Source organism: Canis lupus, chromosome 26 (assembly GCF_011100685.1).
Source record: "Canis lupus familiaris isolate Mischka breed German Shepherd chromosome 26, alternate assembly UU_Cfam_GSD_1.0, whole genome shotgun sequence".
Classification (NCBI taxonomy): Eukaryota; Metazoa; Chordata; class Mammalia; order Carnivora; family Canidae; genus Canis; species Canis lupus.
In genome coordinates this window covers 17276220-17386475 of record NC_049247.1, presented here as the reverse complement: position 1 = coordinate 17386475, position 110256 = coordinate 17276220, and the positions used below count along the sequence as shown (strand labels likewise).

Below are 110256 nucleotides of genomic sequence, written 5' to 3'. Positions count from 1 at the left end.
TTATTCATGAGAGAGAGAGAGACCCACAAGCAGAGGGAGAAGCAGGCTCCATGCAGGGAGCCTGACACTGGACCTGATCTCGGGTCTTCAGGATCACACCCTGGGCCGAAAGTGGCACTAAACCACTGAGCACCTGGGCTGCCCTGTTGAGGAACTAATTAAAGATCTTTCAGGAATGGATTTGGCCAAACTAGCAATGGATTATATAAGAAAAATGAACTTCCTGACTCTGGCAGTTGTGAAAAAAATATCTATGTTTCAAACCTCCTACTGAGCACAGTTCAGAGACCAGGACAAAATTCCAGAAAAGGATGTTGAACAGCTTTGAAGATAGGGCGAGGCACAGAAGAACATAGCACCAATATCTAGTGTAAGGAAATCTAGAGCGATGACCCTGTTTGTTACGATCTTTACCAACTGCTGTTGGAAATAATGTTGGCTTTCATCACTGTCATGTTAACTGCAGATTCTAAGAGTCCATCATTGGGTTGACGGTCTTAATTTTTATTTTACTGAGAGTCTTTATCATGAATGGATGTTGAATTTTGCCAAATGCTTTTTCTCTATCTGTTGAAATGATGGTGATAATTCAAGTCTATCACTATGGCAATGCCTGTATCAGTTTTCTTTGCTGCTGTAACTGATTACCATAAACCTAGCACCTGCAGACCTCACAAATGTAATATCTTCGTTTTGTAGGTTAGAGGTCTGGCGTGGGCTGAAATAAACAGGTCAGCAGTGTGTGTGTTTCTGGAGGTGCTGGGAGAGAATGCATCTCCTTGCATTTTCCACCTTCTAGAGGCTGGCTGTATTCCTTGCCCCGTGACCCCTTCCACCTTCAAAGCCGGCAATGGCTGATTAATTCCCCTGTCCTTTCTAACACTGGCCCTTCTTCCCCACTTTTTCTTTTTTTCTTTAAAGATTTTATTTATTTATTCGAGAGAGAAGAGAGAGAGAGAGAGAGAGAGAAAGGCAGAGACACAGGCAGAGGGAGAAGCAGGCTCCACACAGGGAGCCCGATGTGGGACTCGATCCCGGGTCTCCAGGATCACGCCCTGAGCTGAAGGCAGACACTTAACGAGTGAGCCACCCAGGTGTCCCCTTCCCCACTCCTTTTAATGACCCTTGTGATGATGGTGGGACCACTTGGATAAGCCAGGATCATGTCCTTATTTTGTTAGGTGATGTCCATCCGCAATTTTTCTTTTTAAGAAAGGCAGGTTGCCACGCGAAGTGCTTCATTTGGATGTGTCTGGAGTCTTGGAAGAACACAGGAAGGACTACCCTGTGTTCTTGTGCAGAGGGACCTTGTGATCGTGTTTGGAGGTTCTAGCGGAGGAGCACAGCTACTCCTATACCCTCTTTTTTTTTTTTTTTTTTTCCTACTCCTGTAGCCTTGCTGAAAGAACAGTCCTCCATGGGGGAAGGTCGTCCTCTCCCACCAAGCGCACAGCTTCCGTAGGGAGGCATATGGAGCAGTGCGGCTGGAAGGGGGCACCTGCCTAGCCAGCCAGATCAGTGGAATCATCAACCTTGGTGATCAATGGGTGACAGAGGTCCCAGCCAGATTGCCCTCACAGCCCAATCTGTAACTTTATTATTTTTTTTAGAAAGATTTTGACACAAAGAGCACAAGTAGGCAGAGGAAGAATCAGGCTTCCCGCTAAGCAGGTAGCCCAATGTGGGGCTCAGTCCCAGGACCCTGGGATTATGACCTGAGCCGAAGTCAGCCTAACCAGTTGGTTAGCCACCTGGTTGGCCACCCCAGTGCCCCCCACCCCCAAATCTACAACTTTAATTATCCTTCCTCATGTAAGGCAACACCTGGGCAGATTCTAAGGATTAGAACAGGAGCATCTTTTTGGGAAGGTGGGGAGGGGCAGAGGCATTATTCTGCCTCTGAGACCTTGCCCAGGAGTGTCAGGGTGCAAGGACATATTTGAATGTAGGAACCCTTCCCTCCATAGGGATCTAGGGAGAGAAGAGCGACTTGGGGGAGCCCCCTGCTGGAGGCTCAGAGGACAAAACCCTTAAGTGCCTGCACTGGGTCCAGAGCTCCTTCCCCTCCTTGTCCCCCTCACTCTGCACTGGTGACAGCTGAGCTGCCCCAGGTGGAAGATTTGTGGGAGACTCCTCTGCTCCACTCCCTCCCTCACTCAGGTGTCTGTTCCAGCCGTTCCTTCCCCTGCTGGGGTCTGTGGCCCAGGCAAGGGCTGACTCAGCCACCACCGGTGTCCAAGAGCCCAGGACAGATGGCCACCATCGCTGGCACTGGAAACAGCCACGGCATGGGCAATCAGGGAGCACCTTGGCTGCAGCCACCCCCTGGGGCTGTGTTCCCAAATTGCTGATCCACAGAATTGCAACGGACTCCTAGGGATCTCAGAATGATTCTTGGGTTCCAGGTCATGCAGCCTGGGCTCTTTGGGTTCTAGTCTGGCGATGAGGTTGGTTGTTACCTCTCGTGTCCAGACAGCTGCTTGGTGTCTGCGTTTTGCTTGAGGCCCACGGGAGAAAAAGACAAAAAACCTGTGGGCTGCTCATACTTACTGCCCACAGCCTATCTCATCCCCATCGCTCAGTGGGCAAGTGGTGGCTGCTGAGTTCAGGGGAAGTGTCTTGGGGGGCGTGGCGTGTCATGCTTGGCCTTCTGGTCCCCTGGCATGGGGTGTGTTGCTGCACCCCCTTTCCTAAGGTCCTGAGTATGATCTGCTGACTCAGCGGTCCTCATCGCCTGGGGCTCTTGCTCAGAGGATGGCTCCTTCCAGCCCTGGAAGCACTGGTGTGGATTATTATGTTAGTTCCTGAAACCAGCTTCTCTCATGGAAAAACTTCAGGACCCCCTCTCCCTTTGCTCATCCCCAAGCTCCGGATTCTATACTTGCACCCCTCCCCAAACTATAGACTCATCAATCCCTGGTTCCCTGGGTCCAATCTTATGCTGAGAGTAATGGGCTTGTTCCAAGGAGGGCTCCTGTGGAACGTCCACCGGACTTGCAGAGTTCCCCTCCCTCCGCTTTCCCTCCCTGGTGAGAGGACTTCTCTGCATTGTCTCTCTGCCCCCCAGAGAGGAAGGAACCATGGGGTGAGGTGAAGACCCGCCCCCCACCACAATGGGAAGCTGGTAGGTTTGGCTGGTCTGTCACCTGTCCCTGCTCTTTGTCCTTGGGAAGTTGTGAATCTGAATCTGCATCAGAATGTTCTCTGAGCTTGGGACCCCTCTGGGGACCTCTATGGGGATCAATGTGGAGGAAGAAGCTGGGCTATGGAGGCCACTTCATTGAGCTCAGGGCTTCACTGTGGAAAAGAGGTTGCATCCTGATAGGGAGGCTCCTGGGCAGAAAGGAGACCCCCATCTGGGAGGAGGGAGCAGTGGAAGGGAGCATGGGGTGCAGTTCTCTCTCTCCAGGGTCCCCTTTCTGTAAGAGCCTCTGGCCCTCAGGAAGCAGGGGGAGCACCCTCCTGGGGCACAGCTTCTACTGGTTCTCGGCCCCCTCCCCCCACCTTGGAGCTCAAGTGCAGGACAAGAGAGATGTGCTGACTCCCCCACCCTCCCATTGAGTGGAGCAAGTGGGAAGCAGAGCTCCAGGGGTTTGTCCATCACAGCCTCTATCCCTCCCGCACCTCCTCCCTCTCTGCTCGGGTAATCTGCTGTCAGGCATCAGGGGAGGCCTTGCCATTTCCTTCTTATAGGAGGGGCATCACATGACAGTGACTCAGACTCCCCACTTTTGTGTGTCTCTCCCTTTATTTCAGGACGCCCGGCACAGTGTGTACTGTCTCGGGAATCTCAGGGTTGGGGTATCCTGGACAGAGAGGTACCTGCCTTGCACTGGGCAGGTCAGCACTTTTGGATCAGGAGGTCCAGGCTGGTATCAACAGCTCCCTGGAGCTGCCCCCAGAACTGTGATGCCCAGAAGTTCTTGGCGCCCACCTCATTCCACTATTATGGTTATATTTGCCTCTTTAATTAGTTGTGGAATGAACCAACCGTCTTCTATTCAATGGAAAACTTTGAGTCTATTTAGAATGATCTGTTCACTGAACAGATGCAGGAAGTGACCTCTAAGGGTTCCGTGTGATTTCTATTCCTTGGGAAGTTGTCTTGATGACTCATCCCATGTCTTCAGTGACTGTAGGACTAGCCATGATTTTCTGCCTGGCTTCGGACAAGTAACCTAACCCCTCTGAAGGCAGCTGCATGCAGAGGTGACTAAACTCACTTTATACGTTTGGGCCAATTGGACAAAGCCTGGTTAAGTGCTTGGGATATGTGGGGGAAGGTGGGGGGTTCTTTGGAAGGACCTATGAGGCTGTACAATGAGTGTGCCAGGAGGGCAGTGACACGGCAACACTGCTGTATATCCCACATGCCCTAGATTCTGGTAGAGACAGCCAGCCCCTAGACATCTATGTTTTAAGAAAAAATGGCAGGCACACAACATAGAACTGAGAAAAGAATGCCCATGGCAGAGGTTGGCTGGGGCTGGCTGGGACCATGGGGGCAGCAGCTCTGATGCGCGTGGCACCTCTGAGCTGTTCAGAGGCTCAGGCCTGCTGAGCAAGCAGGGTTTGCACAGAGGACCCAGTTACGTGGGGCAGGCCACCAGCAGGCCGCCACGCAAATTTGGTGGACAGTAACGCGACACACTCCACGGACCTTACATGAATAATACTTCTCTCTGTCCTCATGAGTAATTCCAATTACTGTCACTCCTATTTTATTTATTAATTTTTTTCATTTTATTTTTTATTTAAATTCAGTTAGCCAACTTATAGCATATCCTTAGTTTCAAATGTAGCTTTCAGTATGTCACTCATATTTTAGACACGAGGCATGGGCGCTCCTAGAGAAGTTTGTTGATCCGGCCCTGGGTCACGTGGCGTGAAGGGCAGAGCTGGGCACAGAGCAGACTGTGCAGATTCAGATCTCACGCTGTCCCCAGCATGGAGTGTTGTCCTCATTGTCCTGTCTCCAGAGAATCTCTGTCCTGTTCATCAGGTGCAACGGGGAGTGTGCAGCATGCTCTGGAGAGTAAGAACGTCACATCCTCTGCCTCCATGGATCCCAATTATTCTGAGGAAGATACACGTAAAATAACCTCACAATGAATTGTCTCCTAATAGGAGACCCCTGAAACAGATCAGCTGGGCACAGCTCTAGTCAGGGAGATCTTGGGAGGCTCTCTGGGAGGGGGCTGAGTGTCCATCTGAAGAAAGCATTCGGGGTAACTGGGGTGCAGCCTGAGTTATGGCTGGGTGGGCAGTGGGAGAGAGGATGTCTCCCTGAATGACCACTGGTCTGCTTGACTCCTAACTGTTGCAGAACCCGTGACATTCTAAATCAACTGTCCACATGACAGTTGCCCAAAGAATGAGCTTCATCTACAACTGACCAAACCTGGGTGATGAGCAGCTAATATTAGCTAGGAAAGGGGCCTGCCAGGCTGGTGCTCTGGTGGCTTAATAGATGGAGTCTATAAAGCCCCAGTGTCTCAATGACCAAGGGTCTGACCCGCCCTCCGAGCAGCCAGAACTAAGGCACAGCCCAGAATCGGCAGGGGCTCCCTGGCTCTGAGCGGGCACCTTCCTTCCTCCTTCCTTCCTCCCCAGCATCCAGTCTCTGCTGCACAAACTACAGTCAGTCGACTTGCATCTACTCACGGATTTTGTACCCACAGGACCTTCAATGGAGTAGTCCATGGAGGTGATATTTGTGGCTCTGCCCTGTTGTTTGGCCAGAAGTCCATTTGGATGCTGCCGAGACACTGCTGGGGACAGCCAGTAGATTTTCTTGACTACAGATGATTTTCTTGTGAATCCTGTGTTTGAATTCCCTATGATCTTCTCTTTTTGTAACCTAAGCCATGATCCTGGAAGTACACTAACCACAGAACGGTCGCTATGCAGCTGGGAGAGGACCCTGGGAGTGCGATCGTTCATTGCTGGGTCACACTCCCGTTCTCCTTGTTCACCTGTGCCTGGGGAGCCAACTGAGTCCAGGCTGGGCCCAAGAGGGGCATTGCGATGTGGTGTGTGCTTACCACCCCCAGCGGAGTGATGTATGGGGACGCGATTTTATTTGGATGAGACAGTACAGAAAAGATAATAGGACAGTGACCAGGAGCATGGGAGCTCATGTCTGATGACTGGTATCCAATCATACTAGAAGCCACCTGGGAAAGTTACCTAAACCCCCTGTCCTCAGTCCCCGTCCTGTGACATGGGGCCTACTTACTAGTATTATGCTATAAAGCTTACTAAACTCCAGGTAACGCCGAAGGAAATGACTGGTACCTCGTAGTGCTGCATAAGTGATCCCATATGCCACATCTGGAGGAATAAGCAAGAAATGCAGAAGTGGCTGCCTGCAGAGGGGGAGCGTGGATGGCTACAGGGCAGGAGAGGGTGGAAGGTGACCTTTCACATGGGCACGATGCTTTACCTCAGGGAGAATGTCTGCCATCGTCTCCTGTGATCCCCCAGCAGCCCCCCATGGCATACACGGGGCAGGTGCAGTCACCCTCTATTTCGTAGTTCATGGCACTGAAATTCAGAGATTTTTAGTAACTTGCCCAGAGTCATGATGTTGATGACAGACGCATCTGGGACAAGAAAGGAGTTGGTTCCCTGGGGACGGAGATCCCCGAACCTGGCCCCCAACTGAGTCCTGTGGATCATGTCCTGGACTCCAGACCAAGTGCTTCCCTTTCTCTGTTCCCCAAACTCTCTTGCTGCAGAGACACAGGAGGTGCTTGTGCCAAAGAAGGCATATGCTTGACTCAGCCTCCACCCAGAGGTTTTCTGAAAGAAGTTCCTTGAAAGGTCAAGGGCTCCAATCTGTGTCCCTTCTCCCTTAGCATCTTCACACAATAGCTGCCCAAGATGAACTCCTGGGGGTCTGACCAGTGGTCTGCGTGGCTCCCACGTGGCTCAGAGTCCAGGCATTTCCAAGCCAACTGTCCACATGACAGCTCTCTAGTGAGTTACCTTGGCCTTCACCGACCAACTCTAGATGAACAGTTGGTGCTGATTAATGAGGACAGTGATCAACTGGGCTAGTATTTGGTGGTTTAATGGAGGAAGCTGGCATGTCCCCCGCTGTTTACTTACTGATCTAAGCACCTGTCTGAGCAGCCTGGCCTAAGGTCTGGCTGAGGGCAGGCAGGGACTGCACTGGCTCTGAGTGGGTATCTCTCCTACTCCTCAATATGACAGAGTCTCTACAGACTCCTCATCCTTCTTAGTCTCCACAGTGGTAGTGGAGAGAGTCTCATGTTCTCCTAGAGGGTCACCTCCATAGCCATAGCCTATGACACCCACCCCCCAGGACTCTGAGAGTCACCCAGGCCCTCCTTCCCTCTGTCACCAAATGTTCATTCCATCAACCCGATGGCACTATCCCTTCTCACCACTCCCCTAGGCAACACCCAAATGGCCAGGGACCCTGTCCACATCCATCCATGGAAATCCCACCGTGAGATCCCAGTTTCCTTTTTTTTTTACCAGTTTCCTTTCTAAATCTCCAGATTTACACTGCTAATGTTTGGTTTTGGATTTTGACATCTACATCCAGAGGGGTTGACCTGTGACACCCACCCACCCCCGCCCCATTCCTGTCGTGTCCATGCTGGGGTAGCATCAAAATGCTCCTAATCCCATGAAAGCAGTGTGGGATGTTCCTCTGTGTCTGTTCCCTGGAAGAGTGTGTAGGAGACTGGCATTTCCATCTTCAATATTCAGTTGAATTCAGAGGAAGCCACCTAGGCTTGAAGTTTGCTTTGTGTGAAAATGTATTTTTTTATATCTCTTGTTTTTATTTTTATTTTTTAAAATATTTTATTTATTTATTCATAGAGACAGAGAGAGAGAGAGGCAGAGACACAGGCAGAGGAAGAAGCAGGCTCCATGCACAAAGCCTGACATGGGACTCGATCCAGGGTCTCCAGGATCACGCCCCGGGCTGCAGGTGGCACTAAACCGCTGTGCCACCGGGGCTACCCTATATCTCTTGTTTTTAATTGTTACTTATGCTACATATTATGCAGTGCACACATCTTAAGTGTACAGTTTTATGGTTTCTTATAAACACACTTGCCGCCAACACCCAGTTTCCACATGCTGAGCGGCTCCAGCACCCTGGCAGCCTCTTGTAGAAGGACGTCAAAATCATTGCTAATTTATTAGGTTACAAGGATGAAATCAGTTACTCCATGAATATTCCAAGCACAATGATTACACATAGTTGGTGCAAAAATAGTGTGGCAGCAACCTGGGAAGGTAGCGGAGCAAGCGGGAGAGTTTCCACTGTGGGAGCCTGGGGCAGGGCAAGGAGGCTGAGAGAAGCTTCTCGGAAGCATTTGGCTTTTGCGGAGTGAACAGCCACTGCTCCAGAGTGCAGTACCTACATTAATTCAGCGACTGCTTCCTTTGCTTCAAGTGCTGTTCTGTTTTTGTGTTTCATTTTACATAAAAATATTTTAAAGATCAAACTAGCAGAAGATAAATTCTGCTTCCTGTAAAAGCCTCCAGCATTAACTATAAAATGTTTCTCTGCAACTCAGGTGGCATTTGTACAATTCACACACTCGGAGGCTGGCACTGACTTAGTTGGCTGGGGCCCGAGGAGCAGTGGGGAGCCCTTGGTCCTTGGCCTCCTGTCCCCTTTAAGCTTCCAGACACTCTGCAAGTCCAGGAGCTCTGAGATCCCAGCCGACACCTGTAGGGCACTTCCTTCCTGGGTCTCTAAGCAGCATCTGCTGTGCAAATGGGTGCAGGGCTTCTGCCCCCCCCCCGACCCCCTGCAGAGGCACAGAGGAAGGGGGACTGCTTGGGGGCGGTGTGCGGGACCCAGAAGGCTCCTCAGGTCCTGGAAGGTGACCTCGGGCCTGCAGGTCCCCAGCAGTCAGATCCGCGGGGCACTGGGTCTGTTTGTGGCTCTGAGGCTGAGGGTGTCACCCATCTGAGGAGTGTGTCTGTAAGTGTCCTCCAGGAGAGAGACAGCCTGGGCCTGGGGCCAGGAGCCCTCAAGCCCTGGGTGCCCTGGACAGTGAACTGGAGTGGCCGAAGGGGAGGCTCCAGACTCTGGGATGAAAAGCCTGAGTCCCACCCCTGGGCTTGTGAGGAGCAGGAGGTCTGAGAACATGGGGCAGGAGAGGTGACGTGTCCCCCACCTCACGTGTGATGGGGCCATGTGGCAACCTACACCACCAGGGTGCACAGTTCCCTGGAGGGCTTCCCTTTCTCCCCTAAGAATCTTCTCCACCAATGCCTTGCCTGTGCCTTTCAGCTTAAAAATGGTCATGCTGAAGTCATAAAAAAATAAGCTTACGGCTCAATGTGTTTCAGTGTGAAAAGGCACTACGGGGACACTGCTATTTAAAATGTGATGAAACCTAAAAAAAAATTAGAAAGTAATGAAACTGGCTATTTCTGTTTTATTAATTAAAAAAATCAGAAAATAGAAGAAACATAAGCAATTTGCCATTCTTTTTCTTTACCATATCCAAAATGGGCATCGCACTACATGTCCTTTCACTTTGTGTGCATGTTTCATTTGATTGTTACATATATACTTGAAAGTCTATATAGAACTTTGGCTTGGGGTGCCCCAGGTCCTGTGTGGAGAGGCTGAGGGGCCCCTGGGGCTTGGGCAACTCCCAGCTGGGCTCGGACGCTGCGGTGTCGCCTCCTGGCCGCCGGGCTGCCCTGCACCTGCGGGGATGGGGAGCTGGGCCGGCTGAGGGGCCTCTGTCCTCCCCACGGGCCCGGAGCCTGAACTGGGAGGAGTCAGGGCTGTGCTCTCACATAAAGAATGGACCAGGCATCAGTTTCCAGGATAGATGTCCCCAGGACACCCTTCACTTACCTGCGCTGGTTCTTCCCACCCTCCTGCGTCCCTTGGGCAGTCACGTGAAGGGTGGCCCCCGAGGGGCCCCCTTTGGGTTTGTTCCTTTTCCCAAAGTGCAAAGACAAAGTCAGGGGAGCAGCGGAGAACACGAGCGCTTGTCTGCCTCTGCTTTTCCTCCTGTCTGCTCTACATGCCCGTTTCCTCCTCTTCTTCCATTCCATCAGCTTTCACTTCCTTCATTCCATCTCTTGAGCCCAGGATGAGGGAGCTTCTGATACCACACTTCTGTGGGACCCGAGAAGAATCCGGGCATGTTCTGAGCTCCCCCCACCCCTCCCTGGGGCAGGAGAGCACCGAGCAGGGCTGGTGCCCGGGGCAGAGCCAGTCTTCCGGGGCCCCTCCAGCATGGGGACCCTGCCTATCTCACCTCACCCTCCCACCCCCCTCCCACCACCCAGGGCTGCTCAACACCATTCAGATAGTGCAGACCCGGGTTGGAGTCAGGGTGATGCCGGGAGAGCGGGTGAGGGGGGCAGTGGTGGGAGATTTGATAGACACCAGAGATGCGAGGACCTCCTGTCCCCAGATGGAACCGGGTCCTTCAGGAGGACAATCATCTAAAGAGGGAATGGGGAAGAGGTGCAGAGGAAGCTTATGGGTAGGGAAGAGAGAAAATGGAAAAGAGATGATGAGATAAATCACTGGCAGTTTTGCTCCCTCTATCCAGCCTTCATGCAAAGTAACCCTCTGCATGGACCATAGCGGGAGTGGCCTGGGAGGGGGTGGCCTTGGGAGAGGACAGGGGACAGTCAGGGCTGAGGTGAGAGTACCTAGGGTCATGGCCCAGAAGATTATGTGCCTGACCCTAGAACTCAATTCTGTCCCAGGAAAGACCATGATGGCTTCCCCTCTGCCATGAGGGACTGGGTCTCTGATCCCCACCATACTCTTCCGGCTCTTGGGTTTCATACTGTGGTCTGGAATGAAGGCCTGTGTCATCTTGTCCTTCCAAGAAGGCAGCCACCATCACCATGCATTTCCATGTGGGATGTTGCCTTCCTCAGTACCCATGACTCACTGCTTCCCTTCTTCCTATCTCTCCTGATCAGTGTTTGCTTCCCTTCTCCTGTCACCTCCACCCACCAGATGGTTCTCTGACATGAGAGCAGTGGAAGAATGATCATGGGTGTGCTGCCACCCTCCATAATCAATCAATTGATCAATTCACCAATCCAGCCAAATCTGGGGGCACTTGCCATCAGCCTGGGCTGGGCCCTGTGAAAGGGAACAGTGACCCATGCCACATACTGCATATCTGCCCTGTGCTGGGGTGACCTCAGCTACTTGGAGTTACTTAATCCTCAGAACAGCCTCTTTAAGTTTCCCAGCCCCTTCGAGTGGATGAAATTAAAAGGAACTTATCCAAATTCCCCTAGTCTGTAAGTGGTGTGAAAGTGGTACCAGAGAAGGTGTGGTACATAAACTCGGGTGTCTGCCAGCATTTGCCCTGAGCCCCAGTAGGACTGGTCGGGGGGGCCTCTGGGCAGGCCCGAGGGAAGTTCCCAGGTGGGGCCGAGCCCCTGGTGTGGGGAGCAGGCCCAGCACTGTGTGGCTGGAATAGCAGGTCCTGACGGGAGCAGGGAGCAGGTACTCAGAGCCTCTGTCCTGGGCCTGGTCAGTCCCAGGAGACCAGCTCTGCAGGTCCTTGAAAGGGACTGTGTGTCACCTTCACACAGGTCCCTACAATTACTGCCGCCCAGGGAGGATCTCGGGGTGCTTACACACAGGCCTCTGTCACTTGGAGGCAAGTGCAGATTTCATTCTGGTCCCAGGACTGGGGATCTGGGCGAGGAGAGGAGAGAAATGTGCTCCAGGCTGTGTCTCCCACCTCCCTTCTGCAGTGGGACCTAGGAGCAGTTGCAGGAGGCTGAGAGGGAACATTCTCTGTGCTGCCCGCTCAGGGAGCACCCATCACCCAGGAACAGACCTGAGGGCGGCCCTGCTGGTGCTGCTGGGTGCTGCTCCATGACCTAAAGCTGCAGAGGGAGAGGGTCCCCAGCTCACAGAGATGCACTCTGTCTGCCATTTAGATGTATGGGACACAGTGCGTCCCACCAGACAGCCTTTGTCATGGGTCACCCCAAACCCGACCCAGTACTCCCCTACTGAGTTCCCAAGACACATGATCCAAACATAAGCAAGGCTTTGCTGCTTGGCAGAGGCAGAGCAGAAGAGAGCGGGTCCGGGGAGAAAGTAAACTTTAAATAGCAAAGCACATGTGATGCCTACACACATAATATCTCCTACTACTATGTCATTGATATGTGAAGAAAACAAGACAAGCCATCACACGTATTTGCCTCTTCTCTCTGATTTCACAACACCCTCCCCCACCTCAGTCTCCAAAGCAGCAGGTGTAACGTGGCTGTTCCCGGAACCATCTTTCATTGATTCCTACTGGAGCGTAGTTCCCAACCTGGAGAGTCTTCACCCTCACTACTGCAGTCAAAAATACTCTCCAACCCCCAATCTTTAGGGACACAAGCATGAGCAGCAGGTTATTAGAGAGAGGGGCTCCCCTGTTGCTGCTACTCCAGCTGAGGCCAGGCTCGCTCACCCAGCATCACCCGCTCTTCCTCTGGGTCCTCATCCTTCCTGGGCTCCGGGAACTAGAGCCCTTCAATAGGACAGTGACCACAGTTGCAAACCTTCAGTGACAGAAAGGATTCCCCCTTCACCTGGCACTTCCCCATCTCCACAGGATCATGACAGCTCTCACCTGCACACGGATCCACCTGAGATCCCAGCTCTGATGGACACACGCTGGGTTAGGTGGGGTCCAGGTGCAGCCCCTGTGCAGGATCACAGCCATTGTTCAGGGGAGCCATCTGTGGTAATAGAAATGTCCTCTGACTCATTGAATAGGTAGCCTCTGGCACATAACTATCGGGCACTTGAAATGTGGCTAGTGTGACTGATGGGTTAACATGCTTCAATTTATGTATATTTAATGAATTGAACTAATTCATTAATTAGTTATAAACAGGCACATCTGGCTAGCGGCTATTCTCCTGGAAAGTGCAGCTCTAGGATCCAAAGATAAGGGAGATGTCATGTCCCTGCCCTGGGGGTTCCCACAGAGGAGTTTGCTGGCCTGATCTGATCGTCATTTGTAGATTGTCCTTGGGCGAGGAGAAGGGTGGGGCAAGATGGCGGAAGAGTAGGGTCCCCCAAGTCACGTGTCCCCACCAAATTACCTAGGTAACTTTCAAATCATCCTGAAAACCTACAAATTCGCCCTGAGATTTAAAGAGAGAACAGCTGGAACGCTACAGAGAGAAGAGCTTGGGCTTCTAACAAGTACAGCTTGTTTTTAGCTACTCTGCACTGAGCAAAATGACTAGAAAGAAGAACTCACCACAAGAGAAAGAATCAGAAACAGTCCTCTCTCCCACAGAGTAACAGAATTTGGCTTACAGTTCAATGTCAGAAAGCCAATTTAGAAGCACAATTATAAAGCTACTGATGGCTCTGGAAAAAAGCATAAAGGATTCAAAAGACTTCAGGACTACAGAATTTAGATCTAATCAGGCCGAATTTTAAAAAATCAATTAAATGAGGTGAATGCAATCCAAACTGCAGGTCCTCACGACAAGGGTTAATGAGGTAGAAGAACAAGTGAGTGACATAGAAGACAAGTTGATGGGAAGGAAGGAAGCTGAGGAAACAATACAAAAACAATTAAAACAGCATGAGGAAAGTTAAGAGAAATAAATGAAAGCCTCAGAAGGAAAAATCTATGTAAACTTGGGGTTCCAGAGAGCGATGACTGGGACAGAGGACCAGAAAGCGTATTTTAACAAATCATAGGTGAGAACTTCCTGAATTTGGGGAGGGAAACAGGCATTCAGATCAGGGAAATAGAGAGGTCCCCCCCTAAAATCAATAAAAACCGTTCAACACCCTGACATTTAATAGTGAAACTTGCAAATTCCAAAGATAAAGAAAAGATCCTTAAGGCAACAAGAGAAAAGAGATCCCTAACTTATATGGTGAGAAGTATTAGGTTAACAGCAGACCTCTTCACAGAGACATGGGAGGCCAAAAAGGGCTGGCAAGATATACTCAGGGTCCTAAATGAGAAGAATATACAGCCAAGAATCCTTTATCCAGCAAGGTGCTCATTCAGAATAGAAGGAGACATAAGGAGCTTCCAAGATAGGCAGAAACTGAAAGGATTTCAGTGACCACCAAGCCAGCTCTGCAAGAAATATTAAGGGGGACCCTGTAAAAGAAAGAGGAAGTCCAAAGAAATAATCCACAAAAACAGGGACTGAATAGGTATTATGATGACACTAAATTCATATCTTTCAATAGTAACTCTGAATGTGAATGGGCTTAATGATCCCATCAAAAGATGCAGGGTTTTAGACTGGATACAAAAGCAAGACCCATCTCTTTGCTGTCTACAAGAGACTCATTTTAGACATAAGGACACCTACAGCCTGAAAACAAAAGGTTAGAGAACCATTTACCATGCAAATGGTTCTCAAAAGAAAACAGGGATAGCCATCCTTATATCAGATAAATTAAAGTTTATCCCAAACACTGGAGTAAGAGATGAAGAGGGACACTATATCATACTTAAAGGATCTATCCAACAAGAGGACTTAACAATCATAAATATGTATGCCCCTAATGTGGGAGCTGCCAAGGATATCAATCAGTTAATAACCAAAGTTAAGACATACTTAGATAATGATACTTACACTGGGAGACTTCAACACATGCTTTCTGTAAATGACAGATCTCCTAAACACAACATCTCCAAAGACAAAAGAGCTTAAAATAACACACTGGACCAGATGGATTTCCAGATATTTACAGAAATTTACATCCAAACGTAATTGAATACACATTCTTCTCAAGTGCACATAGAACTTTCTCCAGAATAGACCACATACCGGGTCACAAATCAGGTCTTAGCCGATACCAAAGATTGAGATGATCCCTTGCATATTTTCAGACCATACTGCTTTGAAACTAGAACTAAATCACAAGAAGAAATTTGGAAGAAATTCAAACAGGTGGACATTAAAGACCATCCTGCTAAAAGATGAAAGGGTTAACCAGGAAATTAGAGAAGAATTAAAAAGATTCATGGAAACTAATGAGAGAGAGATACAACTGTTCAAAATCTTTGGGATGCAGCAAAAGCAGTCCTGAGAGGGAAATACATCACAATAAAAGCATCCATCCAAAAACTGGAAAGCACTCAAATACAAAAGCTAACCTTGCACCTAAAGGAACTGGACAAAGAAGAGCAAATAAAACCTACACACAGCACAAGAAAAGAGTTAATAAAGATTTGAGCAGAACTCAATGAAATAGAGACCAGAAGAACTGCGGAACAGATCAACAAAACCAGGAGTTATTTCTTTAAAGAATTAAAAAGATAGATAAGCTATTATCCAAACTTATTAAAAACAGAAAAGACACAAATTAATAAAATCACAAATGAAAAAGGAGAGAGCACCACCAATACCAAAGAAATACACTGATTTTAAATTTTTTTAAAAAAAATATTTTATTTACTCATGAGAAATACAGAGCGAGGGAGAGAAGGCAGAGGGAGAAGCAGGCTCGATGCAGGAAGCCCTGTATGGGACTCAATCCCAGGTCTCCAGGAACAAAGAATTGGGCTTCAGTCAGCAATAAAACGCTGTGCCACCAGGGCTACACCGATTTTAAAAACATATAATGAGCAATGTAGAAGAAATTACCAAAACTGGAACAGGAAGAATAGAAAACCTGAAGAGGCCAATAACCAGGGAGGAAATTGAAGCAGTCATCAAAAACCTCCCAAGACACAAAAATCCAGGGCCAGATGGCTTCCCAGGGGAATTCTATCAAACGTTTAAAGAAGAAACCATACCTATTCTACTAAAGCCGTTCAGAAAGAGAGAAAGAGGTGGAATACTTCCAAACTCGTTCTATGAGGCCAGCATCACCATAATTCCAAAACCAGACAAAGACCCCACCAAAAAGGAGAATTAGAGATCAATATCCCTGATGAACACAGATGCAAAAATTCTCAACAAGATACTAACCAATACCATCCAAGAGTACATTAAGATTATTCACCATGACCAATGACCAAGGGGGATTTATCCCTGGGATGCAAGGCAGGTTCAAAACTTGTAAAGGAATCAATGTGGTAGATTATATCAACAAGAGAAAAACAGGAATAATATGGTCCTCTCAATAGATGCAGAGAAAGCATTTGACAAAATACAGCATCCATTCCTGATCAAAACTCTTGAGAATGTAGGTATACAGTGAACATTCCTCAGCATCTTAAAAGCCATCTACAAAAAGCCCACGGCAAATATCGTTCTCAATGGGGAAACACTGGGAACCTTTCCCCTAAGATGAGGAACAGGACAGGGATGTCCACTCTCACCAATGCTATTCAAAAGAGTATTAGTCCTAGCCTCAGCAATCATGCAATAACAAATAACATGCATTAAATTGGCAAAGAAGAAGTCAAACTTGCCTTCAAACTTTCAAACACCAGATGACATGATACTGTACATAGAAAACCCAAAAAATTCCACTCGAAGATTCCTAGAACTCATAAAAATTTGGCAGTATGGCAGGATACAGAATCAATGCCCAAAATCAGTCGCACTTCTATACACAAACAAGGAGACTGAAGAAAGAGAAATTAAGGAGTCAATATGATGTACAATTGCACCCAAAAGCATAAGATACCTAGGAAGAAACCTAACCAAACAGGTAAAGGATCTATACCCTAAACACTACAGAACGCTCCTGAGGAAATGGAGGAAGGCACAAAGAGATGGAAAAATACTCCATGCTCATGAGGGTTGGAAGAACGAATATTGTGAAAATGTCCATGCGAACCAGGGCAATTTACACATTTCATGAAATCCCTATCAAGATACCATGGACTTTCTTCAGGGAGTTGGAACAAAGCATCATAAGATTTGTGTGGAACCGGAAAAGACCCTGAATAGCCAAGGGACACATGCACCCCAATGTTTATGGCAGCAACGTCCACAATAGCCAAACTCTGGAGGGAGCCTCGGGGTCCATCGAGACATGAATGGATAAAGAAGATGTGGTCCACAGCTACAACAGAATTATTACTAAGCCATGAGAGACAACAAATACCCACCATTTGTTCCGACGTGGATGGACCTGGAGGGATTATGCTGAGTGAAATAAGTCCATGGGAAAAGGACAAACTTGATACGGTCTCATTCCATTGGGGAATATAAAAACTAGTGAAAGGGAATAAAGGGAATGGGGAAAATGAGGGAAAATATCAGTGAGGGTGACAAAACAGGACACACACCGAACTCTGGGAACTGAACAAGGGGTAGTGGAAGGGGAGGTGGGCAGGTTGTTGGGGCGACCCGGTGATGGGCACTGATGGGGGCACTTGGCGGGATGAGCACTAGGTGTTATGCTATATGCTGGCAAATTGAACTCCAGTAAAAAAATGTAAAAACAGAAAACATTTTGCTAATATTTAACACAGATTAGTATGTCCAAATGTTAGCTTCACAACCCCTCCCATTAAATCTGACCAAATTAGAGTTCTCAATGCGATTTCACTATTTTGGCCACAAACTAATGACTGACCTTTTAAATTAAGGTGTGGACACATGAAACATAAAGAATACGGCTTAGGAGGTTTGTCTTAACAATGGCACCCCGAGCAAAACTGAATAATGATTCTGTTTTGTGTGTGTGGATAGAGCAAAAGAGCAAGTGTAAGGAGGAGACGGGCAGAGGGAAAGGAAGAGAGAGTACGAAGCAGGCTCCATGCTGAATATGGGTGAATCTGATGACCTTGAGGTCATGACCAGAGCTGAAAACCAGGAGGCAGAAACTTAGCTGACAGAAACACCCAGATGCCCCTAGGACAAGATTTTTGAGGCTATTTAATGAATCAATTTTCATGTTACCCTCTGGCATCTCCACTGATGGGTCAAGTTCTTGCTATTCAAGATGGTAAATATTTTCACCCGTTTTCCAGGGCAGATGTCCCCAGGTTGTCTGCTCGTTTTTCCTTTTGTTGTTTCCACAGGAGATCCTGGGAAATTAATGGACATAGAAGGAGCTGTTGACTGACAGGTTGTTGTTAGAAGAGCCTCGAAAATTAAGGAGTCAATCCCATTTACAATTGCACCCTTAAGCATAAGCTACCTAGGAATAAACCTAACCAAAGAGGTAAAGGATCTCTACCCTAAACACCACAGAACGTTTCTGCAAGAAATCGAGGAAGGCATAAAGAGATGGAAAAATTTTCCGTGCTCATAGATAGGAAGAATTAATATTGTGAAAATGTCCATGCTACCCAGGGCAATTTACACATTTCATGCAATCCCTATCAAAATAACATGGACTTTCTTCAGAGTTGGAACAAACCATCTTAAGTTTAGTGTGGAACCAGAAAAGACCCCAAATAGCCAGGGGACTATTCAAAATGAAGACCCGCATTGTGTGGGGGCATCACAATGCCAGATTTCAGGTTGTACTACACAGCCGTGGCCATCAAGACAGTGTGGTAGTGGCACAAAAACAGACCCATAGATCAATGGAACCAAATAGCGAATCCGGAAGTGGATCCTCAACTTTATGGTCAACTAATATTCGAGAAAGCAGGAAAGACGATCCCTGGAAAAAAGACAGTCTCTTCAATAAATGGTGCTGGGAACATTGGACATCCACATGCAGAAGAAGGAACCTAGACCATTCTCTGCCACCACACACAGAGATAAACTCAAAAAGGATGAAAGATCTAAATGTGAGACAAGAATCCATCCAAATCCTAGAGGCGAATGCGGGCAACACTATGTTTATGAGAGTCTTGTTCTCCTGGGCCATGTGTGCTTACAGAGAAAAAAGAGGTCATCCCTGGGACATCTAAATTAAGAGACTATTAAGAGTATCTTTAACGTGTTCTTAAACTTGGGGAAATAGTCTTCCTAGCACACCCCTGGGCCTCTGTTAGTGATCCAGACTTTTATGTACCTATTTAGGTGACTTGACTAGCCTTTGCTGACAGTCACACCAGTGTTCTTTCTCACCTCTTTTGAGCAGCAGTATAATACAGAGGTTACCGACCTAACTCAGCCACTGTTGATCAGCAAAGGTAAATGGAAAAAGAGCCAACAGGACGTACCCCATAAGCCTATAATGCTGGTTCCTGAGCTATGCTACCTGACAGGTACTTCAGATTTATGCAGTCCTCATAGAAGACCACCCCTTTCAAGCCCCAGATGTTACGATGTAGAAGTACAGGCTTCTCACAGTACTCCATAATGACCCAGAGCTGTGTTCTCTCCGTTGGCTCTTCCTCTTCCAGATAAAACCATCAAGGCTTCTTCACATACATATTTATTCTTGCTTGTTTAGCTATATCTTCTTAACTTTTTAAGGGTCTATCAGTTAAAACGCTAAAAGATTACAGGGTGATGAGAGACTTGGCTCTTCATATGAGGTTGGATCCAGAAAAAGGCAGCACGAATTACGGAAACTGATGAATACTATACAAATGTTAAGTCCTATTCTTCTCTGTATGTGTTTGTGTGTGTGTCCTGAAGTTGAGACCCGTGCAGAACTCTTGATATCTCAGATTCTCCAACTAAAAAACAACAGGTTGGAAGAAAACGACCTCTTGTGGGAACAACTCTATTTGTTCCATCGATGCAAAGTTAGAGGAGGTCTGGAGGGGAAGAACAAAATAGAAAGACCCTAAGCACAAATGTGAGAGTAAGGACATGACTTCAAAGTACTAGAGACCCTCTCTCTGCAACATGTCAATACAGAAGTCAAACAACAAGGCATCTTAGATTAAAGGAGAATTTTGCAAATGAATCATCACTTTTGCTTATTTCCTTTGGTTTGATTCTGTGGAAATATTTTTACTTTCAGAAATAGGGAGGTACAACGGGAACTTTGACTCTGGGGTTTGAAGTTTGATACCAACTTCTTGTCCTTCTCGAAGAGGATCTTGAAAGGAGTAAGAATTTTTCAAGGAAGAACAGTGGTAAGACAGCTTCAAAATGGTCATGTTCTAGTTACTCATGTAGTCATTTGGGGCCAAATGAATAATAATGCAGAGGACCTAAGTCAGGTCAGTAACTCTCTGCTCTCTCTTCTTGGCCTGTTTGTCCTTTCTCTAGGGGAGAGCAAGCAGGTGTTCGATTAGAATGTATGTAACACCCTTGGCATATAGTAAACTCTATAGTTTACCTTGGTTAAAGGTAAACTTTAGTTTACCTTTGGTTAGTGTTGGTGGACATCTCTTATGGCAAAACAATCTGCCAAGTATATCCTTAAGAGTCAAATAGCTAGAATCCAAACAATCCAGAGTAACCCATGATAGAATCCCAGTATTACTTACCACTATCTTAAGGAAAGAATATGTAATTCAGTTATGACCAAAGTTTAAAATTATAATGTTTCGGTAGGAAGTAGCAAGGATTTGCAATAGAAAGGCTCTTTGATGGTATTTCTTTAAAAACTGAAGTCTTATACTGTGTCTTCCAGTTTGACTCCCATCCACAGTTTGCAGATTGGTCGAGAGAGACCAGAAGTGGACCCTTACTCAATGTGAAGTCACTAGATCATTGGCTAATACTCTATCCTACGAGAAATTATGGAGCGGCTTCATCCTTAGTACAGAGTCTACGTAAAGTCACACCCACCATGGGCATAGCTATGAGAGAGGCAAAAATGTAAGTAGAGCTGAAATTAAGATCTATAACAACCGATCTTCAAATCAGAGGTAAAGTGGAGTCAGACGATATTAAATTATAGGAATTGGTCACTGTATTAAAACCATGGAGGTTTGTAAACAAAGTCTAATCTATTCCAATTAACTGTAAAATAGGCTTTGGGGATATATAGTTTTGGCTATTGGGATACATGCTGAGGAAGCCAAAAATTGAACTTATTTTTGTTTTAAGAACAAACTTTCAGGGCACCTGGGTGGCTCAGTCAGTTAAGCATCTGACTCTTGGTTTTGGCTCAGATCGTGCTGGGTGCTCAGTGGAGAGTATGCTTAAGATTCACTCTGTCTGCCCCTCCCCTTATGTGTGTACGTGCACAAGCTCTCCCTCAAATAAGTAAATCTTTCACGACCATTAGTTAAAAGTAATTTTTTTTAACATTATACCTTGTTTTTATGTGGTGCTCCATTGGGCTGCATAAAACATTTGTTACATATTTGCCTTTTGAATACAGATGATATATACTTATTTTCTAGGCTTGAAGTAAGTGATACAGTCCAGTCCTATACAACTGTCTTAGAAAATCATGTTTCCTCCAAAACACAGATGGTAAGTGTCTATTTGATAGCACTTCCTTTAAAAACAACAACAAAAAAAGATTTTATTTATTCATGAAAGTGACGGGAAGACAGGAGAGACAGGAGAGACAGAAGCAGGCTCCATGCAGGGAGCCTAATGTGGGACTCCAGGATCACACCCCGGGCCAAAGGCTGGCACTAAACCACTGAGCCACCCCGGCATCCCATTGACAGCAGCTTGCTGTCTTACTTTGTAGTGTTATAAATCTCATCTGTTTAATTTTGAGTGGTAGACGCTCAAAATCTATCTCAAGTGCCCTTTCTTTGGCAGGGACTTGTCTTCAATTTCTGTCCTTTCCTGTCTCTGAGGCTGTCAGCCTGTTCATGGTCTCTGACCTTTCAACCATGTTCACTGGAGAGTGGGCAGACACTTTGGGAGAAAGTGGCCTCAATTGCTGAGATCACCTCTCTGGGTCCCTACTTCTTTCCTGTCTTAACCTAATAACTCTTTATGACCTTGTTAGACTGGCTGAGCCCCAAACAGGCACAGTCCCTGTGTTTTCATCAGTTTGAACAGCTCTTCTTAGGAGGAGACTGGCCTATGCTATTCCAGAAGCTGAAATTGTAGGATACGTTAGCTGATCACTCTCTGAATACTACTCAGAAATCATCACAGAAAAAATTAGAATCTAGATTTTGCACTTGTACTTAAAAGCTTGACTTATTGAGCTATTGAAATATACATATATGTGTATATGTATATACATAAATTTATATACATAAATATATATGTATATTTATATATGTGTATATATATAAATAAATGGAGGTGTGTGTGTGTGTGTGTGTGTAATCTGTACGCAAAAGATTAGGTGCTTTAAGAAAAGCATATCTGAACCTTAATGCACTAAGCGCAGTGAACCAAAACAAAGTAGAATAAAATAAACAAAAAGCAGAAACTAAACAGAATGACAGATCGAAAGCAAGAAGTGTTAAAACTTGGTGTTGTCAAGATTGAAGAAAACAGTCTGAGGGAGGCTTGGCAACATTAAGAACAAGGAGAGTTCATGATTAACAGATTTGCTAGAGGTTAAAGAAATATTAGGAGATGGGGCACCTGGATGGCTCGCTCAGTCAATTAAGTGTCTGCCTTCAGTTCAGGTCATGATCCTCAGGTCCTGGGATCGAGTTCCACTTCAGGCTCCCTGCTCAGTGGGGAACCTGCCTCTTTCTCTCCTCCTGTGATAGCTCTCATTCTCACTCTCTATCAGATAAGTAAATTAAAAATCTTAAAAGAAAAAGTAGAATACCATGGGCCTAGGGTAACAGTAAGCCTGAAATGCAATCTTCAGAAAAAGAAACAGTTAGTGTGGTGAATTATAGGAAAAATAATTGCAGATGAAATGTAAAAAAAAAAAAGTACAAAATGCATTTGATAGAATTCCACATTCATTCACGTGAAAAGAAAATTGTAAAATGAGAAAGGAATTTCCCTAGTCTGATTGAGGATTATCCCCAAAAAATCTTCCTAGAAGCATCATCATGTTAGAAATAATACATTGAGGATCTTCCATTATAGTTAGAAAGCAACCAAACAGTAATTGCTCTTTCTTATGATCCCATGTCCTGTTGGAGGTCTGAGCACGTGTTAGAAGTCTTGCCCTGCTGCCTGTACATCAGTTTCCATAACTCCTGAGCTTATTTGCTTATCCCCACTAGTAAAATGGGGATACTAGTCTTGATCTCAGTAGGTTATTGAAGAATTAACTGAGTCAAGTACAATGCTTGGCAAGTGCTCTCACATAGCACCCATCATGTAAGTGGTGATGTTCCTGATGATGGTACGTTTCAGTCTGTGCTTGTTAACCCTCTGTGTCAACTTCATGATGAACTCCTAGAAACAGAATAGCCAGGACGTAAAGACTTTGCAAGTGCAAGTGATTCATGCATATTGCCCGTGCCTGGCTCCTAGGCTCTTTCTTCTTCCATATGCTCACCTTCGCCATTATTGAATGGAATGGGATTCCAGACCCTTTACCCTCCTGGGCCAGCTGTGGATTGAATGAACAGACTCTGTTCCTCCACCTAGGTAGTTTGCTTGACGTGACATCCACTTCTCCCATTACTGTGGTTTCATGTCCTAGGTAGTCTTGTTGCTGCTTTCTTTCAAGGTCCTTTGCGTGCTGTCCAGTGAAAAGAAAGACCTGTATGATGGCATAAAACAATACCTGTGTGTCAATTGTCCGACCCCAAGCCAGTGTGTCGTGGCACGGACCTTAGACAAACCCCAGACGCTGATGACCATTGCGACAAAGATTGCCCAGCAGATGAACTGCAAGATGGGAGGAGCCCTCCGGAAGGTGGAGACAGGAAACGTTGGATTTCATTGCCTTCTCTTTATTTCACTTGTGTTCAGTGGAATTTAAGACTCAACCATCTTAAACGCAATTGCTTAATTGTGCTTCTATTGTGTTCTAACTCAATGTCTTACCTTTTTTTAAAAATTTCAGTTACAGAATGCGATGTTCATTGGTATCGACTGTTTCCATGATATTGTAAATCGGCGGAAGTCAGTTGCAGGCTTCGTGTCCAGCATCAATCAAGAATTGACGCAGTGAGTGGGCGTAGGCAGACATTGTGTAGATGGTAACTAGCTGTAGGCCAAAGAGGAGAGGTGGGCCTAACTAACGTTTGTTGACAAGGGCCATGGGCAGGGTATTCTCTCCCTCTTCTGGCAAAGTTATGCTCCAAATACATTTGATGTGGAAGGATCTATATCATTTTTCTGTTGCTGCTTAACAGATGATGACAAACATGGCAGCTTAAGAGGACACTCCTGTGTCTGCGCATAGGTGTGTCAGGCAGCCATCAGGTTGGCCATGTTGGCCAAGCCACATTTTCCTCTGGAGGCTTGAGGTCCTATTCCAAGTGCACATATTGTGGCAGAATCTTTTTTTTGTTTTGTTTTGTTTTTGTTTTTGATAGATGAAGGACAGAGGTCCCCATTTCCTTGCTGGCTGCCAGCTACAGACCTGTCTCAGCTCCTGGGACTTCATCCATATTCCTTCTCGAATGCCCTGCTCCCCCAGAGCACACACTCCTTGTTCTGCTTCAAATCTCTCTTCCCCCTTCTGCTATCTTGCTTTTTCAGGGGGTTATGAAATTAGATAAGGTCCATCTGGAAAATCTCCCCTAAAGCCAACTGTGACATAGGGCATAATCACAGGGGCGATACAATAGTCACAGATTCCAAGCGTTAGATTTCTGCTCACTGGGGGCTCTGATGATCAGTGAGTCTCCCCATTAACACATGGGGAAGGAAAAAAAAAAAAAAAACACATGGGGAAGGACTCAGGCCCCACATGGGGAAGACAGACCTAGGAATACAATCAGAATCCTATAGGTACAGGATCTGCTCTTCACAGATCTATATGTAATGGATCTGCCGAAGAAGATATGCTTCCATATCTCATGTTTCTCCCTTGCTCCAGGGATACTTTTGTTTTCTGTGCTTAGAGTAGAACCTACCTTCAAAAGAGTTTGCATATTCTTCAGTTTAGTTTCTTGAGCATTAGCACGTGTATAACCATCACCAGTCATTTTTATGCTTCCTGAGAATTGTGGCCCCCTAGGTATAATTACAGAGTATTCTTTAAGGGGGTCCATTTTTATTTTCATGAATGGCATCAATTATTCCAGTCTAGTTCCAGTTCTAGTTTAATATAATACTGGTTTGCTTTTTTGGTAGAAGGGCATGTGGAAAATAATGTTTCAATCATGGGAAGAAATTAAGCTCTCATTCAGTTCATTTTTAAATTTTTAATTCTTTTAAATTGGAGCTCAATTTGCCAACATATAACACCCAGTGCTCATCCTGCCAAGTGTCCTCCCAGTGCCCATCACCCAGTCACCCCAACCCCCACCCACCTCCCTTTCCACTACCCCCCATTTCCCAGAGTTAGGTGTCTCTCATGTTTTGTCACCCTCACTGAGATTTTCACTCATTTTCTCTCCTTTCCCTTTATTCCCTTTCATTAATTTTTATATTCCCCAAATGATTTCATTCAGTTCATGAATAATGTTGAAATCTTGCTTTTTGGCACAACATTTCCACTGCTCTGTTCTCAGCATTTGAACATACCATGATTTCATCTTGTAGACTGTAAATTCTGGAAAAGAAGCAGACAAATGTATTATATCATGTCAGGTCATTGTAATACTTTGAAGCAATTAAAAAAAAAACAGGGTATAGAAACTTGAGACCAGTATTGCTTGATCTGTTGGGTAGTGGTCAAGTAAAAATTACTGCTCCAAAGCAACTGGTTCCCTCAAACCATGATTATGGATGAACCATTGTTTAAGACCTCAGCCTGAAAGCGGCAATCTCCAGTAACACTGGTTATTTATTTTGGGTGTCCACCATGAGACAGCAGTAGTCCTGCACATTGAGTGCGTGTAATTTGTACCAATGTTAGTGAATGCTTCCATATTCCTATTTGTGTGCATTCACAATTTTAATGAATGCCTAGGGTACTGGAAGAGACCAATGCTTCGATATCGGCAGAGGCATCAAAGAATGGATTCCTGACTGTATCTTCAGCTACCCATAGTGACTCTCCCCTCCCCCCCCACCACCAGAGGTTCTAGATTAACTCAGGATGAAAAATAAGGGAATTTTAAGACTCCCAAATCTCAAACTGACAGCTTATTTTTCTCCAAACAGGTGGTTCTCTCAGTGCATTTTCCAGGAGTTGGGTCAAGAGCTTGTGAACGGGCTTAAAACCTGCTTGGAAGGTTAGTGTCCCATCAAGATTGGTTGCCTGACTCCATCCGGTAGTTGTCTGCCAGCGGACACACTGTCCCCCCGGAGACGTCTGGCAATGCCTAGAGATGCGCTCTAGGATGGGATGGAGGTGGGATGGAGGTGCTACTGGCCTCCAACTAGCGGGTAGAGACCAGGCATGCTACAGAAGACAGCAACACCCATTCTGCCCCCACAAAGAATTATCTGGCTCAGAATTTCTGTAGTGGTGCTGTTGAGAAATGCTGAGCTCACGTGAAGACCAAAAGGCAGTGAATGTGTCCTGGAGGCTACAGGATTGAAAGAACATGAACCTAGAAGCTGTTACAAATAGCAGTGGCCAGTTGGTTCTGAGTTACGGCTTATTCACCCGTGTTTCTGGTTTCCTTCCAGCTGCCCTGAAGCTCTGGTGTAAACATAATCAGTTTCTACTACAGGCTATCATTGTGTATCGGGATGGAGTTGGGAATGCTCAGCTTCAAGCACTGATGGATCATGAAGTCCCACAGATTGAGTCCTCCTTGAAATCTGTGTACCCTAAAGACTCTGGGTATATAAATTGTAAAGTGCAGATTGTGTAAACTCTACATTTCAGTCTCTGAAAGGAATATCACAGTTATGATCTGTGAATTAAGAGAGAGAGCATGGCACAGAGGGCATCAGTTGCTGGATGGGGAATTCATTCTTTGACTTTCTGGTCCACACCCAAGTCAGAGGACAGAGCAGAACCAGAACGTTCCGGATTGTGTTCTCCCCATGGAACCCCCTAAGAACCTGTTCCTTTTTTTCTAATCTCCCTGCAAGCCTTGATGTAGGAGGGCTTGTTAAGCTCGGGTACTTATTAAAATCCATAAACACAGCCTGGTGATGGTTTGTGTTTAGTCAACTTCTTTATTCTGGAGTTTTGTAGGTCCTAGGGCTGGGGAATGCCTCTCCTCTGCCTCCTCTGCTTGTCACTGGGGCCTGGTTCCCACCACAGATAGAAGCAGCCCCAACCTTGTGAGGAAGTTCCTCCCCCTAAGATGTGAGTGGCTGTGAATAGAAACCTCTCTTACTGCTTAAGTCAGGCTCATGGAGCTAGGACAGTAAAGTTGGTGTGTGGGGGGACTATACCTCCCGCAGGTTCTTCTTAAGGAATCCTGTGTGTGTGGTGCTTCAAGTAGTTTGCGTGATCCTAAATAAAGCTGACTTTATTTGAAAAACAAACTTGAATTTTGGGGAATGACAGGTTCATGGACTAACCTCCTGAATCAGTTGGATTAGGCCTGTTAAAAAAAATAATAAATTTCAGATGGATGGAAGAAAGCGGAGTAGAGGTCCTCATGTCAGCTGGTCCCCCAAAATTAGCTACATAACTATCAAGCCATCCTGAACACCAATGAAATCAAGCCGAGTTGTAAGCAAGAATGGCTGAGTGTACAAATAGAAAAGTGAAAAAATGAAGCGGAGTGTGGAGAAGTAAAACGGAAAGGGATATATTAGAGGATAATGGGTGGGGTGGGGGAGGGAGCACGTGTAAGCCAACTTTAGGAAAGTGAAAGTGCCCCCAGGTTCAAATCTGGGCCCTTAGAAGTGTGCTCCTCTAGAGATGTCCCTGCCTGAAAGGGACTCATTGGTGAAAGGGTGCAGAACCACAGATCAGTGCAGGGCGGGGGTGGGGGGGGTCTCAATATTCCTGGAGGCCAGAAAGCACTCAGGTGCCTGAGCCAGCAGAGTTCCCAAGTACTGGTTCAGATGAGCAAGCCTGCGAGAATGTTCAGTTTGTGGTGCCATCAACCACGATCCCCCGCCGGGCCAGGTGACCCCCGTCCACACTGGCCTGGAACACAGCCTCCACCTTCCTCTGGGAGAGGAAGAGTGGGTCAGCATTGGCCCGGTTGAACGTTCTCCTTGTGGGGGGCCAGCAACCACAGAAAGGGACACACCTCCCGTTCCTCCAGGAAGAGGCGGGGAGGGCAGGAGCGGCAAAGACTGCCTGAGGAAACCTAAACATTGCACATTTCTGCGTCCCCCCAGGTCCCCTAGGAGAGAATTGGAGTAGGCAGGCACCATCGGAGTCTGCAGATTGGTCAGTCACCACATCCCTCATCTCTGGGGCTGGAGATCAGGGTGTGGTCTTTTTGCCTCTCACTCCCCAAAAAGACATGAAAGGTTTCAGGGAACAAAACCCTCACAGAGCAAACAGCCTGGCCCCCTGACAAGGTCGGTGCAACACCACCCAGGCACACACACCTGAGAATCTGTGCAGCAGGCCCTTCCTGGGAGGATCAGCTGGAAGGACAGGTGACCAGCACATTTCCTGACCAAACAGAAGTGGAACCTCTAGCACTGGGGAACAGAGCACAGCAACTCAAGGTTTTCCTTGTATGATTCCGTTTTCTTTCAAGATACAGTCATCCTCTATTTTTTCCTTTATTCTCATCTCACCTAGTTTCTTGTTTTATCAAGTCTTCTTTTTGAAATCTTTCCTTTTTTAACTTGTATATATTATTTATTTATTTATTTATTTATTTATTTATTTATTTATTTATTTAAACTTTTATATTTTAATGATGTATTTTATTTAAAAGATTTTATTTATTTATTCATGAGAGACACAGAGAGAGAGGCAGAGACACAGGCAGAGGGAGGAGCGGGCTCCATGCAGGGAGCTTGATGTGGGACTTGATCCTGGCACTCCAGGATCACGCCCTGGGCCAAAGGCAGGCACCAAACCGCTGAGCCACCCAGGCGCCCCTAATGACATATTTTAATATTACTTGAGAAATGGACAGAGCAAAGGGGCAGACGTTTCTCGAAAGAGGACCTACACGTGGCCAAAAGGCACGGGAAAGAATGCTCCACAACACCTGTGAACAGGAAAATACAAATCAAAAGCACAATGAAGTACCACGTTACACTGGTGAGAATGGCTAAATTTAACAACGAACGTTGGCAAGGATGTGGAGAAAGGGGAACCTTCCGGCCCTGCTGATGGGAAGGAAACTGGAGCAGCCACTCTGGAAAACAGTGCGAGGGTCCTCAGGCAGCTTAAAATAGAGTTTGCTATACAAACTCTACTTATCTAACACTTTGTGATACAAAGTGTCTCCTCTCAAATACCACCCTTGTCTCCCCAGATGCACCTCAGTCTACAGAGCAGAAGTTGGTTGCTGTGCAGCTGCATTCACTTTGAAAGCTTTATGAGGATGCCCGTTGCCATGGTGACGGGAAACACCTCTGACTTTCTTCCCACCTGTCACTCTTTGAGCTGAGTGAGTGAGAAGTGAGTAGGTGCTCAGCTCTCTACCTGGCGTCGTGACAATGGGCAATCTCAATTCTTTACTCTGCGATGGTATGTTCCTAAAGATCTTCTGAATGCTCTTTGCTACCAACTGGATGGTTAACTCTTTCTCCGACTATATTTCTCATTTTTTTTTAATTTATTTTTTATTGGTGTTCAATTTACTAACATACAGAATAACACCCAGTGCCCGTCACCCATTCACTCCCACCCCCCGCCCTCCTCCCCTTCTACCACCCCTAGTTCGTTTCCCAGAGTTAGCAGTCTTTGTTTAGTTTCCTCTCCCCAAATTGTCATGCGGCGTTATACGTACGCGTTTTCGTTTGTTCTATTGCTCCATTTCTGTTTTTCGTTATTCTACCAAACTAACTGCCTTGAATATTGTGCCTCCGTTTTGAAAAAATGTCTTACTCCCTATTATATCCTGCAGCCCTCATTTGTCATCACAAAGGACCTCACAGGGGGAAATATGGCCACGTCTATTTTCAGGTTTCGTTAGTGTCCAAAATTACACATTCAAAGTATTCATTTCAGAAATTAAGTGCAAATCCAGAAAGGTTGATATGGAGGATACTTGTCATTGTTTTATCAATGCTTTACAATGTCTTCCTTGCGTTTTTTCCCAAAATGGGGATCGAGTTCCGTATTTGCAGGGGCACGTTGCTACCTTCATCTGAATGGTTGCCCAAAAGTCCCCCTGTGAATATGAATGTCTCTGATTCCATTTATGCCCCAAACACATATTTCCTGTTACCCTTTGGGCATTTTCCAAAATTACACTTTATAGAAATATCAATTTTATGCTATCCCTCATCCCATTCCTCCCCTCTTAAGGTGTAAGCATGGTGAATATATGATATTATTCTCAGGTGTGCAACAAATAGCCAGTCTTTCTACTTGCGTGGATAATTGGTTAATAAACTAATGACTGAGAGATAACCATGTAAACACTTATTAGTCATTCTCAAAGAAAAATAGGTGATGCACACAGTTGAGTAGAGAAAGTAAATTTTACAGATGTGGAGAATGGCAAGCGTTTGCACTTAGGAATGTCGCTTGAAAACAAAGAGACTTCATTAGAGTTGTTTTCATATAACGTCTTACTCAGTTCTCCTAAACTGCCCTCCAGAACTCTGTCCAAAAGCTAAGCTGTGGTTTATCCGAGGACATGCCAAGGGTCACCAGGCACTGTTTTGAGGCACGTATATTAGTGTGAGGAATAATTAATGCACAGTGACCTTGTCTCACACGTTTTAAAACACAAGAGTTGATACTAGTGACTCTACTTTCCTGCACACTACTATGCATCACATTTGATGTGCTGATCATGACTCAGGAATTGGAACGTCGTGCAGGATAGTCAGGATAGATCAAGGGTCCCAAGAGTATATTCAGGGAGGAAGCAAATAGCTTTTTTTTTTTCAAGGCCTCCAATTCTGTGAATACTAAATGGTGTTAAGGTAAAATACTTGTATTTAGGCAAAGCCAGTTTGCGTTACAAGGCAATGGTCTGGGAAGTCAGATTCCCAGGGTTCAATCTAGCTCTGGAACTTGGGAAACGTGAGATGTCAGACAGGATATTTAGCTTCTACTTAACCTTCCTGATCACTATCCATACCTTTATTCATTCAATGCTCATCAAACACATATGTGATGTTTTGTTGACACTCCCTCCTCCTCAGGTGGGGAAACAGAGACACAGTGATGAAGTTCATGAACTCCGAATTAAGGAGCCAGGATATGAATCCAAGCTTAGAGTCCAAAACTCATATTCTAATTAGTGAACTAAACTGCAATGATGACTCAGGCATGGAGTTATTGGTTACTGTGCAAAGGATCTTTAGCGTCTGTGTGTATGTCAGGAAGGACCTGTTGTGCCAAGGGAAATCCCAGCACTGTCTACCATTATGAGGTCACCTCTGTGGTTACATAGCCCAGGGAAGCTCTTGAGCCGTAGTGGTAAAGATCTTGCCATAATCACTAGTAGGAAAAGGACATAGGAGGCTGGTCAATTCCAAGTCATAGTTCTGGTCAGTTAAAGCATGATTATGGTCAGCATAAAGCTATGATAGTGGTAGGTGCAAAGCCATGGTTGTGGTCGGTTTGCAGATTCTGAGGGTTTGGAGGCACCATTAGATAACCTGGTCTAAGTCTGTCAGTGCTGAGCACGTGACCTCGATCCGCTGAGAATCGAGGACTTTCTTTCATGGTATGTGATGGCATTGTCTGTATGATGAGCGCTAGTAATGGTGAAATGAGAGCCTACCCCTGGGACAATGAAGATCAGACTCAAGGGCCAGGTTATGGTTAGCTTGGTATCCATTCCCCGCTCATTGCTATTTGCTTGTACAGCTGAGATACAGAGCTGACCAGTGCCCGGCCATCAGTGTCATGGCATGGTCTGACCTCAGGCCGTGGCACACATACAATAAGAATTGGAAGCAGAGTGGAGACTGCCCGGCTGGCTCATTAGTGGAGAATGCAACTCTTGATCTAGAGTCATGTGTCTAGTCTATGTTGGGCATGCAGCCTTCCTAAGGGAAAAAAAAGTGATAAGACACATGTGGTAGTATGTCTGATAACACATTCACCCTGAGGCCTAAAACATGCTTGAATGTCATGAATTCACAATAACTGTTCAACATGTTTGGTCAGTTGAAGAGAAGAAGCTACTTCTTGGCAGAGCCCTCATGGGACAGTATGTTTGGAAAATCCTGGGTTCTGAGTCAGCTTGGGAGAAGTCCACTGGTCACTGAGGGCGAGTCCACTGGTGCCCAGGAAGGCTTCATGGGAACCAGATGGCAGTGTGAGCACTGGGGGAGGATGACCACAGTTGGGCTTCCCGTTGCCATTTCCAAGAGCTTGACTTGGGGGCAACTGCTTTGTGTTTTGGGTCAGGGATTGAAACCGGGAGGTGGATGACTCCGTTAGGATGTGAACTTTACTCTTGGCTCAGGCAGTCCCCCTTGTTGTGGAATGTCTTGCACAGGGAACTTAGGGCAGGAGGATTTGAGAAAGAGACTGAGGCAGCCCTTGGTTCAGGGGATCAGAGCATGATCTCCGGGACCCTAGGCAGATCTGAAGTGTTCAGGGAACTCTCTCCCCAGGGAACCAACTCACGTCCTGTCTCGGACCCCTTCCTCATCAGTATTGTAACTTTTGGCAAGTCATCAACACTATGCACTGCGTTCTCAATGACTATGTTGTTCTGTTTTGCATATTGTCTCATCAAAAGAAAGGTATGTCCCCACACAGTGTCTGCTAGCGAATTTCTTGTTCTTTGACAGTAAGTGCATTTGATATCCTCTAATCTCTTCCTGATTTCAAGCATATAATACAGCGTTGCTTATGACAGGCCCTTGGTTGCAGATAGAATTCCAGAACACATTGAATTTGTATCATTGAAGCTTTGTATCCGACCAGCAACATTTCCCCCTTTGTCCCTCCTTCTAGCTCCTATTCTCTTTCCTGATGCTGTGTGTTGACCGTGCCAGTGCACATATAAGTGCCATCATGCAGTATTTGATTTACATGGCCATGCATGTCATCACAATTCTTGAGATTTCCTTCCTCTTACCTTGCGATAATATTTCATTGTAGAGATAGACTAATCTTTTTATCCTTTTGTTCATCAATGGACGTGAAATCATTGCTTTTTTCTTGGGTGTGCTGAAAGGTGCTGCAGACACTGCACAAAATCTCTGCAAAATTCAGCTTTCAATATTTTGTGAACTATTTGCCAAAACTCAGATTTCTAGAATATACATCAGACCTTTTTAAATACCTGGAGGGGTGAGACTCCATATTGTGTTTCATTGTAAATTTAGCAGATTATATTCTCAGTCAGGAACCATAAGCATATGGCAACTCCAGGCCTTTCTGCACGGCATGCTGACTCAGGTTGCTCTGCAAGGCAAATGACCAGTAATAAGATCAAAGTTTGACCTCTGATAAGGTTATCACTCATCTTCAATGCTCTTCTAACAGCTGCACCAGTTCACATTCCCACGTACAGTACAAGAGGGTTCGCTTTGTCCGCATCCTCTCCAACATTTGTGGTTTCCTGTCTTGTGACTTTTCCCCATTCACACTGGTGTGAGGTGGTATCTCATTGTGGTATGGATCTGTAGTTCCCTGATGGCCAGCGATGCGGGGCATGTTCTCATGTGCTTGTTGGCCGTGTCTCTGTCTTCTCTGTGAAATTTCTGTGAGTGTCTTTTGCCGGTTTCATGATTGGATTGTTTGTTTCTTTGCTCTAGAGTTGAATACGTCCTTTAAAGATCTTGGACACTAGCCCTTTATCTCAGAGATCGTTTGCAAATACCTTCTCCCGTTCTGTAGGTTGTCCTTTACTTTTGTGGACTGTTTCTTTTGCTGTGCAGAAGCTTTTGATCTGGGTGAAGTCCCAATAATTCCTTCTTGCTTTTGTTTCTCTTGCCTTCGCCAATGTATCTTGCGAGATGTTGCTGTGGCCAAGTTGAAAAAGGGTGTTGTTGCCTCTGTTCACCTCTAGGATTTGGATGTATTCTTGTCTCACATTTAGATCTTTCATCCTTTTTGAGTTTATCTTTGTGTGTGGTGTCAGAGAATGGTCTAGGTTCCTTCTTCTGCATGTGGGTGTCAAATGTTCCCAGCACCATTTATTGAAGAGACTGTCTTTTTTCCAGGGATAGTCTTTCCTGCTTTCTCGAATATTAGTTGACCATAAAGTTGAGGGTCCACTTCTGGATTCGCTATTCGGTTCCATTGATCTATGGGTCTGTTTTTGTGCCACTACGACACTGTCTTGATGGCCACGGCTTTGTAGTACAACCTGAAATCTGACATTGTGATGCCCCCAGCTGTGGTCTTCGTTTTGAATAGTCCCCTGGCTCTTTGGGGTCTTTTCCGGTTCCACACTAATCTTAAAATGGTTTGTTCCAACTCACTGAAGAAAGTCCATGGCATTTTGATAGGGATGGCATGAAATGTGTAAATTGCCCTGGGTAGCAGGGACATTTTCACAATATTAATTCTTCCTATCCATGAGAATGGAACATTTTTCCTTCCCTTTATGCCTTCCTCGATTTCTTTCAGGAACGTTCTGTGGTGTTTAGGGTACAGATCCTTTACCTCTTTGGTTAGGTTTATTCCTAGGTAGCTTATGCTATTGGGTGCAATTGTAAATGGGACTCACTGCTTAATTTTCAAGGCTCTTCTAACAACAACCTGTCAGTCAACAGCTCTTTCTATGTCCTTTTTTTCCCCAGGATCTGCTATGGAAACAACACAACCAGAACCTAGCAGAAAACCTGGGGACACCTGCCCAGGAATGCAGATTAGACTATTAAACATCTGCTGCAGCTTACAAGTAGAACTATCACTCGAACCATCAAAAGGTAACATGAAAATTGATTCATTAAATAGCCTCAAGAAATCTTGTCCTAGGGGCACCTGGGTGTTTCTGTCAGCTAAGTTTCTGCCTCCTGGTTTTCAGCTCTGGTCATGACCTCAAGGTCATCAGATTCACCCATATTCAGCATGGAGCCTGCTTCGTACTCTTTCTTCCTTTCCCTCTGCCCCTCTCCTCCTTACACTTGCTCTTTTGCTCTCTCGACACAAACAAAACAGAATCATTATTCAGTTTTGCTCGGGGTGCCATTGTAAAGACAAACCTCCTAAGCTGTATTATTTATGTTTCATGTGTCCACATCTTTTTTTTTTTTTTTTTTTTTTTTTTTTATTTTTTTTTTTATTGGTGTTCAATTTACTAACATACAGAATAACACCCAGTGCCCGTCACCCATTCACTCCCACCCCCCGCCCTCCTCCCCTTCTACCACCCCTAGTTCGTTTCCCAGAGTTAGCAGTCTTTATGTTCTGTCTCCCTTTCTGATATTTCCCACACATTTCTTCTCCCTTCCCTTATTTTCCCTTTCACTATTATTTATATTCCCCAAATGAATGAGAACATATAATGTTTGTCCTTCTCCGACTGACTTACTTCACTCAGCATAATACCCTCCAGTTCCATCCACGTTGAAGCAAATGGTGGGTATTTGTCATTTCTAATAGCTGAGTAATATTCCATTGTATACATAAACCACATCTTCTTTATCCATTCATCTTTCGTTGGACACCGAGGCTCCTTCCACAGTTTGGCTATCGTGGCCATTGCTGCTAGAAACATCGGGGTGCAGGTGTCCCAGCGTTTCATTGCATTTGTATCTTTGGGGTAAATCCCCAACAGTGCAATTGCTGGGTCGTAGGGCAGGTATATTTTTAACTGTTTGAGGAACCTCCACACAGTTTTCCACAGTGGCTGCACCAGTTCACATTCCCACCAACAGTGTAAGAGGGTTCCCTTTTCTCCACATCCTCTCCAACATTTGTTGTTTCCTGCCTTGTTAATTTTTCCCATTCTCACTGGTGTGAGGTGGTATCTCATTGTGGTTTTGATTTGTATTTCCCTGATGGCAAGTGATGCAGAGCATTTTCTCATGTGCATGTTGGCCATGTCTATGTCTTCTTCTGTGAGATTTCTGTTCATGTCTTTTGCCCATTTCATGATTGGATTGTTTGTTTCTTTGGTGTTGAGTTTAATAAGTTCTTTATAGATCTTGGAAACTAGCCCTTTATCTGATATGTCATTTGCAAATATCTTCTCCCATTCTGTAGGTTGTCTTTGAGTTTTGTTGACTGTATCCTTTGCTGTGCAAAAGCTTCTTATCTTGATGAAGTCCCAATAGTTCATTTTTGCTTTTGTTTCTTTTGCCTTCGTGGATGTATCTTGCAAGAAGTTACTATGGCCGAGTTCAAAAAGGGTGTTGCCTGTGTTCTTCTCTAGGATTTTGATGGAATCTTGTCTCACATTTAGATCTTTCATCCATTTTGAGTTTATCTTTGTGTATGGTGAAAGAGAGTGGTCTAGTTTCATTCTTCTGCATGTGGATGTCCAATTTTCCCAGCACCATTTATTGAAGAGACTGTCTTTCTTCCAATGGATAGTCTTTCCTCCTTTATCGAATATTAGTTGCCCATAAAGTTCAGGGTCCACTTCTGGATTCTCTATTCTGTTCCACTGATCTATGCGTCTGTTTTTGTGCCAGTACCACACTGTCTTGCTGACCACAGCTTTGTAGTACAACCTGAAATCTGGCATTGTGATGCCCCCAGATATGGTTTTCTTTTTTAAAATTCCCCTGGCTATTCGGGGTCTTTTCTGATTCCACACAAATCTTAAAATAATTTGTTCTAACTCTCTGAAGAAAGTCCATGGTATTTTGATAGGGATTGCATTAAACGTGTATATTGCCCTGGGTAACATTGACATTTTCACAATATTAATTCTGCCAATCCATGAGCATGGAATATTTTTCCATCTCTTTGTGTCTTCCTCAATTTCTTTCAGAAGTGTTCTATAGTTTTGAGGGTATAGATCCTTTACATCTTTGGTGAGGTTTATTCCTAGGTATCTTATGCTTTTGGGTGCAATTGTAAATGGGATTGACTTCTTAATTTCTCTTTCTTCAGTCTCATTGTTAGTGTATAGAAATGCCACTGACTTCTGGGCATTGATTTTGTATCCTGCCACGCTACCGAATTGCTGTATGAGTTCTAGCAATCTTGGGGTGGAGACTTTTGGGTTTTCTATGTAGAGTATCATGTCATCGGCGAAGAGGGAGAGTTTGACTTCTTCTTTGCCAATTTGAATGCCTTTAATGTCTTTTCGTTGTCTGATTGCTGAGGCTAGGACTTCCAGTACTATGTTGAATAGCAGTGGTGAGAGTGGACATCCCTGTCTTGTTCCTGATCTTAGGGGAAAGGCTCCCAGTGCTTCCCCATTGAGAATGATATTTGCTGTGGGCTTTTCATAGATGGCTTTTAAGATGTCGAGGAATGTTCCCTCTATCCCTACACTCTGAAGAGTTTTGATCAGGAATGGATGCTGTATTTTGTCAAATGCTTTCTCTGCATCCAATGAGAGGATCATATGGTTCTTGGTTTTTCTCTTGCTGATATGATGAATCACATTGATTGTTTTACGGGTGTTGAACCAGCCTTGTGTCCCAGGGATAAATCCTACTTGGTCATGGTGAATAATTTTCTTAATGTATTGTTGGATCCTATTGGCCAGTATCTTGTTGAGAATTTTTGCATCCATGTTCATCAGGGATATTGGTCTGTAATTCTCCTTTTTGGCGGGGTCTTTGTCTGGCTTTGGAATTAAGGTGATGCTGGCTTCATAGAACGAATTTGGAAGTACTCCATCTCTTTCTATCTTTCCAAACAGCTTTAGGAGAATAGGTATGATTTCTTCTTTAAACGTTTGATAAAATTCTCCTGGGAAGCCATCTGGCCCTGGACTCTTGTGTCTTGGGAGGTTTTTGATGACTGCTTCAATTTCCTCCCTGGTTATTGGCCTGTTCAGGTTTTCTATTTCTTCCTGTTCCAGTTTTGGTAGTTTGTGGCTTTCCAGGAATGCGTCCATTTCTTCTAGATTGCCTAATTTATTGGCGTATAGCTGTTCATAATATGTTTTTAAAATCGTTTGTATTTCCTTGGTGTTGGTAGTGATCTCTCCTTTCTCATTCATGATTTTATTAATTTGAGTCTTCTCTCTCTTCTTTTTAATAAGGCTGGCTAATGGTTTATCTATCTTATTAATTCTTTCAAAGAACCAACTCCTGGTTCTGTTGATCTGTTCCACAGTTCTTCTGGTCTCGATTTCGTTGAGTTCTGCTCGAATCTTTATTAGCTCCCTTCTTCTCTTGGGTGTAGGATCTATTTGCTGTTTTTTCTCTAGCTCCTTTATGTGTAAGGTTAGCTTTTGTATTTGAGTTCTTTCCAGTTTTTGAATGGATGCTTGTATTGCGATGTATTTCCCCCTTAGGACTGCTTTTGCTGCATCCCAAAGATTTTGAACGGTTGTATCTTCATTCTCATTAGTTTCCATGAGTCTTTTTAATTCTTCCTTAATTTCCTGGTTGACCCTTTTATCTTTTAGCAGGATGGTCCTTAACCTCCATGTGTTTGAGGTCCTTCCAAACTTCTTGTTGTGATTTAGTTCTAATTTCAAGGCATTATGGTCCGAGAATATGCAGGGGACAATCCCAATCTTTTGGTATCGGTTCAGACCCGATTTGTGACCCAATATGTGGTCTATTCTGGAGAAAGTTCCATGTGCGCTTGAGAAGAATGTGTATTCAGTTGAGTTTGGATGTAAAGTTCTGTAGATATCTGTGAAATCCATCTGGTCCAGTGTATCATTTAAAGCTCTCGTTTCTTTGGAGATGTTTTGCTTAGAAGACCTATCAAGTATAGAAAGAGCTAGATTGAAGTCACCAAGTATAAGTGTATTATTATCTAAGTATTTCTTCACTTTGGTTAATAATTGATTTATATATTTGGCAGCTCCCACATTCGGAGCATATATATTGAGGATTGTTAAGTCCTCTTGTTGAATAGATCCTTTAAGTATGATATAGTGTCCCTCTTCATCTCTCACTACAGTCTTTGGGGTAAATTTTAGTTTATCTGATATAAGGATGGCTACCCCTACTTTCTTTTGAGGACCATTCGAATGGTAAATGGTTCTCCAACCTTTTATTTTCAGGCTGTAGGTGTCCTTCTGTCTAAAATGAGTCTCTTGTAGACAGCAAATAGATGGGTCCTGCTTTTTTATCCAGTCTGAAACCCTGCGCCTTTTGATGGGGTCATTAAGCCCGTTCACATTCAGAGTTACTATTGAGAGATATGAGTTTAGTGTCATCATGATATCTATTCAGTCTTTGTTTTTGTGGACTGTTCCACTGAACTTCTTCTTAAAGGGGAATTTTAAGAGGCCCCCTTAAAATTTCTTGCAGAGCTGGTTTGGAGGTCACATATTCTTTTAGTTGCTGCCTGTCTTGGAAGCTCTTTATCTCTCCTTCCATTTTGAATGAGAGCCTTGCTGGATAAAGTATTCTTGGTTGCATGTTCTTTTCATTTAGGACCCTGAATATATCCTGCCAGCCCTTTCTGGCCTGCCAGGTCTCTGTGGAGAGGTCTGCTGTTACCCTAATACTCCTCCCCATAAAAGTCAGGGATTTCTTGTCTCTTGCTGCTTTAAGGATCTTCTCCTTATCTTTGGAATTTGCAAGCTTCACAATTAAATGTCGAGGTGTTGAACGGTTTTTATTGATTTTAGGGGGGGATCTCTCTATTTCCTGGATCTGAATGCCTGTTTCCCTTCCCAGATTAGGAAAGTTTTCAGCTAGAATTTGTTCAAATACATATTCTGGCCCTCTGTCCCTTTCGGCGCCCTCGGGAACCCCAATTAAACGTAGGTTTTTCTTCCTCAGGCTGTCGTTTATTTCCCTTAATCTATCTTCATGGTCTTTTAATTGTTTGTCTCTTTTTTCCTCAGTTTCCCTCTTTGCTGTCAACTTGTCTTCTAGGTCACTCACTCGTTCTTCCACCTCGTTAACCCTCGTCGTTAGGACTTCTAGTTTGGATTGCATCTCATTCAATTGGTTTTTAATTTCTGCCTGATTAGCTCTAAATTCTGCAGTCATGAAGTCTCTTGAGTCCTTTATACTTTTTTCTAGAGCCACCAGTAGCTGTATAATAGTGCTTCTGAATTGGCTTTCTGACATTGAATTGTAATCCAGATTTTGTAACTCTGTGGGAGAGAGGACTGTTTCTGATTCTTTCTTTTGAGGTGAGGTTTTCCTTCTAGTCATTTTGCTCAGTGCAGAGTGGCCAAAAGCAAGTTGTATTGGGAAAAAGAGAAAAAGAGAGGAGAGAAAGAAGGAAAGAAAAGAGAAAGAGAAAAAAAAAGGGAAGAAAAAGAAAAAAAAAACGAAAAAAAAAAAAAAAAAAGAAGAAAAAGAGAAAGAAAAAGAAAGGAGAAAAAAAGGGGGTGGGGGAAGGAAACAAATCAAAAAGCAAAACAAAACAAAAACAAAAACAAAAACAAAAACAAACAAACAAAAAAAGAACCACCGGGGAGTATCTTCTGATTCTGTGTTCTTTAAGTCCCTTGGCTTCTCCTTGAAGTTGTCAGTCTAGCTGGTGTTCTGGGGGAGGGGCCTGTTGTGCTGATTTTCAGGTGTTAGCAGTTGGGGGAGCTGCTGTGCCCCTGCCTGGTGCAGGGCTGGTGGGGGTTGTTTACCCCGTGAGGCCGCAGGAGGAACAGCCCCAGTGGCGGGGCAGCTCTGGAAACCTGGAGTCAGCTCCGGCAGGAACTCCGTCTGCAGGGCCTGGAGGCTCCGGGGCGGGGCCGCTGATCTGCTCAGCTGGGGCAGGAGCGTCCTTGCTGTCCTGGGCCCTCCCGGCCTCTGCCTGTCCCGGGGGAGGCGGGATCCTGGGCTGTGTCCCGGCGCCCTGTGCTCCGGAGCCTGCGCTGGTGGATTCGCGCTCCCGGGCCGCGCAACCCCCTCCGCGGAGCTGCCGCCCGAGCCCCTCCGAGCTGCTCCTGGAACCGCGCAGCCCCCTCCGCACGGAGCCTCTTCCTCTGCCCGAGCCCCTCCGAGCTGCTCCCGGGGCCGCGCAGCCCCCTCCGCGGAGCCGCCGCCCGAGCCCCCCGAGCTGCTCCGGGTCCCGCCGGGTCCCGCCGTGCGCGCTGCAGCCCTTAGGGAGCTCGGCGCACTCTCCTGGGCGCGCAGTTGCTGTTACTGTCCCAGGGAGCCCGAGGGCATCCCCGCCCTCCTGGGTCCTGCTCCAACTCCCCGCGAGCCCCTTTCCACCCGGGAAGGTCGGTGCAGCTCCTGCTCCTCCGGGACGGGGCTCTCCTGTCCTGGGGACCCTCGCCCCGGCCTCAGCCCGGCTCCTCGCGGGGCCCCTCCCCCTTGGAGGCCTTTGTTCCTTTATTTCTTTTTCCCCGTCTTCCTACCTTGATAGATGCGCGAACTCTTCTCACTGTAGCATTCCAGCTGGTCTCTCTTTAAATCTCAGGCCGAATTCATAGATTTTCAGGATAATTTGAAGGTTTTCTAGGTAGTTTGGTGGAGACAGGTGATTTGGAGACCCTACTCCTCCGCCATCTTGCTCCTCCCCCCCATGTGTCCACATCTTAATTTAAAAGGTCAGTCATTAGTTTGTGGTCAAAATAGTGAAATCGCATTGAGAACTCTAATTTGGTCAGATTTAATGGGAGGGGTTGTGAAGATAACATTTGGACATACTAGTCCGTGTTAAATATTAGCAAAATGTTTTCTGTTTCTACATTTTTTTTATTGGAGTTCAATTTGCCAGCATATAGCATATGCTCAGTGCTCATCCCGCCAAGTGCCCCCATCCGTGCCCATCACCAGGTCGCCTCAACCGCCCACCCACCATCGCTTCCATTACCCCTTATTCAGTTCCCAGAGTTCGGTGTGTCTCCTGTTTTGTCACCCTCACTGATATTTTCCCTCCCTTTCTCCATTCCCTTTATTCCCTTTCACCAGTTTTTATATTCCCCAAATGAATGAGACCATATCAAGCGTGTCCTTTTCCGATGGACTTATTTCACTCAGCGTATGTCCCTCCAGGTCCGTCCACGTCGGATCAAATGGTGGGTATTTGTCGTCGCTCATGGCTGACGAATAATTCCGTTGTAGCCGTGGACCACATCTTCTTTATCCCTTCATCTCTCGATGGACCCCGAGCTCCTTCCACAGTTTGCCTACTGTGGACGTTGCTGCCATAAACAGCGGGGTGCAGGTGTCCCCGCATTTTTCCGCATCTGCAGCTTTGGGGTGAATCCCCAGCAGTGCAAAGGCTGGGCCATAGGGAAGATCTGTTTTTAACTCTTTGAGGAACCTCCACACACGTTTCCAGAGTGGCTTCACCAGTTCACATTCCCACCTACATTGCAAGAGGGATCCCGTTTGTCCGCATCCTCTCCAACATTTGTGGTTTCCTGTCTTGTGACTTTTCTCCATTCCCACTGGTGTGAGGTGGTATCTCATGGGGGTTTGGATCTGTAGATCCCTGATGTCCAGTGATGCGGGGATGTTCTCATGTGCTTTTGGCCGTGTCTCTGTCTTCCCCTGTGAGATTTCTGTTCGGGTCTTTTGCCCATTTCACGATCGGATTGTTTGTTCCTTTGCTCTTGAGTTGAATATGTTCTTTATAGATCTTGGACACTAGCCCTTTGTCTGAGAGGTCGTTTGTAAGGATCTTTTTCCCGTTCTGTAGGTTGTCTTTTATTTTTGTGGACTGTTTCTTTTGCTGTGCAGAAGCTTTCGATCTGGGTGAAGTCCCAGTAATTCCTTGTTGCTGTTGTTTCTCTTGCCTTCGCGGATGTATCTTGCGAGATGTTGCTGTGGCCAATTTAAAATGGGTGTTGCCTGTGTTCTCCTCTAGGATTTGGGTGGATTCTTGTCTCACATTTAGATCTTTCATCCTTTTTGAGTTTATTTTTGTGTGTGGTGTCAGAGTATGCTCTAGGTTCCTTCTTCTGCATGTGGATGTCCAAAGTTCCCAGCACCATTTATTGAAGAGACTGTCTTTTTTCCAGGGATAGTCTTTCCTGCTTTCTCGAATATTAGTTGACCATAAAGTTGAGGGTCCACTTCTGGAATCACTATTCGGTTCCATTGATCTATGGGTCTGTTTTTGTGCCACTACCACACTGTCTTGATGGCCACAGCTGTGTAGTACAACCTGAAATCTGGCATTGTGATGCCCCCAGCTGTGGTCTTCGTTTTGAATAGTCCCCTGGCTCTTTGGGGTCTTTTCCGGTTCCACACTTGAATCATAAGATGGTTTGTTCCAGATCTCTGAAGAAAGTCCATGGCATTTTGATAGGGATTGCATGAAATGTGTAAATTGCCCTGGGTACATGAACATTTTCACAATATTAATTCTTCCTATCCATGAGCATGGAACATTTTTCCTTCTCTTTATGCCTTCCTCGATTTCTATCAGGAACGTTCTGTGGTGTTTACGGTACAAATCCTTTACCTCTTTGGTTAGGTTTATTCCTAGGTAGCTTATGCTTTGGGGTGCAATTGTAAGTGGGATTGACTCCTTAATTTTCGAGGCTCTTCTAACAACAACCTGTCACTCAACAGCTCTGTCTATGTCCATTTATTTCCCAGGATCTGCTGTGAACATAACACAACCAGAACCCAGAGGACAACCTGGGGACACCTGCCCTGCAACACAAACAAAAATTCTTCCCATCTTCCGTTACAGAAAAGTTCAGCCAACGGATCAGAGCCCAGAGGGTAACATGAAAATTGATTCATTAAATAGCCTCAAGAAATCTTGTCCTAAGGGCACCTGGGTGTTTCTGTCAGCTAAGTTTCTGCCTCCTGGTTTTCAGCTCTGGTCATGACCTCAAGGTCATCAGATTCACCCATATTCAGCATGGAGTCTGCTTTGTACTCTCTCTTCCTTTCCCTCTGCCCCTCTCCTCCTTACACTTGCTCTTTTGCTCTCTCCACACACGCAACACAGAATCATTAGTCAGTTTTGCTCGGGGTGCCATAGTAAAGACAAACCTCCTAAGCCGTATTCTTTGTTTCATGTGTCCACATCTTAATTTAAAAGGTCAGTCATTAGTTTGTGGCCAAAATAGTGAAATCGCATTGAGAACTCTAATTTGGTCAGTTTTAATGTGAGGGGTTGTGAAGATAACATTTGGACATACTAGTCCATGTTAAATATTAGAAAATGTTTTCTGTTTTTACATTTTTTTATTGGAGTTCAATTTGCCAGTATATAGCATAACACCCAGTGCTCATCCCGCCAGGTGCCCCCATCAGTTCCCTTCTCCCAGTCATCCCAACCACCTGCGCAGCACCCCTTCCACTACCCCTTGTTCAGTTCCCAGAGTTTGGTGTGTCTCCTGTTTTGTCACCCTCACTGATATTTTCCCTCATTTCGCCATTCCCTTAATTCCCTTTCACCAGTTTTTATATTCCCCAAATGAATGAGACCATATCAAGTTTGTCCTTTTCTGATGGACTTATTTCACTCAGCGTAAGTCCCTCCAGGTCTGTCCATGTCAGATCAAATGGTGGGTATTTGTCGTCTCTCATGGCTGAGGAATAATTCCATTGTAGCCGTGGACCACATCTTCTTTATCCCTTCATCTCTCGATGGATCCCTACGCTCCTTCCACAGTTTGCCTACTGTGGACGTTGCTGCCATAAACAGCGGGGTGCAGGTGTCCCCGCATTTCACCGCATCTGCAGCTTTGGGGTGAATCCCCAGCAGTGCAAAGGCTGGGCCATAGGGAAGATCTGTTTTTAACTCTTTGAGGAACTTCCACACAGGTTTCCAGAGTGGCTGCACCAGTTCACATTCCCACCTACAGTGCAAGAGGGTTCCCCTTTGTCCGCATCCTCTCCAACATTTGTGGTTTCCTGTCTTGTGACTTTTCCCATTCCCACTGGTGTGAGGTGGTATCTCATGGGGGTTTGGATCTGTAGTTCCCTGATGACCAGCGATGCGGGGATGTTCTATTGTGCTTGTTGGCCGGGTCTCTGCCTTCCCCTGTGAGATTTCTGTTCGGGTCTTTTGCTCGTTTAACGATCGGATTGTTTGTTCCTTTGCTCTTGAGTTGAATATGTTCTTTATAGATCTTGGACACCAGCCCTTTGAGAGGTCATTTGCAAGGATCTTCTCCCGTTCTGTAGGTTGTCTTTTATTTTTGTGGACTGTTTCTTTTGCTGTGCAGAAGCTTTCGATCTGGGTGAAGTCCCAGTAATTCCTTGTTGCTGTTGTTTCTCTTGCCTTCGCGGATGTATCTTGCGAGATGTTGCTGTGGCCAAGTTGAAAAAGGGTGTTACCTCTGTTCACCTCTAAGATTTGGATGGATTCTTGTCTCACATTTAGATCTTTCATCCTTTTTGAGTTTATTTTTGTGTGTGGTGTCAGAGTATGCTCTAGGTTCCTTCTTCTGCATGTGGATGTCCAATGTTCCCAGCACCATTTATTGAAGAGACTGTCTTTTTACCAGGGATAGTCTTTCCTGCTTTCTCGAATATTAGTTGACCATAAAGTTGAGGGTCCACTTCTGGATTCACTATTCGGTTCCATTGATCTATGGGTCTGTTTTTGTGCCACTACCACACTGTCTTGATGGCCACAGCTGTGTAGTACAACCTGAAATCTGGCATTGTGATGCCCCCAGTTGTGGTCTTCGTTTTGAATAGTCCCCTGGCTCTTTGGGGTCTTTTCCGTTTCCACACTTGAATCCTAAGACGGTTTGTTCCAGATCTCTGAAGAAAGTCCATGGCATTTTGATAGGGATTGCATGAAATGTGTAAATTGCCCTGGGTACATGAACATTTTCACAATATTAATTCTTCCTATCCATGAGCATGGAACATTTTTCCTTCTCTTTATGCCTTCCTCAATTTCTATCAGGAACCTTCTGTGGTGTTTACGATACAAATCCTTTACCTCTTTGGTTAGGTTTATTCCTAGGTAGCTTATGCTTTGGGGTGCAATTGTAAGTGGGATTGACTCCTTAATTTTCGAGGCTCTTCTAACAACAACCTGTCACTCAACAGCTCTGTCTATGTCCATTTATTTCCCAGGATCTGCTGTGAACATAACACAACCAGAACCCAGCAGACAACCTGGGGACACCTGCCCTGCAACACGAACAAAAATTTTTCCCATCTTCCGTTACAGAAAAGTTCAGCCAACGGATCAGAGCCCAGAGGGTAACATGAAAATTGATTCATTAAATAGCCTCAAGAAATCTTGTCCTAAGGGCACCTGGGTGTTTCTGTCAGCTAAGTTTCTGCCTCCTGGTTTTCAGCTCTGGTCATGACCTCAAGGTCATCAGATTCACCCATATTCAGCATGGAGCCTGCTTTGTATTCTCTCTTCCTTTCCCTCTGCCCCTCTCCTCCTTACACTTGCTCTTTTGCTCTCTCCACACACGCAACACAGAATCATTAGTCAGTTTTGCCGGGGTGCCATAGTAAAGACAAACCTCCTAAGCCGTATTCTTTGTTTCATGTGTCCACATCTTAATTTAAAAGGTCAGTCATTAGTTTGTGGCCAAAATAGTGAAATCGCATTGAGAACTCTAATTTGGTCAGTTTTAATGGGAAGGGTTGTGAAGATAACATTTGGACATACTAGTCCATTTTAAATATTAGAAAATGTTTTCTGTTTTTACATTTTTTTATTGGAGTTCAATTTGCCAGTATATAGCATAACACCCAGTGCTCATCCCGCCAGGTGCCCCCATCAGTTCCCTTCTCCCAGTCATCCCAACCACCTGCACAGCACCCCTTCCACTACCCCTTGTTCAGTTCCCAGAGTTTGGTGTGTCTCCTGTTTTGTCACCCTCACTGATATTTTCCCTCATTTCGCCATTCCCTTTATTCCCTTTCACCAGTTTTTATATTCCCCAAATGAATGAGACCATATCAAGTTTGTCCTTTTCTGATGGACTTATTTCACTCAGCGTAAGTCCCTCCAGGTCTGTCCATGTCAGATCAAATGGTGGGTATTTGTCGTCTCTCATGGCTGAGGAATAATTCCATTGTAGCCGTGGACCACATCTTCTTTATCCCTTCATCTCTCGATGGATCCCTACGCTGCTTCCACAGTTTGCCTACTGTGGACGTTGCTGCCATAAACAGCAGGGTGCATGTGTCCCCGCATTTCACCGCATCTGCAGCTTTGGGGTGAATCCCCAGCAGTGCAAAGGCTGGGCCATAGGGAAGATCTGTTTTTAACTCTTTGAGGAACTTCCACACAGGTTTCCAGAGTGGCTGCACCAGTTCACATTCCCACCTACAGTGCAAGAGGGTTCCCCTTTGTCCTCATCCTCTCCAACATTTGTGGTTTCCTGTCTTGTGACTTTTCCCATTCCCACTGGTGTGAGGTGGTATCTCATGGGGGTTTGGATCTGTAGTTCCCTGATGACCAGCGATGCGGGGCATGTTCTCATGTGCTTGTTGGCCGTGTCTCTGTCTTCCCCTGTGAGATTTCTGTTCGGGTCTTTTGCCCGTTTCACGATCGGATTGTTTGTTCCTTTGCTCTTGAGTTGAATATGTTCTTTATAGATCTTGGACACCAGCCCTTTGAGAGGTCATTTGCAAGGATCTTCTCCCGTTCTGTAGGTTGTCTTTTATTTTTGTGGACTGTTTCTTTTGCTGTGCAGAAGCTTTCGATCTGGGTGAAGTCCCAGTAATTCCTTGTTGCTGTTGTTTCTCTTGCCTTCGCGGATGTATCTTGCGAGATGTTGCTGTGGCCAATTTTAAAATGGGTGTTGCCTCTGTTCGCCTCTAGGATTTGGGTGGATTCTTGTCTCACATTTAGACCTTTCATCCTTTTTGAGTTTATTTTTGTGTGTGGTGTCAGAGTATGCTTTAGGTTCCTTCTTCTGCATGTGGATGTCCAATGTTCCCAGCACCATTTATTGAAGAGACTGTCTTTTTTCCAGGGATCGTCTTTCCTACTTTCTCGAAGATTAGTTGACCATAAAGTTGAGGGTCCACTTCTGGATTTGCTATTTGGTTCCATTGATCTATGGGTCTGTTTTTGTGCCACTACCACACTGTCTTGATGGCCACAGCTGTGTAGTACAACCTGAAATCTGACATTGTGATGCCCCCAGCTGTGGTCTTCGTTTTGAATAGTCCCCTGGCTCTTTGGGGTCTTTTCCGGTTCCACACTAATCTTAAGATGGTTTGTTACAACTCTCTGAAGAAAGTCCATGGTATTTTGATAGGGATTGCATGAAATGTGTAAATTGCCCTGGGTAGCATGGACATTTTCACAATATTAATTCTTCCTATCCATGAGTATGGAACATTTTTCCTTCTCTTTATGCCTTCCTCGATTTCAATCAGGAACGTCCTGTGGTGTTTAGGGTACAGAACCTTTACCACTTTAGTTAGGTTTATTCAGGTAGCTTATGCTTTTGGGTACACATGTAAATGGGATTGACTCCTTAATTTTCGAGGCTCTTCAAACAACAATATGTCAGTCAACAGCTCTTTCTCTGTCCATTTTATTCCCAGGAGCTGTGGTGGAAACAAATAAACAAAAATTGAGTGGACAACCTGGAGACACCAGCCCTGAAAAACGGCTGAAAATATTCACAATATACCGCAGCAAGGAACTTGACTCATCATCAGATATCCGAGAGGGTAACATGAAAATTGATTCATTAAATATCCTCAAGAAATATTGTCCTAAGGGCACCTGGGTGTTTCTGTCAGCTAAGTTTCTGCCTCCTGGTTTTCAGCTCTGGTCATGACCACAAGGTCATCAGATTCACCCATATTCAGCATGGAGCCTGCTTTGTACTCTCTCTTCCTTTCCCTCTGCCCCTCTCCTCCTTACACTTGCTCTTTTGCTCTCTCCACACACGCAACACAGAATCATTAGTCAGTTTTGCCGGGGTGCCATAGTAAAGACAAACCTCCTAAGCCGTATTCTTTGTTTCATGTGTCCACATCTTAATTTAAAAGGTCAGTCATTAGTTTGTGGCCAAAATAGTGAAATCGCATTGAGAACTCTAATTTGGTCAGTTTTAATGTGAGGGGTTGTGAAGCTAACATTTGGACATACTAGTCCATGTTAAATATTAGAAAATGTTTTCTGTTTTTACATTTTTTTATTGGAGTTCAATTTGCCAGTATATAGCATAACACCCAGTGCTCATCCCGCCAGGTGCCCCCATGAGTTCCCTTCTCCCAGTCATCCCAACCACCTGCCCAGCACCCTTTCCACTACCCCTTGTTCAGTTCCCAGAGTTTGGTGTGTCTCCTGTTTTGTCACCCTCACTGATATTTTCCCTCATTTCGCCATTCCCTTAATTCCCTTCACCAGTTTTTATATTCCCCAAATGAATGAGACCATATCAAGTTTGTCCTTTTCTGATGGACTTATTTCACTCAGCGTAAGTCCCTCCACGTCTGTCCATGTCGGATCAAATGGTGGGTATTTGTCGTCTCTCATGGCTGAGGAATAATTCCGTTGTAGCTGTGGACCACATCTTCTTTATCCCTTCATCTCTCGATGGATCCCTACGCTGCTTCCACAGTTTGCCTACTGTGGACGTTGCTGCCATAAACAGCGGGGTGCAGGTGTCCCCGCATTTCACCGCATCTGCAGCTTTGGGGTGAATCCCCAGCAGTGCAAAGGCTGGGCCATAGGGAAGATCTGTTTTTAACTCTTTGAGGAACCTCCACACAGGTTTCCAGAGTGGCTGCACCAGTTCACATTCCCACCTACATTGCAAGAGGGTTCCCCTTTGTCCGCATCCTCTCCAACATTTGTGGTTTCCTGTCTTGTGACTTTACCCATTCCCACTGGTGTGAGGTGGTATCTCATGGGGGTTTGGATCTGTAGTTCCCTGATGGCCAGCGATGCGGGGCATGTTCTCATGTGCTTGTTGGCCATGTCTCTGTCTTCTCTGTGAAATTTCTGTGGGTGTCTTTTCCCGGTTTCATGATTGGATTGTTTGTTTCTTTGCTCTAGAGTTGAATACGTCCTTTATAGATCTTGGACACTAGCCCTTTATCTCAGAGATCGTTTGCAAATACCTTCTCCCGTTCTGTAGGTTGTCCTTTACTTTTGTGGACTGTTTCTTTTGCTGTGCAGAAGCTTTCGATCTGGGTGAAGTCCCAGTAATTCCTTGTTGCTGTTGTTTCTCTTGCCTTCGCGGATGTATCTTGCGAGATGTTGCTGTGGCCAAGTTGAAAAAGGGTGTTACCTCTGTTCACCTCTAAGATTTGGATGGATTCTTGTCTCACATTTAGATCTTTCATCCTTTTTGAGTTTATTTTTGTGTGTGGTGTCAGAGTATGCTCTAGGTTCCTTCTTCTGCATGTGGATGTCCAATGTTCCCAGCACCATTTATTGAAGAGACTGTCTTTTTTCCAGGGATAGTCTTTCCTGCTTTCTCGAATATTAGTTGACCATAAAGTTGAGGGTCCACTTCTGGATTTGCTATTCGGTTCCATTGAACTATGTGTCTGTTTTTGTGCCACTACCACACTGTCTTGATGGCCACGGCTGTGTAGTACAACCTGAAATCTGGCATTGTGATGCCCCCACACAATGCGGGTCTTCGTTTTGAATAGTCCCCTGGCTCTTTGGGGTCTTTTCCGTTTCCACACTTGAATCCTAAGATGGTTTGTTCCAGATCTCTGAAGAAAGTCCATGGCATTTTGATAGGGATTGCATGAAATGTGTAAATTGCCCTGGGTACATGGACATTTTTACAATATTAATTCTTCCTATCCATGAGCATGGAACATTTTTCCTTCTCTTTATGCCTTCCTCGATTTCTATCAGGAACGTTCTGTGGTGTTTACGGTACAAATCCTTTACCTATTTGGTTAGGTTTATTCCTAGGTAGCTTATGCTTTGGGGTGCAATTGTAAATGGGATTGACGCCTTAATTTTCGAGGCTCTTCTAACAACAACCTGTCACTCAACAGCTCTGTCTATGTCCATTTGTTTCCCAGGATCTGCTGTGAAAATAACACCACCAGAACGCAGCAGACAACCTGGGGACACCTGCCCTGCAACACGAACAAAAATTTTTCCCATCTTCCATAATGGAAAAGTTCAGCCAACGGATCAGAGCCCAGAGGGTAACATGAAAATTGATTCATTAAATAGACTCAAGAAATCTTGTCCTAGAGGCACCTGGGTGTTTCTGTCAGCTAAGTTTCTCCCTCCCGGTTTTTAGCTCTGGTCATGACCTCAAGGTCATCAGATTCACCCATATTCAGCATGGAGCCTGCTTCGTACTCTCTCTTCCTTTCCCTCTGCCCCTCTCCTCCTTACACTTGCTCTTTTGCTCTCTCCACACACGCAACACAGAATCATTAGTCAGTTTTGCTCGGGGTGCCATAGTAAAGACAAACCTCGTAAGCCGTATTCTTTGTTTCATGTGTCCACATCTTAATTTAAAAGGTCAGTCGTTAGTTTGTGGCCAAAATAGTGAAATCGCATTGAGAACTCTAATTTGGTCAGATTTAATGGGCAGGGTTGTGAAGCTAACATTTGGACATACTCGTCTGTGTTAAATAGTAGCAAAATGTTTTCTGTTTTTACATTTTTTATTGGAGTTCAATTTGCCAGTATATAGCATAACACCCAATGCTCATCCTGCCAAGTGCCCCCATCAGTGCCCATCACCCGGTCGCCCCAACGGCCCGCCCGCCTCCCTTTCCATTTCCCTTTGTTCAATTCCCAGATTTTGGTGTGTCTCCTGTTTTGTCACCCTCACTGATATTTTCCCTCCTTTTCTCCATTCCCTTTATTCCCTTTCACCAGTTTTTATATTCCCCAAATGAATGAGACCATATCAAGTTTGTCCTTTACCGATGGACTTATTTCACTCAGCGTAAGTCCCTCCAGGTCCGTCCACGTCGGAGCAAATGGTGGGTATTTGTCGTCGCTCATGGCTGAGGAATAATTCCGTTGTAGCCGTGGACCACATCTTCTTTATCCCTTCATCTCTCGATGGACCCCGAGCTCCTTCCACAGTTTGCCTACTGTGGACGTTGCTGCCATAAACAGCGGAGTGAAGGTGTCCCCGCATTTCACCGCATCTGCAGCTTTGGGGTGAATCCCCAGCAATGCAATGGCTGGGCCATAGGGAAGATCTGTTTTTAACTCTTTGAGGAACCTCCACACACGTTTCCAGAGTGGCTGCACCAGTTCACATTCCCACCTACAGTGCAAGAGGGTTCCCCTTTGTCCTCATCCTCTCCAACATTTGTGGTTTCCTGTCTTGTGACTTTTCCCCATTCCCACTGGTGTGAGGTGGTATCTCATGGGGGTTTGGATCTGTAGTTCCCTGATGACCAGCGATGCGGGGCATGTTCTCATGTGCTTGTTGGCCGTGTCTCTGTCTTCCCCTGTGAGATTTCTGTTCGGGTCTTTTGCCCGTTTCACGATTGGATTGTTTGTTCCTTTGCTCTTGAGTTGAATATGTTCTTTATAGATCTTGGACACTAGTCCTTTGTCTGAGCGGTCGTTTGCAAGGATCTTCTCCCGTTCTGTAGGTTGTCTTTTACTTTTGTGGACTGTTTCTTTTGCTGTGCAGAAGCTTTCAATCTGGGTGAATTCCCAATAATTCCGTGTTGCTTTTGTTTCTTTGCCTTCGCGGATGTATCTTGCGAGATGTTGCTGTGGCCAAGTTTAAAATGGGTGTTGCCTGTGTTCTCCTCTAGGATTTGGGTGGATTCTTGTCTCACATTTAGATCTTTTATCCTTTTTGAGTTTATCTTTGTGTGTGGTGTCAGAGAATGATCTAGTTTCCTTCTTCTGCATGTGGATGTCCAATGTTTTCAGGACCATTTATTGAGGAGACTGTCTTTTTTCCAGGGATAGTCTTTCCTGCTTTCTCGAATATTAGTTGACCATAAAGTTGAGGGTCCACTTCTGGATTCACTATTCGGTTCCGTTGATCTTTGTGTCTGTTTTTGTGCCACTACCACACTGTCTTGATGGCCACGGTTGTGTAGTACAACCTGAAATCTGGCATTGTGATGCCCCCAGCTGTGGTCTTCATTTTGAATAGTCCCCGGGCTATTTGGTGTCTTTTCCGGTTCCACAGTAATCTTAAGATGGTTTGTTCCAACTCTCTGAAGAAAGTCTATGGTATTTTGATAGGGATTGAATGAAATATGTAAATTTCCCTGGGTATCATCTACATTTTCACAATATTAATTCTTCCAATTCATGAGCACGGAAAATTTTTCCACATCTTGATGCCTTCCTCAATTTCTTTCAGGAGCGTTCTGTGGTGTTTAGGGTAGAAATCCTTTACATCTTTGGTTAGGTTATTCCTAGGTAGCTTATGTTTTTGGGTGCAATTGTAAATGGGATTGAATCCTTAAATTTCTAGGCTCTTCTAACAACGAATTGTCAACTGCTCTACCAATGTCTATTAATGTCCTTGGATCTGTTGTGGAAACAACACGAGAAACATGTGGACAAGTTTTCGACACCTATCCTGTAAAACAATCGAAATTATTGAACATCTTCTGTCGTAGAAAATTTCAAGAACCATAGGAGATATCAGAAGGTAAGATGAAAGTTCATTCATTAAATCGCCTCAAGAAATCTTGTCCTAGGTGCACCTGGGTGTTTCTGTCAGCTAAGTTTCTGCCTCCTGGTTTTCAGCTCTGGTCATGACCTCAAGGTCATCAGATTCACCCATATTCAGCATGGAGCCTGCTTCGTATACTCTCTTTCTTTCCCTCTGCCCTTCTCCTCCTTGCACTTGCTCTTTTGCTCTCTCCACAGGCAACACAGAATCATTAGTCAGTTTTGCTCGGGGTGCCATAGTAAAGACAAACCTCCTAAGCTGTATTCTTTGTTTCATGTGTCCACATCTTAATTTAAAAGGTCAGTCATTAGTTTGTGGCCAAAATAGTGAAATTGCATTGAGACCGCTAATTTGGTCAGATTTAATGGAAGGGATTGTGAAACTAACATTTGGAAAAGCTAGTCCATGTTAAATATTAGCAAAATGTTCTCTGTTTTTACATTTTTTAATTGGAGTTCAATTTGCCAGCATATAGCATAACACCCAGAGCTCATCCCGGCAAGTGCCCCATCAGTGTCTATTACCGGGTCGCCCCAACCGCCTGCCCACCTCCCCTTCCACTACCCCTTGTTCAGTTCGCAGAGTTCACTGTGTCTTTTTGTTTTGTCACCCTCACTGATAGTTTCCCTCATTTTCTCCATTCCCTCTATTCCCTTTCACTAATTTTTATATTCCCCAAATGAATGAGACCATATCAAGTTTGTCAAGTTTTTAATAGTTCCCTGGTTAATCGGGGTCTTTTCCCTTTCCACAGAAATCTTACGATGGTTTGTTCCAACTCTCTGAAGAAAGTCTGTGGTATTTTTGTAGAGATCGCATGAAATGTGTATATTGCCCTGGTAACATCAACATTTTCACAATATTACTTCTTCCAACCCAGGAGCACAGAATATTTTTCCACCTCTTTGTGCCTTCTTCAATTTCTTTCAAAGTGTTCTCTAATTTTTAGGTTATAGATCCTTTACCTCTTTGGTTAGTTTTATTCATTGGTATATTATGCTTTTGGGTGCAATTGTAAATGGGATTGTTTCTGTAATTTCTTTTTCTTCAGTCTTATTGTTAGTGTCACATGCCTGGCTCTTGATGTGCAGAATCCTTTTCTGCATGAAAGAAAGTCCTTGGATCTTTTGGAGTTTTAATTTGAGGATTCCAGTGTTCAGTATGTTAGGAGAAATCCACCAGTGTAGCTGACGCGATAAGTTCACAATCTCATGTAGGAAACTGCATCCTTGGGATGGCCAGCCCCAGGCTTATTGCCGACCAAGCAAATAGTTCATTTTTGCCTGCATTCTTCCATGAGGATACAACTAGAATGAGTTCTGATGTGGCGGGAGGCTAAACTCCATATCTACCCATCTTAGGATTTCCGGGGGGACTCATTACCAAGAGGATATCATCAAAAGAAAAAATTTATAAAGGTTTGCAGTGCACATCACACCGAAGAAATCAAAAACAAGGAGGAACTCAAAGCAGCAGCTTAAAACTGTGGGCTTTATAGCATCTTCAGCAAAGAACAATAATACGTTTGTAGAAAGAATGATAACCTAAAGAAAAGCAGTTTTAGGCTATCAAGGGCAGCAAACTGGAAAGGTAAATATATGGGAAGACATTAACACTAAGATTTGTTTCTGGATTCCTCTTCCCAAAAATATATATATATGTATATTTTGGGGTGGCATACCCCGGCTTCCTTCACAAGGCTTTATACCTGGCTCTAAGGAATCCCTGCTGAGCCAAGCTCTAGTTATTGGTATTTGAGTTAAATTACAGTTATAGGTGGAATGGGTGCATGAGTCATTTCATTAGAATGTTTTCAAAAGATGTGCCCTTAGTCTCTTCTTTGACCAAAAGTGTGTGCAGAAGCCCCATCCTCTAAGGGATTGTACAGAATGTCTGGAGCTCTGTAGAGTTGGTTTTTTTCCCCCCCTCCTGAGGAAAGCAAGATTACTCTTTAACAGTTAAAAGCATTGTTCCTATTAGGGATAATGTAACACCACGTCATCCTTCCTATATAGTACAATCATTATGCATACGCTATAAAAACAGACTCTGCATGGTGACTAATTTTGGAATAAAACCATAGACTAAATCACAGCATATATAAATCATTTCTATCTCAACTGCTCACTTAAACCTGAACAAATTTTCTGGAAGCATGTTAATTTTCCTATGATACTCCTTAATATTTCTTGCAGAGCTGGTTTGGTGGTCACATATTCTTGCAGTTTCTGCCTATCTTGGAAGCTCTTTATCTCTCCTTCTATTCTGAACGAGAGCCTTGCTGGATAGAGTTTTCTTGCCTGCATGTTCTTCTCATCTAGGACCCTGAATCAATCCCGCCAGCCCTTTCTGGCCTCCCAGGTCTCTGAGGAGAGGTCTGCTATTAATGTAATAATTCTCCCCATATTCATTAAGAATCTGCTGTCTCTAACTACTTTACGGATTTTCTCTTTTTCTATGGAATTTGCAAGTTTCACTATTAAGTGTCGAGGTATTGAACAGTTGTTATTGATTTGGGAGGAGGACTACTCTATCTCCTGGGTCTGAATACCTGTTCCCCTCCTCAAATTAGGGAAGTTCTCAGCTTGGATTTGTTCAAATATGCTTTCTGAAAAAAAAATAAAAATAAAAATAAAAATAAAAAAAACAAATATGCTTTCTGGCCCTCTGTCCTTCTGGGTGCTCTCTGGAACCCCAGTGATACGTAATTCTACCTTCTGAAGCTGTCATGTATTTCCCTTAACCTTTCCTCGTGGTCCTTTCATTGTTTTTCTCTGTTTTCCTCAGCTTCCTTCCTTGCCATCAAGGAGTCTTAGTGTTGCTCATTCTTTCTTCCAGCACCTTATGCCTTGCCATTAGGACCCCCAATTTGGATTGCACCTCATTTAATTGATTTTTAACTTCAGCCTGATGAGATCTTAATTCTGCAGTCATGAAGCCTCCGCCTGCCCCGGGGGCAGGCAGGACTGCGGCCGTGTCCCCTGCACCCTGGGCTCCGGGGCCTTTGCTGCTGGCATCGCCCTCCCGGGGCCGCAGTGGGCGCCCGAAGGCAGCAGGCGCAGCGCCCCGCCTGCCCCCCCGCTTCTGCCCGAGGCCCCGCCGGCTGCAGCTCCAGTGCTATCCCGAGCTCTCCCCCTTCCTGTTTTGTCTTGTTAGAGGCCGCTCCCCCCCCACCCGCCTCTTTCTTTCTTTGTATCCACCTTCTACCTTGTTAGAAGGGAAAACCCTTCTCTTTAACTCTCAGCTCGCATTGGTAGGTGTCCAGGATGACTGGAAATTTATCTAGGTGAGTTGGCGGATCGGGTGAGTTGAGGACTCTACTCTCCGGCCTTCTTCCCCCTGTTGTCTCCATTTTGTTTTAAAGCCCTTTCTGCGGATCCCTGGGTGGCTCAGCTGTTTGGCGCCTGCGTTTGGCCCAGGGCATGATCCTGGAGTCCCAGGATCGAGTCCCACGTTGGGCTCCCGGCATGGAGCTTGCTTCTCCCTCCTCCTGTGTCTCTGCCTCTCTCTCTCTCTCTCTCTCTCTCAGTCTATCATAAATAAACAAATCTTTAAAAAAAAAAAGCCATTTGCACATGATCTACCAGTGTGTTGTGGTCCCTGTAAGGGCTCCCTTTCCATTTCCATGTATGTTTATGAGTGAGTTCTGCAATTTTGGGTTTAGCTCCACTGACAGCAGGAGAGGAGTTACTATTCCAGCAGCATCGTTTTCAACTCATGAATGAAATGGAAAGTCATTTCCCTGTCTGTCTGGAACTTGTAATTACCTGATTATTTAATTAGTTTCCTTTATATTTATTTCATTTTGCATGACTCTATTATGGTCCTGCCTTTCTTTTTTTTTTTTTTTTTAATTTTTTTTTAAATTTTTATTTATTTAGGATAGTCACACAGAGAGAGAGAGAGAGAGAGAGAGAGGCAGAGGGAGAAGCAGGCTCCATGCACCGGGAGCCCGACGTGGGATTCGATCCCGGATATCCAGGATCGCGCCCTGGGCCAAAGGCAGGCGCCAAACCACTGCGCCACCCAGGGATCCCTGGTCCTGCCTTTCTTTATGGTAGTGCATTTTCAGGATATCCCTAATCGTAAAAAAAAAAAAAAAAAAATCATTATTCTAGTTTGCTTGTGTCCCATTCATAGGTCAAAAGTTCTAAGCCATATTCCTACTGTTTTCTGTGTGAATATTTCAATTTAGAAGGTGAGACATCATTTGATGGCCAGAATAGTAAAAATGCATTTTCCAATCAAGTTCAGTTAATTTTTCAAGATTTAATTAGTTAATTAACTAATCAATTTATTAAAGAGGGAGAGAAAGAGAAAGGGATAGAGGGAGAAAACATGAGCGGGGTGAGGGTTAGGAGGAGGAGTAGGCTCCCCATGTGGAGGGACGCCAACATGTAGCTGAACCCCAACCATGGGATTAGGTCCTGACCCCAGGGCGTACAATTAAGTGACTGATACTACTGGCACCCTACAACTCAAATGTGATTATGGTTAATGATTCTTAGAGTAAAGCTAATATTTGGACGTTACTCTATTGCTCAACTTTAGCAAAAATAAATCTTCTATTGTTTTTATTCAATAGATGTTATTACCTAGTAAAAACTGATCTTTATTGCTCTGAATGACTTTAGGAAACCAGATGGAACATCATGTTTGAGACCATGGTGCCCAAAGGAAGTGAAAGGATACCTGGAGGAAGTTGTTTGTCCTGAAGGATGTGTCTCTCCAGTCCATTCAGGATGGTGACTACAACATTCCCCAGCCAAGCAGGAGACACCGTTGATGAGGGAAAGTACCCCATCACTGTCTTTATAAGCAGCTTTGGTGTCGCCAATGGTAAACATCCTCTCAGATAAGCTAATGCATGGCAAGAGGCAAGCACTCAGCACCCTTGCCACCAGGAAGATTATGTATTTCATCCCAAATGGACGCTGTCTGATGTTCATCAGAATTTGTGTGGAAAGCAACCGAGAAAGCAACATTCGTTCCTCAAAGATACTGAGCTCACCTTGACAGCATTAACTTGCACTTCTCCTCTGATGTTCTGGAATACTCTCATGATGAAGGTATTATAAAGTGCTTCTAGAAGGACACAGAGTACCCGTCAGCACATTGGTCATGCTGCTCAAGAATAATTCAGGTAGTGGTGCCTGAGTTGTTCAGTCAGCTAAGAGTCTGCCTTTGGTTCAGGTCACGGTGTCTGGGACCTGAAATGGAGCCTGATGTGGGGCTCCCTGCTCAGCAAAGGGTGTGTTTCTTTCTCTCCCTCTGCCCCTCTTGCCTCTTCTGCCCTCTCTCTCTCAAATACATAAATAATTTCTTGAAGAAAATAAAAGGCTAATTTGGGGACTGTTGATCAGTATGAATGAAGGCTAGTGAACATGATGGCATTTGGTAACTAAGCATGGGCTGAGCTACCGCTGTTGGGCCATTCACGGGGTTAGGGCTGGAAAATATGGTGTGTTAGGAGTTTATTTTGGAGAATGATGAGAGAAGCCATGGTGCAGTGTCAGTGGGACAATGTTGGGGGAAAACTCTCTTATTCTTTCTCTCTCCTTCTCCCTTTCTCTGTATTTCTGTGTCCATAGCTGTCTCTCATTCTCTCTCTCTCTCTCTCTCTCTCTCTCAATTCTCTCTCTGTGTCACACACATGCACACACAACTCTGTCACACTCATAGGTTTAAACAAGTCACTCCACCCTAAGAGTCATGCACTCACAACCATACCAAACAGTGAACACACCGGCTCCTAGTATTGTAGAAATGTAGGCATGTTTTCTCACCTGGGAAAGCTGCCTATCTCACACCCCCAAGCCTCAGGAACATGGAACCGGGTGGCTGTCCAGAAGAGAACAGCAGGTTGCTGCATCTGCCGTACTATTTAGATTTTTTTTTTTTTTCTGCAAGAGAGTGGTTCCAGAATACGTACCACTTTCGCTGGTTTCTGAGATGTCTGCACTTACACAAAAGAGTAAACCATGAGGGTCAGGTCATGTGTGTCCTTTGTCATTGGTTCTCCTAGTGAGTATTCAACACCACATGAGCAACAATAGTAAAACGATAGGCCTCCAAAGGAAGCACAGGTTGCACCCATGAAAAAGCAGGAGCTATTCCTGGGGGATGGATCTCTCCTTCACTGAAGGAGCCACACGAAATTCTTGAGGAAAAACTGCATGTGAGAGAAAGGTCCCTTACTACACAGTTTAAAACATCCCCTCCAAACCCCACGAAAATGGTCCTTACTCCTAAAAAATACACTGTTCCTTGTCATATCTGAATTCGCTCCAAAAAGAGGAAAAAAGGACCATTTCTAATTCAGGAAAATGGGTGAGCATTCCATAGAAGAAGTTGGAAACTCATTGACTGACTTTTTTGTGGAAAAACTCCTGCACCACACACTTGGCAAGATTTAGGAGGACACAAAATAACTGTCAATGCATTCATTGGATGTGGTGCTCAGGAATTACTGAGCGATCACTGTTTATATGGATACAGGGCAAGACTATTGTAGTGAGTGATCAATAAGTATCATATGAGGGTCTGGGGTCCATCCTCCTTGGTGGATGAGGAAAACCTTCAGCTCAGGCCAAGGCCCCAGTGTCCTGCAATCCATCCCCTCCTTGGGGCCTTGTTCAGCCCAGAATGTGCTTCTCCCTTTCCCTCTGCCTTTCTCCCTTGCTTATGCTCTCTCTCTCTCTCTCTCTCTCTCTCTCTCTCTGAAATAAATAAAATCTTCCCCAGAAAGTCAACAGCAACTTCAAGTAGCCTGACATAATCAGGGCACAAATAGAACTGATCTGCACATAGATTCCAATGATGACTTCCCATCGCTCATGCAGCTTGTTGTGAAACCCAACTAAAAACTCCCACCTTCTGGACATCTGGCAAAATCATTTCTGTCTCTGTAGGTCCACATATGCTGTCCTCTCTTTTGTAAGTTTTTCAACCTGATTTTACCCCTTTTCTTGGTAGGTTTGATTCAATGCTAGACAATTATTCTCTTTTGTTCTATTTAGTCTAGTGCTCTATTTTATTTATTCACTAACAGGTTTTTTTTTTTAAGGTTTATGTATTCATGAGAGACATAGAGGCAGAGACATAGGCAGAGGGTGAATCAGGCTCCCTGTGGGGAACCCGATGCAGAACTCGATCCCAGGCCCATGGGACCATAACCTGAGCCAAAGGCAGACGCTCAACCACTGAGCCACCCAGGTGCACCGGTAATCAGTTTGGTGAAAATATTCCATCCGGGAGAGGTTTAAATACTCAAAGTATACCATTTACCAATAGCCATAGCTGTGAAGCAGAGTAGGAGGGACAGGTTTCTCATTATGCATTAAAAAAATCACGGAGATCAAACGTACAGCATAGGGAATATGATCAGTGGAATTGTAATAGTGCTCTATGGGGACACATAGTATCTACACTTGTGATGAGCACAGTATTACCCTATACAAGTATCGAATCCATATGTGGTACACCTGAGACTAATGTAACCTTGTGTACCATCTCGATTTCAATTTAAAAAAACAGTAGTAATGTGGGCACAAGGCTCATTCCTTTAGTTGGGCATCTACTTTGGGCTCATATCATGATCCCAGGGTCCTTGGATACATAATATTATGTATTTGTCAAAACAGTCAGATGCATAACACAGAGCAGTCCTTAATATATGTGGTCAACTTCATTGATAATAATGTCTCTACACTGGTTTGTTCTTTGTGATAAAAATTCCACACTAATGCAGGCATGTATGATCGTGGAAAATATGTGCCAAGGGATAGGGTGATATGGAAATTTTTATATTATATGCTGCCTTATGACACCAGTCTAATCCTAATCTCAATAATAAGGTCTCCTTATTAAAACATAATCAGTGATTTTATGTTGTTAATACTGTACGAAGACTAGTGTCCAAATGTTAGCTTCACAACCCCTACCTTTTAATTTGACCAAATTTGAGTGGTAAAAGCAGTTTTACTATTTTGGCATAAACTACTGACTGACCATTTAAATTATGAATTTCACATATAAAATGTAAATAATATAGATTTGTATTTTTGTGTTTAGTATGGTATCCTGAGCACAGTAAAAGAATGATTCTTTTTTTTTTTTTTGTAAAGAAAGCAAAAGAGAAAGTGTAAGGGGGAGAGCAGTAGAGGAAAAGGGAGAGAGAATACTAAGCAGGCTCCATCCTAAGCATGGAGTCCAACCTAGGATAATCTGATGACCTGAGGTATGAACTCTGAGATGAAACCAGGAGGCAGTCACATACCTGAATGAACCAAACCTGTGCCCCTGGAATAAGTTTTCTTGAATCAACTAAAGGAATGAATTTCCTGGTTACTTTCAATCGACTCCTTTGCTGGTTGTATTTTGGTTTTTCCTCAAGCGTGAAGTAGTTTGGTCCAGTTTTGTATCTACAGAGATCCATAAACATTTTTCACCTAAGGTTTTTGATTGTAGACACTGGAAAACTCGTTACCATAGAAAGAGCTGTGGACATCTTGCTGTCAGAAGACCAAGTGGAAATTTTGAAACTTGACACGCACTATCCAGGATGAAAATTCACTGGATAGGCTCAGCAATCTGATGAAGAAACAAAGTAGACAGTGGACGTGTAAACAGAACAAGAGAAATCGTACTATCATGAGAGGAGTGCGAAAAGACTGAACAAAAATTGATAGGAACTTAAACATGCATGCCTAGGATACATCAAAAGTGCTAAGTTCCACAGCATGGAGTTCCTGTAGGAAAGCAGTTGGTGGGGATCCCTGGGTGGCGCAGCGGTTTAGCGCCTGCCTTTGGCCCAGGGCGCGATCCTGGAGACCCGGGATCGAATCCCGCGTCGGGCTCCCGGTGCATGGAGCCTGCTTCTCCCTCTGCCTATGTCACTGCCTCTCTCTCTCTCTCTGTGTGTGACTATCATAAATAAATAAAAAAAAAAAAAACAGTTGGTGTAGAAGAAGGTATGGGGGCAAAATGGCTGAAAATTTCACAAATATGTGACTCAGATCTACAAAGCTCTGAAAACCCTCCTCCTGACACATTGTAACCAATCTGCTGGCAAAGAGGAAGAAAAACCTTGAAAGTAGAGGAAAAGGACACGTTCAACCTAACAGAATACGAATTCCAAGGCCCGTGACTTCTCAGAAAACAGAGGTCAGAAGACACTGCAATGGTGACACAAAGTATAGAAGGAAAACACCTCTGAGCCTAGGATGTTATGTTCAGGAAAGATAGCTTTAAAGAATGAAGGCAAAAGGTGAATGAAAATGAAAACAAGACAAAGTCGGCAGACAAGCAGGTGGTAAACAACTGGAAGAATCAGTCATTGAGCCTGATTTATTTTCATTAAAAAATTTTTTATTGCAGTTCATGTTTATTATTTTTAATATAGTTTGATTGAGGGAAGGCCAATTTGGATATGAATGGGCTGAGGAAGAGGGAGGCAGAGAATCCTAGGAAGGTTTCATGCCCAGTGAGGAATCCCACGAGGGGCTGGATCTCAGGCTCCTGAGAGAATGTGCTGAGCTGAAATCAAGAGTCAGATGCTTCCCTGAATGAGCCACCCAGTTCCCCTCAGTAGGTAACTTGGATATTAAATGATGAGCAAGAACCTTCTACCGAATGGAGTGAAATGACACAGGGAGATGCTTGGAACCTCAGGAACATAAGAACCTCAAAAGGGGTGTTTTTCTGGGTAAATGAGGTGTCCTGCTTTTCTGTCCTTCCAAATTTTGTATGGCTTTTGAGGGCAACAAGGAGACCACGGTCTCAGAGCCTAGGGCTCCCCTCCTTAATCAGTTGATCAAAGAGCCAATCCAGGCAATGCTGGAGTAGGTGCAATGGGCCTGGGGGCCTATGGTTTGGGGTTGCATGTGGCCCTGAGAGTGATATCCCACTGGGCTTATAATGTGACTGCTTTGTGCGTGGGGTGATCCTAGGTACTTGAGACAAACTTAACCTTTATTCTTTTTTAAACATTTTTATTTATGCTTAGGTAAGTTCAGTTTGCCAACATATAATGTAACAACCAGTGCTCATGCCATCAAGTGGTCTCCTCCTGGAATATAAGAAATAGGAACAAGATAATGAGGGAAAGGAGGGGGATTGAGTGGGAAAAATTAGAGAGGGAGACAAACCATGAGACTCCTAAATCTGGGACACACTGAATTTTTGGAACAGCCCATACATGTCGTAGCCCATAGAGGAGATGAATGTGATGCTAGAGGTAAACTATGTTGCCCAATTTCCCTTAGCTTAAAAGTGGGCTGATGGGGTTTGTACAGCAGGTGAGGCCTCCTCAATACCAGCTTGAGCCAGCATCTGCCCTGATCCCTGGAAGGACTGGGCCATGGGCTCCAGGCAGGCATGAGGGAATGTCCTAGGCTGGGCCAACCCTTGACGTGGGGAGCAGGCCCAGCACTGTGTGGCTATAGCAGTGAGATCAGACAGGAGCAGAAATGCTCGCCTCCCTGCCTAGGGCCTGTGTCCTGGGCCTGGTCAGACCAGGAGACTAGTTCTGCAGGACCTTGAGCGCAAGCGTGTGCCGGCAGCCCAGCAGCTTTCACAGATTCCTCTAGATTCCCTGCACCAGTGAAGGCCTTGGCTGGCTGCACTCGATCCCTTCTCACACAGAGGCAAGTACAGATTTTATTCTTGTCCCAGGACTGAGGATTGTGCAAGGAGGGGAGGAGGGAACTGTGCTCCCGGCACCCCTCCCACCTCACTTCTGCTGGACCCGGGAGGAGGTGCTGAGAGGGACCATTTCAGGGATGCCCATCCCTAGAGTGCACTTCCACCCTCTGGGCAGAACTGAGGGTAGCCCAGCATTGCTACTGTGTGACCTGTAGGTGCAGAGGGAGTGGGGCCCCGGCTGTACCAGCGACTGGCTCCCACGGAAGTAGTCTGTGTGCAAGTTCAGATGGGCGTGGCACAGCTGTGTATCAAGAGATTGGCTCCATCCAAGACCAAAGGCAATAACCCGAACCAAAAGGTCTCCTGCTCTATTCCCAAGAGGTGCTAACCAAACATCAACAAGGGCTTTGATGCTTGCCACTGACAAAGGGAGTCAGAGCTGGTCTGCAGAGAATGACCATCAAATAAAAAGAAGAATATGACCAACTGCACAATCCAATCCAATCCCAGGGCAGAATTCTTCTTACTATTTTATCCAAATACCCTACTGTTTATGATGGAATAGACCAGAGAAGAGCACCTTCGTGGCTCAGTAGGTTAAGTGTCTGACTGCAGCTTGGATCATTACCAGGACCCTGGGATCAGGCCTGTATCAGGCTCCCTGTTCAGTGCGGGGTCTGAATATCCCTCTCCCTCTGCCCTTCCCATTCTCCTCTTCCTCTCTCAAATAAGTAAACAAGTAAATGAAAAACAAAACAATCGCATTCCTATACATCGTCGTCTTTATTTCATCCCGCCCACTCAGTCTACAAAGTAGCAGGTATACTCCAACTGCACCAGGGACCCCCTCCTGTTGATTCCCGCCTCATTGTGCTTCCGGACCTGAGGTTTCTTCCTCTTCCGGAATTTCATCCTCAATATTCTCCACCGCCCAATCTTTAGAGATACAAACACGAGGATGAGGTGATTAGACAGTGAGGCCCCGTGTTCCTGCTATTCCAACTGAGGCCACTTTGGAACACCTGTCAACACCTGCTCTTCCTTGGGATCCTCAGACCTTCCCTGGGCTCTTGGGAGTTAGAACCCTTCACCAAGACATTGACCACAGTGGCAAACCTTCCTTGAGAGAGAGAGGATGCCCCTTCACCTGGCATTTCCCCATTTCCACAAGATCATGATAGCTCTCACGTGGACACGGATCCACCTGGACCCACCTGTGATGGGTGGTGGACACCCGCTAGGTTAGATGGGGTCCATGTGCAGCCACTATGCCAGACTCAGAGCAGCTGCCCAGGAGAGCCATTCATGATGATGGAAATGATCTGTGTTTTCAACATGCTCTACTGGGCTCTGGCACTGTGGTTGGTATGATGAGGGATGGAATGTGTAACGTCATTGACTGGAAGGAATTTCAACATATGCAGGCATGTCTGGCTATCGGCTGCCTCTTTGGATAGCTCAGGTCTAGGATCCAAAAATGAGGAAGCTGTGACCTCCCTGCCCTAGGGGCTTCTGCAGTGGAATTTGCTGGCCTGACCGGACTTCATTTCCGTTGGTCTCTGGGCTCCTATCCATGAGGCAGGCACTACAAGAGGTCCTGGCATCACTCAGACAGGAAGGTCTGCACTCGGGTCCTAGAGGAATCCCAGCAGGGGCTGCTTCTAAGCAGAGGAGAGGACCCCATACACATGGGCTGGTCATAGTCAGATAGGGGCACACCTCATCCTCTTCAGGAGCTCACACTTTTCCTTCCTGATGCAGGCTAGAGCCTAGGTAGGTACTGGTTTAGTGTGGGGCCCCACACCCCAGACATGCTGAGCAGGGACCTTGCCAACCCAGAAGTGGATCCCAGTTTTTGAGTTGCTGAACTCACTGAGCCCTGGCGTCCATGTATCTCTACTTCCCTCTATCTCTCTGGACACAAACTCCTTACCTGAATGCTACCCCTTTGCTTGTGAAAACATGTCCATGGGTCTCCACCTGGAAGACCCGTTTTCTGGTTTGGGTTTTTGTTTAGTTCACTACACCTGTGATTTTCATTCCAGTGAGGACCCAGGATCAGATTGGCGCTCCTGACTAAAGACAGGAAGAGACTGCTTCGGGGTACGTACCGCTGTCACTAGTTCTGAGGCCACCTGCAGGTTCAGAAGAGAGAACACCATGAGGCTCAGCTCCCTCTTACTCTGCACTGATTTTACTGCTCTCAAAAACTTAAGGAAGCCAGATGGGACATCATGTTTGACACACTGGTGCCCAAATAAATGACAGGACACCTGGAGGAAGCTGCTTTTCCTGAAGGATGTGTCTCTCCAGCTCATTCAGATGCTGACTACAGGATCACTCAACCAAGCAGGAGAAACCATTGCTGAGGGAATGTACCCCATCTCGCTGTTTATTTCCAGCCTTGGTGTTGCCAATGGTAAACATCCTCTGAAATAAGGTAACGGTTGGCAAGGGGCAACCACTCAGCACTTTTCTCAAGAGGAAGATTATGTATTTCACCTCAGAGAGCCACTGTCTGATTTTCATCAGAATTTGTGTGGAAAGAAACCAAGAAAGCGACATTCATTCCTCCGTTAACGATACTGAAGCTCACCTTGATGATACTGATTTGTTCTTCCTCACTGATGTTTTCCATGAATTTTGTTATGAGGAATGAATCCAAGGATGAAACTAGAAGGACACAGAGAATCCATCAGTACATTCATCATGCTGCTCAAGAATAACTCAGGTAGAGATTCCTGAGTTGCTCGGTCATTTAGGAGTCTGCCTTCAGCTCAGGTCAGGCTGTCTGGGACCTGGAATTGAGGCTAGTTTGGGGCTCCCTTCTCAGCAAATGGTCTGTTTCTCTCACCCTCCCTTTGTCCCTCTCACCTCTTCTGCTCCCTTTTTTTTAAATAAATAAGTAAAAGCATGAAGAAAATAAGAGTAATTTTGGGACTGTTGCTCATTACGAATGGAGGACTAGAGAGGACCTGAGGCACTAGGATAGCAAGCATGGGCCGATCTGCACTGTTGGGCCACCCACGGTCTTAGGACTCTAAGATGTACCGTGTGAGGAGGTTCTGTTTTTTTGTTATTTTTTTAAGAATGTCGACTGAGTCCATCTTGTGGTGTCGGTGGGACATATCTACTGGGAAGTCTACCTCACTCTTTCTCCTTCTCACTTTCTCTGTATTTCTCTGTGTCACTATCTGTCTCTATCCTCTCTCTCTGTCTCACTATCCTTCTGTCTCTCTCTCACACACAAGCACACACTCACACTCACACTCTCACACACTGCATAGAGTCAACAAGTCACCTCCCCCAAGCCTGTTGCACTCACAGCCACTCCACGCACAGAGAATACATTGGCTTCCTAGGAGTGTAGAAACACGGACCTCTTTTCTCACCTGGGAAAGCTATCTCACACACTCCCAAGCCTCAGGAACATGGAATCTGGGTGCCTGGACAGCAAGGGTGTCTGGGTGTGAGGACAGCAAGGTTGCCCCATCTGCCTTACTATTTAGAGATTTTCCTAAGCAAGAGACTGACTCCAGAATACACACCAGTTTCGCTGCTTTCTGAGACGACCTGCAGTTACACAAGAGAGGAGAAGATGGGGGTCAGTTCATGTGTGTACTTTGTCATTGATTCTCTGGTGAGTATTGAACACCAAATGAACAAGTGTCGTAAAGTCAAAGGCCCCCAAAGGAAGCACAGATTGCACCCAGGGAGAAAGCATGAGCTTTTCCTGGGAGATAGATCTCCCAAGTTGACTGAAGCAGCAATTCCAAATTCAGAATTCAAGGCGGAAAAGTGCTTCTGAGCAAATGTCCCCTACTGCACAGTTTACATCCTCCCCTCCCAACACCCCACCAAGATGGTACTTACACCAAAAAAATATACTGTTCCTTACCATATGTGTATTCCCTTCAAAAAGAGGAAAACCAAGAGAGCAACATTTCTAATACAGGTAAAATGGGGCAGGCTTACCATAGAAGTGGGTGGAGAGTCTTTCAAGGATTCTTCAAACTCAGACGCCACAGCCTTGGAAAGATCTAGGAGGACACAGAATATCAGTGCATTGGTTGTGGTGCTCAGGTATTAGTGAGATCAGTGTTTATATCCATACAGGGGAAGCCTGCATGGTAATGAGGCTACTGCTAGGCCGTCATTGGTGGATGAGGAAAAACCTTCAGCTCAGGCCAAGGTCCCAGGGTCTGGGATCCATCTCCTCTTTGGGCACCCTGCTCAGCGGGGTTGTGCTTCTCCCCTTCCCTCTGCCCTTGCATATGCTCTCTCTTGCTGTCTCTCTGTCTCTCTCAAATAAGTAAAAACTTTTTTAAAAAGGCAATGGCAACTTTAAGTATCATGAAATAATCAGTGTAAAAGAGAACTGATGGGCACATCGATTCCAATGATGGGTTCCCTTCGCTCGTAGAGCTCGTTGTGAAGCCCAGCTCCATGTTCCTACCTTCTTGACCTCTTCCAAAACCATTTCTGCCTCTGTAGATCCACATATGCTGTCATGTCTCTTGTATGGTTTTGCACTTGATTTCAACCGTCAAAAGAGGGTGGGCTTGTGCAATGTTGGGCAATCCTTCAATCTGTTCTTATTTAGTCTATTACTCTGTTGTTTTTATTCATTAATCTGTTATCATCAAAATCATCCATTATGGGAGAGATTTAAATACCGAACGTGTACCATTTACAAATAGCCATAGTTGTGAAAAAGAACGGAGAGGGCAGGCTTCCACATGTATATCAAAGCAGTCACAGGGTGAAAGGTCCAGCATAGAGAATATGATCAATGGAATGGTAATAGTGCTCTATGCGGACCCAAAGAATCTATGCTTGGGGTGAGTGCAGTTTCAATAAACACAAGTGCAAATCATAGGTGGTACACATGAAACAGATGTAACCTTGTGGGTCATCTTCACCCGAATTTAAAAGCCGTAATAATGTGGTCAGCAGGGTGGTTCCTTCGGTTGAGCATCTCCCTTTGGCTCGGGTCATGATCCCAGGGTCCTGGGTTACAGAATATTATGCATATGTCAAAACACACCCTAATGCAGAGCAGTCCTTAATAGAAGTGGTCGACGTCGATGATAATAATATCGCTACACCGTTTTTTTTTTTTTTTTTTTTTTGTAATAAACGCTCCACACTGATGTTGGTGAGAATAACTGTGGACGTTTTGTGCCAAACGATACAGTGATGGGTTAATTTTTATAGTATATGCAGCATTATGATATCAACCTAACCTTAATGTCAAGAATATGGTCTATTTAATTAAAACACAGTAAGAGTTTTATTTGCTAATATTAAACACGGACTAATATGTCCAAATGTTAACTTCACAACACTTCCCATTAAATCTGACCAAATTAGAGTTCTCAATGCGATTTCACTACTTTGGACACAAACTAATGACTGACCTTTTAAATTAAGATTTTCACACATGAAACAAAAGAATATGGCTTAGTATATTTGTCTTTAGTATGGCACCTTGAGCAAAATTGAGTAATGATTCTTTTTGTGTGTGTGTGGAGGGAGCAAAAGAGCAAATGTAAGGAGGAGAGGGACAGAGGGAAAGGAAGAGAGAGTACGAAGCAGGCTCCATGCTGAATATGGGTGAATCTGATGACCCTGAGGTCACGACCAGAGCTGAAAACCAGGAGGCAGAAACGTAGCTGACAGAAACACACAGGTGCCCCCTGGACAAGATTTCTTGAAGCTATTTAACGAATGAATTTTCATGTCACCTTCTAATGACACCACGGAAGGTTCCAACTTCTGGGTGTGCCACAGGGGATGTTAAATTAGTATTTTCACCCACATTCCAGGGCGGGTGTCCCCAGGTTGTCTACACGGTTCTCGTTCCAGCGTTTGCACAGTAGAACCTGGGAAATAAGGGGACATAGAAAGAGCTGTTGACAGGTTGCTGTTAGAAGAGCCTCATATTAAGGAGTCAATCCCATTTACAATTGCACCCAAAAGCATAAGATACCTAGGAAGAAACCTAACCAAAGAAGTGAAGGATCTATACCCTAAACACTACAGAACGCTCCTGAAGGAAATGGAGAAAGGCACGAAGAGATGGAAAAATACTCCGTGCTCATGAGGGTTGGAAGAACGAATATTGTGAAAATGTCCACGCGACCCAGGGCAACTTACACATTTCATGCGATCCCTATCAAGGTACCATGGACTTTCTTCAGGGAGTTGGAACAAACCATCTTAAGATCTGTGTGGAACTGGAAAAGACCCTGAAGAGCCAGGGGACTATTAAAAATGAAGACCACAGCTGGGGACATCACAATGCCAGATTTCAGGTTGTACTACAAAGCCGTGGCCATCAAGACAGTGTGGTACTGACACAAAAACGACCCATAGATCAATGGAACCGAACAGTGAATAAAGAAGTGGACCCTCAACTTTACGGTCAACTAATATGCGACAAAGCAGGAAAGACTACGCACTGGAGAAAAGACCGTCTCTTCAATAAATGGTGCTGGGGAAATTGGACATCCACATGCAGAAGAAGGAAAACGGATGATTCTCTGACACCACACACAAAGATAAACTCAAAAAGGATGAAAGATCTAAATGTAAGACAAAAAACCAACCCAATCCTCAAGGCGAACGCGGGCAACACCCTTTTTCAACTTGGCCACAGCATGTCTCGCAAAATACATCTGCGAGGGCAAGAGAAACAAGAGCAACAACGAAGTACTGGGACTTCACCCAGATCGAAAGCTCCTGCACAGCAAAAGAAACAGTCCACAAAAGTAAAAGACAACCTACAGAACGGGAGAAGATCCTTGCAAACGACCTCTCAGACAAAGGGCTAGTGTCCAAGATCTATAAAGAACATATTCAACTCAAGAGCAAAGGAACAAACAATCCGATCGTGAAACAGGCAAAAGACCCGAACAGAAATCTCACAGAGGAAGACACGGACATGGCCAACAAGCACAGGAGAACACGCCCCGCATCGCTGGCCATCAGGGAACTACCAATCCAAACCCCCATGATGAGATACCACCTCACACCAGTGGGAATGGGGAAAAGTCACAAGACAGGAAACCACAAATGTTGGAGAGGATGCGGACAAAGGGGAACCCTCTTGCACTGTAGGTGGGAATGTGAACTGGTGCAGCCACTCCGGAAAACCGTGTGGATGAAGGTTCCTCAAAGAGTTAAAAACAGATCTTCCCTACGGCCCAGCAATTGCACTGCTGGGGATTCACCCCAAAGGTGCAGATGCGGTGGAATGCGGGGACACCTGCACCCCGATGTTCATAGCAGCAATGTCCACAATAGGCAAACTGTGGGAAGAGCCTCGGGGTCCATCAAGAGATGAATGGATAAAGAAGATGGGGTCCATGGCTACAATGATATTATTACTGAGCCACGAGAGATGACAAAGACCCCCCATTTGCTCCGACGTGGACGGACCTGCAGGGACTTATGCTGAGTGAAGTAAGTCCATCGGAAGAGGACACACTTTATATGGTCTCATTCCTTTGGGGAATATAAAAACCAGTGAAAGGGAATAAAGGGAATGGAAAAAATGAGTGAAAGTATCAGTGAGGGTGACAAAACAGGAGACACACCGAACTCTGGGAACTGAACAAGGGGTAGTGGAAGGGGAGGTTGGGCTGGCAGTTGGGGCGACCGAGTGATGGGCACTGATGCGGCGGGGGGCGGGGGGGGGCCGAGGCGGGGGCGCGGGTCGCACTTGGCGGAATGAGCACTGGGTGTTATGGTATAGCGTTCAATTTGCCGGCAAATTGAACAGCCATAAAAAAGTTTAAAAAAAGAAAACATTTTGCTAATATTTAACACGGACTAGTACGTCCAAATGTTGTTAGCCTCACAAGCCCTCCCACTAAATCTGACCAAATTAGAGTTCTCAATGCGATTTTACTACTTTGGCCACAGACTAATGACTGACCTTTTAAATTAAGATGTGGACACGTGAAACATAAAGAACACGGCTTAGGAGGCCTGTCTTTACTATGGCACCCAGAGCAAAACTGAATAAGGATTCCTTTGTGTGTGTGTGTGTGGAGAGAGCAAAACAGCAAGTGTAAGGAGGAGAGGGGCAGAGGGAAAGGAAGAGAGAGTACGAAGCAGGCTCCATGCTGAATATGGGTGAATCTGATGACCCTGAGGTCATGACCAGAGCTGAAAACCAGAGGCAGAAACTTAGCGGAGAGAAACACCCAGGTGCCCCCTGGACAAGACTTCTTGAGGCTATTTAACGAATGAATTTTCATGTCACCTTCTAATGACAGCACAGACTGTTCCAACTTCGGTGTGTGCCACAGGGGATGTTATATTAAGTATTTTCACCCACGTTCCAGGGTGGGAGACCTCACGTTGTCTACACGGTTCTTGTTCCGGCGTTTCCACAGTAGAACCTAGGAAATAAGTGGACATAGAGCTGTTGACCGGTTGCTGTTAGAAGAGCCTCGAAAATTAAGGAGTCAATCTCATTTCCAATTGCACCCAAAAGCATAAGCTATCTAGGAATAAACCTAACCAAAGAGGTAAAGGATCTGTAACCTAAACACCACAGAAAGTTCCTGAAAGAAATCGAGGAAGTCATAAAGAGAAGGAAAAATATTCCATGCTCATAGATAGGAAGAATTAATATTATGAAAATGTCCATGCTACCCAGGGCAATTTACACATTTCATGCAATCCCTATCAAAATGCCATGACTTTCTTCAGAGAGCTGGAACAAACCATCTTAAGATTCAAGTGTGGAACCGGAAAGGACCCCGAAGAGCCAGGGGACTATTCAAAACGAAGACCACAGCTGGGGGCATCACAATGCCAGATTTCAGGTTGTACTACACAGCCGTGGCCATCAAGACAGTGTGGTAGTGGCACAAAAACAGACCCATAGATCAATGGAACCGAATAGCAAATCCAGAAGTGGACCCTCAACTTTATGGTCAACTAATCTTCAAGAAAGCAGGAAAGATGATCCCTGGAAAAAAGACAGTCTCTTCAATAAATGGTGCTGGGAACATTGGACATCCACATGCAGAAGAAGGAACCTAGAGCATACTCTGACACCACACACAGAGATAAACTCAAAAAGGATGAAAGATCTAAATGTGAGACAAGAATCCATCCAAATCCTAGAGGCGAACAGAGGCAACACCCTTTTTCTACTTGGCCACAGCAACGTCTCACAACATACATCCATGAGGGCAAGAGAAACAACAGCAACAAGGAATTACTGGGACTTCACCCAGATCGAAAGCTCCTGTACAGCAAAAGAAACAGTCCACAAGAGTAAAAGACAACCTAGAGAACGGGAGAAGATACTTGCCAACGACCTCTCAGACAAAGGGCTAGTGTCCAAGATCTATAAAGAACGCATTCAACTCAAGAGCAAAGAAACCAACAATCCGATCGTGAAACGGGCAAAAGACACGAAGGGATCATTGGGTGGCGCGGCAGTTTGGCGCCTGCCTTTGGCCCAGGGCGCGATCCTGGAGACCTGGGATCGAATTCCACGTTAGGCTCCCAGTGCATGGAGCCTGCTTCTCCCTCTGCCTATGTCACTGCCTCTCTCTCTCTCTGTGTGTGACTATCATAAATAAATAAAAATTTAAAAAAAAGAACCAATAAAACTTCCTTTAAAAAAAAAAAAAAGACACGAACAGAAATCTCACAAGGGAAGACAGAGACACGGCCAACCAGCACATGAGAACATGCGCCGCATCGCTGGTCATCAGGGAACTACCGATCCAAACCCCCATGAGATACCACCTCACACCAGTGGGAATGGGGAAAAGTCACAAGACAGGAAACCACAAATGTTGGAGAGGAAGGGACAAAGGGGAACCCTCTTGCACTGTAGGTGGGAATGTGAACTGGCGCAGCCACTCTGGAAACCTGTGTGGATGGAGGTTCCTCAAAGAGTTAAAAACAGATCTTCCCTATGGCCCAGCAATTGCACTGCTGGGGATTTACCCCAAAGGTGCAGATGCGGTGAAATGTGGGGACACCTGCACCCCGATGTTTATGGCAGCAATGTCCACCATAGCCAAACTGTGGAAGGAGCCTCGGGGTCCATCGAGAGATGAATGGATAAAGAAGATGTGATCCACGGCTACAATGGAATATTACTCAGCCATGAGAAACGACAAATACCCACCATTTGCTCCGACGCGGACGGACCTGGAGGGACTTATGCTGAGTAAAATAAGTCCATCGGTAAAGGACAAACTTGATATGGTCTCATTCATTTGGGGAATATAAAAACTGGTGAAAGGGAATAAAGGGAATGGAGAAAAGGAGGGAAAATATCAGTGAGGGTGACAAAACAGGACACACACCGAACTCTGGGAACTGAACAAGGGGTAGTGGAAGGGGAGGTGGGCGGGTGGTTGGGGTGACCCGGTGATGGGCACTGATGGGGGCACTTGGCGGGATGAGCACTAGGTGTTATGCTATATGCTGGCAAATTGAACTCCAGTAAGAAAATGTAAAAACAGAAAACATTTTGCTAATATTTAACACGGACTAGTATGTCCAAATGTTAGCTTCACAACCCCTCCATTTAATCTGACCAAATTAGAGTTCTCAATGCCATTTCACGATTTTGGCCACAAACTAATGACTGACCTTTTAAATTAAGATGTGGACACATGAAACATAAAGAATACGGCTTAGGAGGTTTGTCTTAACAATGGCACCCCGAGCAAAACTGAATAAAGATTCTGTTTTGTGTGTGTGGATAGAGCAAAAGAGCAAGTGTAAGGAGGAGACGGGCAGAGGGAAAGGAAGAGAGAATACGAAGCAGGCTCCATGCTGAATATGGGTGAATCTGATGACCTTGAGGTCATGACCAGAGCTGAAAACCTAGAGGCAGAAACTTAGCTGACAGAAACACCCAGGTGACCCTAGGACAAGATTTCTTGAGGCTATTTAATGAATCAATTTTCATGTTACCCTCTGGGATCTCCGCTGATGGGTCAAGTTCTTGCTATGGAAGATGGTAAATATTTTCACCCGTTTTCCAGGGCAGGTGTCCCCAGGTTGTCTGCTCGTTCTTCCTTTTGTTGTTTCCACAGGAGATCCTGGGAAATTAATGGACATAGAAGGAGCTGTTGACTGACAGGTTGTTGTTAGAAGAGCCTCGAAAATTAAGGAGTCAATCCCATTTACAATTGCACCCCAAAGCATAGGCTACCTAGGAATAAACCTAACCAAAGAGGTAAAGGATCTGTAACCTAAACACCACAGAACGTTCCTGAAAGATATCGAGGAAGGCATAAAGAGATGGAAAAATTTTCCGTGCTCATAGATAGGAAGAATTAATATTGTGAAAATGTCCATGCTACCCAGGGCAATTTACACATTTCATGCAATCCCTATCAAAATACCATGGACTTTCTTCAGAGAGTTGGAACAAACCATTTTAGGTTTAGTGTGGAACCGAAAAGACCCCGAAGAGCCAGGGGACTATTCAAAACGAAGACCACAGCTGGGGGCATCACAGTGCCAGATTTCAGGTTGTACTACACAGCCGTGGCCGTCCAGACAGGTGGTACTGGCACAAATGTGATCCTGGGAAATAAGTGGAAATATAGATCATGACTTGTAGAATTGTCCTGGTGTATGTAACCTCAGTCCTTCAAAAACCCAGGAACCCAGAGGGGACGTACATTTCCAAAGTAAAGTTTTTAAAGGATTATTTTGAGCGCACTCAGCTGTGCACCCAAATACTCTAGGGATAGTCTCCTCAAGGGGCAGAAAATCAATTATGTAAAAGCAACAAGTTATTAACAGCAGCTTACTTAAGAAAAACATTTGGTGCCCTTACAGAGCAATTGCTTTTGACTCATATCTGATATAAAGTGATTTAAATTGGCAGAAGTAATGATTACAAAAATGTCTCTAAAATATCCTTGGCCCTAAAGGGAGGGAAAAACAAAACAAGACAAAACCAGGGAGGGAGACAAACCAGAAGAGACTCTCAACTATAGGACGTAAACTGAGGGTTGCTGCAGGGGAAGTGGGTTGGGGGATGGGGTGACTGGGTGATGGGCAGAAGGAGGGCCCATGATGTACTCCTGAGTCCTTGTCGTATACACTGATGAATCAGTAAACTCTGCCTCTCAAGCAAATAATACGCTACATGTCTCTTGGATTTTAATTAAAAATAAGTAAAATACACTTGGCCCTAGATGTCCTAAAATTTACATCCAAATATCCTAACTGTAACTCCTGAAAATCACGTCCTCTAGGTATTCTAAGATATCGGCAAGCGTGACTGTTTTGTAGTTTAAGTGACACGTTTGCTTAATTAACAGAAGATGTCTCCCTAAGAGAGAAAAGGGATTTTCAAAATACTGGATGAGAGGTTTCATGAAGTAGCTTAAGCACTTCTCACTTCACCTTCAGATGCCTAATCCTTACAGATTCCTTAGAAGGCTGAGAAATTAGTAACCATCCACCTTAACGCAACATCTTTCATAGCTCTTAAAACCACTAATCCGAGGGTTAAGCTCCTGGGGTACCTGGGTGACTCAGTCCGCTGGGCTGGTGACCTCAGGGTCCAGGGGTCCAGCCCCTTAAGCAGGCGGCGCGCGGGGCAGGGGCTGGAGGCTGCCCCATCGGAGGCTGCGGGGCGCCGGCAACGGCCAGGAGGCGGCGGAGATGATGAAGACGGCGGTTGCGCTGGGAAAGAGCTTGGTGCACGCGGCGTGGCGGCGGAGGGGGCGGGGCCGTGGAAGGGGCGAGGGTCCGGCGGGGGCGGGGCCGCGGAGGGGCGGGGCCGCGGAGGGGCGGGGCCGCGGAGGGGCGGGGCCCCGGGAGGAGCCCGGAGCAGCAGGTGGCCCCGCCCAGGCACCCCCCAGAAGCGCTGAGTCAAGGCAGCAGGTCGGCCCACCCGGCCAGTGCGGACGAGGAGCAGGAAGGGCGAGGCGCTGGCGACCCCACCACGGGAGTCGCTCCCTTCGACGCACGGGGCCCGCTTCTGAGACGAGCGCTGCGTGTTATGCTGTATGTTGGCAAATTGAGCTCCAATAAAAGTAAAAGAAATTAGATTCTTTGTATCTGAACCTAGAATATAATATTTCAACCTGTAGCTTCTTTGTTTATTCTTCATTCCAATCTTGTATAATTCTCATAAAAAGAACATGGGTCTAGAACACAATGAAGAAAAATGAAACTCGTGTGTATGTGGAGGGGGTTAATAATTCTGGGGAGTTCCTAAAGTAAGGGAATATTACTCATTTAATATATGTTGATAGCATCAGTCTACACCCTCGTCAGTATCTGTTCTAGGGACATTTAAGTGGAGATTTTCTTCCATGTGACTGGAATTTCCAAAGAACGAGACCAATCAAAGCCTCTAGCTCTAGTAACACAGTATATTTTAATGACCTAGAATTTCTAACATATTTATCTAATTCAGCATCTTTACTGATCCAAATTTTCTATTTTTCTCTTTTCTTTCTTTCTTCTTCTTTCTTTTTTCCTTCCCAGCTAAATATCTTTTCCATTCCCCTTCTTCTTCTGTATTTTGATCAGGTCCTAAGAATTACATCCACAAAATATGGAAATCCTTCCATATAAAACAGATAACTTACTAACTGGATAACCAATTGAGAACTAAGAAGGAAGATCTTATTGAAAACTTTGGAACTTTTGTTTTGATTCCAGAGATGCTGGCATGAGTACAGAAAGGGAGTCATCTCAGATAAAATGATTTATAGATTTTTCTTAACAGAAGTTTTTTGAGGGATCCCTGGGTGACGCAGCGGTTTGGCGCCTGCCTTTGGCCCAGGGCGCGATCCTGGAGACCCGGGATCGAATCCCACGTCGGGCTCCCGGTGCATGGAGCCTGCTTCTCCCTCTGCCTGTGTCTCTGCCTCTCTCTCTCTCTCTGTAACTATCATAAATAAATAAAATAATAAAAAAACAGAAGTTTTTTGAGGTCCTTTCATATGCAAATTTATTCAAATAGCACTTACAATTAGCCATCTACCTCTCTATATTTGACCATTTAATTCTCAGAGAGCATCTATTTTCTTTTCTTTTTTAAGATTTTATTTATTTATTCATGAGAATACACAGAGAGGAGAGAGAGAGAGAGGCAGAGACAAAGGCAGAGGGAGAAGCAGGCTCCATGCAGGGAGCCTGACGTCCTCCGGGATCACGCCCTGGGCTGTAGGCGGCGCTAAACCGCTGAGCCACCGGGGCTGCGCGAGAGCATCTATTTTCTGTGAAAGAACCCGGGTGTTGGAATGCAGGAACAGAATACTAAGTGAGCTATCATTCCAATATTGTGATTATACGATTTGTTAGAAAATAAGAATTTATTTATTCATTAAAGATTTATTTTTTTATTTATAATAGACATAGAGAGAGAGAGAGGCAGAGACACAGGAGGAGGGAGAAGCAGGCTCCATGCAGGGAGCCCGACGTGGGACTCAATCCCGGGACTCCAGGATCGGGCCCTGGGCCAAAGGCAGGCGCTAAACCCCTGAGCCACCCAGGGATCCCCGAGAAGAATAATTTAAATATGTATTATTGCCTTCTCTGTATATCTGTACTAAGCAGGTGGTAGGAGGAGTAAGCCTATGCAGCTCTTTCTGCATTTACTTGTGGAACCAATTATAGAAATAATTATGAAAACGAATGCAAATAGGTATTCACTTGGCATAGAAAATTATTTTAGCAATGAAATTCTTGAGTTTCCATAATACCACTGAAATATATACGCGCATATATAATACATACAGACCATGTGTATCATTTCTCTGACAAGCACACACACACACATACATATACATATATACAAATATATGTATCAGTGGTCAGAGGGATTCTCCTCTTTTCTAATTTTATCAGATTTCTTTCATTTGGCATTTCCTTTTCTTTATTCAAAAACTCCAGCTTTCATTTCAGTCATGAGCAAGTCTAGGACTTGAGCTAAAGTGGCAGGAGATGAGTGATAGTAATAGGGAGAGAGATCAAGAATGAAAGGGAATTGGTATGACTAAGCCTCAGCCATAAATGGCCCCTGAACCAAAGTCCAGAATAGTCTTGTGAGTGTGTGTATGTGTAAAAGAAGAAAGGATAAACATTAGGTCCAACATTATTAGTACAAACATGAGATAAACATAAATCAGAGAAATACATTAAGCAAATCTTCAGTGGCCAAAATGAGGGGGAAAGGTGGAAATGACTGATAGGGAGTCACTCATCTTTTGGGTACTCTGGGACACTTAAGAATCTCTGCCAAAAGACTCGGTATTTCAAGGACAAGAGATTGAAGAGCCTAACATGAAAATCTCTTACATAGGTCTGGGGGTTGAAGTTAAACTATTGATAAGAACAGAGAAATCCCACAGAAAGAATTTAACCAAAAAACCGATTTCTGGTTTCGTACCTTCACATTCAGTGTCCAGAGTTCTCTAGAAAGGCACACCCCCAACAAAAGATTTAGAGATGATGAATATAAAGCCTTGCTAAGCAGTTATTCAAATCCTACTTCTCAAACAAATGAATAAATCTCGAGTGAGAGTCAACAGAAAGACCAAAGAACAAGATTCTCAATAATAACAATAATACGAATGATTAATAATAATGTAGCAGCTATCTCGTAATATCGCAGGATCACGCCCCCAGCGGAAGGCAGGTGCCCAACCGCTGAGCAACCCGGGCGTCCCATATTCTGTCCATTGTAGAGATGAGAACACTGAGGCCCAGAGCGTCAGTGACAGTCCCGCCGACTTCCTCCCGCGGCCGCCTCCAGCCTGGCACCGGGCGCACCTCCAGGAAGGGACGCAGCCCCGCCCCGGCCCGCCCCGGCCCGCCCCGGCCCGCCCGGCAGAGGGTGGGACCTGCGGCGCCGCGCGTGGTGGGCGGGGCTGCCCGCGGGGGCGGGGGCGGGGGCGGGGCGCTGGCCGGGCGAGGCCTGGGGCGTGCGCGCGGCCCGGAGGACCCTCCCGCTGGGCGCCCGGGCGCGCGGCGGCGGCTCGGGAGGGGCGGGGCGGGGCGGGCGGGGCGGGGCGGGGCGGCCGCGCGGGGGGCCCTGACGTCACCGGCCCTCGGCCCCGCCCCGCCCCGCCCCGCCCCGCCCCGCCGCGGCTGCTGCAGCCGAGCCCGCGAGCCAGCGAGCGCCGCCGCCGCCGCCCGGACGGGAACGCAGCGCGCGCGGCCATGGCCTCGGGCCCCGCGGGTAAGCGGGTGAGCGGGCGCGGGGCGCGGGGGCGGCGGGAGGGCGGCCCGTGCCCCCGCCCCCAGCGCTCGGCTGACCCGCCGTCCCCCCGTCTCGTCCCACAGAGGCGGACACGCGGCAGAGGCTGCTGCGCACTGTCAAGAAGGAGGTAGGTGCCGGGGGTGGGGGGGGGGATGGGGTGAGGGGGGGCCGGGGGCGCGACCCTGGGGAGGGAGCCGCCGAAGCTCCCCCGGGGCAAGGGTCTCCAAAGGGGTGGTGGCCCGTGGCAGCGGGGCGGCCACCTGAGCCGTGGGGCTCACCTGGGGAGGGATCGGCCTCCTGCAGGACTGGAGGCGGGTGAGTTTGGGGGTGGGGGCCTCAGGTACGGGGGGGGCTCGATGTTTTCCTGCTGTGTGTAGGGGCGGACGCAGCGGGAGGGCCGCCCCAGATAGGGGGCACACCCGGGTGTGTCTGGGTAGGACCCCCTCTGGTGGAGGAGCAGGTGGGTGGGTCTCTTTAAGGTGAGGCAAGCACCTGGGGGCTGACTGGACTTACTGGGAGGTGAGGGGCTGGGTAGGGCTGCAGGAGGAGGACCAGACTTCGGCAAAAGGGAACGGTTCACTTTGGGATAACAGCCCCCATCTCCCCTTCCCCACAATTCTCAGTCCTTAGAACCGCCCCCAGGAGCTTGGGGACTCCCTCCCCGAAAGTCCCTGGTCATTGGGTTACACCATCTGTGGGCCTGTGCCAGGGCGTCTCGGCAGGCGAGTTCCCCTCACCCACCCCTCCCCACCCCCGACCCGCAGTAGGGTGCGAATCAGGCAGGGTTCACCTGCCCCTCTGCCCCCTTCACTCTCCTTGGGGCCAGCTGGGAGCCCAGTCTAGCCTTTCGTGAATAGCCCTGGACTTCCCGAAGAGGGGCGAGCCTGCAGCGGCGGGCTCCTGGGAAGCATGTAGATGCCCGGACTGCGTGTGGAGCACGCTCACTCCTGTGTGGGCGACGACATGTGCCTGTGAGTGTGTGTATCTGAGGCTGTCTGTGCATCTGCCTGGAGATAACCAAGTGTGTCTCCATATTGCGTGTACACGTGTCTGTGTGTTGATCTGTCTTTGTGAGTGTGGTGTGTAACCGTGTGATGCAGAAGTCTCTGTGTGCGTGAGTGAGGCTGCGGCCATGTATGTGTGACTGTATGTGTGTGTGCTGCCCTCCTTATGCTGCCTCACATCCCTCACCCTGGGACCCGGTCACTGTTGAGCGGCATCACCCCTGTATCTTGGGTCCTCAGCTTGAGATCACAAATGGCTGTAGACCTTGGGGCTGGCCTGATGGCGCGCGCGCCTGCGTGTGTGTGTGTGTGTGTACGCATGCGTGTGCACACACGAGGAGGGTGTCAGCCTGGTGTCAGCACCGAGCACCCAGAAGCCCCTCCCTGCATGGTGGCAGTCAGCCATCAAAGACAGCCTGGAAGAGGGGACCGGTGGCTGCCCCTCCCTCCTCAGGAAGCATGGGCGCATGTTGTGTGTAGGTCTCTGTGTGGCGTGTCTCGTGTTGTTTAAAGAATCAGCTCTAGAGCTAGTTGTATATTCTGGCATTTCTGAATAAGGATACATAATGGGAGACGTGGAATTCCTCAGAAAGGCCCAGAACTTTTCAGTTTAGCCCTCTTAGAGGCATTGTGGGGACCTGAAGAAAGCTCTATCTAGATAGACCACCTTTGCAACAAAACCTGCACACCTACAATTTTCTGATGACTGAGTTGGTGGAGGGTGTCTTATAGAAACTCTCTCAAAAGCCTTCAGGTTAAAAAAAAAAAAAAAAAAAAAAAAAAAAAAAAAAAAAAAAAAAGCCTTCAGGTTAAAAGCCTGTAGTCTCTTTGTTCATTGTTTAAACCTAGATGTCATTTGTACTCCCCGGAGACTGTCACATGGAATGGCTGTGTTTTCTTTTCTTTTGAAGCGTTTAGTTATTCATGAGAGACACACAGAGAGAAGCAGAGACACAGGCAGAGGGAGAAGCAGGCTCCCTGTGCAGAGCCTGACGCGGGACTCGATCCCAGGACCCCGGGATCAAGCCCTGAGCCAAAGGCAGACACTCAGCCACTGAGCCACCCAGGCATCCCCGGAATGGCTATGTTTCTCAGGAAATGGCTTGCTGGTTCAATGGAAGGGATCTATACAGGTAGAAGAGCCTGTGAGCAAGGCGTCTGGGAGGGCAGTGCCTCTCGGTATCTGCTTCTGGGCAGGGCTTCAGCTGGGCCTCTGGCCTGGTTCTGCCAGGAGCTCCCTTGGTGCCCTGGACAAGTCCTTTCCTCTCTCAAGGACTCAGTTTCCACAGCTGGAGAAAGAGGCATTGGTGCAATGCTCCTGGAGGTCCTACCCATGTCAGTCTAGTTTGGAATATCGGCAAGCTGTGGGGGACACGTTGCCTCTAGTGACCAGAGTTGTCAGCTTGCATCCTCTGTCCTGGGAGCAGCCGAGTTTGGGGCTTAGACTGAGCTTTCTGCCTGGCCTAAGGCTGAGGCCATCACTTGATCAGAGGGACCCTTTGGCATCCTGCTTGGTGCCTGAAGTGGTCAGGGACAGAACCTCGCAAGTTTGGGCAAAGGTCCTTGACCCTGGATCTGCAGTCAGAGGGCAGGTTTATAGTCACAAGTTGGTGGCTGATTCTAAATTCTGCATTTCTCAGGGCACATCATTTCAGTAATCAGAGTTTCCATAGAGTGGGTACTATTCTGTGCCATATCCTGTGTACACGGTGACTTGATGAGGTGACTGAGGCTGCCCCCATTTCATGGACAAGGAAACCAAGCCTGGAGACGAGGTGTGGATTGCTCAAGAGAACACTGCCAAGAAGGTGCAAAGCCAGGGACTTAACCCCCCAGATCTGTCTGACATCAGAGCCAGGCTCTTACCTCTATATCCTAAATGTGCTCATCCGTGTCTCCACGGCACCACAGTCTCAGCTGTGGGTGGAATGATTTCCATCTTACAGAGGTGAAAAATGGCCCAGACGGGATAAGTGATTTCTCAAGGGCACAGAAGCAGTCAAGGGAAGACAAGTTCAAGTCTTCTATGAACCCCTTGCTGAGCATGGGTGCCCCTAAGGGCATGGCGATGAGTCCATGCCCCACCAAAGCAGACCTCCTCTCTCCTTGCCTTCCTCTGCCCACCTCTTGGGAGAGCATCTTGTCCCAGTATCAGAGAGCCAGTCTTCAATGGAATGGTGGAGGGAAACTCTTTGCCTAGAAATCTGGGAGTCAAGTCTGCTCTTCCTTCTCCTCATCTTTTGGGTTCAGAGAAGTCACATCCCTGAGTGTCACAGCCTCATCCAAAGGTACCTCCCGTCATTCTTCCTGGAAAGGGTGGCTTAACAGTCAGTTTCTTTAGACAAGGTTTGCAAGCTTGGGCTGAGCCACAGAAGCCAGAAAAGCCAGCAGCGGCTAGGGGGCTGGAAGCTCTGTCCTGTGCTGACTCTGGGAGCCAGTATGACTCAGAACCATGAAGCAGGTCAAGAAGGAGCATTGGGCTCACCCGGAGCTGGGTTCAAATTCTGACATGTTTACTTACTGAAGGGCATCTGTGTGCCGGACACAGGACTGGGCTCTGCGGATGCAGCAGTGAATAAAAGAAGTCCTGCCCTCTTAGGGCTGACATTCCCATTTTGGTACACAGATCCTGATAGACATTCTGAGTGTAATTCAGAGGATTATGACAGCCTTTGCACCAAGGTGTGAAGGAGAGGTACTCGGCACCACAAGGAACATACAACAAGGTCAAGGTGGCCCAGGAAGGCGCCCTGGAGGAAGTGATGTTAAGAAGATACGTGAAGGATGAGCACACCTCTAAGATGAAGGCAGGAGGTGGGAAGACAGAGGAGAACCATTCCTGGCAGAGGGAACTGCATATACAAAGACTTTGTGGCTGGAGGGAGCATCGTGAACTTGAGTGATGAGAGGACTCTGAAGTGGCTGGAGTACAGAGAGGAAGGAGCATGGTGCCAAATGCAGAGGGGCAGAGCAGGAGGTCCTATCCTAAAAGCACAGGGAAAAAGGATGGGGAGGACAGGAGCCAGGTGGAGGAAGAGGGCGAACCTAAACTTAAGGCTTGTAATTGCACAGCCTTAGCGGGGCATCTGTCTTTACCTTCACAAGGGTCTGAGTTTCAGTTTATTCCTAGTGAGGATGAAGATCACTTGTCAGGATAAGCGATGTGAAAACACCCACCACATTAGCCTGAGCTGCCTCTGGGCAGGCATCTTATTTTTTCTGTCTCCCCAGTGTCGCCCAGGAGATAGGGTGGCCTGGGTGAGATTTCCTGCAGTTAAACCCAACCAGCTCCATTCTGGCTCCTCCCTGGCTGGCTATGCCCTCCCCTCCTTTCCCCTCCCCGCCTCCAAACCTTAATTTTGTTTTGGTTCCCAGAGTGGCAGCTGAGGGGACCGGCTTCTTCTTGCCATGATGACTGCCATTAAAGGAGCCAGCCACTTGAGCCAGGTTGATAAGGGAAGCCAAGTGACTAACTGCCTTGTTTTCTTGCCTTGGGCTAGGCCTAGGAGGCCTCTTAATTGGAAGAGACAAAAGCAGGTGCTTGAGGGCGGGAGGACAGACCCCCCCGGGGGAAGGAGGCAGGGGGATGAGGCCGGTGCTGGAGAGGAGGCTCTTGTGGACCTCTGCCAACTGGAGCTGGTATGAGAGCTGCCATGGGGGGCCCTTGCCACAGCGGCTGAGCTGGGCGCGTTTGGGGAGCTGTGCCTTCCAGCCTTGGGACAGGGTAGGGGTGTGACGGGATGGTGTAGGAGGGTTTCACATCCTAAGAAGATTGGAGGAAGTGAGAGAATCAACTGATGTTTCTACTGAGACCCCTGTGGTGCTTCCACTTGGATCTACTTCTTTCTTCTCAATAAAAGAGGGGCAACAGTTTTGCCCCCCAGGTGAGGTTGCCGGACAACGTATAGGTCATCGAGTTAAATTCGAATTCCAGATAAACAGAAGTAAAGTGCCTAGTGCTAAATCTGGCAGCCCTAGCCCAGGGGACATTTGGTAATGTCTGGAGCCATTTCTCGTCAAAAACGAGGGTGCGACTGACATCTAGTTGGTAGAGTCCAGAGATGATGCTCAACCTCCTGCGATGCACAGGACAGCCCCCACCACCAAGAAGTGTCAGCCCAGACTGGCACTGTGGTTGAGACGGAGAAACCTCTGTGCTGGAAAACTCCTTCACTTCTTCATGACGGCCCGAAGAGGGAGGATACTTGTCTTCTTCACTCCATAAAGGAGGAGCTGGAGGCACAGAGGAGTTAAGCAGCTCACTTTAAGGTCACACAGCCAGTCTGTGGAGAAGCCAGGATTCAAATCCTGCTTTGTCAGCTCTGAGGGGTGGCCTCACAGAGGTCCAGCAGAGTCCCTGGAGACATGGCTTGAGGTCAGGTGTATGTAGGGGAAGAGATGGGGCAGCAAAGGCCCGCTAGATGCACCCTGTTCGGGGCTTTGCTCCACTAGACAGCAGGGAGCTGTAGAAAATTTATGAGCAAGGAGGGTCTTGCTTGGACTTGGACTTCAGAAAGTATCAGCTGGTAACAGGGTCCAAGATGGAGCTTTTTGCCACTTCTTAGAAGAAAGCTTCCTCCTTTCTTTCCTGCCTCCTTCCCTCCTTTCCTTCCTCTCTATCCCACCTCCTCTCCCTCCTTCCATTCCTGATGTTTTTTGCTGCCTCCTTTCTTCCAGGAATATTTATTGAACATCAACTATGTACCAGGTACAGCTCTAGGAACTGTAGAAAAGGTGCAAAGCGGCATCCCTGCTCACATGCTCTCATGAAGCATAGGATCTAGTTGGGGGACAGATAGATAAACAATAAATATATGCAGGCACCCCTTGGAGATATTGTGGGTTCAGTTCCAAGCCACCAGAAGAAAGCAAATATTGTGATAAGTCAAGTCAAAGGAATTTTTTGGTTTCCCAGTGCATGTAAAAGTTGTGTTTACACTATAGTGTAGTCTATTAAGTGTGCGAAAGAATTATGTCTAAAAAAAATGTAATTATTATTATATTTTTAATAATATCATCTTAATCTAGAAATACTGTGTTATGTTACATATTACAATTATATTGATTTTATTTTTATTTTATTGTACATATTGTATACATGTTTTAAGGGGAGTGGGAGGTGAAGGCTTCCAAAAAAACCCATTTTACTGCTAAAAAAATGCTGACCATCATGAGTTTTCATAATCACTGATCACAGATCACTATGACAAACATAATAATAATGAGAAGTTTTGAAATATCGTTAGAATTACCCAAGTGTGACACAGAGTCAGGAAGTGAGCAAATGCTATTGGGAAAATGGTGCTGATACAGACTTGCTTGATGCAAGATGGCCACAAACCTTCAATTTGTAAAAAGAAAAAAAGAAAAGAAAAACAAAAGTAGTGTCTGCAAAGTACAATAAAGCTAAGTATGCCTGTATTAGAAGTCACAAATGCTGTGAGGAAAATAAAACTAGAAAGTGGGTGGAGAGGTATCTGGGTAGCTCAGTGTTTGAGCATCTATCTGCCTTTGGCTCAGATCTGATTGCGGGGTTCTGGGATCAAGTCCTGTATCAGGCTTCTCGCAGGGAGCCTGCTTCTCCCCCTGCCTATGTCTCTGCCTCTCTCTGTGTGTCTCTCCTGAATAAATAAATAGAAATCTTAAAGAAAAGAACGAAAAGAAAAAGAAAGTGAGTGGAGAGGAATGGGCAGTGCTTTCCAGAGGAGGTGGTCAGGCATGGCCTCTGATACTCTGACACTTGAGCAGAGACCTAAAGGGAAGGAGGGAACCCTGCTGACCTCTGCAGGAAAGGTGTTCCCGCCAGAGGGAACAGCATAGGCAAAGGCCCTGAGTCAGGAACGATGAATAGCAAATAGGTCAAGGAGCCTGGAGTGGAGTGAACCGAAGGGAGGAGGAGACAGGTCAGAGAGGGAGCAGGAGGCCATTCCTGCAGGGTCTTGTGGCCCCCCGGAAGTGAGACGGGACCCGTGGGAGAATTTTGAACAAGGGGAAAAGCAAGAATTCATCCATGTTGTGGACTGCTCTGGCCACAGCCGAGCAATAAATGCAGGGCACAAATCGGGGGCACAGAGTCTTTAGGCAAGAGAAGAAACTTCGCTGTTCTCTTCTGAGCTTTCAATTCTTAGGCTCGAAACCACAGCGCCTGACTCTGCCTCACTCCCCCACTGGCCAAATAGGGGTTCCAGAAATACTTGCCAGTCGAAGTAGATGCAGGAATACTGGGTGTGGATATTTTGGGGTTCTCTGATGCTTACAGGGTTGACTCAAATCAGTTCACGTGTGTCGTGTTTTCAGGCTTAAGCTGGCAGAAATTCTCCTCGTGAATAATGCAGCCACATCCGTGCGGTGTGTTTTGATGCTTTTTTCAGGTCTCCGGCAATGCGGCTTCCGGGAGCTTTTGCTAGCGCAGGGCCTGGGCTTCAGCACCCTGGTTTGACGTGAGCAGGGTGGCAGGTGGGGCCTAGCTTTCCGGCTGGGTTATGTCTCCTGTGCAGTCTGGCTGGGTCTTCCCTGCAGTAACCTCATGAAGGGCTCCGGGAAATGGTAGTGTAGCATTTGTTGCTGGTCGGCAGGTAGGAAAGGGCATTTGTGCACCCCAGTGCGACACCCCACTTGCTGGCTGCAGACCCCAGGATGGGAAGTGAGGACACCAAAGTCCTTGTCCCAGCGCTGCCCCTAACCACCTGTGGCCGCCAGCAGTTTCCTTCTGCCTATGCCATTCTGCTTTCCAAGTGGACGCAGTTGGACAGCTCCAGGATTCTAAGAACCTCAAACCATCAGATTTGGCCAGCATCCCTCCCCGAGAGCCAGGTCTCTCGCATTTTCTCAACAAGGAATTTGCCAAGTCTGTATTTCAGACCTATTAAAACTCGGTCACTGGTAAGACCATCTGGGAATCTTCGTTCCGGTCAGGAAAAGCAAAGTCTCAACTAAAGGCATTCTAACAGGATAAAGATTTTTTTATTTCTTAAACAGTATTTACTGAGCATCTTATGGTGATGGCCTCATTTAATTGTCATGAAGCCACACAAAGTGGGTAAAACACTGTCCCTTAAAGGTAAGGATAGTGACTCACGGAGATGGCAAATAAGTCACCAAAGGTCACCGACAGTGTCAGTGGTACAGCTTGGACTCTGGCTCTGGAACTGGGCTCCGCGTCACTCCGGAGCTGAAACCAATGACCTATCACATATGGTGATGAGCTCCTCTGAGCACGTGGAGTTGGCAAAAGGTCCAAGCTTTGGAACCGGACAGCCTTGTGTTCCAAGTTTGAGTCCTGCCATTTAGTGGATGCTTGGACCCTTCCAGCTTCGGTGTCCTCGTGCATCAGATGGCGAGGGTATCCTGTACCGCGCAGCACTGCTGCGATGCTATCACTGCCAGGTATTCACCAGTATTTATGAAGGGACCAGGCAGAGTGCTTGGCTTACCCATTTAAGAGCAAGATAGAAATCAGTCGCAGAAGGACATTGTGCTGCCCTGTCTGGTCAGTCACATGAACTTGTAGATGTTCTCAGTGTAGGATCTTGCTCTCTTTGGGTAAGCCCCAGGCTGGGGGTGCTGCTGCCACAGGAGCAGTGCCGCAGCCTGGGAAGAGGGTATTTCTTGGGGTCCAAAGGAACGAGCCCTTGAGCGGGGGTGGGGAAGGCTGAGTCTTGCCTGGCTGCCTCAACATCCTGAGGTGGGCAGTTGGATCTTCCCTCTGGGTCTGCTTATTCATTGGCCTCGTGGCGATAATCCCTCAGCTGAAGGAATTCTGATGCCCTTGTGAGCTTGCGGGTCTTGTCACTTAGCCACCGCGAGGCCCTGGATGAGCAGCTAAGTGCTGAAGGCCAGGGGGAGGCAGTGTACTTTTCCTTGAGTAGTAGAGGAAGACAAGAAATAAATAGATTCTTGTGCTTTTTCATTGGACAACCTTGAAAGAACTCAGTTTTGTAAAGGACAATAACCGTTCCTTTGGCAGTGAGTCTCCTACTTAAACATCAGAGGATGGAAGCCTCAAGACTTGAGACTTGATGATACCTGGGACCTTGACTGGATTCTCCTTTAATTTTTATTATTTAGTAAATTACGTCTAATTAGTTAGAATTATAGCAACTATCATGCATTTGTTTCCTTCTTTTTGAGAACTAGACATCTTTACAACCACCATTTATTAAATGCTGCTCTAACTTGCTTTGTTTGATCTCATTTAGTGCACAAAGCGAGCTTCCTATAGAGCAGGTACAAATAGCAACTCTTCTTTACTGATGAGAGAAACTGAAGCTCAGAGAGGTTAAGAAACTGGACCAAGGTCACACAACTGAGAAGTAGCACAGCACGGTATTTTAGCCAGTTCCACCCATTTCAATTTGGATGATAACTTGCTAACAAAGCCAGCTCGAGCAACGAATAAATATATGAAGATCAAGCCAAGAGGGAAAGAGAGCCTTACGAAATCGACGTTGTGGCTTCAGGGGTTTGGGAAGTTTGGAGTGAGGCCAGCTTTAGGTACAGCTCTATCCAGGGGTTCCAATGATGTCATCAGGACCCTCTGTGTTTTCTGGTCTCTGCACTGATTTTCTCTGTGCTAGCTTTCTGCTTTGCTGGTCTCTGTGGGGAGGGAGAATGTGGCCCAGCTCTCAGGTTACAACCTGCCAGCTTGGCATCAGCAGACAGAGAGCTTCCTTCCCCCCCCCCCCCCCCCCCCCCCCCCCCCCGTGGTTCTCCTAGAAGATTCAGGATTAGGTTTCATTGGACCTCCGCCCTGGTCACATATGGCTTTTGTGCCAATCACTCTGGGACTCATCGCTTAGATCTGTCAAGCCTGGAGGGACGCTGTGGGGTCAGCCCAGTGAGAGGGAGGGAGGGGACCCAGAGGAGAGTCCAGGTGACATGACCAGGCAGGGACATGGGAACGAACTAGGCAGACAAGACACAGAATCCCGCCTGGGCAGGGTGAGGGCCCCAGCATCTGGAGCTCAGCCCCGCAGTGCGGAAGTGACCTCCTGGGTGCTAGGTGTCTGTGGGATCTAGGGGCCTGGGCAACCCTGAAGTTACGCAGACACTTTGTACTTGTTGTAGGGAGAGAGTATCCTCAGTACGTCTCTGAGGTCCACAACCCCAAAACCCAACACTTTGTACTTGTTGTAGGGAGAGAGTATCCTCAGTACGTCTCTGAGGTCCCCAACCCCAAAACCCAAATGCGGTTCAGAACCGCTCAGCAAGATGCTGGAATTTGAAGATGAATACAGTTTCCCCGATCTCGGCTTGCTCAGAAATGAAATGCTCCCTAGTTTGTAACCCAGTGAGCCCTCCAAAAACAACCACCCCTAACAACAATCATAATTAGCATTTATTGGGCACCTACTGTGTTCCAGACCTGCACCATCCAATTGGAGCCACTAGTGTTACATGTTTACATTTAAAGGAAGTAAAACTCAAATAAAAAAATCCTGTTGCTCAGTTGTCCCAAGTTTCAAGTGGACAATAGCCGCATGTGGCTAGGGATCCTGTTTTGGACATTTTAGGCACAGAGCATTTTCCAGAAAGTTCTGCTGTGTCCTAGACATTGTGCTAAGTGCTCTACATCCATGAACATATTTCAGTCTTAAAACAGCTCAGAGGGGTAGGTCCTATTTATTATCCCTTTTTATAGAGGGGAGTAAATTGAAGCACGAAGGAAGTGAAGTGACTTACCCAAGGCCACACAGCTGGTGAGGGAGCAGAGCCAGGGTACTCACCCAGCCCTTGGATGTGATGCTTGGCTGCTTTTCCTCCCAATGTAGGCTAGAGGTGGCTGATGTGTTTTCTGGCTCACCCTGTGCTGTTTGAAGCAACCATCTGGGAATTCATGTTCTTATCTCCTATAGCTGCCCAGACCCCCAGAGAGAATTGAGGCCGCTCCAGCGTCTGTGCGTGCCTTCCTGATCCACGAGGCCCGTGGGTCTGAGGAAGTGGGGCGTGTTGCCAGGGGAGCCGCCTCACACAGCAGCAGAGCACCCAGGAGAAGGCTGGCCAGTCTCCAGGGCGTGGGCTGGGAATGTGAGACACGCAGGCTGTTTTCTCCGGGAATGGAGGGGCGGCGGGGGACTGACTGTCTTCACAGTTCCATCATCTCCCTGAGTGGCTGTGTGCGGGAGGTGTAGCTGGGGGGACCTTTTTGCCAAAATGCCCCCAGGTGAATGCCCCAGAACCAGGCACTGGGGTGACCTCCTCGTCAGGGGGTGTCTGAACACCCGTGCAGGGCACCTGTGTGAGGGAAACCCAATCTCAGCGCCCAGAACGCCCTGCTTCCAGGTCAGGGCAGGTTGGCCAGTCCCTATACTCTGAGGGAACGATGCGTGGTGCCTATTTATAGCATCCCAAAAAAGGATTAACTGGGGCCGGCCCAGCAGCAGCCCACTGAGAGACAGGCTTTTGCTTCCCTTGTAAGGCCCACAGCCATGTTTAGGGCAGGTTAAGAGGGTGGTGCTAAGAGGGAAGACTTTGCTAGCACCGAGACTCTGAAGATCCAGGTGCCATAGCTTCATCACCTATGTCCCCGCCCTCCCGCTCTCTCCCACAGGCACAGATGGGGCTGCAGAAGGACCGTCCTGTGTCTCTGCTTTCATTATCCATCTGTGTGGATGTGGAGGGCAGGGTGGAAGTGTGTGGCTGGGAGGGTGGGGCAGGGCTGTTCTGGAACCGTGTATGAGAGAGAGCAAGAGTCCAGGAGAGGAAGCTTTGATCCATTCACCAGTGGCTACTGGGCTCCCGCTGTGTGCCAGACGCCTTCAGACCCCTTCTCTGAGAAGGCCCCAGCCCCGTGCAGGCTGTGATGGGCTGAGCGCAGGGAGGAACCCATCTGGAAGGAGGCCCTTCGCCTATGTGCCGGAGTGGAGCGTTGGGATCCCTGCTGACATCCTACAGTAGCAGCAGAGCACAGACAAGATATTTCCTTTTTTACTTTCTTCTTTTTTAATAAGAGACTTTATTTTTTATAGCACGTTTAGGTTCACAATGAAACTGAACAGAAAGTACTGAGATTTCCTATACATCTCTTTATCTGCCCTAAAAATCCTCTGCGCTCTGCTGTTCATCCCTTTCTCCCCCCAGCCCCTGGCAACCACTGATCTTTTTGCAGTCTCCATAGTGTTGCTCTTTCCAGAATGTCCTGCAGCTGCATTTGGACAGCATGTAGCCTTTTCAGATTCTTTGGTTTCAGTAATACGTGTTTCAGGTTGAAGGTTTCCCTCTTGCTACCATGATTCTCCATTGGAGACCTATGTGCAGAGGGGAGAGGGAGCTGGGAGGTACTGGGCACACCTGGGGAGGTCAGTCGTGAAAAGGTTTGGTGGGGCAGAGGTGGAGCTGGTTGGTGCTGCAGGACCAGGACTCCAGGAGCAGGGAGTTGGCCACCTGGGACTCTGGAGCCGGAGATGATTCAGACCCCAGCCTCTTCACGGACCAGATGGTCTCCATCCCTCCTAGCTCAGCTGCCTCATTGGGAAAATAGAGTAGTAGCAATGGCACCCACATGGCATGCTTCTTATGAATCTTTGGGGTTCATGGATGTGAAGTACCCACGTAGCTTGTGGGATGCACCAGTACGTGTTGAATGGATAAATGAACCTACTGTGTGCCAGGCTCAGTGCAGGGCAGATGGTCGTGGGTTCGAGTCCCCACTCTGCCATTCAAAAGCCATGTGCTCTTGGGCAAGTATTTGACCTCGCCAAGACTCCGTTTCCTCATCTGTAAAAATGTGCACCCACACCCATCTCACCTAATTACCCTGAGGATTCGATAAAATAATGCCCCAAGCATGGTGCCAGGCTCAGCGAACACCTCATAAATAAGTGTATAAAGCACTTACTGTGCGGCTACCACTGTGTTAAATGCTTTTGATCTATTATGCCTGTGAGGCAAATACGGATACCCATTTTACTGATGGGAATGATTTGCCCAAGATTCTGTGTCAGAGCTGGGGTTTGAATTCTGGAAGTTTGACTCTAGAGCCCAGTGCTCATAGCTGACCATTGGAGCTTGGAAGTGGAGGAGGTCCCATCAACTTTGGCGGGGGGTGGGGGGTAGGGGTGGCTCGGGAAGGAGGGCAGAGGACACCTTAGTGAGTCCCAGAAGATGCAGTGGTTTTGCCAGAGCTGGAGATGGAGGTCAGAGTGGGTGGGGATATCAGGTGCAGGGGACTGCACAAAGCACAAAGCAAAGGCAGGGGGTGGGAATCGTAAGTCCTATAGAAGGAATGGCACCTGTGACCTGAGCTAGGCGTGGGAAGGGGCGGGGAGGGGACAGGATGTGGCAGGAAAGGAAGGTAGGGCCCCATGGTAGAAGCAGTCACAGCTCGCAGCCCTGTTGCAGGCCTTCCCAACTCACCTCCTGTGCGCCCCCTCCCCCATAAGAAATTAAAAAATAAAAAGCCGCCAGCTATTTCCATGTCGTGCCTTTCCCTGCCACATTGTCCTTCCATCTGTTCCTTCCGTTGAGCTCTAGGGTGGCTCTGGGGGGGGAGGGGCAATTGCAAGGGCAGCATTTTCCTCCTCTGGTTTAGAGTTGGAGAAACCAGAGAGTTCAGTTCTGTTTGTACTTTAGATCTTGAGCATCACCTCCTCCAGGAAGCCCTCCCTGACCGCTAGACCTACCTCATCAGCTCAAGTTCCTTTGTTATTCTCCAAGAACCAAATTCTTTTGCTGCAGAGAACTGGCCTACTTTTTTGTTGTCATGTACCCGTTTGTTGAACGTGGTTAATATCTGTCTCTGTAGACTGCTGTGTCCACAAGGACAGGGATTCTATCTGCTCGTCACCTTGTACCAAACTCCTAGGAGGTGCTCCATAAATGTTAAGTGAATGAGGGACAGCTGTGGTTCTTGTGAAGGGAAGTGCTGGGAAGGCAGGTGTTGGCAGAACATGGAAGAGGTACATTTATCCCTGCTTGGGTATGGAGAGTCCAGGAAGGCTCCCAGAAGGAGGTGACACCTGGGCTGAAGCCTGAGTTGCACTTAGCTAGCTGGAGCATGTAGGGAGGGACCCTTGGCAGAAGGCATGTGTGAGCAAAGGCACAGAAGAGGGCCTGAGTCTGAGGGCCCGCGGTCCCAGGTAGGGCTGGGTCTGAGGGCCCGCGGTCCGAGGCAGGGCTGGACATGCTGGCCTGCTAGGGCATGTGCATCTCGCCCTCAGCATCCAGAGTGCCCACCCGGGAGGCAGAGCTGCCCTCTGCTCATTCCCCTCTCCCCCTCAATTTGCCCAGATGCTGCGAGCTATTTTTAAAAGTCACCCCGAAGGCCGTCCAGACACCCTAAATGAACCCGCCTTTCCACTGTGAGTTTCTCGCGGCCGGGAGAGGCAGGGGGCCTCCATCTCATTAGCTCCTGCTGGCTCAGCATTACTCACGCAGCTGCACTGCCGGGCGCCAACCACCCTGGACCCCAGCTGGGGTGAGCTGTGCTCTGAGCCAGCACCGAGGCAGCAGGACTTGGAGGAGCAGGTGGCAGCTCGGCTGGTTTTTATTTTGGCCTAATGTGAGCCACAGGCACAGTGCTGGGTGCTTTATGCCAGGGGTCCCTGTGGCCAAATCCAGCCTGTGTGTGCACTGCCCTTAAGCCAAGAATGGTTTTTACATCCTAAAAAGGGGTGTGAAAACGAGAGAGGATGGGACATAGACGGTATGTGGCCTGAAAATAGGTTTGACAGATTTAGCAAATAAAAATGCAGATCACCTGCTGAAACTTGAATTTCAGAAAAACCAGAGAATCTTTTAGTATAAGCCTGCACAGTATCTGGTACATACTTACACTAAAAGAAATTCCGTATGTATTTGAAGTTTAGATTTCACTGGGCAGCCTGTATTTTTATCTGGCAGTCCTGCTGTAAAACCTGAAGTGTTTGCTCTCTGACCCTTCACAGAAAACGTTTGCCCACCCTGGCCTTGGACACAGAGCAAATGAGATCAGGTGCCAGAGGGACTTAAGGACACTGGAACCAAACCTGATGAGCATGAGCTGCCGGCGTGTGTTACTAATATAATCAGAGTGATCGATCACGCAACATAGATTGAGCACCTCCTGTTTGCCCGGCACTGTCCTAGAGATAAGCGTGCAGGTGTATAGTGAAAGTCAGGCCGTGATAAATTCTAAGCAAAAGTATACAGCAGCAGAAGGGGGTAGAGAGTGACATGCATGAAGCTGTCTTTTATACTGTGTGGTTCTGAGCTCCTGCTCCCATTCTGAGCGCTGTGCATGCTTTTTTCATGAAATCTGCACATAGCAGCCCTGACAGGTGGTATATCATCTCCATTTCACAGATAAGGAAACTGAGGCCTGAGGTCATCCAGCTAATGGCAGAATCGGAATTTGACCTGAGCCTGGTGACTCCTGATCTCCTGTCCTTACTGGCTTTACTAAGGTGCCTCCCTTTATAGGATGCCAGCTGTATTATGCTGGGTCCTGTTAGAGACCCTCTGCTGATACTTTCCATAATCCTTATGGGAAGGGGGATGGGGGAAAAAAAAAATCCTTATGGGAGCCTTGCACGCTGGGCTGTATTATTCCGATCCAGGCATAAAAGCGGTGAGCACGGCACTGTGTGGAGAGGCAGCCGGGAGTAGTGAGTTGATCTGGAACCTAGCAGGGTTCCAGGTGGGCCACGTGAGGCTATCTGGGTATCAGTGGGCAGGTGGCAGGAATGGGGTGGGGAGAAGACACGGCAGGCCGGGGAGCCCCCAGGAGTCCCGTCTTCCTGCTTTTCGGATTGGCCTCGATTTCCCTGCCTGACTTCCTCCTGAGATTGACTACTCCTCCTGTGTGCTATTGAAGTATTTGCAGGTGGAGGGTGGGAGGACGGGGCTGGTTCCTGAATTTGCAGGGTGGGGCTGACAGGGCCTGATGGTCTGAGATCCCAGGTGCAGGGGTGGGGCCAGGCCACTGCCCCAGAGGCCAGTGAGGTCCTAAATAGCCCCTGGATGGGAAGCTGGGGTAAGTGCATCGAGCTGAAGGGCCCCATAGCTCACACTCATGAATATCTACTGTGGGCCGGCCCTGAACTAGGCAGTCCCTATCCTCTAAGACTGGCTCCTGTCTGTAGAATCCCTACCATGTGCCAGGCACTGTCTCCACAGGGCTCTTGCAAGGCTCCCATTACCCAATGAGGTAGGGACGCTATGATCATCCACCCTATTTGACAAGTGAGGAAGCTTGTCCAGCATCATGAGTGGTCAAGGATTCGATGTCAGGTCAGTGACTCCACATTCCGGCTCCTAGCCTCTCCACTGCCTCCTAACATCCTGTCGTTAGAGCTAATAAGCTGGTTCTGGAGGAAGTGAGCTCCCCATCATTGGGGAAATGCAAGCAGATGTTGGAGGACTCCTTAGAATGGGTGCTAGACAGGGATGAAAGCTTCCTGACCACTGTGACCTTTGAGGTCTCCCTGCCCTGAAGAGGCCCCCACAGGACATGGGTGGCAGAGTCAGGTCTGGGTGACTCAGGACTCCTGACTTGCAGTTAGTGCTTCTTTGGTCTCCACGTTGGGCGAGACTGAGGAATCCCTTTCTCATAGGTTTCCCAGCACCTTGGGATTTTAGAGGGCCTGACCCCTTTCTGGGCAGGGCTGGAGGCATTGCTGACTGTGAGACCTAAGTTCAAGAGGTCCTGACTGTGCCCTTTCCTGGTTTTGTAACCTTAGGGCAAATTGCATAAACTCTTGTGAACCTCAGTTTATGCAGCTTTAAAATGGGGATGATGATGTTCCTGCGAGGATTAAATAAGGTATTCTGTACAGAGACCCTGGCACATGTAGGTGCTCAGTAAACATACTCTCTCACTCTAAGCTGGGCAATAACAAAAGCATTTTGTTCAAAATGGCCTCCAGCTTCTGCTATGAGACAAAGTATTTGTTAGAATAAAGGCCCTGGGTCTGATCGTGCCTCCTCTGCATGACCTGGGGTGGTTATGGAACAGCTCCCTGCCTCAGTTTCCCCATCTGTGAAAAGGGAATAATTCAGTAATCCACTTCATTTGGGTTGTCATGCTATAAACAGTTCCAGGAACACAGTGAGTGCTCAAAAAATAAAAAATGGCAGCAAGCTTTAGCATCACGAAACTTCTACTATGTCCTAGCCAGGCCTGCCCTTTTGCAAACAGCAGCCCATTTAATCCTCAGCCCTGGACACGAGGGGTTGAGCCGGGATGCAGATGGAGGTCTATGGGCCTCGAGTCCCAGCAACCACAGCCACTGCCTCTGTGCTGCCTGAATCAGACATGATCCCAGGGCTGAAGATTAGAGAAATCACAGAGGCTGGGGAGGGGCCGGGAGGCCACCTGCCACCGCCACCATGCCCAGACCACCCCGAGGTCCCTCACATCTGTCAGCTTTACAGCCGACCGAGTCCAAGCCCATGCCTGGCGCCTGAGAGGGGAAAGGTGGTTGAACTGAATTTCAGAGGCCTTCTGTGGCCCTCTCCCTCACCCCCACAGGTCTGGCCAGTTCCCTGGGGATGGGGCCCACCCTCGAGGGTATGGGTCACAGCCTCTTCCTGCGGCGTGTGCTCTCTCCTGGGAGGCTGTCAGCGTCCTTCCCAGGGAGACTTCCGCCCCGCTGCCTTTTTAATTTCCTCTTCTGGCCTCAGGCTGGCAGCCTGTTACTAACTTCTGGAGACGGGTTCTAGCCCACAGCTGGGAGCCAGCAGAAGTGGGGGGCACCTCACTTGTCAGGGCCCCTCCCCAGGCTGAGCACTACCCACTACCCACGGGTGCTGCATTTGCACCTCCACCACCCACCCCACCCCAGATCCATCCCCAGGACAAGAAGAGTCCTGGAGCCAGCCTTCCCTGGGGATTGCCCTTCCTGAGTTTCAGAGTCCACAGCGATAAACGGACAACCTTCTCCACTCTGCAGAGTTTGGACTTGAGACAGCGCGTGTGTCCAGTCTGGGTAACGATAGGAAACAGGATTCCCCCAAACGGAGTACAGTAAGGTGAATTTAATAAAGGCACTACTGACCAAGGCAGGGTGGGGTGCGCCAAGGATGCAGCACCCTGTGGTGGTAATAGTGAGGAAGCCGCAACTGTTACCTCCCCTAGTCCGACTTGGGGGCCAGGAGAGGTGGCCAGAAGGGGCTGGCTGTGTGGGGAAGGTCCCAGACAGGAGCCATGACTGCTGAATCTCTTCCTAAGGATTTTGGGACGGCTTCTTGTTTTCTATCCTCTCACACCTCCTGCTGCCATCTGAGCTTGCGTGAGATTTCCTTGGAGAGCTTGATAAACATCCTGGAGTTGCTGATTCCATGGGTCGGAGGCCAAGCATTTGTATCTCTACCAGGTCCCACCTGGTGCTGGTGCTGCTGGCCCTGCTGGGCAATGTCACACTTGCCCTGTGCCTGTCTTAGTTTGTCCTACCTTTTGGCTCATTGGAGTGAAAGGTCTTCCTGGGCAGGACTGTTTGACTCCATCCCTGCTGCTCTGTGCCCTCAGTGCGAGGGCCTCCTGCCGAACTGAACTGCATTCATGAGCATTTGAACTGTTTATGACGACGTCTCCCTGTTGACTGTTGCTCACATGTGTGCATGCTATGGCTTGGCGGTCCCTGAGTGGAGGCCATTGTGGAGATGGAAGTCAGCATGCAGGTTTATTTGGGTATGCCTTTGGGATTGACACCCGGGGAGCAGAGTGAAGCAAGCAGGAGAGGGCCAAAGGAGAAGATGGGCCACGGGGCTTTCATGGAAGCGCCACGGCGAGTTCCCAGGGAGCTTTGTGGCCCTTCAAAGCTGTCCCAATCTGGGGTGAGGATGCCAAATCTTCAGGGCCCGCCTGCTCCAGTCTCTGGGTGAGGGCCACCCTGGGAAGCAGTGAGACCTTGGGGGAGGCTCTCCCTGTGGCTGAAGTAGTCCCCTGTCCTCTAAGGGACTGGCAGCCGAGGATTCTCCAGCACCCCCCTAAGCAGCCTCCAGTCCTGAAGGGTTCTGTGGGGCACACTGTGATACCTACCATGTGATCAGCTCCTGTCCAAGGGGCCAAGGAGGGGCCAGCGGCCATCCCTGGACTCCGTGCCCCGAATTGGAAAGCCCTTTTGCTCTCCCTCAAGCACACAGGAACCCCCCCCTCCCAAGAACTCTGCCCATGGTTTTTGCCAACAGCGGACTTCTGAATCTTAGTTTTGCGGGGCCAGGCCATCATGTAGCAGAGAGAGGCCGAAGCCCCCAGACTCCACCCCAGCTTGTGCTGAGCTGGGAAATAAGTGCACCAGTGTTGCTATGAACCACAGACAGTGGTTAGGGGGTCTTCCTGGCCTTCTGGAGAGAGGGAGAGTAAGAGGAAGGGGTTGTTTCCTCTGTTGTGTCACGGAGGGCGGTGACCCCAGTAAGTGCATCTGACCCCTGTTTCTGGAGTGGAGTGGAGTGGGCAGAGGCTCCCCTTGGAGTCAGATTGCCCAGCGTAGAAACCTCAGCAGGATGACCTTGGATGTTCTGATGACCTTGGCTAGGTAGTAACCAATACCTCTGCATTTCATAATTTTCTTGTGTTTTTTTTTTTTAATTTTTATTTATTTATGATAGTTACAGAGAGAGAGAGAGGGAGGCAGAGACACAGGCAGAGGGAGAAGCAGGCTCCATGCACCGGGAGCCCGATGTGGGATTCGATCCCGGGTCTCCAGGATCGCGCCCTAGGCCAAAGGCAGGCGCCAAACCGCTGCGCCACCCAGGGATCCCCATAATTTTCTTGTGAATGAAGTGGGTGGTAGGGGCCACCTGGGAACCATGCTGTGGGGATTATGTGGGGCTTGCCGCGTGCCTCTGCTCAGACTGGCGTAGCAGAACACCACAGATAGAGTGGCCTAAACAGACCTTTATTTCTTGCAGTTTGCCAGCTGAGAAGTCCGAGGTCAAGGTGCTAGCAGATTCAGCTCCCGGCCAGGGTTCTCTTCCTGGCTTGCAGGCAACCACCGTCTCACTTTGCTCTGATTTCTTCCTCTTCTTTTAAGGACACCAGGCCCATCCTGAGGCCCTTGCCTTCAGGACCTCGTGTAACCCTGATTACCCCCCAGAGGCCCCACCTCCAAATACCATCACACCAGGAGGGGGAGAATAGGGCTTCAGCATATGACTCCATAATACCATGTGTGCTTACCACAGTGCTGTGCACATAGTAAGCTAGAGCAGCTTTATTATTTTCAGAGACAAGCCATTGGCTGAAGCTTCTAGAGTAGCATCAAGAGCCTGGGTTTCTGCTTCTGCCTCCTGTACACTGTGTGACCTTGGGCTGGCTGCTTAGGCTCTCTGATCTTCATTCTCATAAAAATAGATCCACCCCGCACAGGGCTGTGGAGAGGGTACAGTGAGTTAATACGGGTAAGCCTAGAACTCATTCACTCGTTCACTCATTCCTCCTCTGGCACAGAAGTGCTCCGCTGGGGGGATGAGGACGTGGAGCGTGATGGTGAGGATGCTGATGGTGGATGTGTCGGTCTGCCCCGGCTGCCATAACAAGCTGCCACACCCGGGGGGACCTGAATGCCAGATATTTATGTTCTCACGCTTCTGGAGGCTGGAAGTCCAGTATCATGGTGTTGGCAGAATTGACTCCTTCCGACGTCTGTGAGGGAAAGCTCTGTTCTGGGTGTTCTCCTACATGGCCCTCTTCTCCCAGGATGGGGGACTCTTCCCTCTGTAGTGGTCTGTATTCAGACTTCCTTTTATAAGGACACCAGTCGTACCAGATGAGCGCCCACCCTAATGACCTCATTTTAACATAATTAGCTCTTGAAGACCTTGTCGACAAATAGATGACATCCTAAGGTACTCGGGGTTAAGCTTTCAGCGTATGAGTGCGGGGATACAGTTCAGCCCCTAACATCGGGGAGGCCACAGTTTGCAGGCTCTGAGGCAGATGAGGCCCTGCCCTCAGAGCATTTATATCCTAGAGGAGGGAGATGGTAAGCAAAGAGACAGGACAGGAATAGTGTAAGTACCCTGAAGGAACTGTAACGAGGGATGGATGGAGTCAGGGGGAGGGCTGTCTCAGATAATGGGGTCAAGGAGGGAGATGACATTTCGTGTGACATCTGAAAAGTGCAGAGCAAGCACCCGAAAAAATACTTCAGGAGAATGTGAAGTGTGGAGCTCTTATAGGCCACAGGCCTCAGACTTAACAGAAGACGGGGTGAGCAGGGTGTGAAAGGAAAGCAGTTATCAAAACACTGCGGACGGCCTGAGAAGCCCAGGAGGGGCGACACAGCCCTTTGGGGTGACCACACCCTGGGTCGCATTTGGGTCTCCCGTCCAGCTGCCTCTGCCTTCCAGGTGAAGCAGATCATGGAGGAGGCCGTCACACGGAAGTTTGTCCACGAGGACAGCAGCCACATCATCTCCTTCTGTGGTGAGTCCGTGGCCTGTGGCCTTGAAAGTGGCTTCTTTCTCTATGGGCTGACCTGACCTGGGGGAGTGGCATCTTTGTGCAAGCAAGCGTTCTTAACTGCTTTTTTGCTTTGTAACTCCAGTTATTTTCAGATTTCCAAGGGGCCCCATTAGGGAATTTGGAAATACAGCAATGTCTCCAGAAGACATTAAGAATGGCCCCCCTTGCAACCTACGAAGGGTTAATCACTGTTGATGCCGGAGGGCCTGCTTTCCCCTCTCAGTTCACAGCCACCAACCCACACCCCTAGTGATGTGGGTCTCGCATCTGAGGAATGGCTCCATCTGAGGAATGGCTCCGTGCCCCTTCCCCCGCCCGGCCTATGGCTGTTGCTAAATAATGGGAGGGGATGGATGGGCTTTAAAAATACAGGGAGTGAGGAACCATCACACCGTCCTGAGGGATCATGTCCAGCTGGCTCAGCACAGGAGGCAGGCCCAGGGCTCAGAGCATGACTCAGACGTCTCTCCTTGAATCAGCTTTGCTTGCAAGGCTCCAGAAATAACCATGCTGCCAGGTTCTCACTATACTTCCACCTCGGCCACAGACGCAGGTTTTGGGTGTCCCCGGAGTCAGGATTCCGTTTCGACGTATCAGTGTGTACGTATAAGTGGGGGAGTTTCTTTCTCCCTGAAAACCTTTATTATTTCATGACTGGCATGTGTTGGGGTGAAGGACGTGCTCTAATCCCCCTCTCGTGGCCTTGGTCTCGACCTGACTGGCCCCTCGGCTTCATCCAGGTGGCTGGGCGTACCACCTGTGGGAACACACGTCATGACCTGGGAGCCTGCTGACCTCAGTTTGGGCCCTTTGCAGCCAGGCAGACCTGGGTTCACATCCCTTCTCTGCCACTTGTGTGTTGGGTGACCTTGGCAAAATTTTATGTTTTTTGAAGTGAGATCTGTTTAACCTACATGTATATTTATATACTTGCATATTTATGTATATATAGAGTATATATGCACATAATTACATGAACATGTATGTATATGAAAGGACACATATACACACAAATGTGAATATGGGAATGTATTTACCTATATTTTTTTCTCCCGGATATCTTTATTTGCAAAGAAAATAAGCGGCATGCCCATTTCAGAAAGTGCTACGATACCTACTCATTAAAGACTTAGAGGAATAGAAAGTGATAAAAATCACAATAATCCTCTAACTCCAGCCACAGTTTGGGATGAGGGAAGAAATGTGATGGCACTGAGTAAGGCCTACAGGGTCTCCCTGAGGTGTCTCTGATCCACCGTTCCTTAGGATTCATTGTCAGAAAGAGTCCACCAAGCTGCCAATACCTGGATAGTTACTTAACTTCTTGAAGTATAAATGGATGAAAAGTGTTGTGTGTGTAAGCAAAAATGAAGGTGTTTAAGAGATGCTCATCCAGACTATTTTAAGCCCATAAGCAAATTAGGCAATAGGTGGACATTCATTCAAAGCCAAGCAATTACTGGGGCACCTGGCTGGCACAGTTGGTAGAGCACACAACTCTTGATCTCAGGGTTATGAGCTCAAGCTCCATGCTGGATGTGGAGCCTATTTTAAAAAAAAAAATTTAATTAAAAAAATAAAAGCCAAGTAATTGCTAACAACAACAACAACAACAAACCCAAGACAAGAAATTGAACCAGAACTTCTCAGTATTTGTCCTTGCACACAACATGACCTTGGCCGGGCTCTTAACCCTTGGACTGTTGGCGTTCTCCTTCTTTGGAGTGACGGCGACTAGCACACTCACTTCATGGGCTTTTTCCACCAGGATTGAGTGGAAAAAGCTTTTTCCTCCACACTGGTCTCACTGTGTGAGATAGAAGGTAGGAGAATACTTAATAGAGGCCTGCTGAAAGTACCAGAAATAAGATTGGGGTCATCAGAATGGCCTACACAGGGACTGTCCCCCAGCAGGGAACACTAAGTCCCAGAGATGGAAAGCGATTCGCTTGAGGTCACACAGCAAGTTAGAGGTAGAGCCCAGACTACCACCCAGGGCAAACACAGACACGGGAAGATGATGAGTGAAGCCTCTCTTCAAATCCTTCATGGAGGCACAGGCGTTGTGAGCACACCGTGGGCTCAGGCCTGGTTTTGAATCCCAACTTGGTCACTTATTTGCCAGGTGGCCCTGGGCAATTTGGTTTGCTTCTTAGAGCCTCGGTTTTCACATCTGAAAAATGGGGATGGTTGTCCTTTCTTCCTTGGCTGTGGCAGAGGGAGAATGAGATCTGTAATGCTAGCTGTTACTGGAATCACAGGAGTGACGTTCATGTCACTTTTATCTTGAGCCCAGACAAAGCTCAACAGTCCTGTGGTCTGGTCCCTCCTCTCTCCCTGGCAGGAGTAATAGCTAATGTTCCTAAAGCACTTACTGTGTACTGGGCTCTATGTGAAGTGCTTTCCATGCATTTTTTCCACCTCATTCTAACAGCAACCTTTTAAGATGCACGTTCATGTTCTCCCCACTTCACAGATGAAGAAACTGAGACACAAGGAGGGGAAGTAGTTGCTGGAGGTCACACGACTGCTTAGTGTCTGGGAAAGGATGTGGGCAGATAGTCTGACCTTGGGCAGCGAGCATAGGTTAACTCCTCAGCTGTCTTGCTCCCTTTCGAGGGAGTGGAAGGGAGAGAGGCATATGCGGTTTTCCCATGTGATGCTTTCATGAATTCTGAGATGCTGGGCCCGCAGCTCTCCAAGGCGCCTCTGTGTGACTGAAGTCCTGGGCTGGGCGCGTGGGAGTGTGGGCAGGGCAGGGCCTACTGACTGTCATGTCCCTACAGCGGCTGTGGAGGCCTGCGTCCTGCACGGGCTGCGGCGGCTGGCTTTCTGCGCAGCAACAAGATTGCAGCTCTCTTCATGAAAGTGGGCAAGAACTGCCCGCCAGCCGAGGAGCTGAGCCACAAGGTGCAGGACCTGGAGCAGCTGATTGAGAGCACGTGAGTATGGAGCATGGGGTATGGGCAGGGCACGCCCTGCAGAGGACAGTCCCCCTGACTCCACGTTCCTCCCTGAGCTATGCAAGAACCCATGCCTCCTGCCAGTTCCTCTCTCCAGTTTCCTTTCTGCTCCCCAAACCTGCCAGATTGTTTCCTACCCCAGGGCCTTTGCACATGTTCTACCCACCACCCGGTTCCCATACTTCATTTTCTGTGGCTAGTTTCTTGTCATCTCAGGCCTTGCCCCAGTTAAGGATAAATTCCAAACCTCACCCAATTTTTCTTTGAGATCATCACTCTATTTACTTACTTCCCTGCGGTTATCACCACCTCTAATTACTCTTTCATTTGTTTCCTTGATTCTTGTCTATCTTCCCCGCTTAACTCTGAACTCCTGAGAACAGGCAACTAACATCTGTTACTCCCCATCCCCAGTGCCTGGACAGTGCCTAGCACCTGGAAAATGTTCGAGACACGATTGTTGAATGCATAAGTGGCTCTTGGGAGCCAGACCCCATTCTGAATGCAGGAAGACCAAAGTTTAATCAAAGCAGTATGGTCTCTGTCTGCATGGACCAGGTGTCACATTGAGGCCACCATTGAAGGGGAGCCTTGACTTCACTCACATGTCTTAAGAGCTGATGATGTTTGCTGGGGGGAGGCTCATGGCCTGAGTATGTGTACCTGAGCCCCCTCCACCAGAGCCTCACGAGAGCCCCAGTTGTTCAGCCAAAGCCTTGATCTGGAGCCTGGTCAGGGATGGCAAATAGGTTTCAGCTCCAGTTGTTGCTAGAGGCTGCCCAAAGGACCTTGTTGTGAAAGATTCTAGAGCTACTCTTGGGTTTCACAGGAAAGAATGCTCAGATTGATTAGATGGCAAGAGAAGGGAGAGAGAAGCACGCATGCCATGTTTGCCTTCTCTGCCGTGGGTACTCCCTCCACTTCACTGGATGGGCAATGGCCCTTGCCTTGCCTTTCAGGCCATACCAGCCCAGAGCTGCTGGCCAGAACTGTGTGATGGGCAGGGCTGTGGATTTCACATTGCCAACTCCCATTAGGAATCTGACTCCTCAGCCACTTGGTTTTCAGGTGTCTTCCAGTCCATCTGCTAAATTCCCAAGTGTTTGCTGAGAACTTCTTAAAGGGGTAGATGTCCATCAGCCTTCCATGATATTGGGAGTAACTTTCTAATGGAGGAATTAGAGATACCCATGCCAGGTGGTAAGGGAGAGCCATTCCTTCATTCATGCAACCACTCATCCATGACAGATAGGTAGAAGAGAAGAGAATTGAATCACTATGAGAATCCAGGCTTACCCATCAACAGTGTATGAAAGTGTATTTCACTGTGTCTTCATGTTTGCTGGGTATGATGATTCCTCCAACTCTTTGTCCACTTGCCAGGAGCAATAAGGGCTCTTTTGTTGTTTTAGTTGCCATTCCTTCATTTCCTTGAGAGGTTGCTGTTTGCATATTGGTCCTGTTGGATTTCCCCTTTTGTGAATATTCATCCTTCTTCTTTACTGGTCTTGAAGGCGAAATCAGATCCAGGGCCTCCAGGAGAATGTGCGGAAGCTGCCGAAGCTGCCCAGCCTGTCCCCACTGGCCATCAAGCACCTGTGGATCCGCACTGCCTTGTTTGAGAAGGTGCTGGACAAAATTGTGCATTACCTGGTGGAAAACAGCAGGTGAGCCAGAAAGACCGGACGCCTGGGTGTGCTCTGCCGCCACCTGCTGGCCTTCTTTGAAATTGCACCCTGTTGCACAAAGCACCTTTCTTTTCTCCCCCTTGATATGGACTTGACTTGAAAGAGATTACATGAAGGCCGTCTGGATGTTCGTCTCCGAATTAGCCTAGTTTAGGACCTTGGGACAATTCAGTTGCTTACTGGCAACGCCGGATCTCCAGATTAGGAGTTGGGTGTAGGATCTTGCAAATCTTAGGCATCTTTCTTCTCCCATGAATTAAGCCTATTGTCTTCTTACTAACCATGGCCCTTAGAGGAGTCATTTAGCTTCTCTGTGTCTCTGCTCTCATTTGGTAAGTGGGACAGGGATCGCTGCCATTCTGGAGAAGAGGTGAGAAGGGAAGATAGTGAGTCCACAGCGTTTTGGAAATTTATAATGATACTTTCTTACATTTTTTTTTTCTAGCTCAGATCAACTTGGTGTAAATGTTTTGTAGTATGAGCCCTCTTGGCAAGCATTTATCCATCCATTCATTCTTCCAACAAATATTTAATGAGCACCTAGCAAGTGCCAGGCACTAACCTTGGATGTTGGGGATACATTGGTCTTAACTGTCATGTTCAAAGCTTGGATGTTATGCTAAGGGATAGGGAAGCTGGGGAAGAATGTAAAATCTGAGACTTCATGACCAGTACTCCTTTCCAGCCAGAGGGAGAGGGAGAGAGAGAATATCAAGGAAATACATGAGAATCTCCTCATCTCTTGGTATATGAAAGTGCCTATTTAACCACATCCTCACATAAAATGGGTATTATGATTATCTTTCATTCTTTGCCTGTTTGCCTGGAAAACATATCTGAAAGTATAGAACAAATCCTTCTCTTCATGAACCTCACATCGTAGCAGGGAAAACAGGTAACTAGTAATTGGGATAATATATGATGAATATTCCAAACTAGGTGGGTGGTGTTTAATCTCCTCTGGGTGGTCAGGGAAAGTGTCCTGGAATACATGCAGTTAAGCTTCCATTTGAAGTGCCGGTAGGCATAAACCGGGTAAAGGTGTAGGGGAAAGAGTGTTTCTAGCAGAGGGACAGCAGGTGCAAAGGCCAGGAGGCAGGAGAGGAACTGGAAGAAATCCAGGCTCTGGAGTCCAATTACACCTTCTCATGAATTATGACAAGTCTCTGCTCTGTGCCCTAACGTGGGTTCAGGGCCTCTGTAGTTACTGCCTTTGGTCTATGACCTTGTGTTTTCTGCTGAATAAATCAGTCAAAAGGAATTAGTGATTTATTTCAGCAATAACGCCAACCTCTTTATTTATTAAACTTCTTATTTTTTTTTACATTCACACAGAAGTTGTAACATTAGTGCAGAGTCTCCCCTACCCTTAGTGATAACATCCTCCATAACCTGCACTGTACCTTCATAACCTATGAAGGTATGTTCTGTGTTATATGGAAGAGGTTTTGGTTCAAGAAAAATTCAGGTCTCCCCACTGGCTGTGGGGTAGGGACCCTAGAAACAACACAAATGTTTCTTTTTCAATTTAAACGTTTTTATTCCAGAGCAGAGGTGCATAAACTATAGCTCGTAGACCTAATCTAGCTTTCTTCACGTTTGGCAAACAAAATCCTATTGGACCCTAGCCTTACTGATTCATTTGCCAGTCATTTATGGCTGCTTTTGTGCTACAGGGACAAACTGAGTACTTGTGACAAAATCTTACGTTCTTCAAAACTGAAAATACTTATTGTCTAGCTCTTTGCAGAAAAAGGTTCTTGACCCCTGCTTTAGAGAAAAATCTCTTCATCACTGTCCATCACAGTCCTGGCTCTCTAATCAAGCCAGCAACATGATATACTTGACTCTGTTCTAACTACAATAAACTGTTCTTTGCTCTGATCTTTCTTCAAATAGAACCTATCCTGCCATTGCCTTTGAAGAAACTTCCCCAGATGGCCTTGTGAGTTCTTTGCCTCTCTTAGTTATTGTGGCCCATGCCAGGCATACAAAACTAAGACATTTCTTGTGGTCACGTGGAATGGTGACTACCTCAGACTTTGAACTCTAACCGTTTTAACATTTCTCTTGATTTGAAAACAGGTTTTCTTTTAAAAGAGTCTTTGGTCAGAAAATCTCTCTACTAACTCAGAGGTTAATATTGTAGTGGAGACTAACCAGGGAGCCAGAGCTGCTAAGGTAAAAAATTGGCTGAAGTTCTGACAGCCACTCCTGCTGCAGTGCCACTGCCTACTTCTGGCCAGTCTGACAGGCTCCTTCAGGCTTCAGATAGTCCTGTGCGTTCACATTTCAGCAGAACCTGGACACTGGCCGCAGGTGCCACTTGTTCTTGTTCTGCCTGAGATCTATTAATTACAGCATGTGCTCCTTCTTCCCTATCCACTTCCATATTCTTGGCAGTTACCCCCGTCCTGTTTATAAACCACTGTAATTCATCTACAAGCTTAGGAAATGTTTGAGAGCGGAAAGTATACTGACGAGAATTGAATAAATGCAAGTCAAGACACACTGCACTCTATTAGCTGGGTGACTTCAAATAATTTGATTTACTTTTCTAGGCCTAAATATCACCACCCTGGATTTAATAGTCATTTAACAATAGCGGTTATATCTTGGCTCTATTAATCAGCAGGAATTAGGCAAGTGTTTATTTTTCTTCCTTGCAATGATTCTTTAATACTGCATGACTAAATTTTAGAGAAAAGCAAAGAATAAGTAAATAAGGCCACTCTGCTAATTACCAACAGAGCTGGGATAAATATCCACTCCTCCCAGTTTTAAAATCCCTACTCCCCACCACCACCACCCCGATCCATCCAGTTTATCTGTAGCAACTGACCCTAAAACAACATGATCAGAGTTCTGATATCTGAGACTGCAGGAAGGCCCCAAGTGTAGCCCTGACTCAGTCTCACTGAGACAGCAGTGAGAGAGCAAGCAAACTGGGCTCTTTACCTCTGGATTAGGTCTTTGTAAACTGAACTCTGTGTCACAAAACAGTTATAATAATTAAACAAGAGTTGCAAGAATATCAAGTAATAGAAATGGGAAAGGAAAATAATACATAATTTTTAAGCATGAATGTAAGCCAGTGGCAATCTATAATTTAATCGACTGGGACTTGGTTTTTCCACTACAGGGAATACATATTTTCATATTCTACATAAACATAGCTAAATGAGGACAAAAATTGTTCCTTGATTTATGACTCCAGGTCATTTGTTGATTCCTATCTGATTTTCTCTAATGATTAATGCTTTTCACAAGGATCGGTTCCCAGATAGACTGGTTTTTTTTTTTTTTATGAAGTCCTAGACCCAATAAACTAGTTCACCATTTACCTTGGTTTAGAATTTTCATTTACATTTTGTTCTTAGTTTTCCATTTGTCCTGAATTTTAGTTTTACCCAATCTATAACTAAGAGAAATTGCATAGAGAAAATATTGTAGAATGATTAAAAGAAAGGCTGTTTTTTGAATATGATTTTTTAAAAATCCGTCGACCTGTTTTTGCAAGATTGTCAACTTATTGTGCAATGCTTTTCTGACTTCAGTATCCATGAGATTCTAATTCAGTAAGTCTGGGATTAGGCCCAGGAATTTGAGTTTTTAACAAGCATCCAGTTGGCATCAGGTAGATCATTGGACCACACTGTGGAATAACCTTTAATTGATTACGTATCGTTAATATCCTACAGGGTGGCATGGTGCTAGGTACTTAGTAACAAATTAGTTGAATAGATAATGAAAAGGGCTAAGGAGAAATGAAACAATGTGAGGTGTTCCTTTATTCACTCAGTGATTCACTGTTTCAGCCCTCAGTGAGTGGCTATCAGGTACTGAACTTTATAGTATTGCTCGTGTGTGTGTATGTGTATAGATACAATACATGTATGGACACTATAACTAGAAAAGGCACTTTATGCATACTCTGTGCTTCCAAAGAGCATGAAATCCAGTGAAGGTTTTGAGAAACAAAAAATGTCATCTCAAGGTAATATTTAGGTGTTATTAAGGTGATGAGTGTGCAGAGAAGTTACAACAATAAAAATAGAAAAAAT

General features: G+C 46.7%; 2 protein-coding genes and 1 long non-coding RNA gene across 21 annotated transcripts; 2 read left to right on the top strand and 1 right to left on the bottom strand.

The window, feature by feature from the left end:
* Positions 1 to 10497: 10497 nt before the first annotated feature.
* LOC119866178 (piwi-like protein 1) lies at positions 10498 to 27210 on the top strand. Of its 6 annotated transcripts, none has more exons than XM_038575361.1 (8): positions 10498 to 12743; positions 19820 to 20021; positions 20438 to 20625; positions 21156 to 21228; positions 23369 to 23569; positions 23708 to 23811; positions 25921 to 25991; positions 26392 to 27210. In XM_038575361.1, the coding sequence occupies exons 2-8, from the start codon at positions 19992 to 19994 to the stop codon at positions 26577 to 26579; spliced, it is 855 nt and encodes a 284-aa protein (XP_038431289.1). In that variant the 5' UTR covers positions 10498 to 12743; positions 19820 to 19991; the 3' UTR covers positions 26580 to 27210. The 6 variants fall into 6 exon arrangements, with proteins under 6 accessions (XP_038431289.1, XP_038431292.1, XP_038431288.1 ...); XM_038575364.1 differs by having other exon boundaries at positions 10500 to 12743; positions 19820 to 19934; XM_038575360.1 differs by lacking the exon at positions 10498 to 12743 and adding an exon at positions 13395 to 13720.
* On the bottom strand, positions 25147 to 31148 carry LOC119866181. Its single transcript, XR_005379278.1, has 3 exons — positions 30900 to 31148; positions 27112 to 27263; positions 25147 to 25366 (listed from the first exon to the last, which is right to left on the bottom strand). It is a non-coding gene; the product is annotated as an uncharacterized LOC119866181 (long non-coding RNA).
* On the top strand, positions 29184 to 62290 carry LOC119877590. 14 transcript variants are annotated; one of them, XM_038575345.1, is made up of 10 exons: positions 31370 to 31490; positions 32389 to 32520; positions 34531 to 34659; positions 43330 to 43458; positions 45781 to 45909; positions 48229 to 48357; positions 50686 to 50814; positions 53082 to 53261; positions 57920 to 58354; positions 61755 to 62290. In XM_038575345.1, the coding sequence occupies exons 2-8, from the start codon at positions 32460 to 32462 to the stop codon at positions 53246 to 53248; spliced, it is 873 nt and encodes a 290-aa protein (XP_038431273.1). In that variant the 5' UTR covers positions 31370 to 31490; positions 32389 to 32459; the 3' UTR covers positions 53249 to 53261; positions 57920 to 58354; positions 61755 to 62290. The 14 variants fall into 14 exon arrangements, with proteins under 14 accessions (XP_038431278.1, XP_038431280.1, XP_038431281.1 ...); XM_038575347.1 differs by having other exon boundaries at positions 61741 to 62290; XM_038575346.1 differs by having other exon boundaries at positions 61412 to 62290.
* Positions 62291 to 110256: the final 47966 nt, after the last annotated feature.

What these genes read in the sequence shown, in the direction of transcription:
- LOC119877590 (XM_038575345.1), top strand. Translation starts at nt 32,460, where the DNA reads ATGCACTGCGTTCTCAATGACTATGTTGTTCTGTTTTGCATATTGTCT. An exon ending in AACGGATCAGAGCCCAGAGG is followed by an intron (nt 45,910 to 48,228) that starts GTAACATGAAAA and finishes TTTTATTCCCAG; the next exon opens with GAGCTGTGGTGGAAACAAAT. An exon ending in ATCATCAGATATCCGAGAGG is followed by an intron (nt 48,358 to 50,685) that starts GTAACATGAAAA and finishes TTTGTTTCCCAG; the next exon opens with GATCTGCTGTGAAAATAACA.
- LOC119866178 (XM_038575361.1), top strand. Translation starts at nt 19,992, where the DNA reads ATGAATAATAATGCAGAGGACCTAAGTCAG. An exon ending in TTTCCTCCAAAACACAGATG is followed by an intron (nt 21,229 to 23,368) that starts GTAAGTGTCTAT and finishes CTTTCTTTCAAG; the next exon opens with GTCCTTTGCGTGCTGTCCAG. An exon ending in ATCAATCAAGAATTGACGCA is followed by an intron (nt 23,812 to 25,920) that starts GTGAGTGGGCGT and finishes TTCTCCAAACAG; the next exon opens with GTGGTTCTCTCAGTGCATTT.